The sequence below is a fragment of the Papio anubis genome, chromosome 2 (genome assembly GCF_008728515.1).
Source record: "Papio anubis isolate 15944 chromosome 2, Panubis1.0, whole genome shotgun sequence".
Classification (NCBI taxonomy): Eukaryota; Metazoa; Chordata; class Mammalia; order Primates; family Cercopithecidae; genus Papio; species Papio anubis.
Genome location: NC_044977.1, coordinates 157,357,739 through 157,501,917, shown reverse-complemented (window position 1 = coordinate 157,501,917; position 144,179 = coordinate 157,357,739). Strand labels below are relative to the sequence as shown.

Sequence of the window (144,179 nt, the reverse complement as noted above, 5' to 3'; positions counted from 1 at the left end):
ATGAGTTTCACATGGACCAGTGCCCCTTCCAGCTTTTCTGTAATTTTTCACTTCCCTGACTCCACTGAGTTCCCCCGTCCCTACTCTCTCATTGTTCTTTAAAATGCCCAGTCACCTCTGTTACAAGTTTTTAGTTCACACTGGACTCTTTTCCCTATTACAATAGTTATTACTGATTAAAACTTGTCCTTATCACTTTAACTACTGTCTAACTTTATCTTTGACATAGGTGCAGGGTTTCTTTTTGGTATAGTGAAAATATTCTAAGATTATAGTGATGGCTGTACAACTCTGCAAATAGAACAAAATTACTGAATTGTATGTACACTTCAAATAGATTAACTTTATAGTATGCAAATGTCACAATAAAGCTGTTAAAAATCAATTATTTCTATATGCCAGCAATAGTTAAACTTTGAAAGAAGATATATTTATAATAACACACAAATATCAAGTACCTAGGAATAAATCTAATAGAAGATTTGCAAGACTCTTTAGAGAAAATAATAAAACTTTTTAAAGAGAAATTCAGAAGACCTGAACAGAAATGCCATGTTCACTGGCTGGAAAACACACATTGAAAGGATGGACCTCCAGTTTCTGGTTTGTCATACAAAGAGCTTGGAAGTTGTCACCCCCATCTTCACACAAGAAAAAAAGTTGAACAAACTCAAAATTAACAATTCTTCTTAGATTCCTCAGAGAATTGAGGTCACAGGGCAAACTGCTGCCTTGAAAACTAGAGAGATAGACAGGTGGATACAGAGAACCACAGCTCACCAGGAGAAGCTCAGAAGGAGAAGCCTGCAGCTGGAGGCAACACTGGTAGGAATCCAGATGCTCCTCAACTCAGATATGGCAGAGATGTTGGCATTATCAGAGCAGAAATTTAGAATAACTGTGATTAATATGTTGAGGGCTCTACTGGGAAAAATGGATAAGATGCAAGAACAGATGGGTAATATAAGCAGAAAGATGGAAACTCTAAGATAGTAATAAAAGGAAATGCTGGAGATTAAAAACACTACAACAGACATGAAGAATGCCTTTGGCTCATCAGTAGACTGGACACGGCTGAGGAAAGAATCAGTGAGCTTGAAAATATGTCAATAGAAACGTCCCAAACTGAAATGCAAAGAGAAAAAATGAGAAGAAATGGAACAGAGCCTCCAAGAATTGTGGGACAATTACAAAGGATGCAACATATGTGTAACAGGAATACTGGAAGAAGAAAGAAAGAAATGAAATATTTGAGATATGTGAAGAATGTCCGTTCTCCCCAATTTGATCTCTAGATTCATATGTTCTCAACTAAAATGTACTATAGAGTTTTTTAAAATGTTGTTTTGTAGAACTTGACAAGCTGATTCTAAAATGCACACAGAAAATACAAAGGGCTACACAGAGCCAAGATCTCTTAAAGAATAGAAAGAGTATTAAAAATCTTGCCTATCAGATAGTAAGACACTGCAAAGCAATAGCAGTACAGACAATGTGGCATAAGCACAAGCCAGTGGAATGGAATACCGAGCCAAAAAACATATATAAGTAGACTAGATTCCAGACAAAGGTGGCACCACAAAACAAAGGAGAATGAATGGCCTTTTTTGGTAAATTATTCTGGAACTATAAGATACCATATGAATTACAAATGAAATTTAACTCCTGTATCAAACCACACACAAAAATCAATTCCAGGTGGAATATGGACCTAAATGTAAAATGTAAAACAATGGAGATTTTAGAAGGTAATGTAGAAGAATATAACTGTGGATAAAGATTTTTATAGCACAAAAAGCACTACCACAACAGCAAAGATTGATATATTTAACTACCTTAAGGAAAGAAATTTGTTCAGCAAAAGATGCCATCAAGGCAATGAAATGGCAAGTACAGTATAGCAGAAAATATCTGTAGTACATATAACTGGAAAAGGGATTGCATATCTGATATAGAATTCCTATAATTCGTAAAGGAAAAGGCAGACAACAGAAAAAGGAGCAAAAGGGGCGAATGGGCATTTAAAAGAGGATATTGAAATGACAGAAAAAGGGACAAAAATGTTTTTGACCTCATTAGTAAACACAGTGAGATACTACTATACCCCCACATGACTGGTTGAAATATAAAAGTTTCACAAGTCCATGGAGAAAGAGAGAGTCACCAATGCATGGTAGAATGTGAAAAGATCAAGCTGCAGGACATAAGACATACTAAACAAACAATGGTGATAACCTAGGATGGGAACGATTTGGCCACGCTGTAATAACTATGGGCTTACAGCCAGTCTGCCTAACTGTAGAGAGCCATGTTATCCCACGTGGAAACAGATGCAAGTGTAAACAGCACTTTGGGAACTGGTCTAGTTTCTGGAAACAACATCTGAAGACTGAAGTGGAGAGCCCTGAAATCCCTTCCCATGGGTTCTCCCCAAAGCCCTTCATTCAGCCTCCGTGAAGGTTGTGGAAATTCTCCTGACGTGGGCACTGGGAAGGGTCCTCTCTGCCCCAGGCACTGAGATGAGCCCTTCACAGTGGGAGGCAGGGAGGACCAGGTAGCCTTTTATTAACTGCTTAAAACCAATTCGTTCTCTGAGCAAAACTCCTGCTCAAAATGTGTGATGAGTTGATGATTGTTACTAATTGAAATATAATGGGAGAAGGGCTTGCAATGGTTATTTTTTGTGTGCTAAGGCAATCTACAGAGAAACCAGTGGAACCAGTTGTTTTGCATTTTAATCCAAGCAAATGGACAACTTGTCATGCAATTTGGAGCATTGTTATCTCTTCCTATAAGAGTGCGTGTAGAAGAGTCGGGGGCATCTAAACACTCTGGTAGAGGTTTCCTGCTTTTGGAAGCCAGGGACAAATGTGGGCTTCCTGGTAGCAACCTGGACCAGTAGGAGGCAGGAAATTCCAGAATAGGCAAGAGAGCAGAAAAAAGCCTTCCCATAGCACAGGGTGTAATGGGCACTCAATGAATGGCAGTGACGATGATGGTCGTGTTGTGATGATGCTAATCTATGGTAGGAGATGTGGGAAGAGAAGAGAATTGGTAGAGATGACAGCAGTAATGGTTAATGGAGGAAGGAAGGAAAAAAGTTGATCATGACAATGATGGCATGTTGTAGGAGTGGAGACAAGTGAGGGCAGATCGTTGGTGGAGATGGTGATAGAAAAGTCTTAATCCCAGTGGGAAAATTGTGACTGGGTCCATCAAGGCCACAATGGCTAGGACAAAGAAACCCAGAGAGACCCGTACTACCCTGCCAGGGAGCCGAGTATAGGCTCTTAGTTCAGGCCTCACTGTCGTTCACACTGGCACCCATCCCCTATGGTATCCCTCTGCTTGCATGGTCCATAACCCTTCAAAATGCAGTCCTACACAGCTAGGCATCCAACTATCTTAGCCAGGAGGCTTCCAGAAACATCTGGAGAGTGAAGGGGACACTTCTGACACTTGCCTGGGAAGAAACAAGAATACCTGGTGCTTCTTCAGTGTCCCACCATGAATCACAGACTTCATAGTCCAAAGGGCCTTGGAGGAAGGTAGTCTGAGACTCCAGGCCCTAGCTGGGCCCTGCCCCACAAGGCCATTACCTCACTGTGTAAGGACACCTTTATACAAAACTGCATGGCCTAGCACAGTGTGAACCTAGCTCAGCCCTCCTGGGCTACGTGGAATTGGCCTGCTAATTCCACAGCAGCACACTGCTGCAGCTGAAAGGAGGAGGAGGGGTTCAGTCTCACGGCTTGGTGCTGGCAGAAGTGACATTCAGGAGCTAGGATTGCCAGGCTGCCCTGCAGACCTGGCACGGACGGAGAGGCTGTGTCAGCTCTGGGGAGGGCTGGGGGTTGTGAGTGAGCAGAATGAGGAGCTCTGCACCATCCTTCAAGGCCTGGCCACGCCTCCCAGGAAGTATCACTGATCTGCTCACCTGGGTCCTATTCCACCTCTCAGGTAAAACTGGGCCAGTCTCTCTCTCTCTCATACCACTCTCTTCTGGGTTGTAGCAATAAAAGTCAGTGACACGTATGGTGTTTTATGGCTTACTAAGGCCCTCCTATCACTGAGCTCCTGAACTGGGCTGCCCACATCCCAGGGCCTTCCCCCAGCTCCATGCCCAGAGCACATTTAATTTTGACATCCGTTTTTGCTCAAAGATTTGGGAGGAGGACAAAGTTATGTGACATTTTAATGTTAAATACAGATGTAATATAAAGTAAAGGCAAACTTCCTTAAAGCAGAGGCTTTGAGAATTCTCAAGCTTGCCAGGGACTCTTAGCTGCACACCTCCTCGCCCCCAAGGGCTTACCTCACTAGGTTCTTGGGCTGCTTGCAAGGAAAAGTATGACAGTGCTGTTTGACACCGCCACACCGAATCCTATTAATAATCCGGATGATTTGCACCACTATATCCATTCTCACAGTGAGGATGCTTGGGGTGGTCGTGGGATTTGCCCACGCTCCCAGAGCCAGCAGAGTCATGACCGGTCTGCAAGCCTCCCCGTCCAGCCTCCTTCCAGGCTTCCGGCTGGCCTCCAGCAGAGCAGGCCCTCGCCAGCTCCACCCATGGCTGAGTCCCACAGCCAACTCAGAAGCTGACACATCTACTATCTTCAGGCCAAGTTTGGGCTAAGGGTCAGTGCCAAAGGGCAGCTAGATGGCCTCAAGCTCCCTATCTCCATAACGCTTCCCAATTCATCTCAAATAAAAATAATCATATGTGACAATGGATGTTTTCTCAGTGGTATGGACGGCATGAGATACCTTTAGAAAACCTGGCTATTTTTGTGGATCTGTGCTTCTTTGTGGATCAAAGAAAGACAACGCTGCTATGTTAACCCAGTTTCATGACCAGTCCTCCAGTCCGTTCAGATGCCACCCAGACCTTCTGTGCTGATATGGGGAGTGAGATCATTCCATTTTTTGTCCTCAGAGCACTGCATACTTTTCAGTGGTGTTTATTACTTGTTATAATTAATTACCCCTTACTTTGAACAAGTGGGACAACAGAGGGTACAAGCAGAAAACATTTTTATTCCTGTCCCTAAATCTCCAGTAGGTCCCATGGCTTTCCAAGCCATTCTTGAATAAAAAGTCTTCCAGTCTCTTCTAGTCTCAAAATCCTATAATAAAGGTGACCAGTCCAGTGCAATCATCAAAACCCCAAACTCTGTTAAAGGATAAGGCTTCTCTCCTCCTCGGCTCAGGCCTGCTGCAGCCTGAGGAGCCTGCAGTGGGTCCAGGTGTCTTTACTATCAGCTTCTCCTACACTGCTTGGCAAAAGCTGGTGTTCTGGAAGTGTTTATGGATTCTCTGTTCTCTAACCTGCAAAATGGAGGTATTACCACCTGCACTGCTTATCTCACAGGGCTGAGATGTAAAATAAAGAGGATAAAGTGGCTGAGCAAGTCATTTCCTGAGTGTGCACCCTGCGGCATCTCTCCAGAACTCTGCAGTATGCTCTGCAGCTGGAAGACTACTCCCAAATCCCTTTCTCCTGGCCAACTCCACCCTCTCTAAAAATTCAGCCCTTGGAAAGCCTTCCTGACAACCCCATGCTGAGTCTGGAGTCCCCCTACCCACCATGCTGCTGGACTACTGTTTGGGCTTGTGTTTTCTCATTCTCTGAGATCCACCATCACATTCAGAAGTGGTGTTTGTTGAATAAAAGGAAGGGAAGGAGGAAGGGAGGGCGGAAGGGAGGAAGGAAGGAAAAAAGGAAGGAAGAAAGGAAGGGAAGGAGGGGAGGAGAAAGGAATATAATTGTCTTGTATCAATGGTGATGAGAATTTACTAGTGTGAGGTTGGTATTATGTGCAATAAATAAGAAAGGGCAGAGGCAAGGAATAAAAGCAGAAAAAGGGAAGAGGCAGGGTAGGAGAGAAAGGGGAAGTGGAGAACCAGAGACAGAACCATTTTGTGCAGGAGAGACGGTGAAGTGCAATCTACCAGGATTCACAAGCTTAAAGTGAGAATACAGAGAGCAGAGTGGGTGGGGACCAGCTGCTCCCTGGATCTCCTAATGACCAGAGGTAGGAAAGGGGACAGAGAGCGGGGAAAGACTGGGGTTAGAGGGCTAGTCAGCTTCTTTCTTTCTCTGTTCCTCACCCTCCCTCCCTCTTGCTCACTGGCCTCAGTCCTTCTGGGGCTGGCATGTAGGCAAGTGGGTAGGAATTCAGAACAAGATTACCTCCAAAGAAATCCTCCAAGTGCCTTCTTCCTCACCCTTCCCTCATATTCTTGAAATGGAACATTATGTGAACATTTTCTTGGAAATTCTACATGTGGTGATCTGTCTCAGACTTGCCTGGAATCTGTCACATTGCTGCTTCAGTCAAACTGAGCAGGATAAGAAGACTCCCATTTTAACATTTATTACACTAGTAAAGAATAGCAAATGGAAATAAATATTACAGCATGGAAGAGGGAACCCTCAGCAGGGTTTGATGAATATCAGATAGAACCATCCTAACGGACTAAGTGGAGCAAAGAAAGCAACAAGTAAAGGTGCTGGAGGTGCCTGCAGGTGGTGACAGCTGCTGCTCACCAAGGTCCCAGGGGGACTTCATGGTCATAAGGTACAGGAACAGAGAGCAGGAGCCAGCAGGGAGGAGAAGTCAGGGTGAGTCCCGGAAGTGCTATATGCAAAGAGTTGTATCAAAGAGCATATCCATGCTATGCTTGCCCCTCTCTTAAGGAAGAACAACAACAGACTAAGATGGCATCCAGCCCAGGTCAAATCAGAGGGTGCCCTCTTATAGATACTAGACAGGATTCCGAGGAAGACTAGGGCTTCTGATGCCTGTGTTGGCATCCGAAAAAAAGGCTTCTGTATTTTATAATGGGTGCATCAGGAGGTCCTGGCCATGGCCCCTTAATGGAATCTTGCAGGTCAATATGCCCAAGCCTCCCACTTAGGGAAGAGGGCTGTTGAATCCCTCTCCACATGACAATCCACATGGTGGTAGAGAAAACCAGCCATCTATATTAAACCACAAATCCTACAGTCACAGATATAAATGGACAGCCAAGGATCCTTAGATCTTTCAGTAAAACCAACAGCCCAACAAAAAAAGAATGAAGATAAATAGAAAAGTGAACCCATGAGAAATAGAGATAGTTTAGGAAATAACTTTAAAAAAAAAATCTTCTGTGTATCTTTAGTGAGAATCTAGGTTATTCTTCCACAGACAAGAAAAAAAGAAATAAGAGAAAAATCATAAAATGTTATTAGAAATTAAAAATGTAATTGTCAACATTTAAAAAGCAATCAAAGAATAGAAAGACATACATGAGAACAGTGGTTCTCAAAATGTCATCTCCAACCAGTAGTATCAGCTTCACCTGGGAACTTATTAAAATGAAAATGTCTGGGGTTCCAGCCCACATTATTTCATCAGACACTCTGGGGCTGGGGCCTAATGGTGTGTATTTTAATAAGGCCTCCAGTGATTCTGATGCTCACTCAAGTTTGAGGACCACTGGATCTACTTGGAAGGGAAAAAGGAGTTCTCGAGAAGGCAAGAGGGAGTGAGAACTAGAGAACAAATAGAGAGGCTGGCCTTTCTAAGACTAGGGACACCTTCCCATTCTAGCAGGAGAAAAGGCAAAAATGATAAAAATGGGTACAGATGGGTTTATAGATTTGATAGTAGAAAGGAAAAATAAGTTTCCTTCCTATGTCTTCTAAACTATCCACAATAATAAGGTGAGGCTGAAAGTGAGGCAGGGGAGGAGAACTTTAAGAAAATGTTTGAGGAGAGAGATATAAAGTGTATTGAAATTGCCTAACAAAATGAGGGCCAATTTGAAGTTTGAGTTCTTGAATTAAAAGTGAAACCAACACCAAATAGGCTAATCAATCAATCCTTGGCAAAAAGAATACAACTGGAGGCAACACACTACCTGACTTCAAAATATACTACAAAGCTATAGTAACCAAAGCAGCATGGTACTGGCATAAAAACAAACACATAGACCAATGGAGCAGAACAGAGAACCCAGAAACAAATCTATGTATTTACGGCCAACTCATTTCTGACAAAAGTGCCAAGAACATTCACTGGGGAAAGGACAGTCTTTTCAATAAATGATGTTGGAAAAACTGGAGATTCATATGCAGAAGAATGAAACTAGACTCCTTTCTTACACCATATATAACATAAAAGTAAAGTAAATATAAATTAAAGACTGAAATGTAAGACCTGAAACTGTAAAACTACTAGAAAACATAGGGATATGCTTCAGGACATTGGTCTGGGCAAAGATTTTATGGAAATCTCAAAAACACAGGCAACAAAAGCAAAAATGGGCAAAAGGGATGACATCAAACTAAAAAGCTTCTGCACAGCAAAGGAAGCAATCAACAGAGTGAAGAGACAGTCCAAAGAATAGCAGAAAATATCTGCAACCTATTCATCTGACAAGGGACTAATATCCAGAATATACACAAACACAAACAACTCAACAGCACAAAACAAACAAATAATTCAGCTCAAGAAAAACAGGTGAATGATCTGAATAGATACCTCACAAAAGAAGACATACAAATGGCCAAGTATATGAAAAAATGCTCAATATCACTAATTGTCAGGGAAATGCAAATCAAAACCACAATGAGATCTCATCCTAATTTGCATGGCTATTATCAAAAAGATTAAAAACAACAAATGCTGGTGAGGATGTGGAAATAGGGGAATGCTTATACTGTCTTGGTGGCAATGTAAATTAGTAAAGCCATTATGGAAAACAGTATGGAGGTTCCTCAAAAAAATGAAAAATAGAGCTACCATATGATCCAGCAATTTCACTATTGAGTATTTGTCCAAAAGAAAGGAAATCAGTTTGTCAAAGAGATCTCTGCAGTCCCATGTTTACTGCAACATCATTCTGTTGAAGAGATCTCTACAGTCCCATGTTTACTGCAGCATCATTCACAATAGTCAAAATATGTCATCAACCTGGGTCTTTTCATCAAACAGATTAATGGATAAAGAAAATGTGGTATATATAGAGGAGTCTGTTCCAAGATGGCCGAATAGGAACAGCTCCAGTCTGCAGCTCCCAGCATGATCAACACAGATGACAGGTGATTTCTGCATTTCCAACTGAGGTATCTGGTTCATCTCACTGGGACTGGTTGGACAGTGGGTGCAGCCCATGGAGGGCGAGCCAAGGCAGGGCGGGCATTGTCTCACCCGGGAAGTGCAAGAGGTTGGGGGATATCCCTTTCCTAGCCAAGGGAAGCCGTGACAGACTGTGCCTGGAAAATCAGTACACTCCGCCCAAATACTACGCTTTTCTCATGGTCTTAGCAACCGGCAGACCAGGAGATTCTCTCCCGTGCCTGGCTCAGCAGGTCCCACGCCCATGAAGCCTTGCTCACTGCTAGTGCACCAGTCTGAGATCAACCTGCGAGGCTGCAGCCTGGCGGGGGGAGAGGCGTCTGCCATTGCTGAGGCTTGAGTAGGTAAACAAAGTGGCTGGGAAGCTTGAACTGGGTGGAGCCCATTGCAGCACAGCAAGGCCTACTGCCTCTATACACTCCACCTCTGTGGGCAGGGCATAGCTGAACAAAAGGCAGCAGACAACTTCCACAGACTTAAATGTCCCTGACAGCTCTGAAGAGAGCAGTGGTTCTCCCAGAATGGCATTTGAGCTCTGAGAACAGACAGACTGCTTCCTCAAGTGGGTCCCTGACCCCCGTGTAGCCTAACTGGGAGACACCTCCCAGTAAGGGCCGACAGACACCTCAATACAGGCAGGTGCCCCTCTGGGACAAAGCTTCCAGAGGAAGGATCAGGCAGCAATATTTGCTGTTCTGCAATATTTGCTGTTCTGCAGTATTTGCTGTTCTGCAGCCTCTGCTGGTGACACCCAGGCAAACGGAGTCGGGAGTGGACCTCTAACAAACTCCAACAGACCTATAGCTGAGGGACCTGTTAGAAGGAAACTAACAAACAGAAAGGAATAGCATCAACATCAACAAAAAGGATATCCACACAAAAACCACATCTGTAGGTCACCAACATCAAAGACCAAAGGTAGATAAAACCACAAAGATGGGAGAAACCAGAGCAGAAAAGCTGAAAATTCTAAAAACCAGAGTGCCTCTTCTCCTCCAAAGGATCGCAGCTTCTCACCAGCAATGGAACAAAGCTAGATGGAGAATGACCTTGACAAGTTGACAGAAGTAGGCTTCAGAAGGTCAATAATAACAAACTTCTCCAAGCTAAAGAAGTATGTTCCAACCCATCGCAAGGAAACTAAAAACCTTGAAAAAAAGGTTAGATGAATGGATAACTAGAATAAATAGTGTAGAGAAGACAAATGACCTGACAGAGCTGAAAACCATGGCACGAGAACTTCATGACACATGCACAAGCTTCAATAGCTGCTTTGATCAAGTGGAGGAAAGGATATCAGTGATTGAAGATCAAATTAATGAAATAAAGTGAGAAGACAAATTTGGAGGAAAAAAGAGTAAAAAGAAATGACCAAAGCCTCCAAGAAATATGGGACTATGTGAAAAGACCAAATCTTTGTCTCATTGGTATACCTGAAAGTGACCAGGAGAATAGAACCAAGTTGGAAAACACTCTGCAGGATATTATCCAGGAGAACTTCCCCAACCTAGCAAGGCAGGCCAACATTCAAATTCAGGAAATACAGAGAACACCACAAAGATACTCCTTGAGAAGAGCAACCCCAAGACACATAATTGTCAGATGCACCAAGGTTGAAACAGGGGAAAAAATGTTAAGGGCAGACAGAGAGAAAGGTCGGGTTACCCACAAAGGGAAGCCCATCAGACTAACAGCTGACCTCTCCGCAGAAAGCCAGAAGACAGTGTGGGCCAATATTCAACATTCTTAAAGAAAAGATTTTTCAACCCAGAATTTCATATATACCCAAACTAAGCTTAATAAGTGAAGGAGAAATAAAATCCTTTACAGATAAGCAAATGTTGAGAGATTTTGTCACCACCAGGCCTGCCTTACGAGAGCTCCTGAAGGAAGCATTAATGGAAAGCAACAACCGGTACCAGCCACTGCAAAAACATGCCAAATTGTAAAGACCATCGATGCTATGAAGAAACTGCATTGATTAATGGGCAAAACAACCAGTCAACATCATAATGACAGGATCAAATTCACACATAACAGTATTAATCTTAAATGTAAATGGGTAAATGCCCCAATTAAAAGACACAGACTGGCAAGTTAGATAAAGAGTCAAGACCCATCAGTGTGCTGTATCTAGGAGACCCATCTCACATGCAGAGACACACATAGGCTCAAAATAAAGGGATGGAGGAAGATTCACCAAGTGAATGGAAAGAAAAAAAAAAAAAGCAGAGGTTGCAATCCTAGTCTCTGATAAAACAGACTTTAAACCAACAAAGATCAAAAGAGACAAAGAAGGCCATTACATAATGGTAAAGGGATCAATTCAACAAGAACAGCTAATGATCCTAAATATATATGCACCCAATACAGGAGTACCCAGACTCATAAAGCAAGTCCTTAGAGACTTACAAAGAGACTTAGACTCCCACACAATAATAGTGGGAGACTTTAACACCCCACTGTCAACATTAGACAGATCAACGAGACAGAAAGTTAACAAGTATATCCAGGACTTGAACTCAGCTCTGCACTAAGCGAACCTAATAGATATCTACAGAACTCTCCACCCCAAATCAACAGAATATACATTCTTCTCAGCACCACATAGCACTTATTCTAAAATTGACCACATAATTGGAAGTAAAGCATGCCTCAGCAAATGTAAAAGAAGAGAAATCACAACAAACTGTCTCTCAGACCACAGTGCAATCAAATTAGAACTCAGGATTAAGAAACTCACTTAAAACTGCACAACTACATGGCTAGGGAGAATGTGAGGTCACAGTCAAGCTTATGGATCATGTGAGAAAAGAGGCCACCATAAATGAGAGTCAGCAAAAGCACAAGCAGCTTTAGAATTCCAAGAACTTGGCCAGACATGGTGGCTCACACCTGTAATCCCAGCACTTTGGGAGGCCGAGGTGGGCAGATCGCAAAGTCAAGAGTTCGAGACCAGCCTGATCAACATGGTGAAACCCAGTCTCTACTAAAAATACAAAAATTAACTGGGGTGGTGGCATGCGCCTGTAATCCCAGCTACTCAGGAGGCTGAGGCAGGAGGATCACTTGAACCTGGGACGTGGAGGTTGTAGTGAGCCGAGATTGTGCCACTGCACTCCAGCCTGGGCAACAGAGCAAGACTCCATAAAAAAAAAAAAAAATTAAAGAATTTTAAGAAATGTAATTAACAGAATTAGAATATTTAAAAAGCATGTTTACAATGATTAAAGAAACAATAAATGCTATAAAAACAAAAGCGACTACTGAGATTAAAAAGATAAGTTTTAAAAGAAAACTTTTAGGAATGAAAAATATAGACATTGAACTTTAAACCCAAATGCATTAAACAGCAGAAAGACAAAACTGAAAAAAATAACTGATTAATCAGAAGGTAGATTATAAAAAGTAAACCTAGAATGCAGTATAGAAAGTTAAAAAGAGGAAAAATATTTTTTAAAAAGAGGTTAAGAGATATGGAAGATAAAATAGGAAGGAGCAATATCAGCTTTCAAAAATATTTGTTTTCTCTCTCTTATTGTTAGGCTTTAATTAACCCAGCACTAAACTCTGATTCTAAACCCACAGCTCGACATTTTCTCTTAGACAACAGGAAGTGAATCAAATGCTAATTGTAGCAATGCACTAGTTATAAAATAATATTTTCCTTAGATCTTCAAAAACAATTTCAGCGCAACTTCCTGGTATCCTGTGCTTAGATAAGACAGTGTATTTGTAACAAAGGCACTGTGTACTTTAGAATTTCACCACAGAAAATTTTTTTAACTTAAAAATAAATCAAGGAATCTAATTCCTGAGGTGGGAAAGAATAACAGAAGTGTCATTTGTCATGAAATCACCTTCACAGTTGTTGGTACCTCCCTTTCATGGTAGGTCAGCCAACAGTGTCAAACCTTCATACTAACACTCTAGGTGATGTTCGTGCTGGCGAAATAGAGCAAGGAGGTGGTGATTCGTTCATGGGTTACTTCCTTAGTGGCTCATGGTCACAGGCTACAGCCCAACCCCAGCCGGCGCCCTGTGGTCTCAGGTCTGGGTCCAGAGGTCAAGGCCATTGGGCTGAAGTTGTTGCCACCACTAGAAAAGCAACTCTGGGACTCTGGCTGGATCATGCACATGCATAAGTGTAGGTTGAGTAAATAAACACTACAAGCCTGTGCACTGCCACGTGGACACAGCTGGGGGAAAGGCACTCCATCCGTGGGGCTGGTGTAAAACCCCCCAACACATGGCCATCTAGCCCTGTGTGTAAACATTAAGGATATGTCCATGTCTGTATTTCTTTTGGGAATGTGTGTCTTGGAAACCAACCCTGTCTGTGGCAGATCTTTCTCCAAGTGTTGAATGCATTTAGGTTTTTTCTTTGTCAGTAGGAACTCTTTGAATAACGAATTCCATATATATATATATATTTCTGGGTAAGCTGCGGTACGATTACCTTTCTTTGGTCAGTAGAAGTACTCTCTCACTCCCAGAAATCATTATATTTAATAAAGCCAAAGTGCTACCGGAAGTCACAAAGAAGTGGGTGGAGTGGTTCATCTTTCCTTGGGGAGCTTACAACATAAAATAGGCAAAAAACAAAAAAACAAAACAGTCTTTTTCACATGATTTTATGCATCCACACTTGTGGAAGGAAAACGTTTCTCATGACAGTATTGCAAATGTCTGAAATAAATGCTTGAGTGATATTCAGAATAGGAAAATGAAGGTAACTCTGGCAGCCAGTGTAGCATCGAGGAAAATGGGGGACAGGAGGCCCAAACAGGATGTTACTGACAACGTCTGGGAAAGAGAGTGGAGAGGGTAGGAGAGGCTGGCCCCATCAACCCTGCAGGCACTCTCAAGAGGACTGGGGGCTGGACAGAGCTTGTCAGAGAGACCCCAAGCTCTACCCCTGGATGACTCAGGAAAAACAATGCAAGGAGTGGAGGTGGCTTCCTGGGTGGCCCTGGTAGAGGGCAGGGAAGGGAGAGGATGAGTTTAGCTGAGGTGGCTGTGTGACCAGGGGGACACTGTCAGGAAGAGATGTCCAGAGGTCCTGGACCAGAGACCAGGTGTGGGGTGCTGGGGACAGAGCAGGTATCTGAGCACAGATGGAGTCACTGAGGGACAGATGTGAGGGAGAAGACTGGGAACGGAACCTTAGAAACTCCTGATGTTTTGGGGAGTGGGAGAGAGGTGGAAGCCTGTGCATAAAGTGAGAAGAAGAAAAGCCCCAAGAGAGAAGTGTTGAAGGAAGAGAGGGTTTTAAACAGGGTGATGTGGTCGGCAGTCAGGAGAATGACTGAGAAAAGGTCATTGAATCTGGCAGCTGTAGTCTGCAGCCTGCAAAGGGAGCAGCTCCAGAAAGTGAGAGCACTGGCCCCAGGTCAGATGAGAGGAGGGCAGAGGGCCCTCACAGCCCCACTCACACATAGACAAGAAGAGAGTGACCAACAATGGGAAAATCACGATTAGAAAAGACCATAAATAGAACAAGGTCTGGGAATCCAGGGTGGAAGGGGACAGTAGTATTCACAGGAGGGACAGAGGGATGAGAACATTCTTCTGAAAGAGGAGCGGGCTGACTAGGAGCCCTGGATAGATTTGGAGCTGCTGACTAGAGTTGAGACAAGGCAGGGTTAAAGGGGAACGGGGGAGGGTCAGAAAAGGAGGGTGAGAGCGAGAGGAGAGGACGAGGGGGCCAGGCAGGGTCAGAGGGTGAGGGAGAGGACAAAGATGACAGTGATGAGAGTCTGTGGGATTGGATACCAACTGGACAGACCACAGCACAAACTCAAGAGGGCCCCCGGCCTCACCTGCTGCTTAGAAAATGAACCTGAGGTCACGCTGGGGTCAGCCCTCCTTTTTCAAGAGCCGTGGAGACCTTGAGGTCTAGTGGCAGCTTCTCTTCTGGGAACACTTCCCACAGCCCCCATCCCAGTGAGTCCTTCTGGCTTCTTGGTTTGTCTCTGAGGCTTCCTCCCGCCACCCACAACTTCCAGGGTAGCGAGGTGATGTTTCCTGTGCAATTCCTCCTGGAATTCCTGCCCAGCCTCGTGGGAGTTTCTAGCTGTCCTGGAGAGACAAGCTGTGCCATTCCTGCCCACTGTGATGACCCAGACAGGCCCTTGGATCCCCCCATGATGGGATGGCTCTGACAGCCGTGAGAATAGGCTAGAGTTGGGAAGGCTGGAGGCAGCCCTATGAGGAAGGGTTGTGTGGTCCAGAGGGATGGTGATGGAGTGAAGAGAAGACAGAGATGCAGAGGCAAATTTGTAAGTAGTGGATTTAGTATGTGGTGAGAGAAAGAGAAAACAAGGCTCGTCTCATACCAGTGACATTGGATGTTGTCATCTGGATGACAGGCTTCTGAATAAGAAGTGCACTAGGTGAGGGTGTGACACCCGAGTGTGTTTTCCCCAAGGCTGGGAAATCTCAGGGAAGAGAATGGATGTCTGCTTTCCTGAGAGGGGATGGAAGGTGAACATGGCCTCTGAACGACAGGATGGAGGCGTGAGAGGGGCCATTTCTCAGGTCCAGTCTCTGCAGGGACTTCCCTGAGACATTTGGGGCCAAAGTCTGAGCCCAGTTCTGTGGTGGCTTTAGGGGGCCCATCCTGATGGGACCACCTTGGTTCCAGCCCCCCATCTCCCAGCTCCTGCCCTGGAAGCAATGATAGCCATCTGGACCTGAAGGACTGGCCAGACCTTTCTCACTAACCTGAAAAAAAAAAAATCTCTTTCCCTGACCTAATATGACACAGTTTTCCACAAGAGCATTTTTTGTTTTTACCTCTGGGAAATAAAGCATTTGTTTTCCAAGAAACTGATTCTTCGATTAAAAGATTGGGCTTTGCAAAAAAAAGTTTTAATAAAATAAAACTTTTCCAGCTGATGCCAGAAGTGGTTTCCTTACTCTCAGGTTGAGGCTCACTCCAGGGTGTGTGCAAAGCTACAGTCACACCCTGAGACCAGGGTAGTATGAAGTTCAGAGATGCAATCTCTCACCACGCCACTGTGTCCAATGAGAAAGCCATATCCAAGGACAGATGTGATGGCCACTTGCACGAACAGATGGCCATGCATGTCCTGTCACCACACACAAACTCTAGCAGCACTCCTGTCCTAGAGGCAGCAGCTCAAGCAGTTCCCTCTTAGGGCAGGGGGCTGCCTCCCATCCAGGGAGGCAGAGATGCCCTCCCCATGTGCTTAGGTTTCCTAGGTTTTACCAGCCCTTTGGGGAAGGCTCTCTGGGGCTGAAACCCTGGAGGTGGCCACAGCTTCATAGCTGCTCCTCCCACATAAACTGTGCCGTAACTGGCTGGTTATGTGTCCTAAACCCCCACCTTACTCCTCCCCGCCACCCCCACCAAAGAGTGAGGACAGGATGGCCTCCTTGGCTTCTTCATTCCCAGGGCCTGGCAGAGCTCCTCAACTGTTCTAGTTTAATGAACAGACCGATGATGACTGAATTCTCAACCAGCTGATCAAATCCCTTTTGGTATAGTATAAACTTACTGTTCTGAGTAGCAAGGAGACACAGCCAACTTGCATCTCTCTAAAAACCCCTCCCACACCCAAGGGCTGGCAGAAAGATAAAGCAATGATAGGGCTGTATTCTTTTGCACCTCTGCACCCACAGGGTCATAGGCTTGGCACTGAACCCAGCACGGGGAGCAGCTGGGTTAGCAGCCATCTGCCCATTCTGTCCTGCAAGTGACCTGCTAGCTATGGTCCAGTGTGAAAAGATGTGGGCCAATCAGATTGCCTGTCTTGGGAATTTGGTGTGAAAATAAGCACAGCAACTGCCAGGTTGCAGCAGATATGCAGTGTATATGTAGTGGCTTAGAAAGGCTGGAACTGTTGTGATCGTTAATGCTGAGTGTCAACTTGATTGGATAGAAGGATGCAAAGTATTGATCCTGGGTGTGTCTGTGAGGGTGTTGCCAAAGGAGATTAGCATTTGAATCAGTGGGCTGGGAAAGGCAGACCCACCCTTAATGTGGGTGGACACCATCTAATCAGTTGCCAGCATGGCTAGAATATAAAGCAGGCAGGAAAAAAAAAAAAATGTGAAAAGACTAGATGGGCCTAGCCTCCTAGCCTACATCTTCCTCCTGTGCTGGATGCTTCCTGCCCTCGAACATTGGACTCCAAGTTCTTCAGTTTTGGGACTCGGACTGGCTTTCCTTGCTTCTCAGCTTACAGACGGCCTGCTGGGACCTTGTGATCATGTGAGTTAGTACTTAATAAACTCCCCTTTTTATATACATACATACATATATATATAAAATAGGATGTATATATCTCCTATTAGTGCTGTCCCTCTAGAGAACCCTAATACAACTGGCCATATGTAAGCTTAAGTTACAAACTACAAAGAAGCAGAGAAAGCTGCCAGCTGGTAGCCAGAGAAACAAAGTGGAGACTTTAAGAGCCGAGGGATCAAGAACAGCTTTGTGGGAAGTGGGTTTTGTAGGTGAGGAGGAGATATCCAGATGGACACAAAGTGGGGTGTGGTATAAGTATATGATGAGAATAGAGTATATGCGTAGGCAGTCTGACTGCTGTGCAGGAACCCCAAACATGCTCTGTGCCTGCTTCAACTCTGGAAACCTCCACCTCACCATGGTTGGTTTCCCTAACCATGGCTTCACTCTAGGTGTTGTCATCTCTCAGAACTCGGCCACCTCTGGACTTCAACCCAGATCCTACTCTAGCCACAAATGACTAATCCCATTCCAACCACTTTCTCCCTTAGTCCCACATCTACTCTGCAGGCTTCCAGGTCCTCAATCTCCTGACCTAACTACCATGCCCAGTTGGAGCTCATGGCTGTCCACCTGAGCTACATCTCACCAATACCCTAAAACTCTCTTGCCCCACTATCCTCACACCTGTCCAGAAAAACTCCAATCCTCCACAGTCTTTTCTTTTGTAGCAGACTATCAGCTGGCCCCTCAAATCCATTATTTTCGTCTTCCATAGTAATGGTTTTAGTTGGGAACCTGGATGCCAACCAGACTCCTTTCTCAGAGGTCCTTGCAGCCAGGTGCCTAAGTTCTTGACAATAAAATGTGAGCAAAGGTGATGTGCACAACATCTCTATTATTTGTCTAAAAGGAAATTACTTGCTTTTCACTTCTGCCCCTGCCCCTTCCCAGAAGCTGGGATGTGGCAGAGACTCAGCCTTGGCCATGCAGCCACATTAACATGGCCGTGGGATCATAGAACAAGATGGAAGGGAACTGGGATCTTGAATGGTTCCGGAACATGAACCACACCACCAGCCTGGGCCACTCTCCTCCCTTTGGACTGTCATATAGGAGACAGAACATTCATCTTATTTAATCCACTCTGTGTTACAGCAGATTCTATCGCAGCCAAATTCATGGAGAAGAATGCCATAACCAATCAGGGCAGTACCACTATAAATTCCCGTCTCCACCCTCAGCTGACCTCACTTGCACTGTTCCTGGTCAGCTCCCTTTCAGATTTCCCTTAGAAAAACCTTCACACTCTTACATACTTACAGACTCCTATCCAACACCTCTCACTCTGAACCATCAATACCGTCTCTTATGTCATTAAATGTTGAGAACACCAAGTACGCTCTCCTAACACATCCTGCAATTCTTTCCTCTCATCCCAACCAGCTGTCCCATGTGTGCTCTGGTCAGACTCCCTAGATGAGAATCACAGCTCCACTATGACCTGTGCAATCTATCTCAACTTCCATTTCCTCCACTGTAAAATGGAAATTAGTAACAATTGTTGTCAAGATTAAATGAGATCATGCATGTACAGCAATCAGTACAAGGCCTGTATAGTAGGCAATGACCACCTGCTACTAACATTGCTAAAACAAATGTGACTGCGTCACTGCCTGATGAAAGCCTTTTACTGAATCTCCAAAGCCTCCAGAACAAAGTCTAAACTCCTTAATATGTTAGGCTCTCACAGCATATCTGCCATTTACTCTTCGAATCGTCTGCCGCCCTATGCTTTAAACACTATGCTCCAATGATACCAAACTCCCCACAAATCTATTATCAACTTCCACTCATTTGACGGGCATTTTAATATATGTCTGTCAAATGAGTGCTGGTTAGCACTTAACAAATTAATTTCCCTTCCTGGGGAATTCCAACTACCTCCTAAAAACATGCCAACATGAAAAAGAGCCTATTTTCAATCTCGTGTCTAGGAAGTGATGCGGAATTCAGTTTCCTTATTTGTAAAATAAAACAGGTAATCCTCCTTTCATCTGTAAACTGTGATGCCCTGCTAAGGTGGCTGTGGAAAAAACTAATCTTTGTATCTACTTTAAGTCTTAATACATTGTTTAAATGCACTTGAAGTACTATACCCTGTGGAAAGGGAATGAAGTTCCTTTAAGAGGGACATAAGGACAAGAGCCAGAAGGTAAGGCTGGCAACAAAGGGACACGAAAGAATAAAAGGTCCAGAGTGGACACAGAGGAAAATGGAGAAGGCGAAGCCCCTCAGTGGGAGCCAGTCCAGGTTTCCACGAAGCCCGGCAGTGCCAAGCTCCTGTCTCTTCCTCTTCCTGCCTTCCCAGAAGAGGTGAGAAAGACCCTAAGGGAATACTTACCACAAGACAAGTCTGCTCAGCTGGCCAAGAATGCTGGTCAGGTCAAATAAAGCTGCCCCTCTCCTTTAAGCTAAGTTATCTGTAGGCCGTTCTGGGGACTGAGAGCAAAGGCCAGAGGGACACTGCCTAGAGATCCCAACACAAAACTTAAACACAGATTTATCAAGCACTGCACTTTCTGATAAAGAGATTATGGGTAAGTCAAACCCATTCTGGCTTGAACCACATTGGCCTAGAGGAATTTTCTCAGGATATTAATTTTAGTGTTTTTCTAGAATGAGGGCCCACAACCAATTCGTCATAGAGTCTCCAGGACGGTATCCTGCTCTCTAAATTAGGCAGACAATGTCTAAACTGTTCTTCAGATGCCTATTAAGTAATGCTGTGACCAAACAGTATCAATTCAAAAGTCAAAAAACCTAGTATGAATGCAAATATTGTCTAAAGACATATGAAATACAGTATAATAAATCTGTGTAATAGATAATTAAATAAATATGTTTTAAGCTCTTTAATAAGACTTTCAATGGAGACACACAGCCAATCCCTGGCTTACCTCCAAAGGCCCTAAATAGTCAGATCATGAAGCTAGCAAAAAGGTACCTGGTGGTAGATACTGTATGCCAAATATTGAAGAAAACATAAATAACTTTGCAAGCTCAAAGCTATAAGGTGGTAGCAGCATTATGAACAGGTGGAAAACAGTGGGCCAGAGGCCAAAGTAACAGCATTCACAATGGAATACAGCAGTAGAGTTTTCTGGACAAAGACTTAGAAGGTAAAAGTAAGGTAGTAATTCCTATCAGGCTTTCGTCTCAAATAATGGCAGGACTCACCAACTTAAAACACCAAGCTGAGTGGACACTCCCTACAGTCACTAAGACTCTTCACTGTCACTGTACTTTCTCTGACAGAACTTTTGAAGCATTAAATATATTGCTGAAGGAAGCCAGATACCAGCACATTTCTGCAAAGGGGCAGACACTGCTAGCTGTTCACCAAGAGCCATCGCCCCCTTCCTTACCAACAGAAGCCCAATTTTGTTCACAACGAGAACATGGCCAACTCAAAACTCAATTTCCTCCAATGTGCATCAACTGTTGAATGATTTATATCCATACAATGGAATATTTGTCAGTAAAAAAAAGAATGAAGTACCGATACAAGATACAACATGAAGGAATCTTGAAAATCCTATGTTAAATGAAATAAGCCAAACAAAAAAGACCACGTTGTGTGATTCCATTTATATGAATGGTCCAGAACAGGCAAATCTATACAGACAAAAAGTAGATTCGTGGTTGCCTAGGGCTGAGGGTGAGAGTGGAACTGGGAGTGACTGCTAATGGGCATGGGGTTTCTTTTTAGGGTAATAAAAATGAATTAGATTGTGGTAATGATTATACAACTCTGTGACTACACTAAAAATCACTGAGAATTATACACTTTAAATGGGTGATACTAGAATTATATCTCAATAAAGCTGTTTTCAAAAAAGAACAAAATCTAATTTCCTGGCATACCTACTACATGGAGTGCTCACATGTGTTCAGGATATTAAGTTGTTGGTGGACGCATACTACAGGAAGTTAGTAGTTTCCTCACAAAAAGGACTCAGCTAACTAACTTATGCCTCTTGTTTTTTGCCCTTGCTCATCCTCCTATCTGGAGCAAGCTCTAGGCCCCTGGGGTCCCTAAGAGCCACAGCATCCTACAGATGGCAGAGCAGCGAAACAGGAGGAGACTGGCAATGGATGACACCCTGGGATCACTGCATTAGCCTTGGTTTCTCTCTCTCTGGAGCTGTTATGGGAGAAAAATAGACCTGCATTTGGTTAAGTGATTATGGTTGAATTTTTCCATTATTTGCAGCTAAATGCTATCCCTAATGATACAAACCTATCTAATAGCAGCCTATGCTTATTCTCAGAACCAAGAAGGCAAAAAGCAAAAAAAAAAAAGACTCAGAAAGATGTAAAAAAGTTTATCGCAAATGTAAACTTAAGGCACCATAGAGTTAACCTCTTTAAGGGTAAACAGTTATTTTCAAACTATTTTTTTCCCCAGTTGTAATATATCCCCAGAGGAGTGCTCACCCTTCTAAAGACAAATCATTAAAATATGCTTTAGTGTTGAAAGACTGAGAAACCAAGTATGAACAAAACGATGTATTTGTTCAAAGAGAATAACGTTGATCATCATCAATCCCTCTTTTTTTTTAAGTTTTTACCAGTATAACAAGAACATCTGGTCTTTGAAAAGTTAGGAGACATCTCCCATTAAACCCTATAGACCTAGTTAGCCTTAATTTCTTAAAGAACAGTGCTGTCAGGGAGAAAGCAGAGGCTCACCCATACGGTTCACTTACATATAAAATGTATGTTGTCAACATACTTATGCAGGATGTTTGTGTGTCCCAGAGAATTAAGTCCAATATTATCTTGAAATATTATAGGCAAAAATGAAGGTAGAAAAAAATTATTAATTTAACAAGCAAGTATTTACATTTTTATTTTCTAGACCCCTAAATTAAATCATCTCTTTTCTACTGTATGAGTTGGGGATGAGGCGCATGGAAGAATAACACCTGGAAAACAATCTTCCACTAAAATCAATGAATTACTTGACTTGGAATAATTATTGTCAAACTCCAAAAAAAGTTGACCCGTGGGAGTATGAAACAGAATTTACATCAGGCTTATTATTCCGGTGACCAAAGAAAAAGCAGGTAGAATGAAGTAAAAAGGTGGTAGCTGGGGGCAGTGGGAGTGGACTTAAGCCAGTTTGGGGATAGGATACAGATGGTCTTTCCTACCAACCTGTCTCTTTCTATTTCAAACTTTATCAGTTTATGTTGCATCAAACTTGAACTCTTCAAATATGAGACAATGCTTTTAAGAAATTAGAAGACTTCCTTTCGGTTTAAGCCTCTCTAATTGCTCTCCTGTGCAAAATATAGGTATCTTCACTCATTCATTCATTAAATATTCACCCCTACCATGTACTGAGCACACCACTAAAGCAATGGAGATTCAGATCTGAGTAAAACACAAGTTCCTATCCTCAAGGAACTCACAGCCAAGCGGTGAAAAATAAACCTCCATCTTACCTTTGTTAAAGTTCAAACCCAGGGAAAAAGGCTGAAAAGGAACCATGAAGCCGGGTGGAGGGCAGTAAGGTGTGAGAGGCACCTTCTTGGTCCCTGGGCCCCGGCAGCGGGGGTGTGGGGGGTGTGGGGGGTGCGGGGAGCACGTCATTCTCGGAGAAGGGGAAGGAGCATGCAGAGCGGCGGGATGCACTCAGGCCCAAAGTGGGGAGCAGGAGAAATGGCAGAGCTGAGTGGATACTCCGCCTAGGTCTGAAGTCTACTCTGAAGGCTCCAAGCAGGGACAGCAGCTCAGTTTTAGAAAGTGTTACCTGGGCAGTTGCTGGCTAGAGGGGCTCAAGGCCAAGGCCAGGGAAGCAGCTATGGGGCAATCTGGACGAGGAAACATGACAGCTGCAAGCACAATGAGGGTGCTAGTCTGAAGTCCCAGGAAAGCCCCTCAACAGAGGCAGGCTGTTGGGTAATGGGACAGTGAGAGTTTTGTGTACCACCTCCCTTACCTTACCTCCCTCACATTTCTCCCCCAGTAAACACACAACCCTTACACAACAAAAGGGCTCGAGACCAGAGTGAAAGTCTTTCATGCTTGTGGACCAAATGGCAAGGAAGAGCAGTGGCCCATACCCCAGAGGATTTTTCTCCCTCTACTGGATCATTCCCATGAGTCCGTGAAACATTTTCTGGCACTGTACCTTCATCTGGAAAACACTCCTGTCCCTCTTCTCCCAAAACCCCCCTTTCATCTCCTCTAGTTATTGCTCCATTTCCCTTCACAGCAGGGCTGACTATAGTAGGCCTTTACATACCCACCTGTGTATACACTCGACTTGCTCCAGTCCCCATGCTCCTGCCAGTTAACTCCATATTGCCAAATCTGATGGAGGCGTCTCCATTTTGAAACACGACCTTACTTGGGCTCCTGCAACACCTCATTTTCACTTTTTTGTCGTTGCTTTTATCAATCACAGTGGCTTCTCAGTCTTTGTTATCTCTTCTTCCTTCACTAGATGGAACTGAAGGTTAGAGTGCTCAAGACTCAGTCCTAGGATCTCCTCTCCATCTATACACTCTCTCCCTAGCAACTCCATCCAGTACCATGGCTTTAAAAATAGTCTATATGCTATACGCCTACATTCATATGTTCAATGAGACCTTCCCTGAGCTGCAGACTCTCAATCTGTCAATCAAAAATCTCCATACAGATGATCAACTGGCATCTCAAACGCAGTCTACACCAAATTATGGATTTATCTGGCCAATGCAAAATCCAGTTTCTCCTAGACTTTTCCCCATCTCAGTATATAGCTTGGCCATAAAAGCAGATGCTCAAGCCCCAAACCAATTAGTCATTCCTGACCTCCCTGTTTTCCTTCTTCAACCCACCATCAACATCCAATGGATCCAGGTCCTGGTGTATCTTCAAAACGTATCTCCAATCTGCCCCTTCTCTCTGTATGTCCTCACTGCTCAAAGGGTCCAAACCACTATCTTTACTTTCCTGAACTACCCAATGGCTTCTTAAAGGGTCTCGTTACTTCTTCCTTTGAATTCTCACAATCCAGTCTTCACAGAGGAGCTGGCACAACCTTTTCAGAATGACAAATCAGATCATATTGCTACTTATTTGAAAAATCCTCAAATGAATTCCCATTGTATTCAGCAAAAAATATAAATGTATACCACAGTTTACAAAGACCTGTTTCTTTGTACCACTCCCCTCACTAACTACATTCTAGCCACGCTAGCTACCTTTCTCTTTTTCTAACAGCAGCAGCTAGAGAATGAATGGGAAGGGCTGAGATTAGAGGCCAGCTTGCTTCTGCTTTAAGGCTTCTGCAATTATGTGCCTTCTGCCTCTGTGTTCTCATGGCTGGCTGCTTCTTGCCATTCAGATCACAATTCAAATGCCACCTGCTTAGAGAAGCTTGGCTAATTATGACATCTAAAGTTACACTCTCTAATATCACTCTATTATTTCCATCATAGCACTTACCAAAATCTTATTTATGTTCATTACCTGCTTTTCCTAACTAGAATGCAAAATCTAGAAAGGGAAGAACCTCATCTATCTTGTTCCCTGCATTATCCCGACAGTCAGGATACAGTGGGCACTCAATAAATACACACTGAATGAGCAACCAACCTAATCCTCCTTCTATCAAAAAAAAAAAAAAAAAAAAAAAAAAAATTCTTACAACAGGAGGATTACAAGAAAGAACAGAACAGAATGCACTTCTAGGTCACCAGAGCCAGCTTATAATACCACAACAGTGCTTTGTCAATTTGCTTCTTTTCCATAAAAATTATATTTTCTGCAAAATCAGTAAAATGTAAAACTTCAGTAACATTCACAATCTACAACAAAATTACTGGAAGAAGATGAGTCAGAGAAATCTTATAACTGCTCTTCCCTTCCCATGTCAAAGACTCCAAGTAGCTCAAGAAAAATCTACAATAAAAATACACACATAAAATAAAAGTGCTCACAAACACAAAAAGATAAGGTTACAAGCAACACACCATCCACCAAACTGAGGACATTTCTTACTATCTGTTAATTGGGGATAGAAGTCAAGTGTCAGTACTTATTTTTTTAAAATAGATCATGTACATGTTAATAAACTGTGATTTTTAAACAATGCACTCACTTGAACACAAAGTAAGACTGCCCTGAATACTGGGAGGGACGCTCGAGCTAAACCACTCCATGTGGAAAATACACAGTAAGTGCTATAAATGTTGACTGAATGCCTTCTAAGAATGCAGGTTATGAATGAAAATATAATTTACAAATGGTTCAAAGGGACTTTTTAAAAAACAGTCCTCCAGGGACTGGCTTCATATGAGTATTTATAAAACCAAAGAACTGTTAACAAATGTACACAGAAAATCATGCCCTGAGCTTACTTGTGGAAAACCAGGCACTGTGTGAGCTATCTTTCCAGGTGTGTTGCTGATTCATAAAGCTGGTTTAAAAACAGCGAAAGCCTCCAACTGCTGCACATTCTCCCTCATATATCTGTGAAGATGGAAGCAGTGGCAGTACCTGCAGGCCTAGCTATTTAGGAGGCCCATTCAACTCTGCTTTAGGCCAACTAAAACTGAGCATAAATACATACATACCCCTTACTTGCTGGTTCTGGAGAAATGTTTCAGTGTTTTAATACTTCCTTATAACATTAATTCCAACTTTATACTAGAACCTGGAGACTGAGCCAGCTGTAACTGTGTTAGGGCTTTGGAACTTCACTGAAACATCATGAAATAAAACACATATGTCCAGCTGTTGAATGTTCAAAGACTGACCAGACGCAATAACCAATCATTCATTATGAAAAATAATTTCAATACTGTCATAATATAAAACAAATTCTTTAATTTTTCAAGTGTTTAAAAAAACAATTTTATACTTAAGCCAGCCTTGAAGATAAGCACAAAATTTACCAGTTTACATTTTTTTTTTTTTAAAAAAAGAATGACAACAACTCAAGCACCCACTCTGTGCATAGCACTATTCTAGGTGCAATAAAAGGGAATCTTAACCTTAGAAATATGAGTTCACTTTCTGGAATGGTATTATCTCCTTTTCCAGAGAGTAAAAATAAATAAAATCACCATTGTTTACTACAGATCTGCCCCAAACCACTTCTGGTTCACAGAAAGGCTAATTTCTGCCAAATTAAAGATGTAATGAACTCAGTTCCTGCTTTCCCAAAAAATACGAAAGCAGAATTCCTTTTCACTGAAAAATATAAACAGTTTTCCATGCAAGGGCAGTTTGCTTCTAGTAAGTATTAAAAAAAAATCGCTTTTTTTCCTCTAGCTTTTCTTTAAATTTTCTTCCTGTAATACTGCCTTTTCTTGTACAAGGCAAACCAGGTATCTTTTAATGCTGTTTTTCCTTTCCTAAGAAAAGCACTGCATTTTGAAGACAAACCATTTCCCAGAGTAGTGACGAAAAATAACGTTAAAAAAACTTTAAAGGTGAGTCACTTACATCACCTTGATAAGTAAAAAAATAAAAAGCAGTTGGCACTAAGATAGCTAATTCCAAATATCTGTGTCTAAACAATTTTAAAAACTGTTTATTTATTTTGTAAGAATGTACCCCTAGTCCAAAGTAACTATGTTTTAAAAAATTTTGGCCAAAAAATTTACAAAAACCCTTTCAGTTCAACCTAATAAAAGTGATTATCTAGAAAATATGCCACATTATTAAGTCTGTCTTAAAAAGTTCAGATTCTAAAGCATTCCTAAGGCACGGTGTTCTGGAAGACGAATGTGCTTCTGTTGGCGCTGTGTTAGATATGAAGCATCCATGACAGGCTTCAAGAGAGCCGCGACAGGCACCTTCCTCCTGATGCTGTGGGATTGGGAGAGAAGAGTCAGACGTAGGCCCCCAGGGCTGCGTGAAACTCTGTTAGGCACTGTACCAGCTGCTGAAACTTGGGCCTCTCCTCCGGATCTAAGGCCCAGCAACAGGCCATCACAGCAAACCTGCAGAGTGACAAAAATGAAAATTTGGACTAGTAAGGATACAGTATTCCTAAACTTTCGGTCAGTTTGATGCCAGTTATGCTGCCTGTCTAAAGGTGGGTATCGAGAGGATGATATATTAAAAATGGATTCATTTTACTATCTGTTGGCAGCTCTAGAAAGAAGCTAAAAGAAATTATTTGGATTACATGTGTGAATTTCAATTCTTCATGACAGCATATCAAAATATTTCAGCAAATACAGAGAGTTCATATAAAAACCTAAAATACAGTCAAAAAAGAACAACCTGTGTTTTCCTGTAGTTAAATTAAGAAAAAGAACTTGGAGGAAGAGAAAGTTTTATCTAAGTTCTATGAACCCTGGATCTAGAGTAAAATCAGTACAAAAGCTGCCACTTTGTCGTGGTGCAGAAACTTCAGGGAGTTCTGGAACTGAGAACATACTCATCTGTACAATCAATCACCCTGAAGAGCCTCCTGTTTATCCCATCCTCATTACATGGCAAGATAAGCTACGTGATAGAAGCAGGAAACAGAAAGCAACTATTTTGCTTACTAGTCCAGATCATCTTCCCTGTATCAGCTGATACTAACTGGCAAGGCAAAATGACAATGAGAAAGGTTTTATAACTACTATGTCCTTTATAATTACTTTATAACTACAAAAGTCAGGTACTCACTCTGTATAGAATAACTGACATAGTATTCAATTTTCTTAGTACACCCTCTCAGACTAATTTATAGTGCTTAGATTATGCACTATAAAATAAAATGCAAGGCATTCTAATATCAAATGCATGAAAGAGTGAATGAATCTCCCTGACTTTGTGATTCTTTATAAGAGTCTAATTTAAATCCAAAGAGTCATTATTCTTAAAAGGGAAGGCTCTATGTGAATATGGAAACCTGCTCTTTTTCCTTTATTCCAATATAGTAAATGGAATAAAACTCATGCCTTCAAGCTCAAAAAAAAACTCACAATTCATCAGGACAGTTGATTGGCTGGGCTATTCGGTAACCATCTTTCAGGTATGCGGCCATCTCGAAGGGGTCAATGTCCACGTAGGGCGTCTGGCCCAGAGTCATGAGTTCCCACAGCGTCACTCCAAAGGCCCACTAGGAAAGGAGCAGGAGCACAATGAGGGGACATTTAAAACAACGGTCAGGGGGCCAGTGCCCACAGCCAGCTACAGTACAAAAAACAGCAGCTCAACTCATGCTTCGGAAAAGTGAAATGTTATTTACAAAAAGAAGTCTATCATACACAGTTTCCCTTGCTAAGATAAAAAAGAGTGCATCCAATATTAATATTATAAATTCTAAGTAATTAGATCCATTGGAAGTAATAGTTTACTGCTGATTACAAGTTATGTATTATGAATTATGTCTAAGATTCTTCTAATGTGAGAATTTGTAACTGTAAATACTATAGCTAGTCTGCATGATTGAGAAGTGGAAAATGAACGGAATTTTAGTCTAATTAAAGGGAAGAGCATCCTCAGTGAAATATGCAAATGAGGGAAATATAAGAAGGCATGGATTTTTACTGTATGTAAAGTTTTAAATTAAAGGATTAAAATAACTTCCAACCTTGCTTGAGTAAGCGATCAGATTTATTTAAATTCAACATGTAAACTACAGAAAGGAACAGGAACAGTAAACAGTGCCAACAGTGTCCACTCATGGTCTGTTTGGAGCTCCCCATTTGGCCACTTCCTGGCTGTACTCAGCTCCTGGAGAGCGTGCAGGGGGCAGAGGACAGGCAACATGTCTACACAGAGCTGCCGCCACGTGGCTGGGAAGGACTCAGATCTAGTACATCCACTGATCTGCCGCCAAGTGTGAACCCTGAGGTCAGAACAACTGAACTTGGATGAGGAGGGGGATACCTGTGTACTGTAGTATCAGGTTTATGAGTACCTACAAGTTCGAGGCATTTTGCATTGTTCAATACATTTAATTTCCTCAACAAACCTGTGAGAATCATTGGTAGCTCAATTTTACAGGCGAGAAAACTGAGGCTCAGAGAAATAGCTTGCCCCAAAATACGTATTTTAATGAGTAAAAGAGAAAAACATGAAAAAAAGAAAAGGAAAAAAGAAAAATACCAAACACGAGTCAAATACAAGTCTATTTATAAAATCTAAGCATGATGTATTAAATTTTAGGTTATTATTTTTCAATAGTAACAAAATCCCAAAATACTTTGTAAAATACACAGATTTTTTAAAAAGCCTTATAATAGTGAACAGCTGCATTTTTCCCCCAGAATCTATGCAAACAAGAAAATAATGAAATGACATATTTTAAAATATTTTAGGGCCAGGCACGGTGGCTCACACCTGTAATCCCAGCACTTTGGGAGGATCACCTGAGGTCAGGAGTTCGAGACCAGCCATGACCAACATGGAGAAACCCCATCTCTACTAAAAATACAAAATTATCTGGGCGTGGTGGCACATGGCTGTAATCCCCGCTACTCAGGAGGCTGAGGCAGAAGAATTGCTTAAACCCAGAAGGCGGAGGTTGTGGTGAGCCGAGATTGCACCACTGCGCTCCTGCCTGGGCAACAAAGTGAGGCTCTGTCTCAAAGAAAGAAAAAGAAAAAATTTAAAACTGTCATAGAAAGTTCTATATAGAACCAAAATATACTTCAACAATGAAGACAAAATACAGTTTTTCAGACAAATAAAAGCAGACAGACTATGTTTCCAGCAGACCTGTAAGATGTATGAAAGCAGTTCTTCATGTGGAAAGAAAATATACCACATGGAAATCTGAGTCAACACAAAGAATATAGAGTGTTGAAAATATATTAATAACAACTGAACATATTCTCTTATGTTAAAATTTCCTTGAGAGACTATTTAAAGGAAAAACAGCCAACAATATATTGTGGGGTTAATAATATACAGAGAAGTAAAAGGTATGCCCACAAACAGTTTGAAGACTGGAAGGGGATGAATGGAAACACTCTATTAAACATGAAATGATATAATATTTTTGGAAAATAGAAGGTTTACATTGTAAAGCCTAGAGTAGGTTTTTTAACCTCAGCACTACTGATATCGTGGGCTGGAGGATTCTTTGCTGTGAGTAGCTGTCCTGTGCGTTGTAGGATGTGTAGCATTCTCCCTGGGCTTAGCCATTAGATGATAGTAGCACATCCTCCAAGCTGTGACAACCCAAAGTGCCTCCAGACATAGCCAAACGTCCCTTGGCACAGACAAATGCCCTTAACCAGAGCAAAATTGTCCCAGTTAAGAACCACTGTGTTAGACTGAACAACAACAAAAAATTTTAAATATCAGAAATAAAGGAGGGAACACCATCCTTTAGGACATCAAAAAATACTATGAACAATCCAATTTTATGCCAATAAATTCAGTAACTTAAATGAAATAAACGAATTTCTTAAAATACAAATTACCAAAACACACAGGAATAAACAGAACATCTATATAGCCCTACATCTATTAAAGATACTGAATTCACAATTCAAAACTTTTCCACAAAGAAAACTCAACATTGTTTGGTGAATTCTATCAAACTTGAAAGAAAATACAAATCTGTATTAGTTTCCTAGGGCTACCATAATAACATACCACAAACGAGTAGCTTAAACAACAGAAATTTATTGTCCCACTGCTCTGAGAGCTGTAAGTCCAAATCCATGTGTCAGCGGGGTTGTGCTTCCCTGGAAACCTGGAGGGGGAATCTTCCCTTGCCTATTCCCAGCTTCCTGTGGTTGCCGGCAGCCCCTGGTGTGCCTTGGTTTGCAGCTGCAGCCCTGCAGTCCCTGCCTCTATCTTCACATGACATTTTCTCCTCGTGTGTGTGTGTCTTGTCTTAGGGGGGATTAGAGCTCATCCTAATTTGAGTATGACCTCATCTTAATGTTACATCTGCAATGACCCTATTTCCAAATAAGGTCACGTTCTGAGGTACTAGGGATTAGGGCTGCAACCGATTTTTTTTTTTTTTTTTGGCGGAGAGGCAGGACACAATTCAACCCATTCATTACACACCCCATCCTACATAAACTTTCAGAACACAGAGGAAGGAGTATATCTCAATCACTTTGACGGCAGCATTACCCTAAATTGTGTATAGTTTCAAAATCTCCACAGAGTCTTGGCGGCTACTAAAATTTCCCTTACACCTACTGGGACATTCTATTCTGCTTAAAAATGGAAAAATGATTTCGAATTAATAGAAGTTAAAGGACGGTGCCTGCTCACATCTAGTTATTTGCCTATCTTTAAAACCTTACTCTATATGAAACTTTTTTCTGAGAAGTAACAAGATCTATATGAAATCTTAATACTGACAGTCATTAGTAAATGCAGTGCTTTGTTTTTAAAATCTTATCCAATTTCCATAGAGAAGGTAGTTCCCTGCACAGATGGAACAGAGCCCAAAGAAATGAAACTGGTCGGAAGGGTGCTCCCATCCCTTCCTCCTGAGATGAAATGATCCATTCAAACTAGATTTTGGAAGAAGAAACGATGGGAATTGGTGACAAGTGCATCTTGACCCTTTGTACACAGGGAATAACCCCATCCACTGACATTATAACACCTTCTGACTATAAGGGACTTTGATAGTAATGTTGGTGGTATTTGAGATCTGGAGTTGAATGTAAGTATCACAGCAGCAATATATATAAGCTTTTAAAAATTACTCCCTTCCCACTGTTTTGTTCACATTATTACTGCCTAACATCTGCCTAAGGTTTTCATATTACAACTATAACACTAAAAGACGCCATCGAAAAGAACAGTTAAGCCAAAGGGAACAATGCCGTTTCGTTTCCTTAAAAACTAACAAAAGTGATTAATTACATGTTGGCAAACCAACCCTTAAAAAAATAATCAAGACAAAATGGCACAGAGATGATTTGTGGAAAACTTGCTCTAAAGTCTTCTGATAACTGAACCATTTAAAATTTAGACAGACTTATTCTATAATTTCCTTCTGTTTGACGTCGGTGGAAAGGGGGCAATAAGAAGGTCATGCTGTTCTTTCCAGAGTTTTATGAAAGGCCGTGGCTAAAGAACATTTAGAGAATTACAGTGTTATTCTATTCATCTTATTCCTCTCCCCAGAACATGTGTTATTTTATAGCTTCCATATATAAGATGTAAAATGGTTTTTCCACTAAAACATATATGAATATGACTTGTCAAAAACTATATAAGTAAAATTCCTTTTTTCTTTTAGTGCAGCATTAACTAAAGATGGGGCTACTGAGTTAAGACATTTCCAGTCATTACTTCAGGAACTTACAATGCAAGGCTCACTTCAGTGAACTATAAACTGAAAAGAAAATAATTCCATTCAATTGTAAATTATCTTATCTGACCACAGTGGAAGTATCATCAGGTGTTCCATGGCTAGGCCTTTCTGTTCATATTAGAAACCTTATATCTCTTTCTCATATGAAGACATGGCTGCAGATTACCGAAGTACAATTAAATAAATCTGGGTTAAGTGTTTTATGAGAAGGAGAAGAATTATCTGGGGTGCTTGCTAAAAAGTACAGTTCCCCAGTCCTATCTCAATAATTCTGAAGCCTGGATCACATTATTTAATTATTTATTTGTATTTTTAGCAGAAATCGGGTTTCACCATGTTGGCCAGGCTGGTCTCAAACTCCAGGTTTCAAGTGATCCACCCGCTGTGGCCTCCCAAAGTGCTGGAACTATAGGCATCAGCCACCATGACAGGCCTGGATCACATCACTTTAAACAAAAGTCCTTGGCAGGTCTTAAGAATGGGCAAATTTAGCAAGTAGTCTTAGATATGTTAGCAGCAGTGATCAGACAGCGACGACAGTTTTCATTTATTTTTATTGTAGTACAGCTGACACACAAGAAACTGCACATAAAGTATTCAACTGGATAAGTTCTGACACACATAAACACTCCTGAAACCACTGCCACAACCAAGGTAAGGAGCATAGCTATCAACTCCGAAAGATTCTGTTTTGATCCTTTCCCTTCATCCCTCCCTACCACCAGCACTACCATCCCCAAGTACCCACTAATCTGCTTTCTGTCACTATATAGTTGGCATTTTCTAGAATTATATAAATAGAATTATTCAAGCTGTATACTGTTTTCCTAGCTTCTTTTACTCAGAATAATCATTCTGAGATTCATCCATGATGCAGCATGTACCAACAGTTCATTCCTTTTTATTTAGTAGTATAGCTCATTATAGGAATACTGCAGTTTACCAGTTTGCCTGTTGATAAGCATTTGAATTATGTTCAGACTTAGCTATTAAAAATAAGGCTGCTATGAACATCTGTGTACAGTGTTGGTAAGAACACGTTTTCATCTCTCTAAGAGCAAAATGACTGAATATGGTACATATATATCAATTTTAAGAAATTGCTAAACTGTTTTCCAAAGTGACTATCCCATTTTACATTCCTGCCAGCAGTGTAAAAGAGCTCTTGTCTTTCATATCCTTGTCAATATTTGGTATGGTCAGACTTTTCAATTTTAGCCAAACCAACAGTATCTCACTGTGGTTTAATTTTGCATTTCCCTAATGAATGACTAATAATGTTGATAATATCTTTCAAACTTGGAGAGACTATCTTAATATTGAGTTTTCTGACCAAGGCAAAAACGGTGTACCTCTCCTATTGTGTATGTATTCTTTAATTTCTCTCAGCAATGTATTGTGCAGCTCTTTCACATTTTTTGTCAGATTTATTCCTGAAAACTTCATATTTTTGATGTTCTTATAAACTTTCTTAAAACTTTAATTTCTTATTTTTCATTAAGTGTTTAAAAATACAATTTATTTTTGTACATTGATCTTGCAATCTTTCTAAACTCACTTATTAGTTTTAGTAGCGTTTTTGTATATCATACTGAATGTTCTACATAAATGATCATACTATTCTGCAAATAGTTACTTTTTTCTATCCACTCTTTTCTTCCCTTAGTGCACTGGCTATAACCTCAAGGACAGTGCTGAGTAACAGAAATGATAATAGTGGGCAACCTTGTCTTGTTCCTGATATTAAATAAAAAGAATTCAGCCTTTCACCACTAAATATGTTAGCTATAGGTTTTTCTGTAGATGCCCTTTACCAGGTCTAGAGCAGATGTCCAGAGGGACATGCCTCCTCTTAGATGCCTCTTCAGGTCTGGTGTGTCCCAAGTGCCAAAAAAGGATCTCAGTGCCTCTGGGGTGGGGCCCTGGCAAAGAGCCACTGAGGTGCCTTCCCACCTAGCTGAGAGATGATGTTCCCACCCCAAGAGGCCTGAAAAGCAGAGTACTAAGCCAAAGAGAATTATTCTTGAGTCCTAAGGTTTAATATTGTTTGTTCGGTTAGGTTTTCAACTTATTTTAGATGCATTCATCCTTTCTTCTTTCCTATTTCTTCCCTTTGGAATGAGTATGTCTACCCACTACTTGTCCCACCACTGTATTTTTGGAGCACATAACTTGTTTGCTTTTATAGTTCAGAGCTAGAGAAGAATTTGCCTCAGCATAAACTGTACCTTGAGGTTCATCCATACCGGATTTAGATGATATTTAAATGACACTTTGGACTTAAGACGTTAGAGCTGATGCTAGAATAAGTTAAGACTTTTAGGGCTGTTGGGATGGAATGAATGTATTTTGCATGTGAGAATGACATACATTTTGGAAGGCCAGTGGCAGAATGTGGTGGACTGAATGTCTGTGTCCCTGCCACCATTCATATGCTGAAACCTTAACCCCCAAGTAACGGTATTAGGAGTTGGGGCCTTTGGGAGATGGTCAGGTCATGAGAGTGCAGCCCTCATAAATGGGATTGGTACTCTTATAAATAAGAGACCACCAGAGAGCTCCCTCACTGTTTATGCCACATGAGGACCCAAAGAGAGAATAGACATTTACGAACCAGGAAAGAGGCTCTCAACAGACACTGAACCTGCTAGCACCTTAATTTTGGACTTTCCTAGACTCTAGAATTATGAGAATTCAATGTTTGTTATTTAAGTTATCCAGTCTACGGCAGTTTGGTATAGTGGCCCCAATACACTAAGACACCAACTCAACTTCAAACATCAGCGATCTTTAAGCAGAGTGTTACACATGATTGAAAAGTGACTACTTCTGCTATGAACCTGCCCTACGATCTGTGATTAGGAAAGACAGAGGAGCCAACACTGGATGCTAACCAGGCCATTACACGCATCTGTTATTTATGGCACTTTTTGCCACTGCATCAGATGCACGGAGCCAACACTGGATGCTAACCAGGCCATTACACGCATCTGTTATTTATGGCACTTTTTGCCACTGCATCGGATGCACAGACATTACTCCATCAGAACACTGGGGCTATCTGAAGGGAATATTAAACAGAGTAAGAACAAGTCTCTTTAAAGGAATGTAAAGAGTTGTTTACAAGATTTTATCGGTAAATTATCCTGAGGGAGAGCCAACGACAGAAAACATACCTAGGTCAACTATTTGATCACAGGACAGCAAGTGCTCACCTCTGAAAATACAGCAACTCTTCCTAAAGTAAATCCATTTATTCCTCATTCTAAGGAAATATTAGGATGAATAAAACAATACCATTAAATAAAACAATATCTTAACGTTAATATTAAATTTAAAATTTTTATTTCTTCAAGTCTGAAATAATCCTTGCACCTCTAGATTTTTCCTGTCTTTAATATTTATTCCTCTTAATGTGAACTTAATACTTAAATAATTGTTCCAAGATTATTGTATATAAAATCAGCAACTATAAAGGAAACAAATATTAGGAATCTATGCCTTACTCTAAAATTAATAATGAATAAAGTTTTCTATACTTTAAAAAACAATAAGCATCCTCCATAACTCTAGCTTTCTCTTTGATACCACAGTTAGTTCAGCAGACTACTCTTCATGGGTATATTATAAATGTCAGACTCTCCCGCTCAGGTCTGCTCAGGATACAACAAGCACTGGGCTTCCTCCACAGCACTGGGCAAATAGGAAGTTAAAGAGTCATACGTAGCAATGTGCTGCAGATGCAGTCTCTGGATAACTTCAGATTTCCCTTTATTTTCTAGGTAATCATTAACATTCACAAAATAAATAATGTAAAGGCACAAGCAACACATTTTGATGTGTCCTATCCCCTAAAAACTGTTCAAATACCTTTAAAAGGATCTCTTCATTGCCATAAACCATGCTGACAATATTTGGCATGGAAGTTATTTCCTTGACTTGTTTTTCTTAAGAAAATGCTTCTTAAACACAATGTAATACTATAAAGACAAGAAAACCAATAAGAAAGAAATTCATAACTGCGGACTCCTGATTACATTTAGTAATCTCCTAATAGAAAGTAGTTCCTAAGAGCAGAATTACGTTAGCTACTATAGTTAGCTAAATAATTCAAAGAACATGTAAATCAAGAGCTCTATTTTCATAAAAAGGAAAAGAAAGTCACATAAAAAAATTTATGGAGGTATCCACATCTGATGAAAACACAATAAAAACAATATCCAGAAATTCTTAAGAATGCCTACAATGATATCATATCTTAGAATAATATTAGACATTTATAACTAGTCAAATCTTGATGTGCATAGTTCTTAAGCTCAATAGTTAAAAGTTGATGTTAACATAAGAATCTGGACATACTGAAATATTGAATCCTTTCAGTAGAAATTCTGAAAATACAACCTAGAGATGCAATGTATTATTTTTATGATGGAAAACATTAATGTATTTCTAAATAAATTATGTAGAATTTTTAATTATAAAGAAATGCAAAAATATTAAGGATGTCTTAAAGGACAGAGAAAATGTTCCCTCCAAGGCAGCAGTATCATTTGTTGGGTGCTACATTTACATCTAAAAATATGTATTTCACATGTGTATAGACTCTGGTGGAAGTGTCCAAAAATAGAATATTAAATGTAACTTTTAAGCCCCCAACTTCACCCATAAAGAAAAAGTGGTAACAGAACATAATGACTGTATGTATTTCCAACCCAAATGTTAAAAAGCAATCTTCAACATGTGCACTTTAAAATATTTTAAGAATTAAAAAAAATTCAATCCCAAAAAACTAAAAGGCAGGATTTTTACATGAACAGTCACATCATAGTCATGGAAAACAGAAGGGTGTTCCTAGTCCTTTCAATTCCAATTATCTGAAGCAAAGGCAATACACACATATGTGTGTGTAGGATTGTATATACACACACATATATATATGGAAACACATTTATAATAATCTAAAAAAGAAAAATGTGAGCATTTTCTAGGAGTTAATCACGTTAAATGCAAATCAAAGGATATTTTAACATCACATGCTAAGTATAGCTCAGAAAATTTGGGTCACACAGCTATTTCAAGTAAGTTTATGCCAAAACACACTGAAAGTAGTTATGATGTTAAAGTAATTCTCCTGTTGAGGTGCCTCTTGCAGAGGCAGCTAGCGTGAGGCTGGGGAATCGCTAAGCTACGTGTCATGCCCTGTGCTGCCCAGACTTGTGAACAATTGAGTCAGGGTGGCTAAAATCTACTCCAGAAAACCAAAAGGCAAGATGTTTGCTTGTGCCTTCTCTGTGCAGGCATGCAGAGAACCTAAGAAGAAAAACCCAGATATCCCTGTCAATTTTGCAAAATTGACCAAAAAGTGCACTGAGAAGTGGAAGACAGTGTCTGGGAAAGAGAAGTCTAAATCTGATGAAATGGCAAAAGCGGATTAAATATGCTATGATTCAGAAATGAAGGATTATGGACCATCTAAGGGAGGCAAAACAAAAAAATAAAAAACAAAAAGGACCTCAATGTCCCCAAAAGGTCACTGTCCAGATTCTTCCTGTTCTGTACAGAATTCCGCCCCAAGAATTCAGACCCTGGCATCTCTATTGGAGATGTGGCAAAAAAGCTAGGTGAGAGGTAGAGTAATTTAAGTGACACTGAAAAGCAGCTTTGCATCACAAAGGCAACAAAGCTGAAGGAGAAGTATGAGAAGGATGTTGCTAACTGCAAGTCTAAAGGAAAGTTTGATGGCACAAAGGGTCCTGCTAAAGTTGTCTGGACAAAGGTGGAAGAAAAAGGCAAAGATGACGAGGAGGAAGAGGCAGAGGAGGAGGATAATGAATAAAAAACTTTATCTGTAATAACTAACTAACTAAATAACTAAAGTAACTCTCTTGTGAAGCTGATCACCATTAAGTTAATGGTGATATTTAAAAATAAAGCTGCCACATGAACAAGCAACTATTTGGTATAACTGCATTCTGATGATGGCAGATTCTTACATAAAATATGTGAACTCCTGCAAAATGTCATAACCATAAAAATAACTATTTCTGATATAATTTGAAATGTTCTGCTTAACCAAACCATGCCATGTATCTTCAACATGAACTTTGCCAGTTAATATCCAGCTGAAGAGACTCAACACTCTAGGAGCATCTTGCTTGGAGATTTATTATTAGCTATACCCTCATTTGTTGAAAGTATATTATCTAACTTAATTTTCACTCTGTAGGTCCTGCAAAACATTTGATCATAAATATTACCAAAAAAACTCCTATCATCACTTAATTACACGATGGTATACCTACACATATATACATTAAATTAAGTAATACAGGCTGGGTGCAGTGGCTCACACCTGTAATCTCAGTGCTTTGAGAGGTCAAGGCAGGAGGATCGCTTGAGCCTAGGGGTACAAGATCTGCCTGGGCAACACAGCAAGCCTCCATCTCCACAAAAAATAAAAGAATTAGCCAGGTGTGGTGGCACACACTGGTAGTCCTAGCTACTCAGGAGGCTGAGGCAGGAAGATCACTTGAGCCCAGGAGTACAAGGCTACACTGAGCTATGACTGCACCACTGCACTCTCACCTGGGCAACAGAGTGAGACCCTGTATCTAAGGAAAAAAAAAGTAATATATATTTTGGGGGCCTCCACTGTGCAAGCAAATAGCACTATTCATCATCTTGCATACCCCTTTGAAATACAAGCTATCAATGCTCCTTTTTCTAAGAGAATAATAAAAAAATTTCCAACCTCTTCAAATTACACGAAATACTTAGAGATTATCATCTAAGAATTATCTTCCATTTTCTGCCCATCGAACTAGTTTTGGTTCACCACCACAACTGCCATCTCATTTCAGCAGTGGCAACTATACTATATTTCAATAAATAACAAAAATTTTAAATCAACCACTGGAAATAAAAAAATTAACATCCCAAAGAGACAAGTGAATCCACCTTTTAAATCAACTATGGAATAAAATTTTCAATGTAAACACTAAGAAAAGTTTCTTTTACTTTTCTGCATTTAAAAATGTTTAGATGTGAGCTTTCACTAAAGGAGTAAATTTGAGAACCACGCTGCTCTAATTCAACTGACATTATGTTTTAAAATTACGTTCTACAACCAAAGCCAAACCGATTCCTCCTGCCTGCCCCCCTTCCCACTCCATGAAAATAGCTTTGCTTAATGTAGAGCTAGTAAACAGTTCCAGATACAATTCAAAATTTCTGAATAAAGATTTGGCAACTCTAAAACCAAAAACCTTATCAAAGGGTAGAACTAGTCCTTCCTGTCATTTAGTACAGCAGCTGTGCATTGGTCCAAAATCAAACTCAGCTTTCCTTTCATATGTCATTTGAAAAAAATCAAAATCAAAACCAAAAATGTAACCCTTCTCTCCCTAAAAAAAAGCCCAGGTTCTCATTAGATAGCCATTAAAAGTATCTAAGCTGCTCTGCATATTTGTACTGCTTTACTTGGTATGTTTAACTTCTAGACATTCATGCTAGAGAGACATTTTTTCTTTATCATCAAAGCTCTGGAAAAACAGACCAGGATTAGTACCCCACTGCTCTACAAGCTGAACCCTGGGATTCAGTGTCCAAGAGTCTGGTTTTATTTTCCTCATCCTGGCCCACCATGCCCCATGCCTCTCTGGCTAGGAGAGGCTGCGGACAACATGAAACAGGTTGTCATTCAGTGTTAGCTTCTGAGACTGCTCTGTGAAGCAGATCACATCCCTTCTCATAATCATTCATATTTACTTTGTTCATCTCACAAGTGTCAGATAAACTGTTTGAGAATAGTTTATCTTGAGTTAAAGTATTTTGAAGATACATACAATTAAAGACCTTGTTAACAAAATTAGCTGGGCATGGTGGTGCACGCCTACAGTCCCAGTTACTCAGGAGGCTGAGGCAGGAGAATCGCTTGAACCGAGGAGGTGGAGGTTGCAGTGAGCCACAATCGCGCCACTGCACTCCAGTCTGGTGACAGAGCGAGACTCCGTCTCAAAAAAAAAAAAAAAAAAAAAAAAGTTTAAAATTTGTGTAAGTAAATTGCATTTACATTAAGTGAACACATTTTATCAAAATACTTCCTATGTAAATGGAGCAATATATCTGTATTAGTCCCTTCTCACACTGCTATGAAGAAATACCCAAGACTGGGTAATTTATAAAGGAAAGAGGTTTAATTGACTTATTTCTGCATTGCTGGGGAGGCCTCAGGAAATTTACAATCGTGACGGAAGGAAAAGGAGAAGCAGGTACCTTCCTCACAGGGTGGCAAGATGGAGTGAGTGCAAGCAGGGGAAATGTCTGATGCTTATAAAACCATCAGATCTCGTGAGACTCTAACAGCATGGGGGAAACCGCCCCCGCCATGATCCAATGATCTCCACCCTTGGTCCCACCCTTGACATGTGGGGATTATGGGAATTACAATTCAAGATGAGATTTTGGGTGGGGACATAGCCAAACCATATCAATATCAAATAAAACATAGTTTCCAGAAAGGAGAAAAAAAATTTACTTAGTAGTTACAGTTAATGAAAGGATTTTTCCCCTTTCTCAAATTATTCTTATTTTAAGGATTTTTAATCAGAAAATCTGGGTCTGAGTCACAGCTCCTCTCCATAAGTCGTTCAGTAAAGAAATCTTAGATCATTTCAATTATTGACTCCAGTGAACTGAATGGTAGCCCCAAAGATATGTCCATGTCCTAATCCCCAAAACTTGTAATTACCTTATATGACAAAATGTGATTAAGGACCTTGAGAGGAAAAGTTTATTCTGGATTATGTAGGTGGGTTCTAAATCATAGGCAGAGAGAGTTTGAAAGACATATGTGAAGGAGAAGATGGTACGAACTTGGAACAGAGAGATGGAACCACAAGCCAAAGAATGCCAACAGCCACCAGGAGCTGAAAGAAAGGACTGCTTCTCCACTAGAGGCTCTGGAGGGAGCCCAGCCCTGACTACACCTTGATTTCAGACATTTGGCCTCAGAAGTGAACCATGAGAGACTATACTTCTATTATTTAAAGCCAACAAAGTTGTAGTAATTTGTTACAGCAGCCACAGAAAACTCATACACCGAGGAAATGAGTATATACCAATTAATATAATTAATTAGCATACAGTAATACACGATTTAAAGATTAATCCTTAAAACATATAGACTTTGAAGCAAAAGAGTATCCCTAAATTATAAAATATAGAGACACAAAATACAATGATACAGTAAGCCCAATTCTTACAGTTGAAGCTTAGAAGCAAATTATTCTACAGGACTTTACATGTAACACAAACTGATTATCACTGAGTGAACATAGGTGGGACCCTATAAGCAGAAGTTTTACCTAATCCCTAAATATTCTGCAACAATAATAAAGTCTAACAGGCAAGAGATAGGAAAATAAATTATGCTTAGTCTTCCAAATAAGACTAAGAAATCAAGTGACAGAAATATTAAATGGCTCTAAAATATCCACAAGTGAACGTGGCTTCTGAAACTATGCATCACTAAGTACAAAGGACCCAACTATGGTCTGGCTAAGTGGGCAAAACCACCCAGAAACTTGACAAAAGGACGAGGATGATGTGGGGAATTACAAATTTTACGGGCCATAACACTTAGAAGAGGTCATCTGAAAAAAAGAAAACACCTTTATGATCTGGAAACGATTTGGTCTGTCTCTTAAATAAGAAAAAAAAAAATAATGAAATTACTGTAACCTCTCTGAGTCTCAAAATCCTCACCTTTAAAACTGGGATACCACAGCCTCCCTCCTAGTGTTAATAGTGCTCCTGTCACCGGGCATGGTGGCTCACATCTGTAATCCCAGCACTTTGGGAGGCAGAGGCAGGTGGATCAACTGAAGTCAGGAGTTCAAGACCAGCCTGGCCAACATGGTGAAACCCTGTCTCTACTAAAAATACAAAATCAGCCAGGCATGGTGGCACATGCCTGTAATCCCAGCTACTTGGGAGGCTGAGGCCGGAGAATCGCTTGAACCTGGGAGGCAGAGGATGCAGTGTGCTGGGATGGCGCCACTGCACTCCAGCCTGGGCAAGAAGAGTAGAACTCCGTCTTTAAAAAAAAAAAAAAAAAAATTGGTGCTTCTGTCAGAGCAGTACTGTGAGGATGAAATGAGATTACACACAGTGCTGGCCTATGGTCTGGGTCACAGCTCCTCTCCATAAACTGGCTGATTGGCAGCTAAGTACACTTGCTTTCTGGATAAAAATTTCCAGGAACAGCTAGCAGATTTTTTAAAAACCCAAAAGACAAAAACAGTAAAACATTTAGAAACAGAAAGCTATTTCTCTATTCTTTTGCTATCTGGGGGTCTCAGCACTTACCACATCACTAGCGCTAGAGAACTCGTTATTAACCAGACTTTCAAGAGCCATCCAACGAACTGGCCTGTTTTCATTGTCCCCCAGACAGTGATAGTCCATGGGGAACAAGTCTCTGGAGAGGGCATTGTCTGTGATCTTAACTTGAAGTGTGTCATCAATGCTGAAAAGTAAAGACATGAACATCAAATGCAATCAAGAGTATTAAAAAGTAGGGATTACCACCACCCTTAAATACAACACAAGTCCCACTGTGACTTGCAGAGAACCCCAAATCCAGGAAGCACTCTACATCAAGTGACAGCGTAAAGCTCATGGCACCTACACACAGTTCCTAGCAGCCAGGTCTTTGTGGATGACTTCCCTTCTGGCCAGGTAGCTCATTCCACAGGCAATCTGAATAGCCATGTGTACCAGGTCTTGTTGAGAAATTGCCTGTGGTAACAAAAAATGACATGGTTTGCAAATAGCACACAAATATGATGGCACTTTCTTACTTTATTTCATTCCACAATCCTACACCATCCAAATATACTGCTTTAAACCTACACACTGAATTTTTAAAAGCTATTTCTTGACCAAGAATATGTTCCCATATATCCCTGTACATATCAACTATAGTCCTTATTATTCCATAATCTACCATTTACTCTCTGTCTCCTTTCATCTGTTAGATGTGTCTCCCCAATATCCAGCACACAGAGCAGCTGCTCAATACATCTGCTCAGTGAATGCTGAGTTCTCAAGGTAATATTTCAAATGTTTACAATTCAGTAATCTTTTTTCCCCCAAAACAGTAGTTTTTATTAGGAGATTCTCTCCTCAGGATTATTTTCAAATTAACAGAAGTCTAAGCCTGGTGCAGTGGCTCATGCCTATAATCCCAGCACTTTGGGAGGCTGAGGCGGGAGGATTACTTGAGCCCAGGAGTTTGAGACCAACCTGGACAACATACTGAGGCCCTGTCTCTACACAAAATTATTTTTTTAAAAATTAGCCAGGTATGGTGGCATGTTCCTGTGGTCCCAGCTACTCAGGAGGCTGAGGTGGGAGGATTGCTTAAATATGGGAGGTTGAGGCTGCAGTGAACTGTGATCACACCACTGCCCTCCACCCTTAGTGACTGAGATCCTGTCTAACGAAACAAAAAACAAAAAAACCCAAAGTACAAGCCCCTAGCTTTTTCTGCTGACGTGCTCCTCTAGGTGGATGACAGTACTTCGGGTGGAGGAATAAAATCCTTCCCCAGGTAATGCAGATGAGCCACAGGCTCTAACCACTTGTTGAGAATCCCAGCTTTAGTCTTGTCAATTTATAAAGCATATCATACATATTAAGCCAAATACTCAATGCAGCCTTTGAACCCATTTTCTCCTGGCAACTATAATAACTATACTACTATAAATCCTAAAGCACCTTAATTGGACTACAAGATATAGCAGACAGCAAAAAACCCACTAGGCTTTACTACCACTACCATCATAATATGCATGGTATCTGACCTTTGCTTCATAGTTATAAACACAAGCAGGGAAGAGAAACACTCTTAGATGACTGCCAACTTACAGCCAAGCATATTTACAATACATCCAATTACCTCCCACAATCTAGACCTCCGGTCATCACCAGGCTTTGGTATATATAGTATGAACCAAATGGCTCTAGAAAGTCTGTTTCCATTCCTAAGAGGAAGATCTAGGACAAGTACCCTCAGTTATCAGGAAAACACCTGAGATGGCATTACAAAGGGTTTGAGTTGATTATGAATAAGTACACAAGGAAAATATAAGGAAAACTTCAGCATCAGCACAGTGTAAGCCTCGAGGCGGGAACATAAGCCAACATTTTCCTTTAAACCAACAGGTTATAAATGTCTTGTGGTTCATTTGAGGTTCTTTTTTGCAGGCCTTTAAACAGTTTATATTCAAGAACGTTAATATCTACTTTCAAAGACATTATCAGAAACTACTGGTAAATAATTGGTATTTGGGCAAATTTTTCTCACCTGTGGATTATTGGCCTCTACTAACTTGCACTGTCGTAAAAACAATTTAAGATTCCCCCAATTCATGTAAGGCAATATCACCATGGGCTTTTCTCCTTCTTCTATACACACATGAGTAATAGGAAGAAGATTTCTATAAAATAATAAAAAATTGGGAGAAAGACAAAGGAATCCAAAATGTTAGGGGCTTACTTCTAATAAAAATAATCTAAAACAAAACAAAATCCCCAAAATACTTAAAAACATGATTACCATTAAAAATGTAAAACTATAAGTGCTCTGTATTTTAAACCAGACTTAAGTGTTCCCCATATATGTACATATATCGCCATATATGCACATTCTTGGTAGGGCGAAGTCATAAACTCAAAGTTGCTTCCCGTGGGCTGGATTCTCTGAAGGCACACTCTAACCACACCGTATCTTTACTCCAAAGGGCAATTCATCAGAGACATCTAAAAACTGACTTGCCCAAGAGTGTATTATGATAATAAAATCCCATTTACTCCATATCACACATGAAAAAGAAAAAAAAAAAAAGGCCCAATCCAGACTGTGGTCAAGAATATGATCATCAAAAAGGTCTCTAAAAGGCTGAAACTGCCACAAAAGCCAAAAAGTCCTTAGCTGGTCACACTGGATTTAGAATCAGATTTTTGAATCCTAGATTTACCAGTTACTATCTGAGTGACCATCTGTCTCTTGGCTTTGGTTTCCATTCTTATAACATAGGGACCCCACCAACCATAAAAGGTTGCTGTGATGTGCAAAATAAAACCAAGCATGTAGTGGACAATCCTGTTCCTATTTTAATTTCTATGGCATACATACGTACATTTCATCCTATTGTCTAATAATACCTCCTCCACTGACATCTGGAAATAACTGCTAATTTTTCCCAAGGTTATATAACTTTTTACATAATTATATCATTTTCCCCACTAAGCTAAAAATTGCTAGAAGACAAAAACTAAGGTAAACTCAATTTTTACACCCAACACTTTGTATTCTATGCTATATAAAACAAACATTTAATAACAAATAACAGTAACAAATAGCCTTAAAACATTCCTACTCCTTAACTTAGCAAATTCTGCTTCTAAGGATGTTTAATAAGGAAATACATCAAACATAAAAAAGCTAGTTAATGAACAAGGATAGTTAATGTGATATTAGTAAAAAGTAGCAAACAGCTTGAATGTTCAAAAGTAATGAAAGAATAACAGGATAATATGTCACAATTGGTCACGATATGAGAATATGAGTAAAAGCTTATCTTATAAGAAAGATACAAAATTCACATTTGCAAGATAATTATAAAAATGGAAAAAAATAATAATAAAGGTCTGCATAGAAATATGCAAAGAGTTGAGTTGCTTTAAGTTGTGAGACTATAAATAATTTCAGCCTTGTTTTCTGCATTTCCTAAAAATTATCTTAATTGAGCATGTATCACTTTTTAAACCCCAGTTATAAAACCGTGGCACAATCACCAATGCACAAGTGGCAAAGCTGTGTGCTCCCCTCATATTTGCAGAAGTTGCTAACATGGAAAGCACTGACCCTGAGGAGGTGGGAAAATGAGGACTTAGAGATCAGTAAACCTGTAACAGGCAATCTCTCTATAACCACTTGAGTGGCAGCGATTAGGAGTTCCAGTTTATATGCAAGGAAATCCACGCTGGGAGAGAAAGTTTAGGTAACCTGCCAAGGACAAAGAGCAAGTACAAGGAGGAAAAAATACCATCTTCATCTGATTCAATAATCTTTGCATTCCCCCGGACCACCAGACTTTCTCTCCAGAGGAGCAAGGGAGATCACATGGGAGATTACAGAGCCCCTTTCCACCAACTCCCACGAACACCAAAATGACTACGGGTTTACACTCAGGATTAACTTGGGCATACCATGATTTCAGGGTAAACACTGTTGCCCAATCTATTTAACCCACCAAAGATTACTTCTGTTTCTTTCTTTGTGACTGAAATTCATTTAGCAGAGTTAAAGCATTTTATCCATTAGATTTGCTGGATGAGGTCAAATCTTTTATTCCACTACCATAGGATTAAAAATCCACTGGTAGAGGTAACAAACTTCATGAAAATGTTTCAAAGTACAAATGGCTGTTTTTTATTCTGCCCATTTTATAATGAAAAGGAGGATAAAGGGGAAGGTCTGGATCTCTAAGAAGAGTAAATGAAAGCAGGAGGTGCTATAGAGAAGAACGAAGGTAGAGGAAGGGTAGGTTCTGTGGGGCTTGATGTAGGAACTGCCTCTAATTCTCAGTCTTTTTGAGGGTGCTTGCAGAGGGAGAGCTGTGAGGCATTTGGTGGAAGTGTTCACCATCAGGCATCCCTGGGCCAATGAAGGGGCCAAACCACAAGCAGAAATAGCTCAAGAGTACTTTCACACGAAGCACTTCTAATGAAATTAGAATAGGTTGATATCTTTTATTTATACAGCTATTTTCACTTATAATAAAATTATTTTCATAAATTCCAGGGGAAAAATGTGTGAAAAGAAAGGATTTCAAAATGCTTTAAAACACCTCAATACTTGTAAAATCCTTAACCATGGAATGTTAAAACATGAAGCAAACATGCTGTATTACATACCACAACCAGCTACAAAGGTAAAATCTGAAAACAGGTGTCTTTTCTTGCTGAATGTATTGGGTTTGCTTGATAAATTCTATAATATGATCTCTGAAGATCATTTCATTTTCATTCTTTCTACCTAACACAGTTCCAAGTGCAAAATGGGTACTGAATGAATTAGAATAAAAGAATGAACAAACAAATACGTAAGTATAGCTATGAATAGTCTATACATATCAGGGATCAAAATCAAATGTGTGATAGGCCCTGGTCACCTTAAAAATGAAATGAACTGCTACAGCAAATGGAAAGAATAATATACTTTCTACATATTGACAATGTGTTTTATTCACTGTAACTAGGAGTCCTGCTATCACCTCATAGAAGGAAGAACTATTAAGCATAATCAAGCTATAACCTACCTTTACAAGACTTTTCTCAAGGACTGAATGCCCAGTATCAAATAACCCCAATTTAGTATGTCATGTCATTCCCTAAGGACCTCCTGAGACTACTAATTCATCCTGGTGGGATGCTGCAAAACCTTACAATCTAAAACTGCATGAGACACAACACGGCAAATGCTTGCACTGAGCATTTTTCAGCCAAGGCATCTTTAGGGCTACAGTGAATATAAAACTGTTTCTTGGGAAAATTCTGGCTTTCTCTACACTTATCCCTGCTACTCACGTCTGTGCTGAGGTGATGTAAACCTTTCACTGGGGTAAAAACATTGGCTAGGTACCTAAGTAATAGGGTAACAGTATACACTAGGATTAAACACCTTTGGCCCTTCTCCCTAGAGTCAGTGTAATAGACCATTAAGCACTTTCAACACTGCCAAAAAGGACAATATTCCAACTGTTTCCTTCCCTTCTGCTACTGCGATTATCAACTTTTAGCGTTTCCTTCACCCTTGGTTGCCCAGAAGCTAGGAGATGTTTTATGTTCAGTTACAGTAAAAATATTTGTTCTCCTTACTGCTGGCTTATTGGTTTTCTTTTCTACCACCACAATGCCAAAAAACTCAGTTTCATTTTCATTATCATTTTATTTATCTTACTGTGGCTACATTCTTTTTAGGTCCTCAAATTCTTTTGAATATGAACCAAAATATAACCAAATTCAAGAGTAAGACTCTGGGTAGTCACCTTATTTTTCAGCAGAACTCAAGGAACTGTCTAAATTATACAGAAACTAAAATGTATTTTTTCAGAAGCCCATAAACATCTTCCAACAGGGATGACCACAGTTCTATTTTTAAACATATGTGATCAAATTTTCAGCAGACATACAAATTATGTTGACTCTACATAGTGCTTTAAAAAAACTTGCTCTAATGTTGATACTGTCACACATTATGATGTTATATTTAAGCTGTTTCTGGCTCAAACGGTAGAAGTTTTTGTTATAGTTCTGTGAACAGCACCAATATCAAGCTTTTAAAAAAGGTCTTCATGGCCGGGTGCAGTGGCTCACGCCTGTAATCTCAGCACTTTGGGAGGCCAAGGCGGATGGATCACGAGGTCAGGAGATCGAGACCATCCTGGCTAACACGGTGAAATCCCGTCTCTACTAAAAATACAAAAAATTAGCCGGGCATGGTAGGGGGCGCCTATAGTCCCAGCTACTCAAGAGGCTGAGGTAGGAGAACGGTGTGAACCAGGGAGGTGGAGATTGCAGTGAGCTGAGATGCACCACCGCACTCTAGCCTGGGTGACAGAGCGAGACTCCGTCTCAAAAAGAAGAAAAAACAAAAAGAAAAAGGTCTTCATACAGAACTATAAGTATTTTTTTAAAATCATGCCATGGCATAATGATTGTATACCAGAAATTAGTTAAATAAAATGCTGTACATCCATTCAGTGGACCACTATGTAGCTTCTTTAAATGGCTATATGGATTTACAGTTGCCAACATCAAAAGTCAGATACATTGTTTTGTTAAATTAAGAAGCATGTTAGTTTTGTCAAAGACAACAATGGTATTATGATTATAAAGAAAAATATATTCTTTTTATTGAAAATAAATGCTGGATATGCAATAAAAGTACTCAGATGTCTAATTTATGGTAAAATATTTATATACATGAATATATAGATACTAATATCTAGAGATATAAATCTCATAAACATACACAACACAGAAAATATGGCAAAATGTTAACTATCATTGCATCTAGAAGGAAAATTTATTCATGTTTATTATACTTGACTTTGAGGTCCTATACGTTCAAAATCTCATAACAAATATTTTTTAACATATGTAAACAATCATCCTATTTTGTAAAGGGAAATATGCACATAAAATGTATAAATTATTTCTGGAAAGATTAGCTATGATTATCTAGATGTGGGCTTACATACTATTCTTTGTTTTCTTTATACTTTGTGTTTGTTAAGTTTTGTACAGTGAGAGTGCATTTCACTTTTATATTCAGAAAAAAAAAAAAATTAAGCTATTCCACAAAGCGTTCAATTCAGAAGTCATCACAATGTCCTGCACATAAAAATGATGCAGCATCAAGTGTTGCCACGCTCAACACCAAAATGCTGGTGGTTTCTCCTCTCACCTGTGATGAAGACCTCTCAGCTTACAACTTTCAGTGAGCATCATTGTCACCTGAATTTCAGAAGCTTGATCTATATATAAAGAAAAGAAATTGTCTTGAATAATAATACTACATATATGGCATTAACATTTTCTGCTATTAGTAAATAATTATCTTGGACTATAAGGTAGGTAGGTTTTCATTATAAGTTACAGGTAAATCTAAATAGATCTAGATAAAAATTCTACTGCAGTCTCATTAAACAAGTCAATTTTCCCAGAAATTTTTATATTAAAATCAATTAAGTTTCCATAAACAAAGCAGAAAATGCAATAACATACTGGAAAAATATATGCAACACATAAGGCATATATATTGCTAACTTCCTTTTTTCCTATTTAAATAGCTCATATAAATCAATAAGGAAAAAATTTGAAAAAGAGGCAGAGGATATAAACACACAGTTTACTGAGAAAATAAAAAACAAATGACACACAATACAAAACGACTCATAGCCTCAGTCCTAAGTAAAGAAGTGAAAATTAAACCAGTAGATGCCATTTCCCCTGTCAAATTGAAACACAAAAAATTCCACTATCTACTATTGAGAGTTTCGGCAAGAGTGTGAGAAAACAGGCTCATCAATAGTACCTTGGATAGATAGAGAAAGCAACATGTAACAAAATTTTGAAATGCAGATATACCTTGCATCATCAATCTCACTGTTAACAGATATAGTCACAAAAGCTCATCTATGTATAATGTAACAAGAGCACTGTTCAGTGGCAAAAAACTCAACCACCAAAGTACCCATTAACAAAGAACTAATTAAACTGACACAATGGGATACTATTTGGCTACTTTTAAAAAATGAGATAGGGCTATATGTACTGACAGAGGAAGATCTCTAAGGTATATTAAATTTCAAAAACAAGGTACAACTTGTGTTTACATATCCTAATATTTCTTACATATTAAGGAATTGTTTATGTATGATGGCTACTTTTCAAGATGGGAGAATTTACGTTTTCTATTCTGTTTATACTTTCTAACCCAACAAACATTACAGGTATAAAATGACTACAAAAGTTATGATTGGAGATTATGGCATATTCTGTTGCTTTCTTCTTTTTGCTTCTCTGTGGTTAAAAACAAACAAAAAGAACTAATAATACAGTAGTAAAAATTAGTTAACTTTCATATAACCAAAATTAGAATTATGCCATTTTACTTTTAGCTTCTAAACTTACGGTTTTTGGTCCAAAGTAGCAAAACAGAACAAATTAACTTTTAGGTCAAAGTTTTTGAAACAAAAACATGATAATGCAATTTACCAATATCTTTAAGTCTACATCTCCAAAGGAATTTTTAGGCCTTCAAATATTTGTACAAATCCACAAGGATTCCTCATCTTATAGGGACCACAACCTTTATAGTAGAAAGGAATTTCTCCACTACTTGAAAAGAATATTTCTTATTATAAAATTGCAAATGCAGCCAGGTGCAGTGGTTCACACCTGTAATACCACCACTTTGGGAGGCTGAAGCAGGGGGATCACTTAAAGCCAGGAGTTCAAGACCAGCCTGAGTTGGAACACAACAAGCCCCCATCTCTATTAAAAAAAAGTTTTTTAATTAGTTGGACATGGTGGTACACACTGGCAGTCCCACCCACTGAGGCGGCTGAAGCTGGAGGATTGCTTGAGCCAAGGAGGTCAAGGTTGCAGTGAGCCACGATTGCACCACACTGCACTCCAGCCTGGGCAACAGAGCAAGACCCTGTCTCCCAAAATAATAATAATAAACAAATAAGAAGTGAGTTTGAATTTTAAAAAATAGTTTTTAAATGTTAAAACAAACTTAATAGTATAAAATACTATTTATTCTTAAAAACCCTTTCAAAGAAACCCACAATGAATTTTTACATCAGTAGTAAAAACAGCAATAACAATTTGTAAAGCTCAGGCTGGCAACATGGTGAAACCCCATCTCTACAAAAAAAAAGTAAGCAGGGTGTGGTGGCGCACACCTGTAGTCCCAGCTACTCAGGTGGCTGAGGTAGGGGGATTGCTTGAGCCCAGGAGGTTGAGGTAGGGGGACTGCTTGAGCCCAGGAGGTTGAGCTATGATTGCGCCACTGCACTCCAGCCTGGGCGACAAAGTGAGACCCTGGCTATAAATAAATTAATTAAATAATAATTTATAAAGCTTCGGACCAATGCAATAAGAGGCAGAAAGAAATATGAAAGACTGGCAAAGCCAAGATTCATATTCTAGACCCACCTAGGAAAATGCTGAACCAACAATAAAACCCATCCCACTGAATTCAGATACTATGATTGTCACATTTGGTCTTTAAATGTGGAACTGTCAAAGCTGAGAAATCTCAAATTTCATTTACTTCCACATCTACCCATTGGAATCTCATTCCTGCTTCACTTCTCTTGCTTCACTTCCATTACTTGCTACTAAGTGTTCCCTTTCCAAGCAGCTTCTCTTAGTTAAGACTATTGTAGGAATGTAAAATGGGTGGACAAAAAGCCAAGGATCTGAAACATTCGATACTTCTTTGGAAAAGGTGCTTCATACCAATGTGTGCCGGAATAAACTCTACGTGTCTACAAACTGCTTAAAATGTGGGATTTCTTAGTAAATGGCAGAATGTGCCTTTATTACTCTTTCTATAACCTAAATAATTTCTAATGAAATTATGGCCAGGACTACTGGGGGCTAGTAGGATCTTTTCAAGACTGAAAACTAGTAATAGTTGGAGGTCCCCGCCCAGTTCAAAAGACTTTACTATTCCCTCAACTGGTAAGGAGATCTAAGTACAACAAATGGTAATTTCAGAATGTGTCATTTTGTACTTACTTTTTTCAAGTTTTTAATTTTGATAAGCATGTTCTATTAAAGCAAAGGACGCTTGAATGATGATCTAAGAAAACTCAATTGAAGATAAAATAACTTTTATCCATTTAGTAAGAAAAACTCATTTTCTTGGATTCCTTTCCCAGTCTCAATAGTCTTTTAATTTTACATAATGAAAGGTCTATCTTCAAGATGTATACATTTGAAAAGGGTACTAATTAAATATATTCTAAAAGTTACAAGGATGCACAAAATGATTTTTAAAAACAAGCACTTGTTTACTTACAAAACTATAAAAATTTAGTAGCTACAATAAAGAAAATAAGAATTTAATACCAATAAACCCAAACGGATTCGCTTATTTTATGGAATTCAATTTCACAATATTTACTGTGTAAGATTCAGGCTGCTAATTTCAATCTCCAGAAATTTATACTGGAGTATCTACGAAGTCTCTGTATAAAATTATGAATATTTTTAAAAGTCAAACTCCAATTTTCTACTTATGCCTAAAGGCAAAGGTCAGTGCTTTCTAAAACACTTTTTTTTTTTTTGTATTTTATGCTACACTTCTAATTGTGCAACATGTAACAAAGCATACAGATTTGTGAGACTTTGGTCAGCTCTATGTGGCTACAACAAAACCTAAAAACAGAATTCCAAAATAATCAATCTCAGAGACAGTCATGTGGTGCTATCTCTCTAACAAATTCGAGGCAAGTATCCTGGTCAACGCACTTCCCTTCTGTCCCCCATAAGGACTCACTGTGCTTTCTCTTATTTCCGCACAACTCACAAAGAACATTATAATTACAGAGGTAAAGCATAGAAACAACCAGTGACTACAGGTCAAGCATATACGGAAAGAGAAGTCTTATCTCGTGAAACAGTCCAAGTATACTCATTGTGTTTTCTTATCACTATTATTTCCTTTTATCTCCCCTTCCAATCCTAAATCAACCCAACTTTGTATAAAAACCTCCTGCCTTAATTCAGAACAAGTCAATAATAGCTCAGTTCCACACAGTCTATAGAATACTTACAAACCCCAGAAGAAATATTTGAATTAAGGAGACTCCTTAGGAAAAAAAAAATGAGAAAAGAGTAACAAAAGGCTGTTGTTTAATAACCTTATGGCTCAAATTTTACATTTACAAAAAGTAATATGTAAACTCTCCCAGTTAGAAAACCTACTGGGACCTAACTTACACTTGGTCTCAGTCAAAGGACAAGAAGGGATGGACCTAACGTAAATATTCCCCTTTAAAAGTGTTTTTGGTGCTGGGAAGGGGTGAATGAATAAAATAAATATTGAATGATACAGTAAGTTAAACCATTTATTTAGACAAGATGAAAGGTGTGTGTGTATGGACGTATTTGCAGCAGCCTTAAACAAACAACTTTGTTCAATTAAAAGCAATTCCAAAGATTTTTTGTTAGATTGGCACAAGCCAACTTTTTACAAACAATAAACATAAACCCTTCGTACTTCCCATGTATTCCTTTAAGTAAATTTAGAAACAATTCTTATAAATTAACTTCATAAACTGTAAAATTTTATCGCTTTTTACTCATAAAACTGAATTTAGTCTTCCCTTCAGTTTCTGAAGGCAAAGTGCCAAATTTGTTTTTAGAAATTATTACTATGCCTTCTCAATTTACATCAGACCTGACAGACATTAAGTACCCTATAAATTATCACATTTTTCTTTCTCTCTAAATAAGCAAATAAGACTTACTTCAGAATTACTATTATCATTTTTTAAAATTAAAACAGGATCTTGCTCTGTCACCTAGGCTGGAGTACAGGGGCATGATCAGGGGTCACTGCAACCTTGAATTCCTGGGCTCAAGCAATCCTCCTACCTCACCCTCCTGAGTAGCTGAGACACAGGCATATGCTACCACACCGAGCTAATTTTTTTTTTTTTTGTAGAGACAGGGGTCTTGCTATATTGCCCAGGCTGATCTTGAACCTATGGGCTCAAGCAATCCTCCTGCCTTAGCCTCCCAAAGCATTGGGATTACAATTGTGAGCCACTGCATGCAGCTCTTAATTCAGAATTATTTAAGCTTTTACAAGTATCTGTTGTAATTACAATTCTAATATTTTTTAAAGTCTTGCTAATCTACCAGTAATAGGAAATAAGCCATATGCCTACATAAGTAACACTGTAGTATCTCGATAGGGAATCTTTAATTAAATAACTTATATACATCAATAAATTAAAAATTAGGTATCACATTTCAAATGATGGCCCAAAAGAATAATATTTAGTGAAAACAGGTATTCCATTCATGACAATATAAACCAGTGCTATCTTTTAGAGGACAATCTAACAATATCTATTAATTTTTTTTTTTTTTTTTTTTTGAGACAGAGTCTCACTCTGTCGCCCAGGCTGGAGTGCAGTGGCATGATCTCGGCTCACTGCATCCTCCGCCTACTGGATTTGAGCAATTCTCACGCCTCAGCCTTCTGAGTAGCTGGGATTACAGGTGTAAGCACTGCACCTGGGCTCTATTAAAATTTTAAATGTACACACCCTTAGGCCAGCAATTCCAACTATGGCTATACCTGCAAAAGTATACCAACATTAGATATAGTAACAATGAAATCAAGTGGATGCAGTTTGACTTGCAATTAACTGAGTAATAGCTAGCAAATGTCTCATGTCTTAATTTAGCAGACTTCTGTTTTTCTATACCTAATGAGAACCACCCAAATTTCCAAAACAATTAGGCTCCTATAAGATAATTTTTGTTTTAAGCTAAATTAACATGGATTGATTTAAAAGGTATGGCACACACTGGGGAACTGAGATAGAATTTTGCTGGCATGAGCCACCTGAGACAGAAGAGCATCACGGAAATACTATGGAAAAAAGATCCTACCTTTAACTGTTTTGACAAATGCTTGTTTTTCTTTATTTGGATCTTTTTCATCTATTAAAATCCCATGGAAAATACGCCCAAAAGTACCTAAAAGGAAAAGTAATAATTAATGAGATCATATAACCTTCATAAAATTATAGTACGAAACTTTCTGGCACAATATAATATAAAACAAAAATAACAAGGGCATATGTGATCAACAACATTATTCTAGCCCTAGAGTAAAAAGACCCAAATCTTTGGTTTTAACAACTGTTAAAAGTTTTTTGTAACTATTACACACCTTGTTTTCAGAAACACCATATTTAAACTAAGTATATGAAAATTTTCCTGAATTATACTAAATAAACTAATGATATAGCCAGGAGCACTGGAGCTCAGTAATGAAGTATCCACAATGGCATTTATGAGTTTCTAGGCTTAGCCTCAGAGAAATGACGAAAAGACAAAAATGAACTTTCCTCTCTACTACAGAGCCTTAAAAAGTAGCTTCAAGGGAAGGCCAAGGGGTACAAGTTTTGGATCCAGACAGTCCTAGGTTCCATTCCTTCTACCACTCTCTCCTCAGAAGGTCTCAGACAAGCCAATTAGACTCTCGGTTCACTAGTAAAATGTGTTCCTAAAAACTCTTAGCATGAGAAGAGGCTGGGCGCAGTGGCTCATGCCTGTAATCCCAGCACTTTGGGAGGCCGAGGCGGGTGGATCGCGAGGTCAGGAGATCGAGACCGTCCTAGCTAACACAGTGAAACCCTGTCTCTACTAAAAATACAAAAAAATTAGCTGGGCGTAGTGGCAGGCACCTGTTGTCCCAGCTACTTGGGAGGCTGAGGCAGGAGAATGGCGTGAACCTGGGAGGTGGAGCTTGCAGTGAGCCAAGATTGCGCCACTGCACTCCAGCCGGGGCAACAGAGAGAGACTCCGTCTCAAAAAACAAAAACAAAAACAAAAAACTCTTATAGTAATAAGAGAAGTTAGTTATGACCTTTGGGGGTGCTGGGGAAGGAGTGATTAAAAATGAACTAAGAAAATCCACCTAGATTTTATTACCAATTTTGTAATTGCCCATAAAAAGCTCCCAAACAAGATGATCACTGAAAATCAATCTCATTTTACTCTTTCTCACTAGAAAATTGTTTACTTTCCTTCCTTCACAATTTAAAAGATAAGCTTGCAAATAGTTTCACTTAGATGCGGCTGCCATGCATACAAATAGGCTTGCTCTAATGCCTTTTGCTCTATGAGGTGGAGTTGTCTGTATCCATATATCAGGTCTCACTGGGGCCTAGAGACAGAGTAACTTGTAAGCTCCAGGCAGAAAAGACTTTGGATAATCTTAATTTAAGACATTTTGCTTGAAGCTGAGTAAATACCTTCAAACACTCTAGTCAATACATAGAGCGACACACCCTGACCTGTCTTCCTCACAAAGGTTCTCCCTTCTCTCTCCACCCAAGTTCACCTTGCTTGACTGAGCTTTGTAACTCTCTTGCACTGCAGCACTGCAAAATCTCCTGTCTCCTCTTCCCAGTACCTAGTCCCATTTTTAAATATTACTGCCAAACATAGATTTACATATACTTAAAAACAACGGATGTAAGGAACATACACAAAAAATGTATGTACATATTACTTTACCACAATGTTACAGCAATTCACATTCCTACCAGCAACGTAAAAGAGTGTGTGTTCCTCCATACCCCCGTCAACCTAGAAATTATTTTTACTTTTTCACAGTCTAACGTAAAAAAACATCCCATGTAACTATTGTTTTCTTTGCATTTATCAGATTTCCAGTGAACCTGACCACCTTTTTAAATGTTAATCAGCCACCATATTTTCTTTTCTGAAATCAAAAGAATTTTAAAATAAACTACTATGGGCCTGAAAAGACCAAAAAAGAAAAACTCTACCTGGTTCAGAATTCCTTCTTCTCAAATCATACCACTACAACAGATTGCCTATTCTATCCCACTCAGAGACCAAAAGAAACTGCAAACATAACATTATTAACTGATCTCTCTATTTTTTATTCTTTAGGAAATGCTACCTGGTCTACTTACTCTCTTCACATTGCAAACAGATCTGCAAACTAGTTATGCTTAGAAATCAGTCAACTGTAACAAGTGGCGATCATGCATTTTAAGACATATCAGAAAATCTGCTTCCATTAATTACCATTTGCTACTGGGGAAAATTTAAGTACCTGACTTAGTTGTGATTGACCTAAATGTGTCCCAACCAGCAAAGGAATACATAAGGAGGACTCAAAAGTATCCAAAGCATTCCAAGCTGAATTACGGTGGGAGTAAAAAAGTAATTCTCTATTTAACAACATGAAGAGCTCAGTGCAGTATTTTATTATTAATTTCTGTCCTCTTCTTTCAGCATCTCCCTAATCAATATCCTCCAACTCAAAAAGGAAAGCAAGGCCCAGTGAGAGGGGAAGGGAAGCATACTAATACCCGGCACACACTATTACGTGTTAGTTCATTTACTGTACCTAATTTCATCTCATCTTTATAACTAGTCTAAGAGATGACAATGCAGTCCAAATTTATAGAAGAGGAAGCTGGAGATTGAAGACATTATGTGATTTCTCCAAAGTCACACAGAGAATAAAATGTGGGATTAGAACTTAGGACCAAAACCAAAGCCCATGTCCACTCCTTACACTACAACCCCTAAGTCATCTGTCAGAGAGAAGGTAACTTAGAATATTTCAAAGAGACCTGCCAGGTAGTAATCATTTTAAATAAAAACTAAACAGATAATACACCTTAAACATAGCAAACAATAATACACATGCTTTAATATACTTGAAAATAAAGAACTGCACCAAAGTTGTACAAGGCACATTAAAGTATAAAGAGAAAATAAAAATAATTTTGTAAGAGAAAAACCATACACTGCTTCTTATCCTTATCTTAGACACAAAACGAGATGAAAGTTTTTAAATTTTTGAAAAAAGTGTTTATAGTGGTAACATTAAATCATACTTAAAAAACTGACTTTGAGATAATAAATACCTTCTTGGAGTACATCTTTTAGAGTTATCCTCTCCCTGGATATTGCTATATCCTTCACCTTGGCTTTGGCTTCCAGAAGAGTGACACTTCTCAAGTCGTTCTTCTCTATCCGCAAGGTAGGATAACCTAAGGAGCCAACAAAGCCAAACCAAGCAATATAAATACCCTTATTATGGTATTGGGGTCAACTAGTTCAGTTAGAACCTCAGGACTCAAGTCACAGGAATGAGTGTAAGAATCATAAAAGGAAACAGGCATATATATGAACTAGGAGAGTTATTTGAAGCCCACACTAAATGTTAAAGAAATGTCTTCTCGCCCACCACAACACTATTCCAAAATGTTAAAATTCTAAACTGCAACAAGAAATCCTAAAAATAGCATTACCATGATCACCACTTCAATTGCCTTTTAGCCAAATGAAACAAGCTTGACCTGTGAAATTTCATTTAATCCCTCTTATGGACAGTTTTTCTCCCAAAAGATTTTCTAATATAATCTCATAACAAACCAACTTTTCAAATGAAGATTTTTTTCAAACATCTCATTTGAAAAGTTGTTTTGTTTGAACAAACAAAAAGTTTCAAACAAAAAGTTATTTTTGTCTGCAAAGGCTTTGTTTACAAACAAAATACATAATCAATTTAATTATTCTGGTATTACCACATCCTAGCAAAACCATTGTGAGATTCAAATTTATTAAGTTCCCTTAATTCCCATTCATTCTTAATTCAATGACAGCAAAAACAGAATTTACAGTTACAAATTAGTTTTCACTTCAAGAAAAAAAATGTTAGAATAAAAGGAAAATCTGGTGTTAGCAAGTAGAAGTTGCAATGGCATCTCTAATGATTTATTAGCTTTAGCAGATATTGGGAAGAAACCTCCCCTCAAAATTAGTGGACCTACGCAATGATCATCAATGGTTGCCAGGAGAACCATATGAAAAGTTTTGGGCAACTTTACAAAGGATGTAGGCTGACACCACCTGAAACCACTGATTGGCAGCAGTTTGACTGTGATAGACTATCTAGGTGTGTGAGTACATGTGAATGTTTATGTTTAATTCTACTTGGAGTTCTCTTAGTTTCTTGGATCTGTGATCTGTTGCGCTCTGTTATCTTAGAATATTCTTGGCTACTATGTCTTCAAATAATTTTTTCTTCTTCTTTTTCTATCTGTAAACAAATGTATTTCTATTGACCTTTTTAAAAAGTGTTTGTTTTTAGCATATATATGGTAAGTAAATTATCTAGTTCCTTACGGTAATGGCCACAATTACAAACAAGTAAATTTCTTATTGATGGCAACAATCTTTAAAAGATAAATTTATTTCCTTTGACTTTATTTATTTATTTATTTATTTACTTATTGAGATGGAGTCTCACTCTGTTGCCCAGGCTGTAGTGCAGTGGCGCGATCTCGGCTCACTGCAAGCTCCGCCTCCTGGGTTCACGCCATTCTCCTGCCTCAGTTTCCCGAGTAGCTGGGACTACAGGCGCAAGTCACCATGCGCAGCTAATTTTTTGTATTTTTAGTAGAGACAGGGTTTCACTATCTTAGCCAGGATGGTCTCGATCTCCTGACCTCGTGTTCTGCCGGCCTCAGCCTCCCAAAGTGCTGGGATTACTGGCGTGAGCCACCATACCCGGCCCCTTTGACTTTTTTAAGAAAGTATTTTAGCATATATAACAACAATTACCTACCTCTTTGAGGTCATATATAACAATTAAGAATCCATTCTAATGAGCCAAGATTGAGATCTAAGTATCAAATGCAATGATGTGCCTGTTCTGAGTAGCTTAAACTACTTTCACATCTATCGTATTTCCTAAAAAGCATATATTTCTTTCTTCATTAGTGGGAAGAGTAGCTGCTATTATTATTTCCCTTAAATTTCGCTTACTCCATTATGCATTCTCCCCCTCCTTTTTCTTGCCACTGTCTTATTGAAGAAACTGGGTCGGCTACCCTGGAAAATGTTTGGCTTCTACTTCTTCAAGTAGTATTTCCTATAAACTGTAAGTCAGGTCTATAACCTTGATTAGATCCAGGTTAACTTGTAGGGGGTGCAGTAGGGAGAGAAAAGAACGCTCCATGAATGGTACATAATATCCTTGGGTACAAAATACCTAGGTCCCTACTTTTAGTAACGCTGAGTTCATCAGTGTATTCAGGTGGTGACAGCCTAATCCCTCAATGGCAGAGTTCCCCATTTTCCTTTTAATCACTGATGATCTTTTTCTGAATCAACTATTTCATCAGGAGTTGCACATGCGATTTTTCTAATTATATAATTCCTTCCACATTTATTAGCTGAGAATCATCTGTAAAGAAACATTTTCTCTCATCCACCACCATCTGGTTACCCTGAAATACAGTTCATGTAGTCAGTTGGTAGAGTAAGGTATTCATTGGAGCCTTAGTTACCTCTCATAATGAACAATTTTGTTAAATAAGGTATTGCTACAAATTTGTGCATTTTTACACATTTTACATCTTAATTCATTATAGTCATTATTCATTTTGATGATCAAATGGTCCCATCTTTAGTCAGTGGGAGTTCTTCAAGTCTTAGCTATTTCCTTGATATCTGACTCAGCAACATGTCCCAGGCTTATCTTGTTCACTTCCTGACCCAGACCTGCAATCAGCCATTTCTCCAAAAAATCCTGGTTCTTTTTCATGGGAGACAGTACCGGAAAACCACAATAGGGCACTGGGTAGAGGACAGATATTCTTCATCTTATTTTACTAAAGAATAAATGCCAGTCCAAAAAAGGAAATCAGATCCGACATTCTCAACTCTCCAGTTGAGAATAACTTCCTATTATGATTAAAAACCAATGTAGTCTTTACCATGGCCCATAAGACCATCAAACAATTCCTTACAATCTAAAGTCTTTGTCTTTATGTAGCTCAATGGTTAATTAAATATAGTTACCTGAAAATCTTCCTTTTGAATTTCTACAGAAGTGACTTAGTAGCCCTTTTAGTATAATAAATCTATGGAAATCTCCCCAAAGCCACACCATTTCTAGCAAACTTAAATTTCATTTCTGACACCTCAATTTTAGAATGTTTCATTCAATGCTCTAGAAAGCAAAAGTTGAAGAGCATACCTAATTTTGCATGCTTTAGATACGATTTACACAACATGTCTCACAAGAATGCTAACCATGCAAGACCACTGGGAAGCAGCATAGACAACTTTAGTAAACTGGCTTTAGAATTAAATTAACTCTTACTGGTGATAGGAGTTGCATTGTTGGGTGTGTCAGCTCTCAGATACTGAGTCGTCTGGGTGGATGGCTGAGACAGCCCTTGGGAACTACTGCTGGCACTAATGCTGCAAACAATTTTTGAGAGAAATATTTGACAAGTCAGTTTCAATGAGAAATTTCCTTTTTCCATACATACAAAATGCACATAGCCATTGTAACCAGCCTAAAATCCTGATGGAGACCACAATAATTCATGATGTTCCGTACTGAAATTTTAATCTAACTCCTATAGAGCTCTATTTTTTCTTTCATTTCTATCTCCAAAATCATTAAGCAAGTTCATCTTATCAAAATTATTCAGAAATGTAGGTACTAGTGCTCAGACACCTCAGATAATTGTCCTGAACTTCACACAAAGATATGTTAGGGAACTATGGATCATCTCTCAAAAAAAGAGCCCATGCCACTCAATTAGATTGCTTTTTAGAAAAGAAGAAGAAAGACAGGGTTCTTTCAATGATGGTCCAATATCAAATGGCCTACAGACAAAGGAAGAGCAAACCAAGTCAAATGTGCCAACATGCTCAGAGCTTAGAAAGGAGTATTGGCCAGGTGTGGTAGCTCACGCCTGTAATACCAGCACTTTGGAGGCCAAGGCAGACAGATGACCAGAGGTCAGGAGTTCGACACCAGTCTGGCCTACATGGCGAAACCTCATCTCTACTAAAAGTACAAAATTAGCTTGGCATGGTGACGCATGCCTGTAGTCCCAGTTACTCGGGAGGCTGAGGCAGGAGAATTGCTTGAATCTGGAAGGCGGAGGTTGTAGTGAGTCAAGATTACGCCACTGCACTACAGCCTGGGTGATAAAGCAAGACTCCATCTCAAAAAAAAAAAAAAAAAAGTATCAAATTTGGTTTAAGTTCATTTAATCACAATACATTTTGCTGCTTCTACTTCCCCAATCCCTCCTTTTTATCTAACTTCTGGGAAATCTCTAGTACTTGAAGCATTACACCATATTCTCTAAATAATACACAACACTAAGAAGATGACAGGTTCAAATAATTGTAAACCTTGTGTTCAAGATTACTGCAAAGTAATGCTGCTCAAGCATGCAGTTTTGTCTATTCAGGGGGAGAAACCTTGTCTCTTGGGTACATTTCAGTCTCACTGCCTTAGTTCTTATAATTTTGCAGCAGTGGAGACATGAAACATAGAAATTCAGCATGAAGAGTGAAACCAGATGGCAGGATAGATCTTTCAATGTCTCTCTTAGCTACAGGATCAGCAGTGCCCAATCAAGTCTCCAACTTTCCTTAATATGCAAAATCTTTTAACTGACCACTTCCCACATAATAGGTCTGTATTTTCAAAAACTGGTGATTTTAAAAAATACATAATAAAGTCCAGGAGTTTGAGGCCAGCCTGGGCAACATAGTGAGACCCTGTCTCTGAAACAAAACACACACAAACACACACACACACACACACACAAAATGACAAAGGGCTGCTATACAATCTATAACATTTATATATGAAAGTGTATTTTATCAATTTCAAGAGCCCATACAGAAATCTGAAAAATGTAAATATGTAACATCCAGGCAATGAGGATCGTAAGTCTTTATGTAGCCTTTTTATTGCTACTAATACAATATACTACTATCTGCTATTGTAACCAAAACATTTGTAGAAAGTCATAGCAAAAATTAAGATAGGAAGGTCCTGCAATAAACATTTAGAGCGCACTTATAATATGCAAGCCATTCTGCTCAGCACAACCACGGATCTCAAGATACATGTCTGCCTAACGAAATGCCCCTCCAGCATGCCTTCCCTGAATATGTCTATCATTTTAGGTTATCTATCAGGTTGGTGCAAAAGTAAATTGCAAATTGCAGTTTTTGCCATTGCTTTTAATGAAAAAAAAACTGGAATTACTGCACCAACCTGATACTTCTTGTGAAGCTGCAGTTAGCCCTGTTTCCCCAGCAACTCTGCGAAGATACTTTGCAACTCAAAGAGACTATAATAAAGATTCATTAGGCTATCATCTGGTCAGAGTGCTGGAAGAGCTTCTTAGGCTCAATGTAATTCCAGAATTGATCTATATGGGTTTATAATGCAGTGGGTATAGGTCAATATAGAAAAGAGATGAAGAGCATAAACCGTGAAGTCAGAACTGCCAGTATCATCGATTACTAGCTGTACGGCCTAGGACAAACTGTTTAATCCTCTGGAACCTCAAATTCCCTGTGGACAGAATGTGCATAATACTATCCTCTGGTAAGATTGCTAAAACGATTACATGAAAAATAAGTAAGTAAAGCATTTAGTGCCTGGCCCTCAAACATATATTCATAAATTATTATTACTAATCTATATATACTATAATTATATTAATTATGTGAATATTATGCATCCCCAGTCCTTAGAACAAAAAGCAATTACAGGACTCTGTTTTACAGCTGAGTACCACTCAAAAATCAAACCAGATATCAAAGCTGTTAGAAGTCCAGACTTCAATAATGAGGAGGGAAGAGGAGCATTACCATCCTCAAAAGGGAAGGAAATAAACGGGATTAAGATAATCTACCTCACAGGAGTTTTGTGAGGCTCAAATTGTATGAGATATGTGAAAATACTACTTAAATATCTACAACCAACATCACTGATTACTTAAGTGCGCAGACACGTTCTCTCCATTAACTGAACAGCAGGTGGCACTCTTGTGCTACCTCAGAATTTTTGAAAAGCCTGTAGGCACACAAAGGTGTTACAGGGACATCTGTGTCAATTTTTCACTCCCTCAACAGATATTAAGTGGGTCCCTAAAATAAGCAAAGCACTATGCTAAGTGGTCAGAACAAAATTTTTTTTGGAATCCAAGACTTACTGTTACGAGTGAAGCAAGAAGCAACTGGGGACCTACCCCTGACATCCATTAAAGTCAACACCTACACAGCTATATCACAAGAGGTAGAAAATGAGATTAAAATGTATATTTGCCAGCACTTAATAGTTTATAGCCAGTCTAAATAAATTATCAATCTGAATAAATTATCTCATTTGATTTTCAAAAGCAAGTAAAATTATGTATGGAGATACTAACCCTGTCTTAGAATGAAGCCAGAACTTTGGGAAAGATCATAATTTTCCTTCAAAACACTTACTACAATTTGTACTTTTCTGTTTTTCTCTGTAACTCCACTTCATCTATTCATTCCACAAATATTTATTAAGTATCTACTACATGTCAGGTACTGTACTGGGTGCTAGAGATATAGCAGTGAACGCAACAGACAAAGATTGTGACCCCTACATTCCAGCAGGGATTTTTTTTGTTTGTTTAATGTCTGTCTCACCCAATCAGACTATAAACTCCACAAAGGCAGGCCAAGTGCCTGTTTATTCACCTCCCCTTCCCCAGCACTTAAGCCAGTGCCTGGCACAAGAAGCCCCAAGTGGGCCAAAGTGAGCCCCAGTGAGAGCTCAATTAATACTAAGTCAATCAATGAACAGAGAAAACCACACTTCACTGGAACAGAAAACATAAACCAGACAGAATGGTCATTTTTGACACAAATCGTTGTGAAAAAACCAAAGGATGATTGGTATAACAAAATGTTTGTTTTCCTCCCTCTGCTCACTGGTTGTTCAGCCAAATAGTTACTGTGTATTTTACTATGTGTCCGGCACTGTTAGGCATTAGATATAAAATAAAAGATTTTAAAGGGAAACTATCACCAGTAAGGGCAGGGGGGGCGGTGGTGGGGACAATGGAAACTGGAAGAGAAAAATCAAGCATCCCACAAAGGAGTAATAAACTTTCCCACAGTCACAAACGAATAGGGAAAGACTACAGTAGAGACACGCTGCAGACCAACCCTTCTGCAGGACTTCAGGGTGAATATAAAGAGAAGCTCTGCTTATCCAGGACAGGCTCATCTGGCGTAACACAGAGACTGAAAAGATCAATTTGCAGTGCTGGGAGAGGTAAAGCCACACACATGAGCTCCAACTGCCCTGGCACGAGCACATCTCAGGCAGTGTTAATTCTCTGCCTCTAAGGAGATCTGTTCATAACAAGCAGTGGCTCCTAAGTGCCTGGAATGGAAGAACACTACCATCCCTTTCTAAGGAATTCCATGGAGCCATGGGCTCCAACCAACCTCACCAGACTGTGTGAGGATTAACGGAGTTCATGAATGTAAAGCACAGGGAACAGTGCCTGGCACAGAGCAAGTGCTTTATACAATGACAATAGTGGATTATTAATAATAGCTATTACAACACTGAGTCCCACCTGCTCTGCCCTGCTCCTAGAAGAGCAATCCTGAAAAAGTTATTTAATCTCTTCAAGCCTATTTCTAGGTGGCTGTGAGTGTTAAGATAATATATATAAAGTACCTGGAACAGTACTAGTAAACAGAAAACACTCAATAAATGGTAATCCCAGTGGCCCCTATATAGAGTGAGAAGCAGCAGATGTCTCTTAAATGCTGCTGGATAACTGGATGGGAGCTTTCTGGTCACCACTGTTAGCCTGCCTGGCAGGTAATAAATAATTGTTAACAGGACAGAAAAGGGTTGAAGAAGAACTTTGTCCATCACTACTAGCATACTGCAGCTTTATTAAAAACGTCATAAAAATGCCATTTACCATACGTAGCACTGTGTTTTAAGAGCTTACAGTATTATTTCATTAAAACCTCACAACATACCTAACTAACTAGATGTGTATTTCTGCTTTACAGAAGAGAACTGAGACACACACAGGCTATATAGCTTACTCCATGTAGCCCATAAAACTAGTAAACAGAACAGCCAGGCTTCGAACAGAGATAGTCTGGCTCTAGAGTCCATACTCTTGACCACTAGGCTATGCTCTGAAAACATGTGATAATATAAGTTGGTTTTACTGAAGTAATGCCTGGAAACTTTTGCCTGAAAACTATAGAGAACTGGAACACCAATTCATGGATGGTAACTAATTATTTCAGCAGGCAGAGGTAGATGCCCCACGGAATCTGAAAGTTATTGCACAATTCTGGCCTATGTGGACTCACAGCCCTAGCACACATGCAGGCATTCAAGGAAAACTCTCTGGGTACATCAAGACTGACTTCCAAATGTCATACTCTTCAGTCACCTCTCTACCTGTATCCTCTCTCAAAGTCCTATCAAAATGTTCCCTTAATTGCTTCCAAATGCCATTTCTTCCCCTGTAAAAATCTAAACCTAACTTCACCACCACCATGTACACAAAACATATTCTGAAACAAATCATATATGTACTTCCTTCTCATTCGTATCCCTTTTCTCTTCTTTCTCCACACAGAAATGGAAAATAAAACAGTGGGGACAAAGAGTACTTAGGGGCAAGTACTGAATCCAATCAGCTCCCTTCCCCTTCATAGTCTTATGCCACAAATATGCCTCCCAGCTGTATGTTAAGACCAATTAGGACTGGTGACTCAACAAGGAGTAAGACACACTGCTCCCTAACTGGAAAAAGCTTACATTCTAAAGGTAAGACAATCACACAAAAAATTATAGAAGAAAAAGTACAATAACTGCTACGAGAGAGAGACAGAGACAAAGAGAAATGGGTGTTTGGGAGGCTTAGGAAAGACTTCATGAAAGAGATAGCAATGGAGCTGGAATTTGAAGAGTAGACCAAGTATGGACTGGTGGAAAATGCATGGAGGTGGCCTATGGGAAGGAGAAAGAATGAACAAAAGTCCTGAAGGGCAAAGTGTGGGGCAAAAGTGAGGAATAAGTAATCATTTGACTGGAGCACAAGTAAGGATACAGCAAGAAGAGGAGAAAAGGTTCAAAGAGTATGGTGCTACATCTCCACATAAAGGAGGGCTTTCAAAGAAGTCACAAAGCTGGGGCATGTCTTCAGTCAGCAACTGGGAATCACTGAGGAGGGAAGTAAGAAGTGTGTGTTATGAAAATAAACCTATCATTCCATCTGTACCTCTCACCCTAACTTGACTATAATGTCCTCCTTGTCATCTCTGACTCACTGAGGCTGGACAAGCACCTTTTGTATTCACACACTTTACTATACATATCACAGTCATCAAATTACATACTTTTATAATTACAGGTTAATGCAAAAGATTAAATCTTGAAACTATGAAGTATATCATTATTTCTCTCTGTTCCCAGCACTCAGCATAGTATCTAACCCAGTATATCTCAAACTGGCTGTACATTAGAATCATCCAGGAAGCTTTATGAAAAATACTGATCCCCAAATACTACCACAAACCACTTGCATCAAAATCTCTGGAAGGTGGACCCAAATACTAGCATGTTTTAAAAGCTTCTCCTTGACTCTACTGTGTAACCAGGTTGAGAACCAATGGTTTAAATCAGAGCAGGTGCGCAATAAATGTTTACTGGATGGAGGCAGGAAGAGAAGGTTGGGAGAATGATGAAGGGAAGAGCTAGAAGGAAGAAACAGGGCTATTTTGAAAAGGCAATGTTCTGAAGTAGAGTCATGTCAAAGGGAATAGAAAAAACATACTTGTTCTCCACTTCTTCCCCAACAACTAAAAAACAAATTTCTGACTTCATAATTTTTAAAAAATAAAAATAAAATCAGAGAAACACAGAGACAGTGATTAGGTCATCTTATTTTTCCTTTGGCTTGGGCTTGGTCATCCTCCCTCCTTCCCCTGCACCACTGCGCATTGGTATGTACGGGCTCCCACACATATACAAATAACTGCTTTCATTTTTTTTCTTTCCCAAAATGTGTACGATACCTGTCATCCAGTTCAATCCTTTTCATACTATGAAGGTGCAAAACAGCTAATATTATTGCTACAAGAAATATTACTGCACAACAAACCCCTACACTAATATAAAACACACGCGTAGAAGTGGTTGGAGCTGCATGTACGGGATCATCTGAAATAAAAACAAAAAGCACATTTAGCTTTTTAAAGAAATATGACTGCTTTGTGATCCAATATACACAAATAAGTATTCTGTTCTTTTCACGTGCCCATTCTTTGGTAAGATCAGTTACCAGTAGCATATTGGTGTAAGTTCACAAAATTTTTTTGATGTTTTTGTTGTAGTTTAAAAAAGATATTTTAGGCCAGGTGTGATGGCTCACGCCTGTAATCCCAGCACTTTGGGAGGCCAAGGCAGGCAGATCACCTTGAAACCACCCTGACCAATATGGTGAAACCCTGCCTCTACTAAAAATATGAAAATTAGCCGGGCATGGTGGCAGGCGCCTGTAGTCCCAGCTACTCGGGAGGCTGAGGCACGAGAATCACTTGCACCTCGGGGGCAGAGGTTGCAGCAAGCCGAGATCGCTCAACTGTACTCCAGCCTGGGCGACAGAGTGCGACTACAGCTCAAAAAAAAAAAGAATTTTTTAATAGAATTTTTGGCTAATGAGTATAATAGTCACTCACAAATGGTATACATAAAACACACATACCAGTGCATAAAATATACTATAGCAGTGCTGTCCAACAGAACTTTCTGCAGTGACGAAAATGTTCTCTAGAGTACTGTCCAATACAGTAGCCACTGGTCACCTGTGGCTATTAAGCATTCAAATGTAAATACAACTAAAGCTACTGAAATGTAGTTAGTAAAACTGAGGAACTGATGTTTTGACTTCACTGTAATTAAGTTAGAAAGTCACATGTGGCTAGCAGGCACCATATTAGACAGTGCAGATCTATATATTCTTCCTATCCCTTCAACAATGATGTTTGGGTTAGAGGGATCAGACATTGCTTTGTTGCCAGGGACCACTGACTCACAGAAGACTGAGTGACAGAAGGGTCCACAAGTTTATTAAAAAAAAACATTTACTCTTTTTTGAGAGTAACAGAAATTGTTTTGCTTTTCTGTTTTTAAAGACTCTATTCATTAAATAAAATGATACTTGGCTTTCTATTATTTTAAAAAGAGAGGCAGGCTGGGCGCGGTGGCTCACACCTATAATCCCAGCGCTTTGGGAGGCCGAGGTGGGTGGATCCCTTGAGGTCAGGAGTTTGAGACCAGCCTGGCCAACATAGTGAAACCCCATCTCTACTGAAAAAAAAAAAAATTACAAAAATTAGCCATGCCTGGTGGTGTGCACCTATAGTCCCAGCTACTCAAGAGGCTGAGGCAGGAAAATCACTTGAACCCAGGAGGCAGAGGTTGCAGTGAACCAAAATCGCACCATTGCACTCCAGCCTGGGCGACAAAGCAAGACTCCGTCTCAAAAATAATAAATAAATAAGAAAGAGAGACAAACAGAAAGCCTCAGCAAGAGGGAAAATGACCCAATGACATAGACACAGCCACACACACACACACACAGAAGCAAACTGAGAAAAAACACACAGAAACAAAGATACAGATGACAGAAGCAGGCAGAGTGGAAGATGCAAACAGAAGCAGAACTGGTGTGCCTGGAGATTCATGCAAGATACGATCACAAGTACTCACATCATAACTCTACTGAACAAAACTTGAGGCATTTGGGGTTTATCCTAAATGAGATGGGGGATCATTGCAAGGTTTCAAGCAAAGCAATTTCACACAGCCACTTAACAAAAAATGACTGCATGATGTGTGAAGAATGCAAGAGCAGAAGCAGGGAACGAGTTAGAAGGTTACCAGAGTAATTCGAGGAGAGAGCAGTGGCTTGAACAAGAGTGTTACAGTGAAGATGAAAAGTAAATGGATTTGGGAACACAGTCAACAGACCTTACAAATGGATTGTACCAAAGCAGAAAGAAAAAGAAGAATGAAAAGTTTTGGCTTAAGCGATAGCTTGGATAAGGGTACCTTTACAAAGATAAAAATAAGCAGGTTGGGGATGTGAAAATCAGGAGTTTTGTCCAAGTTAAATTTGGAGTACCTAGTCTACTAACTAGGTACCTCATATCTCCATGCATAGATGTTAAATTGACAGATACAGAAGTTTGGAGTTCTGGGGATACTTCGGGATAAAAGATAAAAGTTATAGCTTTCAAAAACACATGGAAATAAGAAAAATAAAACTTTTCTAAAATTTAAACTTTCAATCAACAAACAATAAATCAGAACAGATTAACGCAAAGAGACCAAATGACTTCTAGGGCAGCTAGACTTGGCTGTAGCCTGAATGAAGGCATGACTTTCATCAAGAATTACCTTATGTCATGGGAAAGCTATTCAGTCTTGGGAGGGGCAGAAAAAAATTCTGAATTCTGGAGGCATGTGTTAGCAGCGCTGTCCAAACACTTTCCAGAGCAGAGCCGAGGATACAGCTCTGCTGGGCAGATCCCCCTAGATGTACCCTGCTCAATTACCTCCAAATTCCAGGTTTCCCTATGCATTTTTCCCATTCCCCATCTGCCACCATCTGGTCACCCTTCAGCTCTCAGAAGAGCTGTCACTGTTCTCAGGAAGCTATCCTTGGGTTCCCAAATCCCCCTGTGCTTGCCATATCATAGCTTGCCATGCTATGTTGTTATCACTGCCTATTGCCTTGTCTATTTCTCCCACTACATTATAAACCCCCGAGGACAGGGTCTATTTGCTCACAGTTTAGTCCTCTGCTTCAGTCATACCACCTAACACACCACAGACTCTCCATAGGTGTTGGGTGGCTGAATAAATAGAAAGGGTGGGAAAATGAGAGGGAGCAAGGAAGAGACAGACAGAGGCCAAGAATATGCAATACTGCTCTTTGTGAGAAATAATATCCTACTAGCATAAAAGAAATGGGCAAAGTCACCAGAATTTTAAAAGTAAACTTTGGCAACAGTGACTTTTTTTAAATGTTTTTTTCTTTCTTTTCAGAAATACTCTAGCAAGTAGACAATATGTCACATTATTTTACAGGAAAAAAATTTCTACTTTGGGACATCCAGATACTCTGTGCCTCCCAAGGTGATGAAAAGACAAAATAGGCAGCACAGAGTACCACCTATAGACTATTCTTACCAAAGAGATGGTTCTAAATCTAATCAAGTGCAAAATCTACCTGCCAGTTTACAGAAGAGAGAGAAAAAAAAAACATGTTCAATGATTTCAGGAAGATGCAGAATGTGGGAAATTCTATGGGACAAATGATATAATTTCTTCAATAAACAAGTAATATTAATAAAAGGGTTGGTGGTTTCTGATTAAAACAAAACACATATCACCCAAACAGTTGTGTAGGCTTCATTTGGATCTTGATTCAGGGGGGAAAAAAAGACATTTTTAAGACAATCGGGTTAATTTGAACATGGACTATCTATTGGAGATACTAAGCAACTGCTGTTAATTTCGTTATATGTGACAAATCAAAATGAATAGGTATTAGGTGACTGTGGTTTTTTTTTTTTTTTTTTTTAGGCCCTTTTAAAAGAGATCCACCCTGAAATATTTACGGGTGAAATAATCTGATGCCTAGGATGTGCCTGAAAATATTTTCCTCCACCCCTAACCAGCACAAAAGGAGGGAATCAATGGAAGAACGATGGCAAAGTGTTGATCATTACTGAGGTTGGGGGATGGGCACGTGGAGTTCATCAAAGCATACTCCGAACTTTTATATACTTGAAATTTTCGAAAAACAATTTTTTAAAAGTCTACTTGCATGAAGAGAATCTAGTATCCTTTTAAGATACTGCTATTAACACAACCCCAAGAAGAGTAAGACCCAACGATGTCTTCATGTCAGAAAAGAAAAAAAGAAGTTTGTAATAGTATCTACACACAACCAATACCAAAAAATAAAAATCTACTTCGCATATCTGCTCTGTAGTTTTAAGTAACATAGTATCTTTAAGCTTACACCTTCACCTGGATGAAATAAGCTTAAGATTAGGTCTAGACCGCAAGCCAGATTTTCTAACCCTCTGCTAATAAAGATCTTACATATATTTCATGGTCATACTTTAATTAGGACTACTCAAAAATATATGATATTCTTGCTTGTAAAACTTTTTAGCTTACTTGTTACAAAATACGTATAAATTTTAGTTCTCAAAATAGTCAATATTCTAAGTTTCACGACCTATCCACCAGTCTACAAAGCACCAGCAAAATAACAGCATGGTGTCATTATCATTTGACAAACTGGAAACCATGAGGCCTCCAAGCTTCATGCAATCATGTTTATATGCAGTCAACCATTTTTCATTTCTAATAATGGATAAAGATAATACATTAACACTTACAAATAGTTCTGCTAGTGTTTTTGTCCAAGGCTGAAGTTTTTACTTCTTCAAGTTCTGAATTTAAAAGGAGATAAATGATGCTTTAGAAATTCTCTTTTCCATGAAAATCCTTAATTACAATAATTATCAGAACATTGCTGGAACTCAGCAACAGGTATTTGTTGCAAGATAATGAAAGCTACGTTACTATTCCGATAATCACCACTACAGTCATCAATCAATATTCTATACCACTGTTAGCCAATGGGTGTTACTTCTAGATGCTCAATGAAACTGTTCCTGTGGTCAAGAAGTTTGGGAAACGCCACATACTATAGTGTCTCTTTGGAGGTTCACAGTGAACATTAGAATGTAAAGACTAAAAGGAGTCATGGGGTCACAAAACTTGTCTAACCCATAATTGCCATCCTCATATGATAAAGGAAACTTTTCTTGCTAGTAACACCTACTAACATTCCATATGGTACAGATATGTTTTCTGTTGCAGACAGTTTTTGAAATATAGTAGGCTGGAAAACCAGATAAATAAAAACATTAGGATCACATAAAGTAAGAGTCAGGAGCCTGAACTGGGTGACTAGGGTGGCCAAAACCATGACCAATAAATACAGAGGGCCAGAGAAAAACTTAAGTCTAAAACAGAATAGAAAATTACTCCAACACAGAATTTTAATGTTAATTTCACACACATATTAAAGAAAATGGAGAAGGTATATGATCATTTTGAGTATCAGTTGATCATTAACCTTAGCAGATATTAGCACTGGTGGGATCCAGAGGCCACACCATGTCTGGTTATCATTCTGCCTTTAAGAGTAACATGAAGCACCATGGTACAATCATGTCCATCTCTCTGAGGATCACGAACTGAATGTTTTATACTCCTCACTGGCTAGCTGTGGTAGCCTAGGTGGCCTAGGGTCCAATCTCCTTATATCAAACATATAATGACTACACTGGACTAAAGAGTCTCTGAAATCTCCTTTGTCTTTAAAATTACATGGAAGTTGGTACATAACTGAATATAGTAGAACTGAAAATTGTATCAAAACACTAAAGCTGAAAGATGCTAGCTTTTCTTTCTTAAAATGTCTATTCAAATGTAGTGAAGCTTTTTTATTGGCATGCACCCAGACATTAGCCATTACAACTCACTTGTTGGCCTTAGGTGTTTTCATAACGCTCAGCACTGATTTCAATTGGGAAATTTATTAAAAGACAGTTTAACAAAGAGACTGACAGAACAGGTCTGCATCCTAGCTATACCACTTAGCCATCTGATCTTGGCAAGCTAGATTCTCTGAAGCTCAGCTTCCTTTTCTGAAAATGACAACAATGACAGAACCCATTGCCTAGGGTTGCTGTAGGGATTAAACAGGTGTAATATCTGTCAAGCACTTAGAACATAGTAAGCACTCAGGGTTTGGGAGGTTTTTTTTAAGGATTTCCCCTCACCCCCATCTTAGATACTAACCAATTCTACCTATGTGACCTTGTAAATTTGGGTCACTTTAGCTTTATGGAACTTACAGTGAGTGGGTTGAACTAAACTTGTAAGGAGAACTCCAAAATTCTTTGATTTATGACCTAGCATGCTGGAACTCTTTCATATCCACTCTGATTTCTTCAGTTTATAATTCAAAACCAAAAAAAACTAACTTTGGTAAGTACTCACATACGGTATTCTAAGTTTTAGGCTAGATTTAATGAATCGTAAAAACAACAAACCTCTGAAACAGGTATTATGCCCATTTTACAGATGAAGAAAACTGAGCTTCAGAGACGTTAAGGAACTTGTACCAATATCCTGAAAAGACCAGAGCTGTCATTCCAACCCAGGTCTTCACCCCAGAGCAATGCTTCTGCATAAAAGTAACTTGATAAGGGAAACACAATTAACATAGTTACTCAGAAGTCCCAACAGATTTTTCTTATTTCTTTACCTCTTCAATCATTTTAGCACTATTCCTAATGGAAAACATCTTAGCAATTCTGACAAAAGATTTGAGAAAGCATGGACTGAATGAGGCCTGAGTGAGATTCTTGGCTACCAACTATCTGGGATTATCTCAAAACTTCATCTGTCAGTGTTCTTTTCTCACTTGCAACTATAATCACGAGTTGGTCATAATCAAATCTGTGAAAAAACAACAAACTCTATTTTTCACCTTCTCACATATATGTAAAACATATTTTGGTAAATAAATTCCTTACTTTTGTAGCACATTTTCCTTCGTTTAAAATTTAAGACGGTAAAATTTTTTGAAGAATTTACTGTCAAGTTGAGCTGCATTAGTATCATAACTTCAGAATCTACTTTGCCAGTACAGGAAAGCTCTACCCGAAACACTGTTTAAAAAAGATAAGAAAAATATTTTACATTTTCTAAAAATCACCATTAATGCCCCAAAATGATTCTTTTAAACATTTTAGAATTACTTATTTTTGCTGCAAGAAAACTAAAAATAATACATTTAAATAAAGTAACTAAACAGAAGTTTTTAGAAATCTTCAGACTACCACACCTCTAGACATTAAGCATTTAATTCATTGTGGATATAAAAGTTAGTATTAAAGAACAAACCAAGACATCAATGAAGAGATAATTGTTTTCAACTTTTGCTCATCGTTTTTAATATATCACTTTGTCTCATAAGTCCTGCTATTCCAATACACTAAAGCTAAAGGATCATCAGGCAAACCTTAGCAGACACATCAGCAGTAGTAACAACAGAAATTACATGATCAAATGGAAAGACAACTCACCACCAAAATGCAAGCATGTCTGCTCTTCATAAAAAGATTAAATATAAACCTGTAAATGAATCTGATCAATTCTCAGCTATGAGTTTAAAAACAACACCTTTCTCAATAGAAACTGATTTTAATTCATAACTGTAGCAATGGGATAACAGACTTCAGTGCATATAATTTTTTCCCCAATCTTTAAGATTCTTTTCCTACAAATTTAAAATATATCATTCTACCATCTGTATGAGTGCATTAAAGATATGGGCATTTCTAAATTCCTTTACTGCCCACAAAAATTTAAGCAGCCTTCCTGTGCTTTCTTCAAGCTTAATGTATGTGACTGATAACAGTGAATATGACTGCCAGAAAAAGTTTCACAACACTATTGTGGCTGATACTTTCAATTTTTAAAAATTTCCATTTCTTACAAATACTACAACTTAAAGAGCCTAAGAAGTTAGTTCAAAAGTAGTTAAATTGGTGTAAATAAGATATTTATTCACTTACTCTGACTGTACTGAGTGCCTATCCTGCGCCATACTCTATGCTAAGCATCAAGGGAATTGCTAGATAATGTAATCAGTGCAAAAACAGTTAAATATAAGGTTCCAAGGGGGTAGGAAGAATAGAAGTTAACAAATGAAAGAAGAGAAGGTGAGGCCGGGCGCGGTGGCTCAAGCCTGTAATCCCAGCACTTTGGGAGGCCGAGATGGGCGGATCACGAGGTCAGGAGATCGAGACCACCCTGGCTAACGCGGTGAAACCCCGTCTCTACTAAAAAATACAAAAAACTAGCCGGGCGAGGTGGCGGGCGCCTGCAGTCCCAGCTACTCAGGAGGCTGAGGCAGGAGAATGGCGTAAACCTGGGAGGCGGAGCTTGCAGTGAGCTGAGATCCGGCCACTGCACTCCAGCCTGGGTGACAGAGCGAGACTCCGTCTCAAAAAAAAAAAAAAAAAAAAAAGAGAAGGTGGCAGGAAAAAGAGTGTAGATCTTGAGTCTTGCAGAATGAGTAGGATTAATAGAAAGGAGTTCACAAGCAGAAAGAGGAAAAGATGATCCCAAATACTGAGACCAGCACATGCAAAGGCTTAAAGATCAGAACTTCATGTAGTCTGGAACTGCTAGAACTCGGGCAAGTGCAGCAACAAGGCTAGACAGGCAGACAGGGGCAGATGGTAAAGGATCCAGGACACAAGGTGGTGAGTCTGGAATGTTCAGTTGATGGGAGTGGAGGGCACTGATGGGCTTCAGGTCACAGGGTCAAATATGACCATGCAAAGACCATCTGGGCCACAGGGTGGAATGTGGTGCCTAATCAAAGCGAAACGAGATCAGACACAGGGACTCATGTGGAGGTAAGTATCAGCAATGCAGAAAAGGAGAGAGGGAGGGCTGAGCACAGAGAGTTCTAGAAGGAAAGAAAAGAGAGAATGGTTTAAGAACACAGTGCAAATATTTACAAAAATTACTTTTCACAGTACTTACACATCTTATGCCTATCAAGTAATACATACTACTCATCAGTAGTTAAACTTCTGTTTTGGGGACACAGGGCATGCAGTTGAAAAAGTATGTTAACTCTGTCTTTGAAGAAATTCACTTACCTGATAAAGTGCGTGGAACTTCCCCCTGAACAGAAATGTTGACCTGGGGCATGTTCATTGCCAAAACATTGTCCACTTGGAATCCCAGCTTATATTCAACCTATAAAATAGACAGAAATAAGCAAAACGGACCTGTGATAAGAAGAAAGATACTATCAGCTTGACTTCATTAATTAGCTCATTAACTAATCAATGCATGAGCCTTTCACACGTACAAATAATCTAGCTATAAAAAAATCCAAATTGTCAGAAATAGTCGCAAGAATTTTCAGTTGGATAAAAATTCAATCCAGTAAGCCACCCTCTATTTTATGTCCAGAACAGGACCACCACTCTTCCATAAAACCTGCCATCTAGGGTCAGAAATCCTGCTGACGACTATGCAGCACTGACAGAGAGGCCATGAAGAGCCAGATGTGAAGAACCAGAGCGGTGAGATATGTAACTGACAGACCATAAATAGCTACCAATGTCTTCTCTGGTTGATAAATGAAAGCCAAGCTCGGAGGGCCTCCTTGTGGCTGGTAGAAGAAGGTCCGGTCTGCAGACCTACTCACACAATAAGCAGATGCCAAGGTAGATTTCTCATAGAATATCTAAGTCACATCCTCTAGTCTTGCTCCCACCAAAAAGGAAGTTCATATTTAGATCCCCATTTAACTTGAGAAGTGATTTAGAATCCAGAAAGGAAGAGAGGCAACCCATGAAATGTTGCTAAAACACCAATATTATCTATCAATACCTGGCCTACCCAATGTGGCTTAATAGAACCAATCAGCATCAATAATTATGGCTCTGTTGCTATGGAGAGTTCATGAAAGAAGCAGCTCAAACTGCAAAGCAATAGCTGAAATTCAGAATGGCTGCCAGCATCAAGACCTTCAATGAGGTCCTACAGTTCACATCACTCTCTGCCCTGCCCACAGGTTCTTGATACGTATGGTATCCCTCTCCCATTCAGTGGTCACAAAAGGTGTCATTGGTGGCAGACTGAGATTTGCAGAGCCATGAGGCAGCAGGTTGGGAAAAGAGTGAGAAGACAGACATTCGATAAGTCATTCTTTAAGAAACTTAACTGGAAGAATGGGAGACAGATAGTGAAGTGGGGGGTGTTCCAAAGCTTTTCTTTCTTCGTTTTTAGATGAGATACTCAAATATGTATACATGCTGGTGAATAAAGCTAATGAAATGGTACATAATAAAGATGAAAGAAAAGAGGGAAAGAGTATCATCCCAGATATAAGGGAAGGGATGGCCCTTACGCTTGGGCTACGGTGGAAGGCGTTGTTACCCATGAATAAGAAGGGCTCAATCTAGAGTTTGATTCCCCTTGGGGTTTCTCCTTTCACACTGTATTTAAAGTCTCTTAGCTAAACACTGTAGGGGTATACAAACATTAAACTCTTCCTTTGCAGTTAAGATAGGTACATAAACAACTGTTAAAGGCTGTGTTTGATAAGTGCCACATTCCCAACAAAGGAAATGTTCTTGCTGCAGCACATCAGTGACTTAGAGGTACCTTGGCTACAAAGTGTTCACACTCACCTTAGCATATCACAATACCATTGCTGCCACCAGGGGGTGCTACAGAGCCACAGTCAAGCAAGTTTGGGCAGGGAATGAGCAAGCTTTCCAGCAATACAACATCAAAGAATGCATTCATTATACATCCCTACACCCATGCTCTCTCTGAACAGGACTATACATGAAGGGTAGGTGCACAAAAGAAACCAGCACCGCCAGCAAGAACTGGGTTCGGAACCATGAGACCATGTGACCCTCAGGTAAATTAGTAACTTCTCTGAGTTTCCATTTTTTGTAAAATGAGGGTGATACATGTTATGAGGATCAAATAGGATCATTAACGTAATACACCTAACTGTTAGCCTGGCACAAGTCTCCTCTGATAAATGCAGACATCAGCGGTATCAGCAGTCATTCCAGAACAGCCACTTTACTGCCATGCTGCCCTTCTTCATAATCATCAGCCCACTGCTGGCCCCAGGGATTCTGACACTAAACCTCCTGGGTCTGTCAAAAACACTGTTGCAGGCCTTCTGTTTCTTCCCCCATTCTGAGAACCTCCCTATTCAGAACAACCTCCTACACTCTCTGCCTCTTCACAAATGTCTTCCCACCTTCTCCCACAACCTGGCTTTCTCAGAAGTCATCTGTTCCTCTATCATTCAGTTCCTATAACACCCGACCCTCAGGGCCTAGACAGTAGGGTCAGCACTCTTTAGGATCACTAGGTCCTTCCCAGACATCCCTTCCTCATGCCCTCATGCAAATCCCCTCTACTCTGAAGCTCATAACTTCTCTTTTTGAGACCGAGTATCACTCTTGTCACTCAGGCTGGAGTGCAGTGGCGTGATATCAGCTCACTGCAACCTCTGCCTCCTGGGTTCAAGTGATTCTCCTGCCTCAGCCTCCGAAGTAGCTGGGACTACAGGCACACGCCACCATGCCCAGCTAATTTTTGTATTTTTAGTAGAGACAGGGTTTCACCATGTTGGCCAGGATGGTCTCGAACTCCTGACCCCAAGTGATCCACCTGTCTTGGCCTCCCACATTGCTGGGATTACAGGCGTGCGCCACCGTGCCCAGCTGAAGCTCACAGCTTCTACTCATAATGGCTACTTCTCATGCCATCAACACCAATGACCCACACACGACTTGCAGCGGCCTTGGTGTCCTGCTATGTTCTCCCTGGCTTCAATATTCAGTATTCAATATCCTGACACACTAAAGAACTACTTCATAACCAAAACAAATGCAAAAATGCCATTCTACCAAAGATCCCATCACCACCTCTGATGCCTACAAAACCAGTTCTCTGACTCCATCACTCCAAGTCAGCCAAAGTTTATTAGGCACATTTATGAGCCAGGAGCTGTGTTCCTAACAGAATGCAGTAGCCAGTTAAAGCCACTTCCCTTCTCTCCAGTATAGCCACAAACACCTAGTTTCATGTTTCCCACAGCCTAATCCCTAAAGAAGGCAACATTACTGACAGTCATTATTGGCACCTTCAGCTGGTTCACTCCTTCCAAACTCTCAAAGGGCAGCTCCAGCATCCTGACCACCCCTTACTCTACTCCTGCTGCTCAGCACTGCTGAAGGAAATCCATCCTACAGAGAAGGAGCTCTTACACAACGATGACCTCCAGTCTCAGCAGAGGCCTTTAGTTCCGCTCAGCAATCCCTTCCTCACTGACCCTCTCTTCCCTAGTCTTATTCCAACCTTACAGACCTTCCCCGCCTCCTCACACTCAATGTTTTTGTCCCTTTCCACTAGCACAGAGGAACTCCATTTTCGCCTTTCTTTTCAACACCCAGGCAGATCTGTTAGAGCATCCATTCTTTTCATTCCACTCCCAAGGAAAGGTCCATTTTCCTCTCCAAATGTAAATCCTTCTCTCCTAGTACACTAGGTTCTAGCCCATTTCACCACTGATGGAATATCTTAATCATCCATTTCTCTCACTCTCTTTTATCTTCAATCCCTCCCAAGTGTCCAATTACCTACTAGGCAAATCTACCTAATTATCCTACAGCCTTCCAACTTAACAAATTCAAAGCCACACTTACTATTTCTCCAGAAACTTGCTGTCTCCTTTATCACAGGTCTCAGTTGTCACAAGGAGAGAAGCAGCAGACCAGAGACCAGAACCCCTAAGGAAGCAAAGAGGGTCTAGCAAAGGGGTCCAGGGCACTAACTGCAGTTAAAAAAGGGGTAAGACTGGCACGTGAGCATTTCAGTGTGGCAAGGTGAAAAGGAGGAGAGAAGGGAGGGACACAAGGTTGTGAGTGTAGCTGGCCAGTGAGGGCACAGGGAGAGGTGCAAAGGGCTGAGGAGGAGATCTGAGAAGGCAGCCCCTTTGGTCGGATCAGCAGCTTAGAGGAATATGAAGCAAGAATGTGGAAGCCTGCTTGCTGGCTCCTTTTTTGAGGAACTGTCTAAAAATGGGGGGCATTCACAAGGTAGTTCTCTTTTCCCTCTGTAGTCTTTAGGATATAAATTTTAAAACTGCAGTTTCTGGGATTAGAGAAGAAATTGCCAATTATTGAAATCCAATTTTCTCTAGTTGGGCATGTATCAATCTGTAAGGACTCTCACTTGCCAATAATCCTTTAATGAAACAGATCTGCTCAAAAGTTAAATGTACAGTCTACTGGGACAAAGCAATTTGAACAGTAGTTGTTTATCAGAGTGTAGAGTGAGCCAAAATACTTCAGAAAAGAAACTACAGGCCAGGCCTGGTGGCCCACACCTGTAATCCCAGCATTCTGAGAGGTCAGTGCAGGTGGATCACTTGAGGCCAGGAGTTCTAGACCAGCCTGGCCAACATGGTAAAACCCCGTCTCTACTAAAAATACAAAAATTAGGTGGGCATGGTGGTGGGCACATGTAATCCCAGTTATTCGGGAGGCTGAGGCAGGAGAATCACTTGAACCCGGGAGGCGGAGGATGCAGTGAGCCGAGATCACACCACTGCATGCCAGCCTGGGTGACACAGTGAGACTCAGTCTCAAAGAAGAAAAAAAAGGAAAAAAAATAAAAAGAAAGAAAAGAAAAGGAAAAAACAAAACAAAACAGAAACTACCAAAAATATAAACATTTGAATAAACTGAAAAATAAACATTTTTGCTTATGTTCCCTTACTTGGAAACAAATGGCAATTATAAGTAGGAAGCTGGCAAGTAAAGCCATTTCCTTCTGGAACACAGAGAGTACAGATTTAAAGTGAATACACTTGTCTACAGCTAAATAGCCCTTTAATTTCTCTGAACTTACTAGAAGTAATGCCTTTCTCATAGAAACCTCACTCTGCACAGGACACAGCCGCTGGCCTCCAGCGGTGTCTGCTGGAACTCTGGACAAGTTCCCTGCAACTCCTAGAAAATGATGATGAATTCCTGAAAGCAGAAAACAGCCACGCGGTGAGGGTGGGTAGTGGGAATATTCTGCTACATCCTGGCAAATTTTTGCTTTTCAGGTATCTAAAAAGCTACTGACGGCCAGATGCAGTGGCTCGTGCCTGTGATGCCAGCACTTTGGGAGGCCGAGGTGGGCAGATCGCAAGGTCAGGAGATCAAGACCATCCTGGCTAACATGGTGAAACCCCGTCTCTACTAAAAATACAAAAGAATTAGCCTGGCGCAGTGGCGGGCACCTATAGTCCCAGATACTCGGGAGGCTGAGGCAGGAGAATGGCGTGAACCCGGGAGGCGGAGCTTGCAGTGGGCTGAGATCACGCCACTGCACTCCAGCCTGGGTGACACAGTGAGACTCTGTCTCAAAGAAAAAAAAAAAAAAAGCTACTGACACTCAACAGACACAGTTACATGTTTTTCCTGGATATTGGGGAATGTGCTGGAATACAGAAGAAACTAATTATCTGTTAAAGCCTCTCAGTAGCCTGCTTTTAAGTGTGTGGTCCTGTGAAAAAGAAGCAATACCAGAGTTCTACTCCCAGCTCAAAATGCAATTAACACAATGGTCTTTCCTGACCACTCGCTAAGGCATGTGTGACCTATGCACTAAGAGTAAGACAGCTTCAAGCCCCTGAAGAGACCACAATCTGTGCGGCAAGACAAAACCGCGTAAACACTGAGAAACACTATTACCAGAAGCTGTGATATGGGAAAACTAATGTTAAAATATCTACAATGTTGAACTGACATATGGCAGGGAGCCAGGAGATCTCTGGAAGCAAATATTTCGTCTTCTGGCAAAACCTTAAAGAAAGAACTGAGGGTTTCCGATGAAGTAATTAGAGCTTCATCTAATTTTCCTTCTGAAAAGTTTCCTTCTGAAAGTTCATGATTACACCTCAGGGTTAAACGATCAGGTGACAAACCCTTCATCAAGCCTCCCCTGCCCTCATGTGTGACTTTCCCATTTCAGGTCATCTCTATCTTCTGCTTCCTCTAACCCTACTTCTCCTACCTTAAGCAAGTCCCTTGCCAAATCTGGGTCTTAATTTCCTCACAGGAACTGATCAATAACCAAAGTACACCCATATAATAATAAATAATACAGCCATTTGAAGGGGGAAAAAGTACAACTCTGTATCAAGTGACAGAGATCCTTGACCAGGATATCGTTCAGTGCTCTGCAAATTGCAGAAAAGTATGTGGTATGTTAGTTGTTGAAAGATGTATATATACATATACACATGGATGCTTATATACACACAAACTATTTCTAAAGGAAAGACAAGAATCAGGCAACATTGGCTGACTCAGGCAAGGGGACCTAAGTGGCTGGATTGCTCAGGGATGGTACCAGAAGGTGTAGGGGACTTACTTTTCACTGTATACCCTTTATGCTTTTAAAATTTTTACTATGTGCATATATTATCTACTCATAAGATTAATTTTTAAAATAAATAAACGTAATCAACTGTGCTAAAATCACCAGAGATTATTACCTAGAATTGGGAACTGCAATAGTGTCTGAAGCCTGAAACTAGATTAACACAGACATATTTCCTTAGTTTTTTACTAAAAAAAAATTATAAGATGGTTACTTTCCTCTAAATTTTTATACCTGTTACAGGTATAAATCAGTTTAGGTTTATATTCAACCCACTCATTTTTCCAAACTTATAACCTCACTCTACTATTAAGAGTAAAATATCTGAAACATCCCATTTGTGCAATTACTGTCGAGTGTACCCAGCCTATATGTTTTCACACTTCCAGAAATAGGAAAGTCACCACTCCTAAAGCCACACATTCCAACTCTGAAAAGCCCCAACTGCTCAGAAGTTCCCCATTTGTTGAGCCAGGCCCTGTGGCTTCTACCTGAACATCTTTTCTGCAGTAAGTACCACGTGCTATACCAAGCACAGAGGATACCCTTTAAGGTGCTCAGCATATAGGAGGGAGAAAGAAAAGAAAATCAAACTAGTACAATATTCTTAAAGTATAACTAGGGCTATGAGAGAGGAGAAGGGCACCGTGCAGACAGAAAAGGGCACCTGACACATTGGAGGAGAGGTGACACCAGGTCACAGCTTTATGAGATAAACAGGAGTTACTCAGGTAAAGAATGAAGAAAGGGCATTTGTGGCAAACAGCAGCACTGTGACAGATCACAGAGCATTCAGGAAATTCCAAGACAGAAAAAAATGACACTAAATGACTGGCTAGATAGGAGGCAGAAAAGAAAGGCCAAGACCAGACCATAAAGGCCTCTGACAAAATCAAGAGCTTTATTCCGGTAGCAACAGAGAAGCCTAGGGTGGCTTTGTGGAGGGTGCAACGAGAGGTCAGTCCAGAGGAAAGGAGACCAGTTAGAAGACCACTTCTGAACCCAGCAAGAAACAATGAAGGCCCAAACTAAGGGTGAGGCATTGGGTCACAAGAGAGGTAGGAAATGAATTTAAGATGTAATTATTAGAGAGAATCAACTAGATTTAGAAAGTGTAGGAGAAGGAAACTAGGATCCCTTCTACATTTCTGGCCTGGACATGTAAATAAATGGTCATACCCTCCAAAAAAATAAGGAAACTTCTGCCTCACAAAGAATATCATACCACAGTGGCAGCCCAAATGTGCACTAACAATGATATTTATACCTGCCAAAGAAGTAACTTGGAAATTATGTGCTATAAAATAATGTGAATGATATGGGAGTACAATTACAGCTATACCAAGGCTTCTCCTGACCCAAAATGCACCACACAAACACAGGTTTCCCTTCAAACATATATATTCACCTGAGCCCCTCCTACCTGCTCTCTCCCACTCCAATATCCTCCTGTAACAGGCTCCTAAGACTCAGACACCCATTACCAGCAATGTCAGGGCCCTGCGCTCACTCCAAATAACAAACAGTGTATATTAAAAGGTTTAAAGGAATCAGTAAAAGAAGGTTTTATTTTGTTCAGTCCTGACTGCCACTTCCCACATTGCCTTTGGACTCACAAATCACTACCCATACACTTGCCCAGGAAACCTTCTCATATCAGCATTCTTTTTTCCTAAGTGTGCCCAGAAATATTTACACTCTGTTCAAAGTCAATAGAAGCACCTAGAACAGAATTCTCTAATAAACCTTTCACCATTTTGAAATACATTTATTATTTGTTTTTATATGTATCAACATCAAAGGTAAGAATAATAACAAAGAATTAGCTATCAATTTTTTGGAGAATATAAGAAGCTTCTCTGCCTGAAAGATGTTCATAGAAACACTGGACCTCAGAGTTGCAAGGGAACTTAAAATTCAGTAACAACCACTCCACAAATACTTGAATTCCTTCTACAACAGCCTTACTGAATGGTTATCCAGCGTAGGTCTGACCTCTTCCAGGGAGAGGAAACACACTGCCCTCACCACAGCACAGGCTGAAATACAAAACTAGTTTCAAAAACAGATGCAAAAAGTAGAGGTTGAAAGGGTGATGAGGAATGAGATTTTGTTAAAAGATAGTTTCAAATTATCTCCCCACAAATTACACACTAATCATAAAGGGAAAAACTCAACGGGAGAAATCTGGTGAGGAGAGTGTTCGGAGTCACCACCACCAGTCACAGGACAAATTGGCACCTTGTGCACTGGGAAGGACAGCACCTTTGTGGTATCACTGCCAAAGAGATATTCCTGAATCTAATCATGAGGAAACCTCAGACAACGCAAACTGAGGGGCATTCTACAAAATAACTGGCCTATATGTTTCAAAAATGTTAAGGTCAAAAAACATAAAGAAAGGCTACGGAACTGTTCCCGACTGATAGGGAACTAAGAGACATCAACTAGTAAAAATTAGGCTATGAAGAACATTGTTGCGATAATTGATAAAATGTGACTACTGTGGATTAGATAATAACATAATAATGTCAAATTTCCTGGTTTTGATCATTGTACTTTGGTCTTATAAAGAATGCCCTTTTTCTTAGAAAATACACACTGACATATGGGGAGCGGGAGGGAGAGGGAGATTGGAAGGCAAACAGGTATACTTAAAATGTTGGTATTAGGAAATGAAGATCAAAAATAAGCACTTATTCACTGGTACATTTGGCAGTACCTTTCAAAGTTTTAAACACGCACACGCATTGGCTAGTCATTTCACCTCTTAGCAGTAATTTACTATTCAGAAATAAGGCCATAAGTACACAAAAACTTCTGAACAAAGATGTTCTTAACATATTTATATACATACACACACATATATATGTACATATATACACACAGGGATACACATTAACACATTTTTTTCTGTGTTTCTATATTCATCAAAAGCAAAGGTTGAAAAATTTTTAAATAAAAGAAATAGCAAAGGTAGAAACATCAATAAAAGATGAACTACCAATTGTTTTCATCATCCCATTACCTAGATTTTGCCTACAAAATGAAATGAGGGAAACTATGTAACAGTGAAGGGAAGCATTGTTTGAAATAATAAAATGCTATTAAAAATCCATGTGTCCCATCAATGAGGTACTTTACAGAAAGCAATATAGCATACATCCGTACAATATCATATTATAAAACCACTAAAGAGAAGGAGTGAGAGAAAAAGATGCCTAGATAAGTTATTCTGTAGGGGAAAAAGTACTATACAACATACACGTCTAAAAATCCCTTTTTTGTTTAAAAAGGGAAAAAAAGGGGACCTTGAAGAAGTTATACCAAACCATAAACAATTACTTCTGAATATAGAACTACAAAGTCTTAACAGTTCTTTTTCTTTTTTATTTTTTTGAGACAGTCTCACTCTGTCGCCCAGGAGGGAGTGCAGTGGTGCAATTTCAGCTCACTGCAACCTCCACCTCCCGGGTAGCAACTCTCCTGCCTCAGTCTCCTGAGTAGCTGGGACTACAGGTGTGCGCCACCACATCTGGCTAATTTTCATATTTTTAGTAGAGACAGGGTTTCACCATGTTGGCCAGGATGGTCTTGATCTCCTGACCTCGTGATCCACCTGTCTCAACCTCCCAAAGTGCTGAGATTATAGGCATGAGCCACCATGCCAGGCCTAGTCTTAGAGTTCTTTTTTTTTTTTTTTTTTTTTTTTGAGGCGGAGTCTCGCTCTGTCGCCCAGGCTGGAGTGCAGTGGCCGGATCTCGGCTCACTGCAAGCTCCGCCTCCCGGATTTACGCCATTCTCCTGCCTCAGCCTCCGGAGTAGCTGGGACTACAGGCGCCCGCCACCTCGCCCGGCTAGTTTTTTTGTATTTTTTAGTAGAGACGGGGTTTCACTGTGTTAGCCAGGATGGTCTCGATCTCCTGACCTCGTGATCCGCCCGTCTCGGCCTCCCAAAGTGCTGGGATTACAGGCTTGAGCCACCGCGCCCGGCCAAGTCTTAGAGTTCTTAAAACATTTTTGTAATACTTGAATTTTCCCAATAATCATTGTTGTTTTCTAAGTAGAAAAAAAATGAAGATTTTAAAAAATCTATAAAGTGGCCAATTTAAATAACTTGCAGCAAATATCATGACAGACGCTACTCTATAATACTTTAAAAAAAAACAACTCTACAATAGGTATTCTTATTTGTAGTAGCAAGATTATTTTTATTTCCTAAATAAAATCCTATTCAAAAGCCTATATACAAAGTCGATGAAAGAAACTGAAGTTGGTTGGGTATAGGAGGCACCTCCAGGCTCAGCCTCCGACTCTCTGACTTAGGAGAAAACTTACTATGTTTGAGGGACCCAGGCAGTCAGAGCAAATGTGAAGAATTCAGCAACAAGTAGCCCAGGCGAGAGATTCTTAAGTGATTGGATTTAGCCCTTAGGAGTAAAGAAGCCTCGCCAGAGGACACATGGGTGGCGGCATCTGCTGTACCTTTCTTAAACCATTTCTCCATGAGTGGGAGAACTGTATCCATTCTGTCCAACATGTCTAAAAGGCCTGTCTTACCAATCCCCACCCCTGCACCCGTGTCATTTCACCACAGCAGCACTGTCATCATTGGGTCCAAATTCACCCTTTTCAAGCTAGGTCTGGATCTCTGTTTGAAGAGCCTAAAAGGATGTAAGTGTTGTATCATATGCTAATCAATTAAATGACAGCCACCTTCGTTTTAAAGGATTTGAGAAATTTTAGAGGAATAGGCCAAGTATTTGAAATATAAATCTGAAAACACTCAGTACTATTATATCGCATCACCGGCCGACCCTTCGGTACAGATGGCAGCCCAGTCCTCAAACACAGCCCTTGCCTCTGTGGCTGGGTGACCCTGTCATGATGTCTGTGGTTAGTCACTCTCTTACCTTGGACTTCGCATGCCAGGTGAAATGCAGGAAATTTGTCTCACTGGGTACTAACAGATTAAAGGATAGAGCGTAGTGACTAATAAGGTCATTTCTCACATAATAAAGTTCTGCATCAAGACCTAGAAAAAAATAGGAAAAAAATAATTAAACACTTAAAATACCCTCAGAATCATCCCTATCAGTATTTCAAATACAAATAATAGAGTGAAGATAATATTGATAAGCAAATGAACATCACAAATGGCCCTCCCATGGGCTGCCTTATGAAGCAAGAAAGACACACGGTTTTATCATCACCAAGAAAGATGAAGAAATTGAGACTTGAAACAATTAAGCAGTTATCCAGCCGAAAACAGGTGTGCTAGAACTAGAACTCTGGCAGCCACCCTGTCTTCCAAGGGCCAGTGTGATGCTCTTTCTTCTGGACACAGTGCTTCTTAGAGTAACAGCTACAAAGAAATGCCCCTTCTCCCAAAAAATTTATGTAGACTTAGGAAGAGAGATTCAAAATGAAAGGGAGAAAGGCACCTCAGATAAAACTAAGCCTGAGCCAAGCCTCAAGCCCCCAGCCAGAGATGACCTCTGCTTCCTCTGACAACACAAGGTCCTTGCTGTTCTGATAGCATTTACCATGGTACACACTTGCACCAGGTGTCTTGCAGGCACATGCTGTCTTGCCTACCAAGACTACAAAGGGAAGAACACTATGGTTTTCACGGTATCTGCAGGACACAGCTCTCTGCACAAAACATAAACACTTGTTAACCAAGAGGTTAGTACTACAGACAAAACAAAAATAAATGAAGAGCCTGGAATGCCAGAGAAGTGACTCCCAAGTTTCACTCACTCCCGTACCACCTTCTCAACCAGGGCACATGCAATCTCCCAAACGTATCAGGCTCTCAATTTTGTCACACCCTTTTATCCTACCTGTATTTAATATTTTTCTTTAAAACTCATTTAATTTGTTAAAATAAAAATTTGTAAGGCAAAATTTAAACACTACTTTTCAGTGGCAAATCAACAGTTACTGTTAAAAAAAAAAAAAAACACTTATCAAAAAACAAAAGAAAAACAAAACAAATGTACTAAATTCTAGCTCAATTCTGGTGCCTACCAAGAAGGCAGTGAGCTCGAGCCTAGCTCATTGTTTATAAAAAGGGAGGAGGGAGGTATAATCAAGCATTTGAGAAATGTAAAAAATAAAAATAAAAAAACTCACACAGGATTTCCCCATGATCATCCAAGGAACTGAAAGACTAAAAGCAGGGAGTAACTTTCTCTTGAATTGATTTACTGTTATTTGAAGTTCTATCCAGGTGTCCCTCTAGTAATACATGACATATATATTCCACAAGTTAGAGGGGGGAAAGATACTGATGACAACAGCCAAAATGCAAATTTCACATTTACTGAGCCGGCACGATGGGGTCTGAAACCTCACAGTATGCAGAGAGGTCAAGATGGAGATCTCATACCTCCTAAGAATAGAGACCTAGAAACAAATCACTCTGCTACAGGTATTTATCCTGTAAAATTCGTTTTCTTGTTTCTGAACTAGATGTAATAAAATCATTAATGCAGAAATGAAATTTAAGGCATGCTACATAGGGGGAAGCTGCTGCACTTGTAGGGTCCAGCCCTACAGGGCCTGTGGGTTTTTCTCCTTGTGTGCGGAGACCAGAGATCATAGAAATAAAGACACAAGACAAAGAGATAGAAAAAAAGACAGCTAGGCCCAGGGACCACTACCACAAAGATGCGGAGACCGGTAGTGGCCCTGAATGCCTGGCTGTGCTGTTATTTATTGTACACAAGGCAAGGGGGCAGGGTAAGGAGTGTGAGTCATCTCCAGTGATAGGTAAGGTCACGTGAGTCGTGTGTCCAACGAACAGGGGGCCCTTCCCTATTTGGTAGCCTAGGTGGAGACAGAGAAGGGCCAGCTTACGTCGTTATTTCTTCTATGCATTTCTCGGAGAGATCAAAGATTTTAATACTTTCACTAATTCTGCTTCTGCTACTGCTACCTAGAAGGCAGAGCCAGGTGTACAGGGTGGAACATGAAAGTGGACCAGGAGCATGATCGCTGAAGCATAGCATCGCAGGGAGACATTTAGGTCTCCAGATGACTGCAGGTGGGCCTGAGTGATGTTAGGCCTTCCACAAGAGGTGGTGGAGCAGAGTCTTCTCTAACTCCCCGGGGAAGAGGGAGACTCCCTTTCCTGGTCTGCTAAGTAACCGGTGCCTTCCCAGGCACTGGCACTACCACAAGACCAAGGTCTGCTAAGTAACGGTGCCTTCCCAGGCACTGGTGTTACCGCTAGACCAAGGAGTCCTCTAGTGGCCCTATCCGGGCATGACAGAGGGCTCACACTTTTATCTTCTAGTCACGTCTCACCATGTCCCCTCAGCTCCTATCTCTGTATGGCCTGGTTTTTCCTAGGTTATAATTGTAGAAGACAGATTATTATAACATTGGAATAAAGAGTAATGCTACAAACTAATGATTAATAATATTCATATGTAATCATATCTATATTCTATTTCTAGTATAACTATTCTTGTTCCATACATTTTCTTTATTATACTGGAACAGCTTGTGCCTTCAGTCTCTTGCCCCAGCACCTGGGTGGCTTGCCACCCACAGCACTAGCTGGGTAGTACTGCTTTTATTTATCCTACAAAAGATATTGAAAGCAGAGAGAGAAATGTAGACCGTTCTGCAAAAGCCTCTCCCTGCTGGCAGGAGTGTTAGCAAATATCCAGGAATGGAGGATTCGTGGTGTTGGAGAAAGGCATTAGAGGAAAAATTGTAAATAATTTAAATTTGCCTTTTTTCTTAAGTCTGGGTCTTACTCTAGTCTAGATAGGTGCTGTTTACTTAGAAATATATGTCAGATAAATAAAAAGAAGAAAGTTACACGAGGCAGTATTGACATGAGACAAACTAGAACTCAAGTTGAAAGGATTTCAAAATAATTGTATTAATATAAAATGTATTAATGAGTTCATATTAATAAAAACCACAAGAGGATACAGTAGTACAACTGAAAAAAAAAGGGCTCCAAATACAGAAAGTAAAAACCAACAGGACAAAAAGGCAAAAAGAAACACAAATCCACAACCACAAATGGAAACTAACATCCTCTCAGAAATCAAAAGATCAGAACAATCAGGCATAGTGTTACACCTGTAATCCCAGCTCTTTGGGAGGCTGAAGCAAGAGGATCAGTTGAGGCTGGAAGTTCAAGACCAGCCTGGGCAACACAGCAACAACCCATCTCTATAAAAAACTTTTTAAAAAATAGCTGGGAGTGGTGGTGCACACCTGTAGTACTAACTACTCAGGAGGCGTGAGGATGGCTTGAGCTCAGGAATTTGAGGTTACCGTGAGCTATGATCACACCACTGCACTCCCGTCTGTGTAACACAAGACCTTCTCTCTTTAAAAAATAAGATCAAAACAGATACAAATTGAGTGTGGACATAGATGATCTGAACATATAATTATGGGACATGAAAAAGTGAGGGGGGATTAATCATGAATTAGACCACATATATTTAAAATTTTTTTAAATATAAAAACAGATTCAAACCAAAATCATAGAGGCTACCTTCCTTGATCAAACACCATATGATAAAGATATTAACTATAAGGATGAAACCAAAAGAGTATTATTTGAAAAGATTAATACACTTCACAAGACTGATCAAGAAAAAAAGAGAAAAAACACCAAACACAAATTACCAATACTAGTAACGAAAATGAACTATTACTACAAATCCTATAGATGCTAAAAAGATAAAAAGATTAGTATAAACAACTTTGACAATAAAATAAACAAATTAGATGAAACAAGAACCCTTTAAAAACAAAATTCACCAAACTAAAAGAAATAAAAATTTCAAACAATTAAAAACCTATCCCAAAAGAAAGCTCCAGGTCCAGATGGCTTCATTAGTGAATTATATCAAACATTTAAGGAAGACACCACACCAATCTTACATAAACTCTGTCAGAAAATAGTTGAAGAGAATACCTCCTAAGTCATCTGATGAAGCCAGCAGCATCATCTTGATACAAACTTACTAAAACATTATGAGAAAAGAAAATTACAGAACAACATCCCTTATGAACAAAGATTAAAACATTCTCCACAAAACATTAGCAAATTCAATACAAGAATACATAAAAGGATTAACACATCATGACCAAGTATATATGAAAGGTTAACCTTCTAAAAATCAGTATAATTTATCACATTAACAAAATAAAAACCCGTATCATCTCAATAGATAGAGAAAAAACATTTGACAACATTCAAAGCCTGTTAATGATAAAAACTGTCAACAAACTAGGAACAGACAGAAACTTTCTCAGTTTGGTAAAGAACATTAAAAAAACCCCTAGAGCTAGTATCATACTCAATGGTGAATTATTAAATCCTTATTCCTAAGATCAGAAACAAGGCAAAGATGTCCACGTCCACAACTTCTATTCAACCTTGTGCCGGAGGTCCTAGCCAATGTATTCAGACATAAAAAGCACAAGGATGAAGTCAAACTGTCATTGTTCACAGATGACATAATGGTATGTATAGAAAGCACTATGAAATCTACTAAAATACTATTAAAACCAACTAGTGAATTTAGCAAGGTGTCAGAATACAAAGCCAATACTTTAAAATCAATTGTATTTCTATATTAGCAACAACTAGAAAATAAAATTTAAAAAGTCAATACTGTAACATTAAAAAATACCAAGGACCTAGGAATAACTCTAAGGCTATGTAAGATCGCTACACTGAAAACTGTAAAACATGGCTAAGAAAAATTAGAGAAGACCTTAAAAAGTGGAAAGCCATACTGTACAATTCTCCTTAGATAAGCCTCAATACTGTTAAGATGTCAAGTCTCTCATATTGATCTGCAGATTCAAAGTAATCTTAATCAAAATCTCAAGAGATTTTTTGAAAAAATTAATCACAAAATTTACATGCCAACAACAATCTTGAAAATGAAAATGCCTTGGAAGAGGAACCAAAGCAATTTAATTTTAGTATTTTCAACAAGAGATATAAAGCAACTAGATGCATAAATATACAGAAAAAAAAACACCTTAAAATGAAAATTAAAACCACAATGAGATACCACCTCATTCCAGTTAGGATGGCTATTACACTGCTGGTAGGATTATAAACTAGTACACCATTACGAAAAAGACTTTGGAGGTACTTTTTTTTTAAGACGAGTCTCGCTCTGTCGCCCAGGCTGGAGCGCAGTGGTGCGATCTCAGCTCACTGCAAGCTCCGCCTCCTGGGTTCACGCCATTCTCCCACCTCAGCCTCCCGAGTAGCTGGGACTACAGGTGCCCGCCACCATGTCCAGCTAATTTTGTTTTTGTATTTTTAGTAGAGACGGGGTTTCACCGTGTTAGCCGGGATGGTCTCGATCTCCTGACCTCGTGATCCACCCACCTCAGCCTCCCAAAGTGCTAGGATTACAGGCGTGAGCCACTGTGCCTGGCCTGACTTTGGAGGTTCTTTAAAAAATTAAAAGTAAGGCCAGGTATGATGGTTCATGCCAGTAATCCCAGTGTGTGTGGCAGGCCGGGACCAGAGGATCACTTAGGCTGTTCAAAAGTATGAGACCAGTCTGGGCAACATTAGCAAAACACTGTCTCTACAAAAAATGTTTACAATTAGCCAAGCATGGTGGTATATGCCTGTAGTCCTTACTACTTGGGTGGCTGAGATCGGAGGTTGGCTTGAGCCCAGGAGGTCAAGGCGGCAATGAGCTATGATTGTGTCACTGTACTCCAGCCTGGAAGACAGAACGAGACTGTGTAGGGGGTAAACAACAACAACAACAACAACAACTACCATATGATCCAGCAATCACACTACTGTGTATATATCAAAAGAAAATGAAATTAGTATGTCGAAGAGGTATCTGCATTCCCATGTTTATTGTAGCACTATTTACAATAGCCATGATATGAGATCAACCTAACTGTCCAACAAAGAATGAGTGGATAAAGAAAATATGGTAAATGTACACAATGTAATATTATTCGACTTTTAAAAAAATGGACATTCTGTCATTTGCTACAACATGAATGAACCTGGAAGACATCATGTTAAGTGAAATAAGCCAGACACAGAAAGACAAATACTGCATGATATCACTCATATGTGGAATCTTTTTTTAAAAAAAAAAAAAGTTAGTATCATAGGAATAGAGCAGAGTAATTATTACCAGAGACTGAGGAGGGGAGGGGAAAGTGGAGGATGGAGAAAGGTTGGTCAGTGGGTACAAACTTACAGTTAGATAAGAGGAATAAATTCTGATGTTCTAACACACAGTAGAGTGACTAGTTAACAGTAAAACACGGTATATCACAAAATAGCTAGAAGAGAGGCTTTTCAAGTTTATTATCACAAAGAAATGATAAATGTATGATGTGATGAATACACTAACTACCCTGATTGGATCATTATACAGCAGAGATATGTATCAAAACACCAAACTGTACCCTATAAATATGTACAATTATAATGTGTAAATAAAAATTGAAAAAATAAATGTTTAAAAAACTCTTCTTAGGGTTACTAAAAAAAAAAAAAAAAAAACCTTAACCCCTATCTTACATATCATACAAAACCCAATCTGAGATATAAACCTAAATGTAAAAGCCAGAACTATAAAGCTTCTAGAAGAAAACGTAGGATAGAAGGGGCCATGTCTGCCAGAGTGGAACGCTCCCTCTCTGGGGTCCTGTCGCTCTTGCTCTCTGGCTCCCTCGCCCTCTCTCTTTTTCTTCTTCTCCCTCTGCCTTGGACTCTCTCTATTGCTTGCTCTTTCTCTCTCTCTCTCTTTTTCTATCTCTCTCTCTTTCCCCCATCCCTTTCCGTCTTTCCTTCCATCTCTCCCTTGCTCTCCCTCGGGCTGAGAAAAAAAAAATGTAGGATAGAAAAATCTTCACAACCTGGGGTAAGCAAAGATTTCCTGGACAGGTGACACAGAACATAAAGCAACCAGAAAAAACTGAAAATTATCAAAATTTAAAAACTTATCAAAATTTAAAAATTATCAAAATTAAAAACTGAAATTCATCAAAATTAACAACTTCTGTCCCTCAAAAAAATTAAGAAAATGAAATTAAAGTCACAAACTAGGAGAAAATATTCACAACACATATATCTAAGAAAGAACTTGTCTGGGGGAAGGGAGAGATGTTGGTTAAATTTTTTTAATGATTTGTTTCTAGAATATATAAAGAACCAAAACTTTTTTAACCAAATTAGATAAAATGGACAAAAGATGTGAGCAGATATTTCATAATTATATACATACCCAATAAGCATATGAAGAGGTGCTAAACATCTTTAGTCATCAGAGAACTACAAACGAACGCCACAATGAGAGCCACTAGCACCAAAGAAAGTAACACTGAACATTGTCAAGGAGGTGGGGTAACTATTATACAATCTTACACATTGCTAAAAGTGTAAAAAACTTTCAACTACTTTGGAAAACACAGTTTCTTATAAAGTTAAACATACACCTATTCTATGATCCAAGAATTCAGTTTCTGAGTAATTATCCAAAAGAAAAGAAAACATATGTCCACAAAAAGACTTATGCACAAATATTCATATCCCTCCCCACAACGTTTTTATTTCTGAGATGGAGTCTCATTCTGTTGCCCAGGCAGGATCTCAGCTCACTTCAATATGTACCTCCCAGGTTCAAGTGATTCTCCTGCTTCAGCCTCCAGAGTAGCTGGGATTACAGGCACCTGCCACCACGTCCGGCTAATTTTTGTATTTTTAGTAGAAACGTGGTTTCACTACGTTGGCCAGGCTGGTCTCCTGACCTCAAGTGATCCATCTGCCTCGGCCTCCCAAAGTGCTGGGATTACAGGTGTGAGCCACCATGCCTGGCCATGTTCACAGCCCTTTTAGCCACAATAGCCAAAACTGGAAACAACACAAACGTCCATCAACAGATGAACAGATAACCAACTGTGGCATATATATAAATGGAATGCTAATCAGCAATGAAAATAGACTTGGTAACAATAGTGATGAATTTCATAGACTGTATGAGTGAAAGAAACTACACAAGAAAGTATATACTAATATTTCCACTTATGTAAAGTTATAGAATAGGCAAAAGTAATTTATGGTGACAAAAATCAGATCAATGGTTACCCTGGAAAGGGGAGTGGAAGGGAAACTGTTGAACTGATTACAAAGAGGCATCATGGAATTTCTGTGGTGATGGAAATGTCCTATATCTTGGTTGGAGTGATAGTTACTAGGTGTATGCATTTTTCAAAACTCAACCAGCAGGACATTTAAAATCTGTGTATTTCATTATACGTACTTTACCTAAATTTTTTAAAAGATGGAAAAAAGATGGAAAAAGATGGAAAACTCAACGGTTTTTACCCCTCTGCTTATCTCAAGAAGCTTGCAAAATCATAGCATAGTACTTGTACTAACATCAAAAATTTTAGAAAAAATTAATCTTAAGTGATCACCAACTTCCATATTTAAACTTCAAAACACCTTTCCCAGGAAAATAAAGAACTCTGTTCTAATAAATAACAATTTGTTGTTATTACTGGTAATAATAACAAAAAATAATGAGTAAATTTTCCAGACACAGTTCAAAGTATCAAGAGCATCTAGGAGTTCTGTAAATTCAACTCCATGTTAAGCTAGATAAAAAGGACCTGTAAGCAGCCAGACAAGAAAAAAAAAAAAATGCAGGCACATCCTTAAGTCATACATGCAGTCATTTGATAAATTCATGATTTTGTTCTACTAGAAATTTTATCTTATCTGTCAAGTAGACTGGTGGATATAACCAATTTCTTCCCAGCCTCCTGGGAACATCTGTTCTCCCCAATTTGCTCAAGGTCTCTCTGGTTCTACCAGCCCAAACAGAAACTACCAACTTCAACAGTAACTATGCCTCCTAAGTAGAGAATATTCTTTTTCAACATATCAGAGCAACTTCACATTACAACTGAAGACAGGGCAAAGACTGCAGTCAGCCAGCTTTCTCAGGCTTCTAAAACCTAGTTGGAATTCAACTTGTGCTGGTAGGCTTAGCACCCTGGCTGTCCACCCCTTATCCCCTTTCAATGATCTGCTTCTAGACTGTCACCCATTAACACCACTCTGACTTCCACCAACCTCCTTATCCTTCTGAAGTACAACCTCCCCCTGGCCCTGTGGAGCCCAAAGGGCCCATTCTCCTACCCTCAGTGGACACTGCCCTGGATCGCCATGGCCACTCAGATGACTGAAGTCATGCTTGAGCATCCTTACCAAAAGTTCTATTTCTTTACAATCATGCCATCAAACTATGCCACCCTCTATCCTTCTCAGTATCTCAGCTACCTCATTCACTGAGGATTCTGGGACCAGTTTATACAAGTTGTATACATTCCTCTTCTATGTCTCATTGGGGCAGGCTCCCAATGTCCCTGAGACTAACCCACTTCCAATCTGCCCTTCAATGACTCTTTTATTCCTTTTATTCCTCAACTCCAACAACCTTCATCCATACCAAAGAAACTCATTTCTATGGACAGCAGCAATATGCGAATTACTCTGCCTCTAAAATCTTGAACTATAGTATCTCAACAGCTAGTGTTATTCAGCTCTTTCCTTTACTATTACAACAGCTGCTCCCAGGGTCATTCTGTCTCCAGTATCTATAATCCTCTTGTTTCTCCCATTCTATTGTACCAATCATTTCCTCAGTTTCTTCTTACAGGCCTCAACCTCAATTACTTCAATTACTTTCTTAGCAGTGCAGGTTTCCACTTTCTCCCACCACAGCCTACGTCTGACACACACAATCCGCTCAGAAAAAGACACCCAACCTTGAACTCACTCTTCTACTTCCTGTCCTTTCTGGTGCTATAATTGAATGCTGCATAATCCTAGATTAAGCCATTGCCACAAAGGACTCACTACAAGATGATGTTTGTACCCTCAGCAAATAAATATTTATAAGCTGCTGACAATTTAAAGCCCTGTGATCCAAATCTCTATGAACACCTAATGACCACCAAAATAAATTGTAAATTTAAAATTCACTACCATAGACTGAGGTGTTGAAATGGCAATACAATCAATCATTAAACGCAGTTGCTGTTTTCTGACTATAGGTTTTGAAAACATGTTTTGAAACAGATATTCCATTCTTTATTAGCTAAGGTAGTTATTTCCAGTTTGAAAAGGTTTGAACGAAACCAATAAAATTCTATTCAAATTTTCACGCATCAAATTAGCAAATACAGTCTGTTATGTTGTGAGACATGTTTCTGTAACACGAGCTTTTAAGTGGTTTGTAAATAAGATCATTCCAGTGTAACAAGGAAGTGGGTTCACATATTAATTTTCCTAGGCAAGGGGATCTGGAATAGCAGGAATAGAATTATATAACTTTCAGTGAGAAAGAAAAAGATCCTCATTCAGCTCAGCTGCTGCCAAGCAGAAGCCCTCTCAGCTCTATTTCAAGAACATTTAAAATGAGCACCTGTACCCAGGAATCCCAAAGGAGCATTCCCATCCTTTGCACAGCAAGCTGCACTTCCTCTGGTGCCCACCTTTATGGCAACCACATTGGTTTAGAAAATGACTTTCATGTGTACTGTCTCAAGACCACACCTTGTATGTTAGTATCTTTCACTCTCTTCTGAGGCAACACAAGCCATGCTAAATGGTTTGACTGGGCTGCCCAAGTCATCTCATAAGGTACCAATTACGCTTTTGTTAGTGCTCTGCTTTGAAAATTGCAGAGGTCTTGAGTGGTTTGCCCTTAACCTTATTTTTCTCATAAATCTTGTTATTTTTAGTGACTAGGTAAACTTGAAGGGTTTTTTATGGAATGCATTTGATGTTATAACAGAAATGTTTATCTTATTTAAAAATAATACTGAGTGTTATACAGGTTATGACAAGTAATTTGTGATTCTATATAAAGTTTTATAAACATTTATACTCTTTGACCCAGTAATTCCGTTACTAAAATTCATCTTAAGGAAATGAAAGACAGACACAAATTTTTATGTACAAATATATTAATAGAAACAATTAAAACTGAAGAAAAGAAATAATATAAACTACCAGCAACAGAGCAATGATTAATAAACTATAATACATCCACAAGAGAGAACAACAGTTTTCAACAGTTTTTCTTTGGAGGAGAGAGGTGATACCCCAAGTCATAATATCCTTTCAACTAAATTGCTCCCTGTTCATCTATCTAACATACTGGGCTGCTTCTTTGAAGACAGGTTTTAATGACGAAATAAGTAACTAAAAAACACTGAAAAAAGACTATGAAGCCATGAACAAAGCTGTTATAAATAATGTAGTAAAATGAGTTTTGCTTAGAATATAACAGTAAATGAAAATTACAACACACAAACTGTATACAGCAAATTTTCAACAATGTCTGGCACCTAGAATAGTTCATGTACGTAACAGGTCTTCAATAAACATCCAGTGAATCAAAGTTAAACATATATTCATATGCATGTTGTGTTCCACTTTAAAAAAAAAAGGAAAATAACAAAATATGTTAACAGTGGTTGAATATAAATGGTGGATTATGGATTATTTTTATTATATGCTTTTATTCTTTTTCTTCCCTTAAATTTTCTATGAAAGTTAAACTGGAAAAACAATAAAAGTGTTTAAAGAAATACGCATACAGCTGCAACAACTCATTGATACAAAAATACAATCAACTACTGTCTAAAATAATCCATGAAGGTTGATAAGAGATAGAGAAAAGGCCCTCAAAAATAAAATTCAATTAAAAAAATCACATTTGTAAAGACATTATCTTTGGTATATTAATGTTAACACCATTAATGATAAATTATTAATGATTAAAACACCTTTCTCCAACTTTCCCTTAAAATACCCAGTTAAATCAAATAGCAAAATTTGGCAAAGTACGATAAACTGAAGAGAGAGACCAAAAGAGAAGACCAAAACTTGGGAAAAGTTTCCACATGCAACATTTGACAATGGGACTGAAATAAAATTATTGAGTTACCCATGCTATCTGAATGAGAATAACAGAAAACCCTGAAGACGGATAGGGAATGGAACACAGCTTTAATTTTCAGAAGAGGAAGCAGGCAAGGAATTCTATTTCCACACAAACTCTCATCATATGCAAAAACAGTACTCAGAACGCCTCAGGAAACACCTCAATTATGTATTCTCCCCAAAAAGTTTCTCCAAAACATACTGAGAGATTAGTAAAACTTTTGTTTTTAATAGGGGATAGAGAATTGTTTTACACTGAGAAGAGGTATGCTTTAGGATGTGTAATAATCATGAATCATCACTGTTCTGTATCAAACTATAAAGAATTTTAAAAATCAAAATAGTAGAAATATGAGGAGAACCAAATATAAGTATGACCATGGTACAAAACTATCAGTCTATGAATGATATTAGCATATAAAAGATATCATTTATAGGTATAGCCATAATTAATACATACATCAAGATGGTACTCTATAGGAAATGTGAATTACTTCAAATCATCTGTAAGATATTTACAAAGCCGGGCGCGGTGGCTCAAGCCTGTAATCCCAGCACTTTGGGAGGCCGAGGCGGGTGGATCACGAGGTCAGGAGATCGAGACCATCCTGGCTAACATGGTGAAACCCCGTATCTACTAAAAATACAAAAAACTAGCCGGGCGAGGTGGCGGGCGCCTGTAGTCCCAGCTACTCGGAGGCTGAGGCGGGAGAATGGGGTGAACCCGGGAGGCGGAGCTTGTAGTGAGCCGAGATCGCGCCACTGCACTCCAGCCTGGGCGACACAGCGAGACTCCGTCTCAAAAAAAAAAAAAAAAAAGATATTTACAAAATGTGATCAGCTATAAGGAAAAGCATAATCAATTTCTTAAAGGAGAAAATGTATAGCCCATAATATGACCACCAGGCAATGGGAAGAAGGCAGGGAGTGAGGCAAAACTGAACATACACATTTTTAGGTACCATCTATTTCAAAGAGTTACCTATATTCTTAACCTTCACAAATGGTTTCAACTACATAAAGAAAAAACAAGAACATGAAAAAAAAATTGAAAATACATTTATCAAAAATTGTCAATGCATGGTTAAATAATACATGGTATTTTTCTTCTTTAGAAATATTTTCCAAATAGTCTATAATGAATATATTTTCCAGTCTATATATTTTCTTGTATATTTTACAAATAGTCTATAAATGAGCATATTTTACCCTAATAATCAGGAAATAAAATTAATGAAATAAAAGAATTTTAAACAAATTTATTTTTAGAAAAAGATGAAATCTATAGAGAATATCATGCTTTATCTCTCAATTTTAACTCCTTTTTCTTTCCTTCCCCATCATATGCTTGAAAAAAATTTCAAGGAAAAGTAAAAGACACATAAAGATAGGGGCTAGATAACCTACTTGTTTCTAAATGCTATTAATTATTAGTGTTTCAAAGATGACAATAGCAATCAAATGCAGCCTGAAAGCAGGGATGGTGGACAGTAGGGGTTACTACTGTCAGGGAGTGTTAAGCGTCACAGAGGTTAAGTGAGTAGTGAGAACTGATTAGAGAGGTAGTGAGGGAGACAATTTATTCAGTAATGCTTTAATGAACCAGTTCTGAGACAAGCTAGGAGCAGGGTAACTCTTTATGAGACTAGGAAACAGAGCCTGGTTCCAGTAGAAGGGAGTGACTGAGAAGGAAGGCTGGGTGCTATAGTTAGGAAATTCCAAGGGCTGAGTCTAAGGTGGTCATTCCAATGAGTGCCTTATTTGGGGGGGGGGGGAAGAAAACTGGGAACTGGGACACCAGATTGGTCAAAGGAAAAAAAAAAAAATCAGGGTAGGTTCTAATATCCCTTTGGGATAAAGGGAGGGAATAAATGAAAATTAGAGTCAGGGAAATAAAGTCACTGAGTATCATTTTGTAGCGGTCTGGTGACTCCAACAATCCTAATGAGTCAAAGGTTATGTAAGTAAAGATCATAGAAATCAAAAGAGAAGAGAATGCTGAGACACTGTCCTGGGGCAAAACAATCCAAGTAGGAAAGGAGAGGTATAATGCATAATAAGAGCTGGTCCCTCAATGAACAATCCAAAAAGGAAATTAGAAAACAATTCCATTTACAATAGCATCCAGAAGAATAAAATACTTAGGAATAACTGTACACTGAAAACTACAAAACACTGCTGAAAGAATTAAAGACCTAAATAAATGGAAAAACACCCTATGTTCATGGACTGGAAGACTCAGCATTGTTAACATAACAGTACTACCCAAAGTGAGCTACAGATTCAGCAAAATCCCTACCAAAATTCTGACTCCCATTTTTGCACAAGAGGAAAAGCAGATCCTTAAATTAATATGAAATTGTGAGCAGCCCAAAATAGCCAAAACAATTTTTAAAAAGAACATAGCTGGAGGACTCACACTTCCTGGTTTCAAAGCTCACCGCGAAGCTACTTTAATCAAAACAGTATAGTACTGGCATGACACACATGTAGACCAATAGAAGAGAACTGAGAGTCCAGAAATAAAGTTACATATTTTGGGCTGACTGATTTTTGACAAGGATGCCGAGAGAAAAGGGGGCTCTGCTGGAAAGCAGACAAGAACAAGAATGGACAGCCACGGACTAAAGAGGTAGCATTTTGTCATTAGAATGCATAGAATTTTTAACTTCTGATTTAGGATGACAATACTTCAGCTGTTCAGTTACATTAACCAGACTTCAATTTCCCACTGCCAATTCCAGCAAAGTAAAAATGTTGCTCTCTTGTTAGAAAGCATGGCATTTTTTCATAATTTTTTTTTTAAACAACCCAAATTCAAAGCTAAAAAACCAAAGTTATTCTTGCAAAACTCTTAAGGCTCATCAAAAAAAAATTCATTTTTCCCTAGACGATTTTAAGTTCAAAGTTATTTCAAGGCCTGTGATTCACACGAACTGGCCTAACTCAGGTTCTAATAATTCAACAGTTCAAAAATTTTTTCCAAATGATTTTAAAAGCTGACTATTGGTTTCTCAAAGCTGCACACATGGTTCATTCGTGCTAAATCAGTAAACCATCTCTCTTTATTTTAAAAGCCACCTTTATAGCACTTAACAAAACATATTTCAGGGAGTTGTTTCAAATGTCCATCTTCCTATTACCTTGCCCATCTTACAAACAAGGCTGAGGTCTTAGTTTACTTGTAACTACTTAAATATTAGATGCATGAATGGCTGGCTGTCGATAAAGGTCAACTACATCAAAGATGGGTTTTAAAGAAAATGGTACTTTAAAGAAAATGTCAAGAACCATTAGTTAAGGCAAAAAAAAAAGTGATGTTGTAGAAAGAGAACTATAAAGCAGAGTTCACGGTTCTTACTTCTCCTCCCCTGGCTTCACTACTAGGTAGCTGAATGACCTTTGGCAACCAATTACTTAACTGCCCTCTCTAGGCAACAATTTTCTCAACTACAAAACAAAAAAGTTAAACCAGATGATGTTAATGTCCCTCCTCAGCCGCAAAATTCTATTACTCTATGATATCATCCATGGTTTCCCAGTGTCAGCCAAAACACTATTATTTTATTATATCATCCACAGTTTCCATATGCCAGTTAAACCTTAAGTAAAAATTCATTTAGTCAAGATAATCTTCTAGATTCTGAGGACAGTGGTAATATGAGCCACTAATCAGAGAAGAAAACCAAAATCACTTAACATGTATTAAACCACTGAACACACATTAATGAATGCTAAAAGGAAAATAAACAAGGAGCTCTTATTTCAAATGCTCTTAGGTTATGGAAAGTAACAAGCTGAAATCGATAAAATAACAGTTTGTTCATCAGAATCTAATAAATCTAGCTGTGGTCATATTATACCTAGAAAATTAGCTGAGACCTAATGTTTAACTACATTATAAGACAAGGAATTAAAATACTAGACTCTAGATAGAACAGGGGCATCCTTTCCTCATAATCGAATAAGCATATAAATTTTCAATCCCATAGCTGTTCAAGCAATAATCTGTGGATTAAATGTGATTTTTCACGTAATTCTCTGCCACACTCTTCAGCATTTTCCACATATATTTGTCCTGCAACCCTAAGTGTCTTGATAGAACTGTCTTGAGAGTGTATGTTCACACAGAAGAAGGATTAAAAAGGGCTTTCCAGAGAAAGAATACATGCATGATCAACAATAGCAGACAACATAAATATACCCCTTCTTCCCCTCCTTCCTTCAGACTGCCTTCTTTCTGCCCAAGGAAAAGCAGGTAGGCCCACCCTTTTGGTCCTGATAGGTGGTTTAGAAATCAGCTTCAAGAAGACATGGAAGGGAATCTCCTGTTCCTCCCAAGGAAAAGTCAGGAATCTGCAGGCACTAAGAATCTTTCCTAACTGTGCCACTTGAGGAAGTAAACATGTATGTTGTCAAAATCAACACAGAACAGGCACAAATGTTAGAATACAAACAAGGACACTGAAACAACTATTATACCTGTACTCCACATGGTCAAAAAGTTAAGTAGAATCATGGAAAATATAAAAAGACCCCAGTCAAACTTCTAGGGCTGAAAACTATACTGTAAATAAGATAGAAAATAGACTGGATAGGATAGCAGATTAGGCATTTGGGGGAAAAAAAATTAGAAATTGTATTTCCTAGCTTTTCATTACTGATAAAGGCTTCTGCCAGAATCTCTCTTGAATATTTCACATCCTCCAGTTGTAGTGTGGGCCAACAGTCTATTGAGAGACTGCTCTGCGCCAACCCATGAGGTAGCCTTGGTACAGGAGGGGGAGACAAAATATGATGGGTGCAGTGATACAGGTCTGCTTATGCAGGGTATGGAGCTATGGAAGTTGACATGGGAGCACCAGAGACAGCAAGGGAATGGGAGAGGCAAATCAGGCAACTCCAAAGAAAGTAAGTTATCAAGAACAGGCATAGTGGCTCACACCTGTAAACCCAGCACTTTGGGAGGCCAAGGTGGGAGGATCCCTTGAGCTCAGAAGTTTCAGACTACCCCGGGCAGCATAGGGAGACATCATTCATACCAAAAAAATTTGTTTAATTAGTGGGGTATGGTAGCTCACACCTAGTAGTCCTAACTATTTAGAGGCTGAGACAGGAGGACCACTTCAGTCTGGGAGATCAAAACTGCAGTGAGCCGTAACTGCATCACTGCACTCGAGCATGGGCAACAAAGTGAGACTCTGTCTCAAAAAGGAAAAAAAAAAGAAAAAGAAAAAAGAAAAGAAAAGAAAAGCAGCTATAAAAAATTAACATATGTAAACTTCCATTAGTAAGTATAGCTTCAGTCTAATTTCCTTTTGGATAATAACTTAGCAGGCAATGGGAAATGATCAACAGAATGATGACTCCAGTAAGGCACAGGATAGTGAATTTTTTTGTAAGTATGATTCATTCGTTTACTCATTTGTTCCACTTTTAATGAAAACCTACTACATGTCAGGTACTGTTTCATGTGCTAAAAATATAAAGTGGAACAACCTAAACACTCTCTATTCAAACAGAACTAACTTTCACTAAAGGAGATGGAAACAACCAAAAAAGTATGGGATTCTTAAAACAGTGTGATAGCACAGAGAGGCACTAGGGATCAACCCTAGGAAGACAAGCCTCTCTGGGGAATTGACATTTTAGGTTGAGATCTAGAAAGTACCAGCCATGTAAAGATCTGGGAAAAGAACCCTAGGCAGAGGTGCCATCTAATGTAGACTCTAGGGTGAGAAGGAATCTGGCACCAAGGGAACTAAGTGAGTTGTGCAGGGAGGGTCAGGGATAAAAGTGGATCCTGGTGGTAGGCAAGAGTCTCTACATATACATTTACATATTTATAAATCAGGAAAAGCTCAACAGCTTAGATATTTGATATTTATAAATTCGTAATTTCTTAATAATGTGCAATAATGGTTAGATTTTTTAAGTTTCTTTCATATATACATATCGGAATATTTTTTATGAAATTATGTCTGGATTTGCTTCAAAATAATCTAAGAAGAGGATAGGGAGAGTAAGGGCAAATGAGTGGAGTACGGGGTAAGGTGGTAGAGATGAAACAGAATTGGCTATGAGTGGAGAATTGCTGAAGCTGGATGACGGGTATATAGAAGTTCATTATATTATTATGCCTTATTTTGAATTTTTGAAATTTTCCATAATAAATACATTTTTAAAGCATCTTATTTAAAATAAAAGGGAGGGAGTATTTATAAACACAAATGCCCCATTCACAGGGGATTTTTTAAAAGTGCAAACTACTCTCTATGATACTGTGGAGGATATAGGACACTATGCATTTGTCAACACCTACATAACTTTACAACAAAGTAAATCTTAATATATGCAAATTTTAAAAAAATTCATGTAGGAGGTCAGATCTTAGGATGTAAAACAGAATATGATATATACCAGTTTTTGTGACACTCAGGTACACCCATTAAGCTTTTCATCAGGAGTCCATCAAAGGCCCCAAAAGTCTAAGAGGTCCTAGCACAGTATACAAAATTTGGTATGTGTGGACATTCACGCCTTTTTCTAGGGAAAGGGCCTGAGGCTTTCACAAAAAAAGGTTGAGAACCACTGACATTTCTCCTTGCCTGCAGCTTCTTGGCTGAAAAGTAACCTTGCTATTGCTCTTAATCTAATGACAATATCTCATTCATTTTATGGTTTCCTCGGAAGGGCATTACTACACAGCTATTGCCATAAGCAAATAATAAATACCACCGGTGAATTTTACAATTCTGAAAGTTGTGACAAGCACACACATACGCGTACAAAAAAGGTGGAGGCCTGGTATGGTGGCTCACGCCTGTAATCTCAGCACTTTGGGAAGCCGAGACGGGGTTGGAAGGGAGGGAATCACTTGAAGTCAGGAGTTCGAGACCAGCCTGGCCAACGTGGTGAAACGCCATCTCTACCAAAAAAAAAAAAAAAAAGGTACAAAAATTAGCCAGGCGTGGTGGTGCACACCTGTAGTCCGAAGCTACTCAGGAGCCTCAGGCACGACAATCGCTTGAACCTGGGAGGCAGAGACTGCAGTGAGCTAAGGTCGCATCACTATACTACAGCCTGAGAGACAGAGCAAGACTCCCTCTCAAAAAAGAAAGGAAGAAAGCTGACAAAGTGTGTATTTAAGTTCCCTTTACAGTATCATCTTTTTATACTATCATATTTCATTTAATCTAAAGTACATCATTATTTTTTGCACCACTAAGAAAGAAAAAAGCTATCAACTGCCTGATGACTCACCACCGATTATAACATGGTTCTGATTTCAGGGATGTTCAAATGTGGAAAAACTGTATATCCTGTAATCAATTAAATATGGCATTTAAAACGTTAATTTACCTGAGCCCCATCTCAGTCAATTCAACAAATTGCTCAGGGTAGGTCAAGGAATCTGTATTTTTTTTGGTAAAGCTTCTCAGATGATTTTGGTTAAAGACTAAGTAAACTGTTAATCTTCAAAGGCAGCACAGTAGAGAAAGCATGCACTTTGCAGTCACATAGCCCCACACATCTCTGTGACCTACAGTAAATTCTGTAATTGCCCACAACCTCAGCGTCTCAGCCTTATCTGCTTAAAAAACAAACAAACAAAAAACAGTCAATGCCACCGACTTCCTATGGTTGATAAAAGAGAACACATGTAAAGTACCTGGCATACAGCAAGATACGCTCTTCCTCCTCCTCCCTAAATTACAGGTGATCCCTAACTAGAGACTTGTGTGCTGTCTATTCCAGCTTAAAATTTATATAAGAATGAGAATGAGGCCGGGCGAGGTGGCTCACGCCTGTAATCCCAGCACTTTGAAAGGAGGCCGAGGTAGGCGCATCACCTGAGGTCAGGAGTTCGAGATTGGACTGGCCAATATGGTAAAACCCCTTCTCTACCAAAAATACAAAAGTTAGCTGGGAGTGGTGGTGGGCGCCTGTAATCCCAGCTACTCGGGAGGCTGAGGCAGGAGAATTGCTTGAACCCGGGAGGCAAAGGTTGCAGTGAGCCGAGATCATGCCATTACACTCCAGCCTGGGTGACAAGAGCAAAACTCCGTCTCAAAAAAAATAAAAGAATGAGACCTATGAAATCCACTCAGCACTATCACTGCTGAACACACAAGAAGAATCATTCAACAACTGTTTATTATGTAACTGAGCAATACACATTTATTTTGGCACATTTTAAGAGGTCCTGCACACATGAATGCTGTTTAATAAAATTTTTATTAGAAAATATTGTACTTGATTTACATCAACAATGCACAAAAATGTATACTTTTAAGTGTGATATAATTTTAGAATAGCTAATGGTTCTGTTTCATGTACAAGTTTTTGTTTTGCTTTAGGATGTGTAGCTGGCAAGATTCTTCAGAACATTGGCATAACTGCATCAAAACACCAAAAGTAATGCTATGGAACTTCTCAACTCAAGTGCCTGAATAAACGTTCACATGTTTGATTTGTCCCAAAAGTGATCCTTAAAATCCAAACAGCATTTTAGGCAGCACCTTCAGAATTGACCAGTCAACTCAGGATGTGACTCACAGGGGACAGGTTTAGCTGTAATTGGTTAGAGTTCTCTCACATGTGTCGCATAAGGAGAAAAAACAACAACCCTCAAACCCACAATTGCACAATGTCTCTGCTTGTCTCCCAATGAAGAACACATGGATTCAAATAAATACCAACTCCACCAAAATGCCTACGGTTAAGGGTTTGCTGCAGAGTGCTAACCTCCCAACAACCCACCCAGCAGCTGGGCCCTCTGGTGGCTTATGCCAGACTCACCTGCAGAGGACGCCTTCAACCCTCCACCCCTCCCCCACACCAAGCATGGGCTCTGGGATTTAGGAAAGACGGGTGCTGGGAGGAGAGAAATGCATGGTTCATCTCCTTTTTCTTTCCCTTGACCAACCACTTCTCCCAAAAGGAAAGGGTCCTTTGGTTCAGTTGCCCAAATCTGAAACCCTAGATTCCTCTGTGACTCCTCCCCTTTCTTTAGCCCTAAAGTCTCTTCTGCTAAGTCTTCTCCAAACTCACCAAATTCCTCACAAATCCATCCCACCCCTTCAACTGCCTTAGTTGACCCCTCTTATCATCACAAGGTTGGCTCCATCCCATTTTCCAGATACAGCATTTCATTCTCCAAAGCCATCCTTTTCACTGGGGCCAAAGTTATCTTCCCTATAACCCAGACCTGACTGCGCACTCTCCTAGTCTGCATTCTTCAGCAGCTCACTGAAGAATTCACCTATAAGAGTTCAAATTCCTACTCTAACCTCAGCCTACCTTCCAGCTTTATCCTGTGACACTCCATGGCTTTGCTAATTTTTTCACCTCAGCCACATTAGATTTTTCCTACCCCACAATTTCACACAGCTCTATGCCTTTGTTCACACTACTTTCTCTGCCTGGTTTGAACTGCTCTTTTCTGCCTATCAAATTCATCCTTCAAGATGAGGCTCAAATGTCTTTTTTTTTCCTGGGACAACTTTCCTAAACTCTCTAAGCCTCTCTCTCCTCCGCCCTTTCCACAGTCAAAAGTAAGTACTCCTATAATAACTTATGTCAATCAGCAACTTATCTCTGTTGCAGTCATAAATGCAAGTCTCCCCTACAAAATTCCGAGATCTTCAGGGAAAGGAATGTAATAATTTTGAATTGTCATTTTCTACCACAATATATGGTACTTGGTTTAGCTTCAAAAAAAATTTTCTGGACTGATTTGGGACACAGTGATCCCAACTAGTATTGACTTGATTTTAAATAAAATGTGAACACGCTTAACTTTTTCAAAAGGTATTTATTTTAAAAGGAGAAGCAAGTTATCCAAAGTGAATTTCTAACTGGTAGAAATGGGGTCTCTTCCCAAAAGTCCCCCCCGACCCCTATCACCACCACCACTGTTGCCATAACCAGTTTATATCATTCCCCTCACCCACCAGCATGTTCTTCCGAAGCTTCTGGCACTGCCCAGCCATATGCCACCTTCACAGGCTCTGGAATTCCACAGAGCTCAGTACTATGAAAATTATCAATTAGAGAACATGGAAGGATGCGAGAATAATTAGCATAATAATAAAGACCACAACCACCTGCAGGCTTGCAGATTCTACTCCTTGAGTTTTTGGTTAATTGCACTCCTCCAGAGCTGATAAAGAAGCAGTATGAATTCAGGTCTCAGGCAGGACTGACTCAAGACCTGGCCTTCTACTCACTGTCCAAAAGGCCCTGAATCAGGGTCCTCATCAGTACAATGCAGAAATAAATGCCTACATTGCAGCCTGTTAAGAGAAGTAAATGCAAGCGATGAACCAGGGCCCAGGAACACAGGAAGGCCAACCAGAGTTGAAAAGCTCCCGAAGCTTTTGGGGTTTCAGAATAGATACACTTCCATCAGGACTGCGTGCCCTACTACTACCAAAAAGCCAGGCTAGTTATTAATACATACCTACTCTAAGATTATTGTTTTCTCATTTCTCTGTTGAAAATTTCTACATTGAATCCTAACCCCTAAGGCGATGGTATTAGCAGGCTGGGCCCTTTGGGAGGTGATTAGCTCATAGGAGCAGTCCCCACGAATGGGATTAGAGCCCTTATAAAAAGACCCAGGGGAGCTCCACCACATGAGAACACAGGGAGAAGGCTGTATCCATAAAACAGGAACAGGGCTCTAGCAGATATCAAATCTACCAGAGCCTTGATCCTGGACTTCCCAGCTCCAAACCTATGAGAAATAAATCTCTGTTGTTTACAATCCACCCAATTTATGGTACTTTGTTACAGTAGCCAGAGCAGACTAACACTCATCTGTAAAATGGAAATGACAGTACGTAACACAGGGATGACCTCTATGCCCCACACAGACAAAAGACAGCACTTTTAAAAGTGTCAACTACTACTACAACCACCACTACTAACTACTCTTAATACTGTTCATACAAAAAGACACACATCATCTTCAATAGTTAAACCCAAACCCTAACTGCCATTTATACATTGTGAAATGACCATAATCCCTTACCTCCAAAATTCCTCTCAAATGATAGTTTAAAAAAAAAAGAAATCACAAAGACATCAAACCACAAGGACAAACATAAAAGGAAAGACAACATATTTTTTTAAACAAACTTTTGCGAGATGGCAAAGTAGTTGAAGGAATGGTCACTGTCCCTCAGGGCCTCTAAGAGGCTCAGGTCTTGAGGCACCAAGGAGATGCCAAAGGCTGATCTGAGGCTCAGCCTAGACAAGGCAGGAGCCACTGAAAGAGGTGTTCAAAACTTTTGGACCCCCAATTCCAGCAGGAGACCCAAAATTTTTTCTGAAGAAACTGAATCACAGTGACAGGAAAAGTGTACCTAGAAGTCAAAGGCTACAGCCTCCATCCCTCCCTCAGCCAGGTAACCCAAACCCTGGCAGCTGGCATATCACCAAGCATACCAGAGGCACGAGATGACGGTTTCTTCGTTGCGAACACTGGCCCCAAACGAGATGTAAAGGTGTCAATATTCGGGGCAGACTCCCAATGAAAAGTCCACCTGAACTCACAAGTCACTAGACTACCAATACACACATGTTGTCTCCTTTGCAATCAACTCCTCAGGATCTTTCTCTTCATTATAGACAGTCAAGGATCACCAGATATTTATGATTTAAACAAAGAAAAGATTCCTGAAATGAACAGCCACACTGGAGGAAACAGAAGAAATATTAAAAATATATTAAACACAAAGAAAAAATAAAAATACACACATCAGAGGTAAGGTAATACATCCATAAAATAAGATGCAATGAAATGGAAACAGAAAAAGATTCTAAAATTTAAAAACATGATCATTAAAATTAAGAACCATTCCCCCCCTGCCCACTCTTTCCAGTACAAAGAAATACGCAAGAGGTGAGATTAGTTAAGAAAATTTGAAGATCACTTGTAGGGGGTTCAATAACCAAACCAACAGACATCTCAGAAACAAACACACACACACACACACACACACACAGAGAGAAAAAATAAAGGATGGGAATTATTTAAAAAAAAAAAAAAGGCATTTCTGAAAACTAAAAGATAGGAGTCCCTAGACTGAAACGACCCACTAAGGTAATACAAGAAAGAAAAGTAAGAAAGGAAGGAAAGAACCAACCAACCAACCACACAAAAACTTATAAAACTTCAGAATGCCAGAGAAAAAGAACCTGAGCTTCAAAAAAACAAGAGTAAAAAAGAGGAATCAGAATGGCTTTAGACTTTTCATCAAAAACCCTTAAGACAGAAAACTGTGAATATGCCATCAAAATTATGAAAAAATGTATTTTCTACCTAATATTTTAAATTCAGCCAAACCATCTATAAAGTATGAGGATAGGATAGACATATTCAAACATTCAAGGCCCCAAGTAATTTATCTCCCATCATTCCTTCTTAAGAAGCTACTGAGGATACATACGTAGTAGTAAAATGAAGCAAAGCAAGAAAAAGGAAGACAGGAGATCCAAGACACAGAGGTTCCCAGACAGGAAAGAAGTAACAGGAAGTCCCAGAAAAAATAATCCTACTATCTAGATTGGAGCAAGAGAATGGAATGCTCCAGACCAAGAAGTCTCTAAGAGGAAACCAAGTGTAACTGACAGATGATTTAATGGGCTACCTGGAAAAAAAAAAAAAAAATCAAAAGGCATTTAACATACTTCTTGGAGTAGTTGAGGGAACACAGCCAAAGATAAATAGATAACTAATCAAAATGCAATTATTTGCTCTGGGAAAAGCAAAAATGTATAGAAAAAAACATAACCATAAGTCCCTATTTAGCAATACAAGTGTACACAATAATGTAAATACTATTTTTACAAAAAAGTTATGTAACTACATTGGAGGATTTAAGAGAGAAATAATAAAGAGTTCAGTTATGATACTAGAAAGTCAAAGACTTATTCTACATTGATTTAGAATTACAAAAACAAAACAAGAGGAAGAAAAAATAAACAGACATAGTTGAGGTAGTAGCTACCCCTGGAAAGTAGAGCCTGGCGGATAAAAAGGACAAAAGCAAGAGCCTGCTGTGTTTGTCAAAAGCCTTTTAAGCCGGATTCAGTGGCTCACACCTGTAATCCCAGCACTTTGGGAGGCTGAGGTGGGTGATCACCTGAGGTTGGGAGTTCGAGACCAGACTGACCAACATGGAGAAACCCCGTCTCTACTAAAAATACAAAATTAGCTAGGCGTGGTGATGTGTGCCTGTAATCCCAACTACTGGGGAGGCTGAGGCAGGAGAATGGCTTGAACCTGGGAGGTAGAGGTTGTGGTGAGCTGAGATCACACCATTGCACTCCAGCCTGGGCAACAAGAGTGAAACTCTGTCTCAAACAAACAAACAAAAAAAGCCTTTTAGTGCTACTGGGTTTTCTTAAAACTATATGCATATGTTAATTGGATTAAAACAACTTATTCTCATATCAATGGTAATTAGTTCAAGTTATAAAGTTGTCACTGTCAACTTCATTTCTAAGTTTCTTACTTGGAACACTAAACTGTCTTAAAAATATTATAAAATAATGGTTCATTTCCCATGCCAGCATTCAGAAGGCACAAAATCTACAGTGATTCTAAAATACGGTGCAAAGTTACTATTCCAAGAAGCCTTAAGTATCATAACAGCTTCTGTGAGAGACTGTATTCTGAGAACTCGGAGTGCCTTGTATACATCTCAGTCCTACCCACTTGGCTCTTCCCTACCTGGAGGAGCCAAGGAGTTATTTTAAAGGTAGAATGTATGAGGGAGATGGGAACGGATGGAAAGTACAAACGACGTGAATCTGGCAGGATGAAGTGACTTACCTCTGTAACAGGTCAACCCTATTTGCACTAGAGAAAATACTACTAGAAGTCTCTCTTGCCCCCCAGGGTAGACAAGGGAGTTAATCAAAACAATGCTTCCTACCCTCCCAGCAACAGTATTTCTGGGCATAAATTGGATGCTCATCAATCAGGAGCTTCCTCTGCTGCAAATATTGCTAAGAAAATTAGTTCCACGCCAAATAAGGTAACAGATACATAACTCAAGTGCTAATTAGCAATGATTTATTTTCCACCATGCCATAATCAAACTTCTATACACAATATCTTCATTTCATTCAATAAAACTTTGCTGCCTATGTCAACACTGTTTCTTTTTTTAAAAAAATATGAACTAGGCCAGGTGCAGTGGCTCACACCTGTAATCCAGCACTTTGGGAGGCTGAAGTGGGCAGATCACGAGGTCAGGAGTTCCAGACCAGCCTGACCAACATGGTGAAACGCTGTCTCTACTGAAAATACAAAAAATAGGCCGGGCGCGGTGGCTCAAGCCTGTAATCCCAGCACTTTGGGAGGCTGAGACGGGCGGATCACAAGGTCAGGAGATCGAGACCATCCTGGCGAACCCGGTGAAACCCCGTCTCTACTAAAAAATACAAAAAACTAGCCGGGCGAGGTGGCGGGCGCCTGTAGTCCCAGCTACTCGGGAGGCTGAGGCAGGAGAATGGCGTGAACCCGGGAGGCGGAGCTTGCAGTGAGCTGAGATCCGGCCACTGCACTCCAGCCTGGGTGACAGAGCGAGACCCCGTCTCAAAAAAAAAAAAAGAAAATACAAAAAATAGCCGGGAGTGGTGGCACGTGCCTCTAATCCCAGCTACTTGGGAGGCTGAGGCAGGAGAATCGCTTAAACTCGGGAAGCAGAGGTTGCAGTGGGCCCAGATGGCCCCACTGCACTCCAGCCTGGGCGACAAGAGCGAGACTCCGTCTTTAAAAAAAAAAATTATGAACTGTGTGACCTTGAGCAAGTTACTTAAAAACCCCACTTTCCTCATCTCTACAATGGGAATAATGCCACCTACTTCACTGGGCCACGAGAAAATTAGAAGAAATTATGTGTATAAAGCATGAATAAAGCATGTAGGGGCAGGAATACGGCAAGAATTCAATGTCAGTCCCTGGTTGTCCTCTGTCCCCTACCTTCACCTCTGACTTTGTTTACCCATGTAAACAAACTCACAAGCTATATAAGTGCTTTTAACTAAAAAGCCTTTACAAAACCATGCATAATACGTTAATTTTTTTTTTCTTTTTGTGAGACGGGGAGTGTCACTCTGTCGCCCAGGCTGGAGTGCAGTGTCGTGATCTCGGCTCACTGCAAGCTCCGCCTCCCGGGTTCAAGCCATTCTCCTGCCTCAGCCTCCGGAGTAGCTGGGACTACAGGCGCCCGCCAACACGCGCGGCTAATTTTTTTTTTTTTTTTTTTTTTTGTATTTTTAGTAGAGACGGGGTCTCACTGTGTTAGCCAGGATGGTCTCGATCTCCTGACCTCGTGATCCGCCCGCCTCGGCCTCCCAAAGTGCTGGGATTACAGGCGTGAGCCACCGCGCCCGGACAATACGTTAATATTTCTATAATTAATGTGACATGAGTCGTGTTGTATTATTTTTCCTAAGTGTTAGTCTTGTGTTCCAAGTATTACCCCAATTAGCAGTTTTAATTCAGCTAAACTACATTCAGCTAATTCAGCTAGACTAAGAAGGATTAAGAATGGCACGACTTTATAAAAACACAGCATTCTTCTTTGGTTAAAAACTGCAAATCCGTACATGTAATGTCTGAAGAGTCTGCTATAAGTAATTCCATTTCTACCTTGAGTCAATCTCAACACACCTCAACAAAGTCTTATTACTTAAAAAAATAATACTGACAAATGATGCAACAGAGAATAATTTTTCCCCTCAAACACTCAGAAGCACCACCTTGAGATGAAATAAAGATACTGCCATAATAACAAAAGAATGCAAATGTCTAGGTACCAAGGACTTTCTTTTTGGGGGGTCGTTCCTGTCAGATCTTCCTCTAAAGGGTCATTTCCAGAATCCACAAAGTCCTAACGTAAGACCCCAGCAATTTTTCAAATTAACTCCCCAAATAACAAAGCTAAGCAAGTAAATGGAACCACAGTCCGACCCAAGACTAAGTTCTTGCTTCCCTTCAAGGTATTCAAAGTAGGAGAGCGGCCCAGAAGTACAGAATCAGTCCAAACTCCCAACACACCCAATGCAAAAACCAAAAAGGTATTGAAACTAAAAAGGTCTGCTACCTGGCGATTCATTCACTAAAAATATGCTTAGAATCTAAGCATATGCTCCAAATCTGCGTCCCAAGATTTGGAGGCTGCCACGAACATTTGGTGCCCTCATAACCTCCCCCTTTCTCTCTCTTTTTTTTTTTTTTTGTAAAAGGGTAAGCACAGACCGTGGCCTCTACTGGGGCATCAAAACCACAGCAAAGGGTTTGCAAGTTCAGTCTAAAACGTAAATTTCGAGGTATTCAAAATCGAGGACCCTAGAGTGACACGCATAGAAAGGGTCAAAAAAACTTCGTATAGCAAGGAAGAAAAGTTGTAAGGGCGCTTGACTCTTCTAGGGAAAAGGGCTAAGGAGGCAGTAAGGAGGATGGGATGGGGTGAATGTGGGTCTATCGCGGCAGGGCAGCGAGGGCAGCACGAAGGCTGAGCCGGAGCGGGGGACCGGGCAGGGACCACACCTCCCAGCCAGCACGGCAGGCAGAGACCCGGCCGCGAGGCAAATCCGGGCGCGGGGGGCGGGGAGGGCACTCGCCCGCGGTCCACGGAGCGCAGACTGAGCCGCCGCCGGCCGGAAGCTGCCCCTGCCGGCCCGACCTGCCCGCCCCGGCCTCGGCGGCCCCACTCACCGATCAGCCGGCGCACCTCGTCCTCGCTCAGGTAGAGACTCACGCTGGGCCCCGTGGCAGCCGACTGCAGCTCCGGGGGCCGTGGGGCGGGGGCGGCGGCGGCGCCAGGCGCGGGCAGTAGCGGCAACAGCGCCAGCAGAAGCAGCAGCGGCGGCGGCGGCGGCGGGGCCCTCAGGCCGCGGGCCCCCGGGAGGCTACTCCGGCCCGGCCGCCCCAGCCGCGCCGCCCCGCGCATGGCCGCCGCCGCCGCCGAAGAGGAGCGTCTGCCGCCCGCCGCACTGCCGCCCACCCCCGGCCCCGAGCCGCTCACAGCCCCGAGCCGGGGGCGGCTGCCCAGCTCATCGCGCCGCCGGCCCGTGGCAGCCAGCAGTGGCTTCAGACCTCCAGAGCGCGCCGCCGCCGCCGCCGCCTCCTCGGCGGCATCGTCCGGAGTAGGGGGCTGCCCGCGGAGACGCGCCCGTGCGCGCCGCCACCTCCCCGGGAGCGCGCACGCACCGTTCTCTCTGTGCAGGCCGGGCTGGGCAGCGCGTTGGGGTTTTAAAGTGCCTCGGCGGGCGAAGGGCTCGGGTCACCCTCTCCCCAAGAGCCGGTCCCGCCCCACGCGGTCACCCCGTCTAATTTTTGCTTGTCTATTGTTTAACCCTCCTTTCCCGACGGAGGGGCCAGGCTGGAGCCACCGGCCGCGCCTGCAGCTCAGTGGGCGCCCCAGGTCCCCGAAAACGCCTGGATGCGGCCGTTCTGGTTTCGAAAGAGCAACATGCTTTCCTGTTTAGTGGGAAAACTCAAATTATATAGAAACCATCCTTTATCTTACCGTCGGTGATCAACTTTATCATATCCGTATCTATTATTAGAATTTATACTACGTACATTTGTTTTCCAGAAAGATCTTAGCACGCTTTAGTAACCCTATTTTTACATGTTACAAAATTTTATTTATTTTCATATTTTCATTTGTTTATTTTGAGAAGTCTTGCTTTTTTCAGTCGCCCAAGGTGGAGTGCACTGACACAATCTCGGCTCACTGCAACCTCTGTCTCCTAGGTTCAAGTGATTCTCCTGCCACAGCCTCCCGAGTAGCTGGGATTACAGGCGCCCGCAACCATGCCTAATTTTTTGTATTCTTAGTAGAGACGGGGTTTCACCATGTTGGCTGGGCTGGTCTCGAACTCCTGACCTCACGTGATCCACCGACCTCAGCCTCCCAAAGTGCTGGGATTACTGGCGTGAGCCACTGCGCCCGGCCAAATTGTTATTTTTTAATAATCGTTCTGCATCACTATAATCCACCTGCCTTTGGGGTTGTTAATCTGTGGTCCACACCAGGCTTCGACAGCCTTCCAATAATATGAAATTGTGTGCAGAAGTGTATGTGTCTCCGTGTGTATTTGTGTCCACGTCCATGTTTCTGTGTGTTGTATGTGTGCTTGAGTGCACACAGAGAGGTGGTATGTCATCATTTGTTCTAGGGAGTCCTTGTCCCCTCAAAGAGGTTAAGAACTGCAGATAGACCTCGTGTACTTAAAGGCGGTGGAGCCGGCCAGTGCATGGACTTCCGGGCCTCCTGATGTATTTTTGTGAGCCGCCCACCATCGGGGTCAAACTTGCACCAGTGCCCCCTCTCTTGGTGAGGCTCCAAGGGCCCCTGCCCTGTCCGGGGACACCTCGTCCCGGCGGACAGGCCCCCGTCCTGACCCCAGGGCTCTCGCGGAGCCCGTGCCTCGGGGAGCAGCTGCTCTCACGCTAGGCCCAGCTTCAGCACACTCGATTGCAGTGAGGCCCTGGGAAGCGGCTATTTTTATCCTCAGGGAAGGGTAGGAAAAAGAAAGGCGGATAAGGAGGGAAGTGCTGGAACTTGATTTTCTTCTTCCCTATCAAGATACACGGATTCCGTTTAGACTTCAATTTGTCAAGCTTCAGCTCCTCAGCACAAAGTCTTACACCCTTCATCCTACCGATGAGAAGAGGGAGAGGGAAGGAAAAGTGCTCCATCAGAGAAGGCTAAAAGCCACAAAAGTCAGCAAAAAAGCAAAAATACTTCTGTTGGGACAGCCACTGCTACCAGGGTTCTGCCAGGAAGGGCTTGAGGCTCGAAACATGTGTGAACAGGAATCTCAATTTAGATGGGAAGCATTTTGTTTTTAAAGGATGGCATATTCTTTGCACTTTTAAAAAGGCTCTCAGTCCGCAAAGAAAGAAACTCCTATCTTCTCGAGGTTCTTTAATTACTAGGTCTTGTCAGTGACTTCTTGAGGCGGCCTGTGATTAAACAGTCAGGCCTGGCTGGGTTCTGGTACTTATTAATCTTGTACCAGGGAAAATTAAACTCTCCAAGCCTTGGTTCTTTCATTCATAAAAATCCCAGGATAATGCCCGACTTCCAGGGCATTTACAGGATTTAATTGGAGAGAGATACAAGTAAAACACCTAGGCAGACACTGGGTAGGTGTCACACCTGTTGCTATTGTTATTACAAGGAATCCTTTCCCTTTAATGACCACTTCCTGTGAAAGTTTCATCACCAGTTACCTCCAAACAGTTCAAACCTGGGATCCTCATGAACCTCATTCAATAGCACCACGCATGGCCCAGAGCCTGAGCTCGATCAAGACTGGTGCCAGGCATCACACTAGGTGCTGGGAACACAGGAGCGAGCAATGTGCTTCCTTGAGAACTTTGATAAACAAATGTTTTCATCAGTGCTACAAAGACAAGTTCTCAAAGTGTGGCCCCCAGACCAGCAGTATCATCATCACCTGGGAACTTGTAGAAATGTAAATTCCTTGTACACCCCCCATACTAACAGGTAGCAGCTCCAGGGCTAGGGCCCAGCAATCTGTTTCCCAAGCCTCCTGATGCTGCAGGTCACTCCATTAGTATCTCAGCACTCCTGTCTCTCTTTTGGTCAGCTGCAGTTGCCCACTTTCTCCCTTACTTGCTCAGTCTGTTTCCAACACAGCAGACAGAGGCATCCTGTTAAACGTTAACCTGATCATGTACTCTCTGGCTTTCAGACCACCAGTGGTTCCCCAACTCACCTAGAATAAAAGGCAAAGTCTTTCCAAGATGTCAAGGTAGTTCTCACTCTCCACCTTTCTCCCTTTCCTCTGACCTTGTCTTCTTCTGCTCACCGCCTACTCCCTTAGCTCCTGCCACACCACAAAGGCTTCCTTTCTGTTCTTCCAACAAACCAGACACAATCCTACCTCAGGGCCTTTGCACTGCTGTTCCCTGTCTCTGGAGTACTCTTCTGTCTGACACCCACATGGCTTCATCTCTTACCTCCTTCAAATCTATACTCAGATGTTAACTTCTGAATAAGATTGCAAACTTCCCCACACCTTAATTAACCCCTCGGAGAAGGAATTGATTCTCAGTCTCTCTCTTGCTGTCTCTGCATGACACTTGGTCTCACACAAAGGTCTTCCCACAATCCCCAACCCACCCTGAAGAGGAAGTTTCCTCTCCCTCCCCTAACAAGGTGTGGGTGGCAACTTTTGAAATTTCCCAAAAAGCCTCAGCATGAAAATGAGAAACCCTGACCACCGCCTCCTGAGGTTTGCCTTGGGGAAATGAAAGCCACAGTCATCAACACAATCCACACACTGGCCCTCCGCTCTTGGTTTTGTTTGTCACGGTGGTTGACCTTATTCTCCTCCTCCAGGAGACATATTTCAGCATGGCCAGGAAATACCATCAGCAGGACTTGTACTTTAAAAAGCCAGTCTTGGGCTTGAGATGCCAAAGGGTAGATGGGTAGGTGGGAGCATGGGGTCACGGCTACACAGAGATGACGGGTGTTCCATGTTTGACCTCTGGTGTGGGCTGAGAATACCTGGTGCCCACAAGGACAGACACCCAGAGACAACTCAGCAACGTGGACCTGACCTGACCACTCAGCTGGGCGGGGGCAGGTGGTTGGAGAAGGGGTAGCTCCAAGTCCTGAAATCAGCCTCTTCTTTTGCCAGGAGCAGTTGGGAATGTGGCTCTCACTGTAAACCTAATATATTAAACCATTTGCATTGTAAAAGAATCAAGCAGCACAGAGGTACGTGAAGTAAAATAGAAATATGTCCCTCCACATATACCCTCATCTCTCTTACCCACTGCCCAGTTTGGTGTATGTTCTGAGAACCCTTTCTCTAGGCAGTTACTTACACATATATGTGTTTAAACACACAATTGTATGTGTGTGCTCTTTTTCAGTCTTATAGAAATGGAATCATGCAAAAAGTTGTTGTCTATAGGATTTGCTTTTTTGACTGATCTAAATAAGTTGAGATCTCGAGGACGTTCTCGTGACAGGGCATACGGAGGCACCCCTATGGTGTTCTTTTGGTTGGGATGAACTGATGAATTTCACCAGTTCTGGTAATACACATCGAATCCTTGCACATACATCTTTGTGCACATGTATAAATATTTAGAAGAACAGATTCTCTGAAATGGAATCTTTAAGTCCAAAGGAGTTATGTTTTAATTTTGATAGATTCTGCTGAATTGCCTTCCAAAAGGTTTTACAAATATACATTTCCAACAGTGGCATAAATGAGAGACACAAGGTAATATGCCAGTGTTTTTCATTTTGCTTTTGACAGTCTAGCGAAAGAAAAATAGCTTATTGTTGTTTAATCTGCATTGCTGTCATCACTAGTGCGATTAAGCATCTTATATACTTATTGCCTATTCAAATTACTATTTGAAATATCTGCCCACCTCTTCTATTTTTTAGTTGGCTTGTTTGTCTTCTTGTTGATTTATGGATGTTTTCTTTTACTGTATCCCTTGTCATTTAACTTTTCTTATGATGTTCTTTGCTTAACTTAAATGTTGGATTTCCATTTTAGATAAATCTGACAATCTTTTCCTTTATGGTTTCTGCATTTTGTGCCTTACACAGGGCCCCCAATTAACACTTTTTGTATTTTGTACTTTTTCTCTTAAAAAATAGCTCCTTAATCTATCTGGAATTTATGTTTATGTGTGGCACATGATACAATTTTATTTTTTCCATATGGCTAATCATTTGTACCAAACATTTGAATGTTCCTTAGTGGCTATATCTAACTTTAAACAAAACAGGAATTTCAGCCTGCTCTCACTTCCCTCTTTCTTCACATACCTTCCACATTGAGATCATCTAGTTCTACACTGGCCAGTACAGCAGGCACTAGCCACACGTGGCCGTAAACTACTTCAAATGTGGCTAGTAGGAATCAAGATGTGCTGTAAGTGCAAAATACATGCCCGATATTGAAGACTTGGTATTTAAAAAAAAAGAGTGTAAAACATTTCATTGATAATTTTTATATTGGTTGAATGTTAGAGTGGTAATATTTTAGATAGGTTGTGTTAAAATATAGTATTACAATTTATTTCATATGTTTCTTTTACCTTTTTTGACTTAACTACTAGAAAATTACGTCTATGGCCTATCTGACATTTCTATTGGGCAGTGCTGATCTAGAGATTAGTTCCAGATTGTTCAGCATTTGATTTTAAAAATTACATTTTTCATAGCACTTTAAACAATTGCCAAATGGCATTACCTGCAGTAACTGAAACTAAAATAGGCAAATGATCCTATGAGAAGTCACAGTATTATAGGGGATCTTCACTTGTCATAAGCATTTTTTTTAACCACAAACCTCAACGCTGAATTGTTTAGCTCAAATGTGCAGAATTTTAGTCACCCCAAGGTGAAAAAGAAATTCTGCAAAAATGATGTCTATCATCAAAGTAAATTTTACATTGGCATGTGAAATATGAGAAACATTCCTATTCAGTGTCTTGGGCTGAAAGCCTAGAGAAGCCTCTTTATTATCCTACAAGGGAGCCAGGGATCTTTGCTAAGTTGGAAGAAAGTGAGCATCTCACAAAAGAATGAGGTAGGTGGCCCAGAACCTTGCAACGGGGATGCACAATGTGGGGCCAAAGTGAAGAAACTTCCTTAGGCTGAGGGACTTAAGAATCTAAAGACTGGGTCATGCAGGTGATAGACCCTGAAATCCATTCTCCCCTTTGTCCATATTCATAGAATTTTTGCTGTGCTAATTTCACAGCCTTCCCTGTACTTCACTAAATTCTTTCGAGTAGAATGTGAGCAAAAGTGATATGTGCAGCTTCTGCTTCCTCACTTCCTGTGTGAGTGGCGACGGTTCACCTTGATTGCAGAGGTAAGCAGGGTGCCTCGAGGGAGGACGAACTCAGAAGCCTCCGGGGCCACGTGAGCACAACCAGCTGTCAGCTGAGACTGGCTGGACTCTTATGTGACAGAAAAATAAATTTTTATCATATTAAATCCATTTGGAGGTCTCTTTGATACAATGGCTTTGTCTTAACCTAATTTAATGTATTTAGTCTGGCCTCTCAGAAGACAGGACCTTATTCCAGGAGAAAACCTAGGTGATGTTCTTTTAAATTGTGAGGAGGTCTCCACAGTCGAGGAAAAGGTACAACTGATCGAGGGCGACACCATCATTAGTTTTTTGTTGCTACTGTAACAGATTACTATAGTCCTCATGGTAATAAGTAAGAGCGTATTCTAACACAAGCAGTAAGCCAGATTTCACCAACCTTCTTATCATGACAGCATATTTCTCTTTTTTCTGTAATTTATTTTGTGTATACCTTTTGCAATTTCTGCTCATAAGCTTTTAGGTCTTCCACAACTGATAACTTCTCTTCATTTCATTCTCATATTGGTTTCAAGTCACCTACATTTGCAGAGTCATGTCTTTCTGCTTAGAGAACATTAAATATTTCTATTTTATGCTATAATATGTTTCAGGCATTTTCTTTTCTTTTCTTTTTTTTTGAGACAGTCTCGCTCTGTCGCCCAGGCTGGAGGGCAGTGGCACGATCTCGGCTCACCGCAAGCTCCACCTCCTAGGTTCACTCCATTCTCCTGCCTCAGGCTCCCCTGTAGCTGGGACTACGGGCGCCCGCCATCACGCCTGGCTAATTTTTTGTGTTTTTAGTACAGACGGGATTTCACTGTGTTAGCCAGGATGGTCCCCATCTCCTGACCTCATGATCCACCCACCTCGACCTCCCAAAGTGCTGGTATTACAGGCGTGAGCCACCGCGTCCAGCCCAGGCATTTTCTTTATTTAAAAAAAAAATTAGGGTTTTTTTATTATTTTATTTATTTATTTATTTATTTATTTATTTATTTATTTTTTTAGACAGAGTCTTTCTCTGTCACCCAGGCTGGAGTGCAGTGGCTCAATCTCAGCTCACTGCAATCTCCACCTCCCGGGTTCAAGCAATTATCTGCGTCAGCCTTCTGAGTAGCTGGGTTTACAGGCGCCCGCCACCACACCTGGCTAATTTTTGTATTTTTAGTAGAGACAGTGTTTTACCATGTTGGCCAGACTGGTCTTGAACTCCTGACCTTGTGATCCACTCACCTCGGCCTCCCAAAGTGCCGGGATTACAGGCATGAGCCACCGCTCCCAGCTCGTTAGTTTTTATTTTTACCAAAATTGTATACAAATATAGTTTAAAGAGTCAAATAGTTTTTTGTTGTTGTTGGTTTATTTATTTATTTACTTATTTTTTTGAGATGGAGTTTTGCTCTTGTTGCACAGGCTGGAGTGCAATGGTGTGGTCTCAGCTCACTGCAACCTCTGCCTCCCCGGTTGAAGCGATTCTCCTGCCTCAGCCTCCCAAGTAGCTGGGATTACAGGCGTGTATCACCATACCCAGCTAATTTTGTATTTTTAGAAGAGACAGGTTTTCACCATGTTGGTCAGGCTGGTCTTAAACTCCTGACCCCAAGTGATCTGCCTGCCTTGGCCTCCCAAAGTGCTTGGATTACAGGTGTGAGCCACCGTTCTACAAGGCATATTACCAAGAAACAACATTACCACTTGTTCTCCATTCTCACCTGGCAGCTGCTTTAAACCCCTTTAGCTGTGTATTCACTTCTATCACTTGAAATAATATGTTTATATGACCAACCTGTTGATATTTCTATTTTGGGCATTATGTATTAAAATGATTTGCCCCTGCAGAAAACTGTGTATATTTTGCCCTCTTTTATACCCTCCAAAATACCACACACATATAAACTGCCTGTTCTCACTACCATCCATACCGTAAACATTGTTTATATAGTTATGACTGTGTAAATGCTATTCACAGCTGAGCCATGTGACAATAATTTTTCCTTTCTTGCACAGCCTTTTTCCCCGCTAAAGTCAGCACGTACTTCACTTGCTTGGGTTTCTATGTATTCATCAATAATTCAGGCCCAAATTCATCCCTCAGTTGTTTAAACCTTCTCAATTTATTCAAACACATCAACTGATCCATCAGTTTCATCATCTTGGACATTTGGATTCAGTATTCCCTAGATGCTGCAAAGTGATCATCTTGCAATGTTCCATCATGCGGGGACCTCCCTGTGTAACTGTTTTTAGGTTCCCTGTTTCCTGGATACCATCCTCTTTCTTGATTTGCCTTCTTTATATAGTGGGCACTTCTTCCAGCATTTTCCTAAGAAAGTATACATGGAAGATAAGTATTTTGAGAGTTTGCATATTTGAAAGTCTTTATTCAAAACATCTTTATGAACACTTTATTCATAATACTGACTAGGCATAGAATTCTATGTTAAAAGTAACATTTCCTCAGAATTTCAAAGGCATTTTTACATTGTCTTCTGGCTTTCAGTGTAACTTTTGGGAAGTCAGATGCCATTATGATTCTTGACCCTTTGTATAAAACCTTCTCTCCCTCTCTCCTTTTCCTCCCCTTGCCCTCTGCCCTCTGGAAAAATCTGGAATACTTTATTCCTGATATTCTGAAAGTTTTTAATGTGCACCTTGATGTGTTTCTATTTTAATCAGTTGTCTAGAGTATTTTGTGGATCCTCTCAATCTGCAAACACTGGCTATTCAGTTCTGGGATGTTTTCTTGAATTATATCCTTGATGAGATCCCCACTCTGTTTTCCATCTTCTTTCTAAAATTCCTATATTCTGGCTGTTAAAGCATCTCTTTGTCTGCTAATCTTTCTAACTAATTTCTTTAATTGTATCTTATAACTCTTCTCGAGTTTTTCATTTCTGCTTTCATTTTTAATTTCCTAGAGCTTGTTTGTTCTCTGAAATGTCCTTTTAAATGGTGTATATATATACACGTATATGTATATATGTATGTTTATATATGTGTGTGTATATATGTGTGTGTATGTATATATATTTTTGTTGTTGTTGTTGTTGTTTTTGAGACAGAGTCTCACTCTGTCGCCAGACTGGTGTGCAGTGGCACAATCTCGGCTCACTGCAACATCCACCTCCCGGGTTCAAGTGACTCTCCTGCCTCAGCCTCCCGAGTAGCTGAGACTACAGGTGCCCGCCACCATGCCCGGCTAATTTTTGTATTAGTAGAGATGGGGTTTCACCATGTTGGCAGGGATCTTCTCAATCTCTTGACCTCATGATCCACTCGCCTTGGCCTCCCAAAGTGCTGGGATTACACGCGTGAGCCACCGCACCAGGCCTAATGGTATATTCTTGCTTCGTAATAATTATCTTCTCTTACAGCTCGGATAGTAATAATATATTTTTAAAACACTTTTTAAAAACTTTTGAAAAAGTTTTATTTCTCTGTATAGTTTTAATTTTCCGTTTTATTTTAAGTTGTTTGTTTTTCATCTTAGTCTTTATTGTTAGACCAGTTCCTGAAATCATCCTTGCCTGGTTGCTCATTGAAGAGAGGAATGCTAAAAATTGAATTGGAAACTGTATAGATATGGATGGAATCTGTTGACTATGAAGTTCTCAGTGGCTCATCTGGCCACTTGTTTAGGAATCCCCAGTGTCCATATCTTTCCACATATCTTTTGGGCTGGTCTAATTTCCCACAGAATATTTTCCCCATCTCTTGACTAAAGGGTACAGGCCCAACTAACCGCATTCCAGCAGCCAAGGGAAAAGAAGGACCCATAATCCTAAAATCAATATGTAGATAAAATATCTCAAAATCTTCCGATATTTAATATGGTACCCTTGCCTTCAACTTAGCTCTTAGTTTTATCCTCTCCAAATTTTTTTTTTTTTTTTTTTTGAGACGGAGTCTCCCTCTGTCTCCCAGGCTGGAGTGCAGTGGCCAGATCTCAGCTCACTGCAAGCTCCGCCTCCCGGCTTCACGCCATTCTCCTGCCTCAGCCGCCCGAGTAGCTGGGACTACAGGCACCCGCCACCTCGCCCGGCTAGTTTTTTGTATTTTTTAGTAGAGACGGGGTTTCACCGGGTTAGCCAGGATGGTCTCGATCTCCTGACCTTGTGATCCGCCCGTCTCGGCCTCCCAAAGTGCTGGGATTATAGGCATGAGCCACCGCGCCCGGCCTCCTCTCCAATATTTAAAACTCCAGCACTTTGCCAGGTTGGGGGAGGTAGTGAGAGACATCTTGCTGTGCTGAGTTAGGGAGGTGTCTTAGTCCATGTAGTGTTGCTATAACAGAATATCTGAGACTGAATAGTTTATAAAGAAAAGAGGTTTATTTGGCTCATTATTCTGGTGGCTGGAAAGTTCAAGATTGGGCATCTGCATCTGGTGAGGGCCTGAAGTTGCTTCAACAGTGGAAAGTAGAAGAGGGGCCAGCATGTGCAAAAGGGTCACATAGCAAGAGAGGAAGCAAGTCGGGGTAGGTGCCAGACTCTTTTTAGCAACCAGAACTTGAAGGAACTAACAGAGAAAGAATTCACCCCTAGGGAGGGCATCAATCTATTCATGAGGGATCTGCCCCCATGACCCAAACACCTCTCACCAGGTGCCACTATGCACCTTGCAACACCAGGAGTCAAATTTCAACATGAGGTTTGTAGGGGACAAACACCCAAACTATAGCAGGAAGGTATCTGGAGGTTTAACAACCTTTTAGCTCTTTAATCTATTTAAACAACTCTCTTATTTTCAATACCATCTTCATTCTCACTTGCAAAGTTAACTGGTTCCACCAATTCCTGAGTCTTTTGGATTGATTCTCTGCTTTTCCTATTTCTGCCTTAGGATTCCTCTTTCTCAAATCAGCGAAATAATTTACTACATGTCCTGCTTTCCAGCTTTGAACATCTTCCTGCTGTTGTCTCCTCTGCCATATTTTTTGTCCTGTTTGTTTATGCCTTTGAAAAATCTCTTAATGGTGGTATTCAAGGGATTTTAAAAGGGATTGTAGATTAATGCATGTTCTTACTCTACTATCTTTAATCAGAAGCTTCTGTATTTGCTTTCTGTGTTAGTCAGCTCAGGCTGCCGTAACAGAAGACTATAGACTAGGTGACTTAAACAACAGAAATTTATTTTCTCACAGTTCTGGAGGCTAGAAGTCCAAGATCAAGGTGCTGCCAGAATGGGTTTCTAGTGAGGCCTCTCTTTCTGGCTTGCAGATAGCCACCTTCTTGCTCTTCCCTCACATGACCTCTACTGTGTGTCCCCACAGAAAAAGAGAAATATCTGGTGTTACTTCCTTTTCTTATAAGAATAGAAGTTCAACTGGATTAGGGCCCCCACTCTTCTGTTCTTATTTAACCTTAATCACTTCCCTAAAAAGCTCTGCCTCCAAGTACATAGTCACATTGGGGGTTAGAGCTTCAACATATGAATTTTGGAGGGACACAATTTTGTCCATTACATTTTTCATTTTAACTTTCTGATGAATAAAGCAAAGAAGTTCATATTGCAACTTTTCAATTTGTTCTTCCTCTTGCGCCTAGCTGATATCTCATTATTCAGTTAGCATTGGAAATGGTTTTTAATCACTTTCTGTTAGAGTTAATGGAGTTTGTTTGTTTGCCCATCATCTTTGAGTTGTTAAAATTTTACTCTGGGGATCCTCCAGTTCTTCTAGTTGTGGAATACAATTAGGTCATATTTCAATTTCATTCTCTTCTTCTAAGCCTTTAGGATTTCAACTATTACTTGGTTAATTCACTGAGTGCAGTATGTCACTTCGTCATGTCTCCTGGTTTCTATAGTAAGTGTTCAGTACTTTTAAGTCTAATGTTTTCTTTGAGGTCTTGCAAGTCAGACTTCTTTTTTCCCCCCAAATACTTTAGCTTCATTAGCTCGTAGTTTCTTTCTGAAAGTTTTTTTAAATTCCTCATAGAAACACAGAAGTATCCACAGATTTCTAGCTTCTCAAGTTGATACACATGTAAACTTTATTGAGATATAATTTGCATACCACAGTTCACCTAAAGTTAACAATTCGATGAGTTTTAGCGTACTTACAGAGCTGTGCAACCACCATCACAATTCATTTTAGAACAGATCAGTACACCTTTCTAGGAATTCTTTAGTTGAAACTACTGAACTTTCCACAGCTCTGAGACATGGCAGTTCTGTTTTTGTCTCTAGGTCAAATTCTAAGGCTGGGCATGGCGGCTCATGCCTGTAATCCCAGCACTTTGGGAGGCTGAGGTGGGTGGATCACCTGAGGTCAGGAGTTTGAAACCAACCTGGCCAACATGGTGAAAACCCGTCTGTACTAAAAATACAAAAATTAGCCAGGCATGATGGTGGGCATCTGTAATCCAGCTACTCAGGAGGCTGAGGCAGGAGAATCGCTTGAACCCGGGAGGCAGAGGTTGCAGTGAGCCGAGATCACGCCAGTGCACTCCAGCCTGGGCAACAGAGCAAGACTCCTTGAAAAAAAAAAAAAAAATCTAAAAGCTTCATAGATATTAGCTTTGGGCTCAGATATCAATCTTTAGAAACTTGTTAAAGCTAGATTAATGGTGTAGCATGTCATTTAATTCTCATAAATGTTTCATGTGAAAAGTATATATGCTCTACAATAGTTGAGAGCAAAGGTCTATGTAATGTACATTACGTCATCCCATCAACCTTTTTATTGTGTTGATCAAATGTTCTTTCTTTTTACTCTTCTGTTTTTGCCTGATCTCTTACTGTGAGAACTGTATGCAAATTTATCCTTAAGATAATAGATTTATCTCTTTCTTCTATAGTTTTGTCAGTTTGAGCTTTGTATATTTTGGAACTATATTATTAGTGACATAGAAATTTTAAAGTGATGTGTCTTCTGGAAAATTTTGAGCTGTTTATTCTTATGTATGACTCATTTTATCTCCATTGATGCTTTTTGCCTACAGTCTATTTTGTCTAAAGTTAATAAAGCCATTCCAGCTTGCCAGCTTTCTTCTTGTTAGCATTTGCCTGTATATCATTTTACATCCTGTAAGCTTCAACATTTCTGTGTCCCAATGTGTTAAGTGTGGATTTTGTTTGATTACATTTGACAATATTTGTCTTTAACTTGAGAATTTAGTTCACTACATTACTGGAGCTGCAGGTATATTTGGATTTATTTCAACTATTTCATTACAAATTTTCTATTTTCTTTCTTATGCTATTCTCCTCACATGCCACTAACCAATTTTTGCTTTTTTTGGGATTGATTTTCCTTCTCATTTTACTTTTTTGTCTCTACTTTTTGTGGAAGTCATATGCTTTATGGCTATTCTTTTTATGATCGTTCTAGTTATATGAAACTCATACTTAACAAGGTCTAAATTTAATCCATATATTTACCCTCCTCCTGAAGAACGTGAGAACATTAAAACATTTTATGATCACCACCACCCCTACTCATTTGCTCTTATTGTCCACAAGTTTAGTTCTAGCCTATGCCTACATGCTCAAAAGTTTAATACTGTTATTGTTACTTGATTTTGTCAGTGCTTGCTTAGTTACACTTACAACCATTCCTTTTCATATCTCAGACCTTCCATCTGGAAACATTTACCTTTTGCCTGAAGTTCATCTTTTAAATTTTACTTTATGGTGATCTTTTGTGGTAAAATCTCTCAGCTTTTTTTTGAGTAGAAATGCCTTATCTTATTCTAAAGAAAAAATAGTTTTACTCATTACAGAATTCAGAGTTGCTAGAACATTGATGATATTTCACTGCCACTTTGATCACCTTGATACATTATCTGTCTCTTGCTTTTTGTTTTGTTTTTTTCTTTTTTTGAGATGGAGTCTGGCTCTGTCACCAGGCTGGAGTGCAGTGGCACAATCTCGGCTCACTGCAGCCTCCACCTCCTGGGTTCAACTGATTTTCCTGGCTTAGCCTCCCTAGTAGCTGGGATTACAGGCACCCACCACCACGCCTAACTAATTTTTTGTATTTTTCTTTTCTTTTTTTTTTTTTTTTTTTGAGACGGAGTCTCCCTCTGTCGCCCAGGCTAGAGTGCAGTGGCGCAATCTTGGCTCACTGCAAGCTCTGCCTCCCGGGTTCACGCCATTCTCCTACCTCAGCCTCCCCAGTAGCTGGGACTACAGGCGCCGCCACCAGGCCCGGCTAATTTTTTGTATTTTTAGTAGAGACGGGATTTCACCGTGTTAACCAGGATGGTATCAATCTCCTGACCTCGTGATCCACCCGCCTCAGCCTCCCAAAGTGCTGGGATTACAGGCGTGAGCCACCACACCCGGCAATTTTTTGTATTTTTAGTAGAGACAGGGTTTCTCCATGTTGGCCACCCTGGTCTCGAACTCGTGACCTCAAGTGATCCGCCCACCTCAGCCTCCCAAAGTGCTAGGATTACAGGCGTGAGCCACCATGCCTGGCTTCCTTATGGGTTTTTAAAAGGTTTTTTAAACTGATGTCTACAGTTTCTCTGGGATGTATGAAAGTGGAGATAGTGAGATTCCTGGAACTGGTGTCTTTCAGAAATTCCAGGAAATTCTCAGCTCCATTTTTTTTTTTTTTTTTTTTGAGATGGAGTCTCGCTCTGTCACCCAGGCTGGAGTGCAGTGGCCAGATCTCAGCTCACTGCAAGCTCCGCCTCCCGGGTTCACGCCATTCTCCTGCCTCAGCCTCCTGGTAGCTGGGACTACTGAACGCCCGCCACGCCATTAGATCTTTGTATTTTAAGTAGACAATAAGGTTCGGTATAGGATGGTCTCAATCTGATCTCGTGATCCGCCCGTCGGCCTCTAAGTGCGCAGGATTTGGAAGCGAAAACGCCCGGCCATCAGCTCATTTTAAAATCAAGGAGAAAGAAAGGATGAAAAGAAAGAGAGAAAAGAAAAAAGTGAAAAACGAAAGAAAGAAAAAGAAGAGAGGCGGGTGTGATTAAGCTCAAGCCTGTAATCAACACTTTGGGAGGCGAGGCAGGCGGATCAGATCAGAGATGAGACCATCAAGCTGGTGAAATGATCTCACAAAATAAAAACAGGGAGGTGGGCGGCCTGTAGTCAGCTACTCGGAGGCTGAGAGGCAGGAGAATGGCGATGAAACCAGGCAGTGAAAGATCCACCACTGCACTCCAGCCCAGTGACAGAGGCAGACTCGTCTCAAAAAAAAAAAAGAAAAGAAAGAAGAAAACAAAAGAAAGAAAGATATAGGGAGGGAGGGAGGGAGGGAGGGAGGGAGGGAGGGAAGGAAGGCAGGCAGGCAGGCGTTTTTCTGAACTATTTGAGAATAGGTTGCATACATCAAGCCTAAATACTTCATTGTGTATTTCATAAGAACAAGGACATTCTTTTTTATAATCCTAGTGCCATTATCAAAATTAAGACAGTTAACATTGATAATAATACTATTTTCTAATCCACAGTTCACATTAAGATTTCATTAATTGTCCCAATAAAGTTTTTATAGCTATTTTTTTCCTGGTCCAGGATCCAATCCAGGATCATAAATTGCATTTATGTGTCATATCTTTTTAGTCGCCTTTAATCTGAGTTTCTTAGCCTTTCTTTTGCTTGAATTTCTTGCCCTTGACCAGTTATTGTATAGAATGTTGCTCAATCCATGTTGCCTCATGTTTCCTTATGATTAGATTCAGGTTATACGTTTTGGCGGCAATACTATAGAATTGCTATCTTCTTCTCAGTGAATCACGGGTTATTGGCTTGGTCTGTTACTGTGATGTTAACGTTAAATACTTGTTTAAGGTGTTCTCCAATACATTTCCCCACTGTAAAGTTATTTTCCTTTGTAATTAACAAGAAATTTTGGGGGAGATACTTTGAGATTATATAAATCTCCTGTTCTTCATCGAACTTTTATCTACTAGTTTGATTACCCACTGATGATTTTTTTCACTTTTTAATTTCTTCCATATTTAGTTGGCATTTAACCATAAGGGAGAACTTTCCCTTTTCTTCCATTTATTGATTGATATATTTATATCAACTGAATTCATGGATTATTTGGTGGATTATAATCCATTACTATCATTATATATTTTTTTATGTTTGAATTGTCCCAGGTTTGGCCAGTGGGTCTCCTTGCAGCTGATTCTTGGGTCCTTTTGATATGTCTCTAGCATTCACTGAGCATTTTCTTACTTTTTAGAAAAACAAAATATTTTTATCTCCTTTTGCACTTTTCTGCCCAGCCCTGGAATCATTTTTTCTTAGCAGCCCTAGTTCCTTTTCATAGAGAATGGTATTTAGAAACCAAGATTTGGGAACTAGGTGTGCTCATTGTATATTGTTTGCAGGTCCTTTCAGGAGACAAAGCAAGGAAACAAATGTATGTATGCATGTACATGTCTGCATATGTATGTACACATATACCTACATACCTCTGTAACATCCATGAGTTCACATCAGTACTTCTGATTCCAGTGCCACACAATTCCTTCCTCATTCCCTATTTATAACTCAAAAACCTGGTTCCCATTATCCTCAACTGATCAGCTTATTTGATTAATCCTTCCATAGGTAAACAAACTTCTGGCCCTACCTACTGAAACCTACTGAAAGTTCAGCCCCAGGCACACCAATCTCTACCCCCACTTTCACCTGCAGGCATGCCAGTCAAAAGCTCTGCCTCCATGAAGGGGAAAGGAAAGAAGGAAAGGATGGTTAGAAAGCTTGGCCCCTCATATACAAACCACCACCTTCTGGGCACACTGGCTAAAATCTCAGTAACTAATTCACTTTTTTTTTTTTTTTTTTAGATGGAGTTTCGCTCTTGTCGCCCAGGCTGGAGTGCAACGGTGTGATCTCAGCTTACCACAATCTCTGCCTCCCCGGTTCAAGCGATTCTCCTGCCTTAGCTTCCTGAGTAGCTGGGACTACAGGTGTATGCCACCACACCCAGCTAATTTTTGTATTTTTAGTAGAGACAGGATGGTCTCGATCTCTTGACCTAGTCATCCGCCCGCCTCGGCCTCCCAAACTGCTGGGATTACAGGCGTAAGCCACCACACCTGGCCCACTTTTTAATCTATTATGTGGTTCATTTATCTTTCTCATTTATAAATTTGCCATACATTGATTTTCATTTCTATATTCTCAAATTTTTGCTTCTCTACTGCAGCCAGTTCTTGCTTCTTAAAAACAATAATACAGTATCGAACATGTATAGAGTACTTATTATTGGCTCATTACTGAGTTTTGTTTTTTCATGATTATCTTATTTAAGTTTTTAAATAATCCTATGAGATTGGTATTATTCAAATTCCCACTTCACAGATTAGAAAACTGAGGCACAACTTTCCCCAGTGGTATCCATACATCTTAGAGCAGGATAGAACTAGAAATTGATTTCAGGCAGTTTATTTCCTGAGTCCATGTTCTTAACCATTCTGAAGCAATTGATTAGAGGTATTTAAACTCTGCTCTTTGCTCTTAACTCTTTCCTCAGACATCAATCTTTCTGCATGTTAGTCTGCTGTTCTCTTTTAGGGTATTGGTTTTCCTCAGATACTTCCTGACTATTGACCATCTGCTTATCCTTATTTTTGTGACGCTATATTGGATTTTGCAGATGGTGATGAAAGTGTGCCTCTGCTGAGTGTGGGAACCTCTGCTAGCTTATCTTTTGACATGAGGTTTTTCTTGTCTATCCTGGGGATGACTTGCTGCCGGGACATCACTCTGCATCTCTGACCTCAGTGCCCAAGTCACTGCTTTAGCCTGGAGACAACACCACTGCTAACCCCTGCTCAGCACAAAAGGAGAAGAGAAAAGGGTTTCACATGGCCTGTTGCTCCAAATTGAATATCCCAGTGGTTGCCCCAGGGTACCATCCCTTTTTTTGGGTCTATTGACTCTGAACTAGGAGCTGTTCCAGAACAACTTCCCTTCCAAAAGCAGGACTGAGGGTATTTTAGGCTGTGGTTTTCTCTGATCTTGCTTCTCTGTTAATTTGATACCATCTGTTTTCTGTCTTTTAGAGGATGTCTTCATTTTTCTAATTCATTTATAGGAAATAAAATACTTCTGCATGACAACACAGCCATAAACAAAGTCAAAAAACAAGAGGCAAACTGAGAGAAAAATCTTTGCAATTCTTGTCACAGTCAAAGCGTTGTGCTGTATGAAGAAATGCACTGCCTCTTCCTCCTCCTCCTTCTTTTCCTTCTATACCTCTTCTCCATTCTCCCCTTTCTTTTAAATGTTGTTCACTTTGTGGAATTTGGTGCTGGGGGAAGGAAAAGTAGATATGGGCACCTAGTTTGCTGCCTGGTTCCATTCTCATGTCTTTAATTCTTAATCTCTAGTGGACACTATAATACGCAAAATGGCATAAGCCTTTTTCATTAGTGAGGATTCTTCCCTGAAACAGATCAATAGGAGACAGAGATTCATTTCAAGGAATTGGCTCATGCGGTTGTGGTAACCGGCAAGGGCAAAATGTGTAGGGCAGGCTGGCAGGCTAGAAATTCAGAGAAGAGTTGATGTTGCTGTCTTGAGTCTGAGTCTGCAGGCTATAAGTTCAGGCAGAGTTTCTGTCTTGCAGTCTTGAGACAGAATTCCTTCTTCTTCTGGAAACCCCAGTCTTTGCTGCTAAGGTCTTCAGTTGATTAGACTGAGGCCCACCCACATTATCGAAAGTAATCTGCTTTACTCAAAGTCTGCAGATTTAAATGTTAATCACATCTTCAAAATACTTCAACAGCAACTTCTAAACTGGTGTTTGACCAAACAATTGGGCACCCTAGCCTTGCCAAGTCAACACATATAATTAGCCATCACATGGGCCAGGCGCAGGAGCTCATGCCTGTAATCCCAGCATTTTGGGAGGCAGAGGCAGGCGGATCACTTGATGTCAGGAGGTCGAGACCAGCATGGCCAACATGGTAAAACCCCATCTCTACTAAAAATATAAAAATTATCAGGGCGTGGTGGTGGGTGCCTGTAATCTCAGCTACTAGGGAGGCTGAGGCAGGACAATCACTTGAACCCAGGAGGCAGATGTTGTAGTGAGCTGAGATTGTGCCACTGCACTCTAGCCTGGATGACAGCGGGAGACTCGGTCTCAAAAAAAAAAAAAAAAAATTAAATCATAATAGTAATTAACCATCACAGCCAGCCTTTCTATTCTTTTCTTTTTTACTGGTCGTGATTATTTGTGTTATTTATTGTTGTGGATGTCAAGCAAGTTTACAGCATGTTGACTCCTGTGCTCAGCTACACAACACTTCCCAGGCACCTGTGCTATCACAGTGATCACATCAGAGTCATTCTTACTCATGTGTCGGAATCACTCCAAGGTTTTTTCAACCCCTCCATGTGGAGAGAAACTCCAAAGGGACAAGGGTCTTACTGGAGTGAATTTCCTTTCCCTGACTTCATTGCTTTACCAAATTCCAAATTTGTCTCTAACATTTTCCTATCTTTTAGTGCAAATATAATTGCCTCTCTTGTGTATTTGTGACATGATGCATTCTTGAGAAAAATCATCTTTTTTTTTTTCTTTTTTTTTTTTTTTTTTTTTTGAGACTGAGTCTCACTCTGTCACCCAGGCTGGAGTCCATTGGCATGATCTCAGCTCACTGCAACCTCCATCTTCCAGGTTCAAATGATTCTCATGCCTCAGCCTCCTGAGTATCTGAGACTACAGGCATACACTGCCACACCTGGCTAATTTTTGTATTTTTAGTAGAGACAGGGTTTCACCAGGTTGGCCAGGCTGTTCTGGAACTGCTGACCTCAAGTGATCCACCCACCTCAGCCTCCCAAAGTGCTGGGATTTCAGATGTGAGCTACTGTGCCCCACTGATTTTTTGGTTTTTTGTTTTGTTTTGGTTTTTTGTTCTTGTTTTTGTTTTTGTTTTTTTAATGGAAATGTTAGGAGTGCCTGCTGTGGATTCATTAGCCAAAGAAAGACGAGGCATTTTTCCTCCTGATTCAAGGGGGTGTTTAGTTCATGCTCTCCTTAAATGTGTAAGGTCAACCTGGTTCCCCAAATCCCAGAATATCATTATCAGACCCATGCTCTCAGAGCTTGGTTAAAGAAGCGAAATTGGATGAATTGGGAGTGGGAGTGGGCCTGAAGTTTGGGCGTCCAGGGAAGGGGGGATATAGCCAGCTGCCAAGAAAACTTCACTGAGGCTGGGCAGAGGAGTATCTCGGACACGGTAAGAAGGCTGGATGTCTGTGGACACCAAGTAGTGGCCCTGGTTACCACAGGGGTCTCTGTAGCTGATCCCTATCTGTGATGAAACCCCTGGGAGGGCCATTTTGGCATCCTGCCTGGAATGGCAGTGCTGGTCCAAGCTGGAGTCCAAATTTAGACAGCAGGAGTTACACTAGTGGTTCTCTTGGGGATCCACGATGAGCAGAGTTGGCTCTTCCCCAGTTGTTCTGGACTAGACAAGCCCCAGATGCTGATATGGGGTAAGAGTCACCAAAAATGGCCGGGCGGGGTGGTTTATGCCTGTAATCCCAGCACTTTGGGAGGTCAAGGTGGGCAGATCACTTGAGGTCAGGAGTTTGAAACCAGCCTGGCCAACATGGTGAAACCTCGTCTCTACTAAAAATGCAGAAAATTAGCCTGCCATGGTGGTGTGCCCTGGTAATCCTAGCTACTTGGGAGGCTGAGGCATGAGAATCACTGGAACCTGGGAGATGGAGGTTGCAGTGAGCCACGATTGCACCACTGCACTCCAGCCTGGGTGACGGAGAAAGACTTTATCTAAAAAAAGAACCAAAAACAAAAACAAAACAAAAGAGTCACCAAAAATAAAAAATGTCTGGTATAAGACTTCTTGCCATTCACAGTGGGTGGGCCTCAAAGTCAGATTTTATTTGAGAAAAATAAAGGTATATCATCCTTGTGCTTTGAGTACTGTAAAGCAGCCTCGTCTGTTTACTACGTGTTCTTTTATATCTGGCCTCATTCTCAGAATCCTTCAGCTAGATCCTGTCCTTTCTCCCAAAGCCTGTTCTGTGGAGTTCCTTCCTTTACTCAGCATATCCCTTCTACATGGAGTCTGTCTCTACTCATATCCACCAGGAAAAACGTGAGCTCCTGCAGGACTTCAGGAGTTCCTCATCCTTCCTGCAGGAAGTATCATCTTTATGGGTGGTCAGTTTGCATTACTTGAAACCCCTGCTGAATATAATGCCTGTATTTCCTCAAAGCAAGGATTTTTCTGCGAAGGAAGCCAGAGTTCCCAAACTCTGTTCCACAATACACCAGCTTGATAAGAGGCTCATCATTGTTCCACCAAAGTCTTTGTCCAATAAGTGGGAAACGAACATACCAACACCTGCTTTTGGAAAATCAAATGCACAGTAATACATTGAGGCTTGTGAGAAGCTTTATTTAACTTTAACTCAATAATGTCCAGATTTATTTAACTGCAGGATACTTTTCTCATGGCACACTTACTGGCATCCCCAGTTCTGCAGGCCCAGTTTGGGAAATGGGTGCAGTGAAAGGAACATTAGACTCACAATGAAAAGAAATATCCTCGTTCACTTGGCTCCCTTGAGGTCCCAGTTCCCTGCACTTCCTTGGAGCAACCTCTTCCAGTTTGCAAAATGAGTGAATAGACCTGATGTTTTTATTCAGACCTGTGACTGGATCTGACTTTTTATTTGACCACAATTAGAAAATTGGAACCAATGGGGAAATACTGAGAGTTTGTCTAAGAGAAAGGAGACAGCTCCAAATAACAGCGAGAATACATAGATCTGGTTTCAGACCCCAACTCCCTGACCCCTTCCAACTCCGTGACTCCAGGTAAATGGTAGGTCCTAAGTTGTAAATGGATCCAGTAATGTCAACTCTGTAGCAGACCTTAGGAGAGGATGACATGAGATTGTGCATTCAAAGCAGCCAGCCCATTGCCTGACCCATAGAAAACATCTGCCACATTATTGCCATAGTGATGAGATCGCACCAAAGAGCCTGGCGACATTTTTTGAAATTTAGGTATAATTGACTTGAACACCCACCTTTGTTTACATCAGGTCCTCCCTGTCCAAGCCCTTTGTTCCTAGGGTCTGCAGGCTCCAATTTCATCCTACCTGGAATTTCCAGAGTCACAGGGACGCCCTCCCACCTCTGTTCTCAGTTCTTGTTCCTAACAGATCCTCAAAGAACATCACCCCTTTCCTCCATTTATAGATTCATGAGGGGCAGTGTTTATGTAATAAACTTTATTAAAGATGTAGGGCAAAGGGCAGTGGGGTTAAGGGTATGCCTCCAGCCTCCCACTGAGATGGTGAGGTAGCATGCCTCTTAAGGCTTTCCTCAATTCTCTTCCCTTTCTAGATGCCTACCAGCCCCCAAATTCTGATTTATTTCCTGCAGAGGAGTTTAGCTATCTCTTTGTTTTAAATTCCCAACTATTCACCTTCTGTGTCCACCCAGGTGTTTTTTGTTTGTTTGTTTTGTTTCTTTGTTTGTTTTTTGAGAAGGAGTGTAGCTCTGTTGCTCAGGCTGGAGTGCAGCGGCGCGATCTCGGCTCACTGCAGACTCTGCCTCCCAGGTTCAAGCGATTCTCCTGCCTTGGCCTCCCAAGTAGCTGGGGTTACTATGCGCATCACCATGTCTGGCTAATTTTTGTATTTTTAGTAGAGACGGGGTTTCGCCACTTTGGCAGGCTGGTCTTGAACTCCTGACCTCAGGTGATCCACCCACCTTGGCCTCCCAAAGTGCTGGGATTACAGGCGTGAACCACCAAGGCTGGCCCCACCCATGTGTTCTGAAACAAAGAGCTTTGTGCTCAGAGACATGCAAGCCTTTGGGGATGATGCAGCTGCAGTCTGTTATGATTTTAAATATTAGCTTTTCTCTTCTTTGTTCCAATTACAATTGTTACTGAAATATGCCTAGGAGAGATGTGATCTGGTCAGACAAACATATTGGAGGATTGTTTTGGAGACGACGTAGAGGATGAACTGGAGGGGAAATGGTAAGGCCAGAGGCTGGGACACCAGGCAGTATGGCTTTCTGACTTTCGAATAGACTGGGTAACAGAGGATGGGGACTGAACGGGGCAGGGCAGGGCAGTGAGGGTGGAAATGGGGGCAGAGGAGCAGGTAGAGAGGGTCTGATCTGAGGGATATTTATGGAATAGGATCAATAGCTTAATGATAGGTTAAATAAAGTTTGAGGAAGTAGGAAGTGAGTGGCAAGGGCCAAGGATGAATCCCAAGTGTTTGGACTGGAAATAGCTGGTAGTGGTGCCATTCTGATGGATAGAGATTAGTAGCAATATTAATGCTAACCTTCCTCCCCCTCCTCTTCCTCCTGCTGCGACTACTAATGATTGAGGACATTTCTTGAACATGGACAGTATGTCAGACACTCTAATGCATGCTTGACATATGTATTAGTTCATTTTATGCTGTTATAACTGAATACCACAGACTGTGTAAGTTATAATGCACAAAAATGTATTGGTTCATGGTCTGGAGGCTGGGAAGTCCAAGAATGAGGAGCTAACATCTGGCAGGGTCTTCTTGCTGTGTCATCCCATAATGGAAGGGCAAAAAGAGGGCAAGAAAGACACAAGATGTGACCAAACTTGTCCTTTTATAAGAAACCCACTCCTGAGATAATGGCACTAATTGATTCATGAGAATGGCGCCCCCATGACCCAAACACTTCTCATTAGACCCCACCTTCCATCACTGCTGCATTAGGGATCAAGTTCCCAACATATGGACTTTGGGGACACATTTAAACCATAGCAACATGCATTATGAAATATAATAAGGTCATGTAATCCTATAAGAAACTACAGAGAAGGAGTAACCAGAGAGTTAGGAGAAGCATAAGAGTAGTCATCGTGTCCAGAAAAAGAAGTGTGTTAATGGGGCAGTGGTCAATTGTGCTAAATGCAATGAGGTAAGCCATGAATGGAGGCATGCTGAATGCCTCTGCTGACAAAATGGGCATTGGTGAGGGAGACTCCGGGGGAAGCAGAAAGCTGACTGCAAAGGTCACACAAGGAAGGGGAGGCAAGGAAGTGGATACCATGACATCAGAAGATGTTCGATATAGTTTGGCTGTGTCCCCAGTCAGATCTTAGCTTGAATGGTAGCTCCCATGATTCTCATATGTTGTGGGACAGATCTTGTGGGAGATAATTGAATCACAGGGGCAGTTTCCCCCATACTGTTCTCCTGGGAGTGAATAAGTCTCATGAGATCTGATGTTTTTATAAGGGGTTTCCCCTTTCGCTTGGCCCTCATTTTTTCTCTCTTGCCTGCTGCCATGTAAGACGTGCCTTTTGCCTTCCACCATGGCATGAGGTCTTTCCAGACATGTGGAACTGTGAGTCCATTAAACCTCTTTTTCTTCATAAATTACCCAGTCTCGGGTATATCTTCATCAGCATAATGAAAATGGACTAAATACAATGTTTTCAAAAAGCTTGATATAAGAGTAGGGAGGATTTAGAGGGATTCTTTTAAGATGAAAAAAATCTAAGCTCTTTCTAAGCCAAAAGGAATGTGCCAAAAGTGACCATGTCTAAAATGAGGCTGCTCTTACAGAATATAAGAATATGGACAGTTTTCTAAAGAAGACATATGTGCAGCCAAGAAGAATATTTTAAAAAGCTCAATATCATTGATCATTAGAAATATGTAAATCAAAACCACAATGAGATACCATCTCACACACTATTTTGTAATGACTATTTACTAAAAAGTAAAAAAAATAACAGATGCTGGTGAGGTCACAGAGAAAAGGGAACACTTATACACTGTTGGTGGCAGTGTAAATTAGTTCAACCATTGTGGAAAGCAGTATGGCAATTTCTCAAAGAGTTCAAAGCAGAACTACCATTCAGCCCAGTAATCCTATTACTGGGCATATGCCCAGAGGAATATAAATCATTCTACCATAAAGACACATGCATGGAAATGCAGCACTATTCACAATAGCAAAGATATGGAGTCAACCTAACTGCCCATCAAAGACAGATATAATAAAGAAAATGTGGTACATATATACCATGGAATACTATGCAGCCATAAAATGAATGAGATCATGTCTTTTATGGGAACATGGGTGGAACAGGAGGCCATTATCCTTAGCAAACTAATACAGCAACAGGAAACCAAATACCACATGTTCTGACTTATAAGTGGGAGCTAAATAATGAGGACTCATGAACACAAAGAAGGGAACAACAGACACTGGGGCCTCCTTGAAGTGGAGAGTGGGAGAAAGGAAAGGAGCAGCAAAAATAATTTTGGATACTAGGTTTAGTATCTTGGTAATGAAATAATCTGTACAACAAACCCCTGTGACACGAGTTTACCTATGTAACAAATCTGCACATGTACCCCGGAACCTAAAATAAAAGTTAAAGAAAAAGAATACAATATAAGATTATAAAAATAAGAGGAGATGGCTGATGGAGCAATGTCCCAAAGAGGCAGGAAGGACTGGAACTGGAAAGCACAGTGTGGTCTGCATGTGGGAGGGACATCTCAGGCAGCTTCATAAACAGAGTCTGTTACAGTGCTGGGGCCAGAGATTGCTGAAGAGGACAGTCAGGATGGGTTCAGATGTAGACGTGGGGTGGGGAAGGAGGAGAAAGAAGTTAAGGAAATCCACATTTTGTTGCTTCTATTCTCTCTGAAATATCAAAAAGATCATTTCTGGGTGAAAGCCCAGAGGAGTAGGGTAGAGTTGGAAATGGATAACAGGGTTGAACATATGTAATTGTTGGTGAGATGGACAGAAGATAGTATTGGCCAGGGCTCTTCAAGTTCTGGACATTGTTGGGAGTGAAGCTGAAACTGGTAAGTGAAGTCTCCGAGGTAACACTAACCTATGTGTTGAGCAGGTTGTTTTAAAAAAGAAAGAAGATGGCCTGTGGAATAATTCAAATTTGCATGCCAATACAGAGCAGTGGAAAGAAAAAGGAACAAGCTTGTAGAGGATGTTTAAAGTGACACATTACGGCATCTAGCTTGGATAGTTCCCAAATGAAACCAGAAGGGGCTAAAATAGAGTGAGAGATGTTTGCTTAAAGATGGCAGATTAAACACAACTTTTATTTCTGCAATTTCCCTAAACTCTCCTCAATTGGCAGGAAAGGGATTTTTTTAAGGACATAAACCAAATGACAAAGGGAAATGGGAACAGAGACAACAGTAACTACATTTTGGAAGCAGAAAGCAGAACAGTGGCAACG

The 144,179-nt window shown here is 40.2% G+C and overlaps 1 protein-coding gene across 2 annotated transcripts; it reads right to left on the bottom strand.

The window, feature by feature from the left end:
- Positions 1–26,209: 26,209 nt before the first annotated feature.
- RYK (receptor like tyrosine kinase) lies at positions 26,210–118,157 on the bottom strand. Of its 2 annotated transcripts, none has more exons than XM_031663752.1 (15): positions 117,794–118,157; positions 88,961–89,082; positions 77,726–77,825; positions 75,584–75,718; positions 73,370–73,423; positions 68,966–69,110; positions 62,205–62,305; positions 58,957–59,091; positions 55,931–56,017; positions 50,190–50,259; positions 45,021–45,153; positions 43,341–43,450; positions 43,019–43,178; positions 28,332–28,468; positions 26,210–27,353 (listed from the first exon to the last, which is right to left on the bottom strand). In XM_031663752.1, the coding sequence occupies exons 1-15, from the start codon at positions 118,026–118,028 to the stop codon at positions 27,242–27,244; spliced, it is 1,836 nt and encodes a 611-aa protein (XP_031519612.1). In that variant the 5' UTR covers positions 118,029–118,157; the 3' UTR covers positions 26,210–27,241. The 2 variants fall into 2 exon arrangements, with proteins under 2 accessions (XP_031519612.1, XP_031519613.1); XM_031663753.1 differs by having other exon boundaries at positions 26,235–27,353; positions 58,957–59,082; positions 117,794–118,109.
- Positions 118,158–144,179: the final 26,022 nt, after the last annotated feature.

Coding starts and splice junctions, on each gene's coding strand:
- RYK (XM_031663752.1), bottom strand. CDS start 118,028: ATGCGCGGGGCGGCGCGGCTGGGGCGGCCGGGCCGGAGTAGCCTCCCG. Junction 62,306..68,965: donor AGGATTGAACTGGATGACAG/GTATCGTACACA, acceptor AATTGTTTGCAG/CATTAGTGCCAGCAGTAGTT. Junction 56,018..58,956: donor AAAAGATGTACTCCAAGAAG/GTATTTATTATC, acceptor TTTTCCTTTTAG/GTACTTTTGGGCGTATTTTC.